This window comes from Mus musculus, chromosome 6 (genome assembly GCF_000001635.26).
Source record: "Mus musculus strain C57BL/6J chromosome 6, GRCm38.p6 C57BL/6J".
Lineage (NCBI taxonomy): Eukaryota > Metazoa > Chordata > Mammalia > Rodentia > Muridae > Mus > Mus musculus.
The window spans coordinates 47,781,994-47,923,941 of NC_000072.6; the positions used below are offsets into that span (position 1 = coordinate 47,781,994).

General features: G+C 44.1%; 5 protein-coding genes, 1 long non-coding RNA gene, 2 other non-coding genes and 2 pseudogenes across 19 annotated transcripts in view; 3 read left to right on the top strand and 7 right to left on the bottom strand.

Moving 5' to 3' along the window:
- On the bottom strand, positions 3,965 to 4,381 carry Rpl31-ps7 (ribosomal protein L31, pseudogene 7; annotated as a pseudogene).
- Positions 6,077 to 6,187, bottom strand: Rny1 (RNA, Y1 small cytoplasmic, Ro-associated). The gene has a single exon (NR_004419.1).
- A 7,960-nt stretch (positions 6,188 to 14,147) lies between these two features.
- Positions 14,148 to 31,519, bottom strand: Pdia4 (protein disulfide isomerase associated 4). Of its 2 annotated transcripts, NM_001368756.1 has the most exons (11): positions 31,224 to 31,519; positions 26,182 to 26,350; positions 25,013 to 25,218; positions 24,513 to 24,651; positions 22,032 to 22,205; positions 21,712 to 21,917; positions 21,438 to 21,596; positions 18,945 to 19,096; positions 17,193 to 17,349; positions 16,372 to 16,605; positions 14,148 to 14,910 (listed from the first exon to the last, which is right to left on the bottom strand). In NM_001368756.1, the coding sequence occupies exons 1-11, from the start codon at positions 31,309 to 31,311 to the stop codon at positions 14,495 to 14,497; spliced, it is 2,100 nt and encodes a 699-aa protein (NP_001355685.1). In that variant the 5' UTR covers positions 31,312 to 31,519; the 3' UTR covers positions 14,148 to 14,494. The 2 variants fall into 2 exon arrangements, with proteins under 2 accessions (NP_001355685.1, NP_033917.2); NM_009787.2 differs by lacking the exon at positions 22,032 to 22,205.
- On the bottom strand, positions 21,583 to 21,659 carry Mir704 (microRNA 704). Its single transcript, NR_030485.1, has one exon. It is a non-coding gene; the product is annotated as a microRNA 704 (primary transcript).
- Rpl35a-ps7 (ribosomal protein L35A, pseudogene 7) lies at positions 33,263 to 33,700 on the bottom strand (annotated as a pseudogene).
- On the bottom strand, positions 33,543 to 54,204 carry Zfp786 (zinc finger protein 786). 6 transcript variants are annotated; one of them, XM_030255477.1, is made up of 4 exons: positions 53,576 to 54,204; positions 44,969 to 45,095; positions 43,048 to 43,203; positions 33,543 to 39,708 (listed from the first exon to the last, which is right to left on the bottom strand). In XM_030255477.1, the coding sequence occupies exons 1-4, from the start codon at positions 53,903 to 53,905 to the stop codon at positions 37,676 to 37,678; spliced, it is 2,646 nt and encodes an 881-aa protein (XP_030111337.1). In that variant the 5' UTR covers positions 53,906 to 54,204; the 3' UTR covers positions 33,543 to 37,675. The 6 variants fall into 6 exon arrangements, with proteins under 6 accessions (XP_030111337.1, XP_006506352.1, XP_030111339.1 ...); XM_006506289.4 differs by lacking the exon at positions 53,576 to 54,204 and adding an exon at positions 53,421 to 53,567; XM_030255479.1 differs by lacking the exon at positions 53,576 to 54,204 and adding an exon at positions 48,906 to 48,971.
- On the top strand, positions 53,640 to 91,549 carry Zfp398 (zinc finger protein 398). Of its 4 annotated transcripts, XM_030255435.1 has the most exons (7): positions 53,640 to 53,927; positions 58,259 to 58,654; positions 75,572 to 75,694; positions 76,936 to 77,062; positions 77,426 to 77,539; positions 81,111 to 81,224; positions 83,798 to 91,549. In XM_030255435.1, the coding sequence occupies exons 3-7, from the start codon at positions 75,662 to 75,664 to the stop codon at positions 84,952 to 84,954; spliced, it is 1,545 nt and encodes a 514-aa protein (XP_030111295.1). In that variant the 5' UTR covers positions 53,640 to 53,927; positions 58,259 to 58,654; positions 75,572 to 75,661; the 3' UTR covers positions 84,955 to 91,549. The 4 variants fall into 4 exon arrangements, with proteins under 4 accessions (XP_030111295.1, NP_081753.1, NP_766622.2 ...); NM_027477.3 differs by lacking the exon at positions 75,572 to 75,694 and having other exon boundaries at positions 53,668 to 53,927; positions 83,798 to 86,264; NM_173034.3 differs by lacking the exons at positions 58,259 to 58,654; positions 75,572 to 75,694 and having other exon boundaries at positions 53,668 to 53,927; positions 83,798 to 86,264.
- Positions 91,550 to 95,215: 3,666 nt separating this feature from the next.
- Positions 95,216 to 126,492, top strand: Zfp282 (zinc finger protein 282). 2 transcript variants are annotated; one of them, XM_011241099.3, is made up of 9 exons: positions 95,216 to 95,843; positions 98,007 to 98,426; positions 108,073 to 108,199; positions 108,611 to 108,730; positions 110,862 to 110,981; positions 115,822 to 115,935; positions 116,901 to 117,014; positions 122,568 to 123,088; positions 123,472 to 123,825. In XM_011241099.3, exons 1-9 carry the CDS (start codon positions 95,679 to 95,681, stop codon positions 123,739 to 123,741), a joined length of 1,971 nt encoding a protein of 656 aa, XP_011239401.1. In that variant the 5' UTR covers positions 95,216 to 95,678; the 3' UTR covers positions 123,742 to 123,825. The 2 variants fall into 2 exon arrangements, with proteins under 2 accessions (XP_011239401.1, NP_666287.3); NM_146175.3 differs by having other exon boundaries at positions 95,562 to 95,843; positions 122,568 to 126,492.
- Positions 126,493 to 138,574: 12,082 nt separating this feature from the next.
- The window catches only part of Zfp212 (Zinc finger protein 212), a 12,072-nt gene continuing 8,698 nt past the window's right edge, over positions 138,575 to 141,948 (top strand). For both annotated transcript variants that reach the window (NM_145576.2, NM_001145881.1), the window contains exon 1: positions 138,575 to 138,756. In NM_145576.2, coding sequence (NP_663551.2) covers positions 138,733 to 138,756 — 24 coding nt within the window. In that variant the 5' untranslated portion in view covers positions 138,575 to 138,732. The remainder of the gene's footprint in view (positions 138,757 to 141,948) is intronic.
- Gm52899 overlaps positions 140,449 to 141,948 on the bottom strand; it is a 4,095-nt gene continuing 2,595 nt past the window's right edge. Inside the window, exon 3 of the long non-coding RNA XR_003956427.1 lies at positions 140,449 to 141,135. This is a non-coding gene — a long non-coding RNA (predicted gene, 52899). The remainder of the gene's footprint in view (positions 141,136 to 141,948) is intronic.

Below are 141,948 nucleotides of genomic sequence, written 5' to 3' on the forward strand. Positions count from 1 at the left end.
GGAAAAAGCAAGATCTGCAGGTTGCAAAGTTATATGCATACGGGTTTGCTCTCACTCCACATAGGAAATGAGTGTGTCTTTTTCGTAAGTCTATTTTGAAACAAAGTTAAAAAGATGAAGGAGGAAACGTGCAAGGCTGTTAACCTAGAAATGATTCTCCTTTCTAAGTAGGGGGAAACTCTGGTGTTCTTATTTATTTCTTGGACTCTGGTTCATGACCTTGGCTTCTCCAAGCTTTTCTTTTAAAAATGGTAAGATTGTGATACTGAAATAAAATTCTGCTTCTGTTCTGAAATGATTGGCTTTTGGAAATCAGAATTCTTGTTTCAAGCTACTTTGCATGCAACAATAGCAGGATATCTACTATGCAACATTAGGAACATAATTATACTAAACATACTATTATTACCTGGAATTCAGACTCAGCTAGTGCTGTGATCTGAATGGGAGCCTTTATCTTTGTGCACTGGAATCCTAAACACCAGTGTGAGACTGTGGTGTATTGGGAGGAGTCCTGAGTGCTTAGATTTTGAGACCTCTGTCTCCTTGAATTGCTAATGACTCTATTAAAAGAGCTGGAAGCAGAAGGTTTTCTTCCTTTCACCACTCACGCACACAGAATCCAATCTACCTTTTGTCTTTCCAGCAGCTGCTCTGTGAGAACACAGAAAACACATATCAGATGCTGTTATATATGTGTAGTGGCTATTCCTGGTTGTCAACTTGACAATATTTGGAATGAACTACAATCCGGAATTGGAAGGCTCACCAGTGACCCTTATCTGGAGGCTTGGAGATCCTTATCTGGATCTTGGTTTGAAGATCTTGAGCCATAGTGGCTATGGATTCCAGAAGATTGAATCTCCGAGTTTAAGGAACACACCTTTAATCTGGGCTACGCCTTTCATCTGGGATTAAAGGTGTGGTGGAACACACCTTTAATCTGGGCTACACCTTCTGCTGGAGACAATATAAGGACATTGGAAGAAGGGAGTCTAGCTCGAGCTCTTGCTCCTTCGCCTGCTTGCTGCGTGAGACTGAGTAACTGCTAGATCCTTGGACTTCCACTCACAGCTGCGACTGAACAATTGTTGGGAATTGGGCTGCCGACTGTAAGTCATCAATAAATTCCTTTACTATCTAGAGACTATCCATAAATTCTGTGACTCTAGAGAACCCTAACTAATACAATATGTTATATTCACATAAATTATCCAATCTAGAGTATTCTGTTAAAGTGGCATAAGACACACTAAAAAATAATATATATATATATATATATATATATATATATATATATATATATATATATATATATATATCTTGTATTTTATCAGTTGCCCCTATCTTAGTCTGGATATGGTGCCACGTGGCTTTAATCCAGCCTTTGGGGTGCAGCAGCAGACTGATCTCTGAATTCCAGGTCTGGTCTGTAAAGCAGTTTCCTACTTAGCAAAGACAATCAATCAATTAAATTAACACAAAACTCTTTACTTTCCAGAGTTAGCATATTATATTCTGGGGGGGCTGAATAATATTATGGCAATGGCCACTCACTGTTTTACAGACATCATTATCCATTTTGCTATCAAGTCTAAAGGGATTATGCTCTCCCAACTGTTATAAATTAGGCACTTTGTCAACTCTCCTTTCACCAACTCAGAGGCAGCAGCTTAAGGCATCATCTGCTACCTGCAAAGCACAAGGAGTTTCTACTGTCCTAGAAGATGTGTATTTTTCCTATGAGGTCTCCCCCACCCCAAGTGTCTCTCTTTGTCTTTGTCTTTCTCTGTTTCCCCCCACCCCACACTCTCTCATGTTTCCACATGGAGACAGCCTTTCACTCTCCCTCTTCCTCCAATTATCCTGTTGTGGTAGATCTGTATGTATAGCATGATCTCTTATGATTTCTTAGCAACACACCTTGGACTCGGACTGCCAAAGATACCGTTTCGTCACTTTATCCTAACACCAACACCTGAAAATTTCATTGTTCTTAATTTGACCCCTCTAACATCACACACACACACACACACACACACACACACACCAGCAGTAAAAAGTGCTACTGAAGAAGAAGTTGTTACAGATCATGAGCTACCAGTGTGGTCTCTCAGAATCATAGTTTCTCATTTGTCCAACTAACCTCACTAGATTGCAAATAATATTAGGATATAGAAGTAACATGAAGGTAGTCCATACCTAATAAAGAACAATACCGTTGTAAAGATTTTTCTGACTTTAGCTGGCACAGTTATTTTCTCACACTCACTGTCATTTGTTAGTTGTTTGTGGTCATACAGTCACCAGCCAGCTTTCCTTTTGACATAATCTAAGGGTCTCCACCAGTTAAGAGAATTAAAAGGCAGGAAAAATCTTTGGTCCCACAGGTAGAATCAGAGTATCTAAAACACCTCAGATAGCAGCAGACAAAATAAATAGTTGAAGAAAGGGGTTTATTAAGAAAGATATGATGCGCTGGGCATGGTGGCACACGCCTTTAATCCCGGCACTTGGGAGGCAGAGGCAGGCAGATTTCTGAGTTCAAGGCCTAGCCTGGTCTACAAAGTGAGTTCCAGGACAGTCAGGGCTACACAGAGAAACCCTGTCTCAAAAAAAAAAAAAAAATATATATATATATATATATATACATATATATATATATATATATCCCTCAGGAATGCTGCTGGTGGAAAACAAGTGCTTGAAAGGCCTTTGCTTTAGGTTGTCAGGCTTTTGTCTTAGGAGGATGAGGAAAAAGTCAGCCACCTTGGATATCCACCACCTTTATTACCTAGTTGTGCCCTTACCCTATCTGCCAGCCTACTAGGAAGTCTGTTTAACTCTGTAATCTCTTACTTTGTCAAGCTGTATGTATGCTTTCAAGCATATGAAAGAGGAAGAAACATGTGGGAAGTCCAACAGACTCTCTTATCTTTCACATTGTTTTTTCTTGTACTTAGTATGTATGTGTGTATACAACTTACAGAAGTTCTCCTTCTTCCATGTGAATGTGGAACGGATGGGGATGAAAGTCAGGTTGTCGGGTGCATGCATGTGGGTGTGTACATGTGTGTGTGTGTGTGTGTGTGTGTGTGTGTGTCTAGATCGACTCTATTTTCTCCTTCTCTAATATCCAGTCTCCAGGTGCCATGATTCTAGAGGAGAGCCATGGAGCTCTCTGAGCTACTTTGGTTAAATACACGTGTGTAGCAGTCCCACTGTCAGCAATATGCAAACATACAGTTCCATGAGCTCATTTTGAGCAGACTGGGGAGAGTAGGAGTTAAACAGACTCCCTGGTAGGCAGGCAGATAGAGAGAGGCCGTGGCTAGGTAATAAAGGGAGCAAATTTCCAAGGTGGCCAGCTTCTTGCTCAACCTCCTGACTTGAAGTAAAAGTCTGGCAGTTTTCTTTTCTGACCGGCAGGGCCCTGCTGATGGCCTGGATCACCAAGCTCAAGGCCAGCCAGATCAGGACATGTCAAACACAAAACAATCTTATTATCTTCGACCCTCTAGGAGGGGAGAAAGATCCTTCAGAGACTTTAAAACTTTCAGGCCTCAAGAAGAGCCTGGATTGTCAGCTTTCTGAGTCCTTCTGTTTTGCAAAGGGTCCTTTTCACTGAGTATTGGCTTCTTCACCCCAGTAAACTCCTTCCTTCAACTACTGATTCTGTTTGAGATGTTTCAGATTTCTCAGGGGCTACCTGTTGCGTTTCAGATTTTCCTGCTTTTAATCCTTTAACTGGCAGAGAAAATGAACCTGATCAAGACCCCTAGACTATATTATTTCTACACTGTACAAAAGAGTTCCCTGGATCTGCAATTCAAGTCAAACTTAGATTTGTGACTTCAATGAAGAAACAAATTTCAGGTTAAATCAGTATAAATGACAACTGGAGGGTTTTTTGGTTTTTTGGGTTTTGTTGTGTTTTTTTTGTTTTTTGTTTGTTTTTGTTTTTTGAAGGCAGTTCTGCAACTTTATTTGACATTCAGCAGGTTAGTTCTCATCCACATTGACTGTCTGTAGATTTTTTAATGTGGTAACAGGCACATAAGTTACCAGCGTGTAGAGCTTGTCTGGTGAATCCTCGTCCTCATTACGTTTTCTGGACAAACGTACTTGGATGTGATATGGAACATTCCTTATTCCCTAGGCCCAGACGGCTTTATTGAGCCTGGTGTCAATGCGCACATCTGGTGTCCCCATTTCCTTCATGGTAGACTTCCAAATTTCTTTGAGTGCCCGAGGAGCATGCTCCTTGAAGCCCACTCTATGGATGCACTTGTGAATGTTGATGGTGTATTCTCGGGTCACCACCTCATTGATAGCAGAACGGCCCTTCTTCTTCTCGCCCACTCTTCTTTACGGGAGCCATTCTGTTGGGACCAAGTTGGAAAGGCACAACTGGAGGTTTTATTAAGGATCTTTTAATACAAACGTTAAGCACAAGTGTTAGAGAGATATGCTCATTTAAAAATGAAACAAAAAATAAACAAAAAAAAGGCATACTCAAGTGTAGGTTAGGGCTTCTAAAGGGGGGGGGTCTCAATCCTCTTAGCATTAGCCACATACCGCCCATTTGGAGTTCTCTAGACTTATACTTAAAACATTTGCTAAGAAACCATTTTGTTTTCTTTTCTCTACCTTTTGATAGGTAAGATTATAAGGTAGTTCTACCAATAAAATTATAATCTGTTAAAGACCAGAGCTATTCAGCATTTAGTACATGTCTTTTCCCTGTGTCTTAGTCAGGGTTTCTATTCCTGCACAAACATCATGACCAAGAAGCAAATTGGGGAGGAAAGGGTTTATTCAGCTTACACTTCCATACTGCTGTTCATCACCAAAGAAGTCAGGACTGGAACTCAAGCAGGTCAGAAAGCAAGAGCTGATGCAGAGGCCATGGAGTGATGTTCTTTACTGGCTTGCCTCCCCTGGCTTGCTCAGCCTGCTCTCTTATAGAACCAAGACTACCAGCCCAGAGATGGTCTCACCCACAAGGGGCCTTTCCCCCTTGATCACTAATTGAGAAAATGCCTTACAGCTGGATCTCATGGAGGCATTTCCTCAACTGAAGCTCCTTTCTCTGTGATAACTCCAGCTGTGTCAAGTTGACACACAAAACCAGCCAGTACACCCTGTAAAGGAGGTTTCTGAGAAGATTCCCTAGAAAATTGCATGTTTATATCTGGGAAGGACAAGGGCCTGGAACAATTGTTAATTGTGCTGAAATCTTTGTCTGTGAGCAAGAGACTTCAATAACAAGCAAAGGGTGAGAGGTTCCTCTCCCTTCTAATGTTTCCATACTTTTCTTTCTCAACCTCAGCAAAGACTATTCCACAATCTTATTATACAGAGCCTTGCTTCCAGCTTTCTCAAGGTTGTCAAAGGCCTCTGGGTGCGACTCAGCTGTGCAAGTGTCTCTTGCAAGTGTCTCTGAGGCTCCCCTTGGTATTCCCACAAGAAACTTAGCCTTCTTTCACATTTTTCTATATTTTCAAACTCTTGAGTTGATTTCCTTCCTCCAAAAAAGCTTCCTTTCTGAAACATGTATTTTTACAGTTCTGTTTTAAAACATGACACTATTTTCAACTTTAAATATCTCTTAATCTTGTTTATTAAGTCTTATTAAATAGTAGTCTTTGACCCTGCTGATATTACTTTAAAATTCTTAAATATCTACAAAGCTTTTCATTTTGCTCTTTATGTTTCCTAAGTGAGTCAAACATTGTAGAAATTAAATAAAACAACCCTTGCCTTAAAAAGTACCAATAAAAAAAATAAAAAGAAAACAATGGGCAGGAAGCTATTCATAGTTACCCAGTCTCCTTCCTTTACTGTCTTAGGACATGTAATGTCTTAGTCAGTCATCGCTGTTATATATCTGTTTATTAGTCTTGGCCTGTGATTGATTTCAACAAACCCTTTTTATTTATTACTTGTTTATTTGTCTTAGAGGAGAACAATCGAGTATTTTTCTGTATCCTCAATGATACCATAAACATATTGCCATTTAACTTGTACAATTTCTAAGATTAGAAAAATTATATGGGGAGATGTAAGTTTCAAAAAAGACTAGTCAAGTGCAGTAGTGAGAAGGGGGGAAAGTGTAGAACAGGAGTTCAATCTGTAACTGACTGTGAACAATCAATTGAGATAACTCACTACCTTCGGACCAGCCAATGCCCATGGTCTCACGCTGAACTAATTAAAGGCCAAGTACCTCATCACTTTTCAGTCATGGTGATTTTTCTATTGTATGTGTAAATTACATCATAACATAGATATTGTGTTCATATATAAAACTCTGGAAGTATCTGGTCATTAATACCTTTGATGACTATCAGCCATCAAAACTCGAAGCCGCTGATATTTGCTGAGCATCTTGGGAAAGACTTGCAAATATATCATTTCGTCACTAGGGCGTTTCTCCTGGACTGCGAAAGGCTCAGTAGCTGCTGATGGGCCTCCTTTGTCCGGTTGCTGTGGGTCCGCCACGATCCGTCTTCCGATAGGGCGGAAGCTTCACTGTCCATACCCTCGTGCTTTTTACCCCTAAGTCCTTCAGCAAAACTGTGCCCTAAAACTAACCATTTTCCCACGTGGGTAGTCTGCTTCCAGAACTACCACTACCCGCTCTTCCCCAAGCCCCAAGTGACCAAACCCAAACAAAACAGGCAAGCAGCCCCACCAGGCCAGAGCAAGGCTAAATACCCGGGCAACTTTGATACTTCTGAGGATTTAAGAGTTGACAGGGTCAGAAGGCAAAAAACAAGGCAAGTGGAATGGGGGGTGGGGGGGAGCAAAGAAGGGAGAGAGAGAGAGAGAGAGAGAGAGAGAGAGAGAGAGAGAGAGAGAGAGAGAGAGAGAGCTCTAAAACATCGGAGATTAATATGAATGCAAAAAGTAGCCAATTGGACAGTAAGGATATTCTGAAGCGAGGTAGGGTTGTAATGAAACAGGCTGAAAACTGTCAGATTGCATCAGCCATTCCAGATAGCAACACCCTAAAGAAGGGTAGTGACTCCTGTCATATAACCTACCAACTAGGCTCTGTTGTTACAGATGCCCTTTTCCCAGAAATGTCCCTGGGACTCTTCAAACACCTGCCTCAGCCCGAAGAAATGAAAAAGTGTCTCTTAGTCTATTAGGTGATGTCAGCAAACTTAACCCATTTCCTGGAGACACAATATCCTTCATCTTTACTTCCCTCCCAGGTCTCCGCTGACCCTCCTGAGACTTTCTAAGACCCTTGTTGCTTTGCAGTCAGTGCTACCTGTTTGCTTAATAGAACCTGCTGCTTCGAAGCAGGCGCTAATATACTTTTTGCCTGAAAAATGGTCTTTGCCTCTCTTGAACCTCCATCCTACCTAAAAACTCAACAAAATTGACAGGGAAAATATAAATGAGTTTATAAAAATGACTCATTCAGGTAGGGCCTAGTGGCAGTTTCCATTTGTCCAACATCTGGGGGGGGGGGGGGGAGGCAGATCTCTGTGAGTTTGAGGCCAGCATAGAGACTTTCAGGCCATCCAGGGCTATTTAATGAGATTTTTTTTTTCAAAATAATAACACAAATAGCTTTATTATTATACTATTATTATATATTATTGATGTGTTAGAATGGTGGGTCACATCTCAACAGCACACTAGGCCAAGACAGTTCCACATGGGAGAGATTTTATTGGGAGAGAGAGAGACAAGGTAGTGGCAGAAAGAGAAGAGGAGAGAGAGAGTGAGGCAGGGAAGGTGACAACAGAAAGAAAAGTGGGAAAGAGAGGAGGGGCGTCTATGGAAAATGACTGTAAAGGTGGGAGCTGAGCCCAATGAATTCTGGGAATATGATGGCCATTGTCTTGACAACAGGTCACACTGTCGCCTATGTGGTGTCATAGGTTTGGGAGGTCCTGATGCCAACAATTATTATATATAACAATATAATTATATTACATATTATATAACTATATTATATATTATTATACTAGATTATTATACTTAAGATCCATGTAGTAGCAGGAAAGAGCAGCCTATTCTTTGCTGGGCTTTCCCTGGCAGGGGTAGCAAAGCCTGCTCTACCCATCTTCCACCCTTTTGTCTAATCTGTAGCACCCTATCCTCACTGGCACCTAAATTCCAGGGAGATACAGTCGCTGGCTCTTCTTCCTTTGCCCAATACCATTTTTCACTTGCAAAGTCAGTGTGTTAACAGAGAAAGTAGGGAGTCAAAGAAAAAATGAGCATTTTTCTCTACTACAGTCCTTCAAAGAACTTCTCCAGCCTTGGAAATCAGCTTCTCTGAATGCAGGATCTTTCACCTGTTGCCCCATGAAATACCCAAGATTACGTCTCATTTCAAAAAAAGGTAATACTTTAAAATGGAGCAGTCTCAGCTGGACAGTGGTTGTGGTGTGTGCATTTAAGCACAGCACTTGGGAACAGAGGCAGGCAGATCTCTGAGTTTGAGGCCAGCCTTGTCTGCAAAGAGATTTTCGTGACAGCCAGGGTGACACAGAGAGAAGACCCTGGAACTGTGGGGGGTTTCAACCCCATTTCCCTAAGTCCAAGCTTGGGAAACCATCCCCCCCACACCCCCACCAGGATCAGTGTTTTTAATAGAAGAGCCGTACTAGAACCTGAGGGCATTAGAATGTCAGATCCAACTTATTCCTGATGAAATATCTTCCTCATGGTGCAAACAACCCCCTTAGGACCCTGGGAAAGCAGAATTGCAGATTATATGGTACAGACAGGTACTCAATAAACAGGTTGAAGGAATGAATGTATAAATGAAGTTGAGAAAAGTATTCGTTATTTTTCTGTTGCTGTGATAAACTACCATGGCTAAAACAGCTTACTGTCCCAGGATTTTCCCTGTCCAATTACATTAGTATAGAGGAGGTCTGTGATTGGACAGGGAAAAGGGAGGCGGAGCTAAGAGTTGCTGAGTCAGGGAACAGGTCAGAGTAGAGAGGAAGGAAGATGATGTTGGTTATGAATCAGCTTGGCTAAGACCAGCCACAAGTTGTTACTATATAAAGGTTAGAATATTGGGATAATTTGTCTAATCTAGGTGGGCAGCTTTTATCATTTTCAATTGGCTCTGAAATTATTGTATTGGCATTTGGTAAATTGTGATTTTATTTATACATAAATCTGACTGGGTAACTACAAGCTTTAAGATTTTACCAGGTTACTGGGTGTTGTGATATGCACCTCGAGGGTGGCGGCTCCATTTAGTTACTGGAATGTGAAATCACCGACTCCATGGGTTTATGGCTAAGAAAGAACTAGTGGCTCCAGGGGCAACACGCAGGTGCTGGCACTAGCATGGGAATGAACTAGTTCACTGTTTTAATATTTCCTGCAACAGCTTACAAAAGAATGGATTTATTTTGGCTTATGTTGTAGAGGGCTAAGAGTAGTCCATCATGGCTGGTTCTTACACACTATTTTGTGGGTGGAGTTTGAAAACATTATGCTAATGAAAGAAACCTGCCACAAAAAGGCCACGTGTTGAATGGAGTTATGTACATTTCTATGAAATGTCCAGCATAAACAAAGTAGAATGAACTGTCCCCTTCCCCCATCCTTGAGTTGGTTTAACAAGCCTCCAGACACTGGAGCCAGGAGTCTGGCCTTGCTACATCTTCTGCCAGAGAACTGAGAACCACTTGCCTGTCCGCCAGCTGAGCTGCTGAAGAGCCTACTTTGCAACTCAATCCAGCTGAAACAAGCAACAGAACTCAGCCAAACAAAGGGATGGGTCCTTGGGTTCTCCCCCCCACCCCCCTTATGTTCAGTGTCGTACATTAAAATTTGAACCTTGATCAGAGAACTTTGTCTTGGCTCATTATTTCTCTCGCTGTCCTTCCCATCCATCCCCAGCTTTCCTTTCAGGAACCCAGTAACCCGTGGCCGCTGGCACCTACAATGAACATTGGTGGCAGAAATGGCAGTTGTATAGCACTGAAAATTTACTAAATGTCCCTGAGTTGTACGCTTAAAAATTCTTCTTTTGGGGCTGGTGAAATGGCTTAGCAGGTAAAAGTGAAAGCACAAAGATTTGAGCTCAACAATCCAACAAAAAAAAGGAGACTCCTGAAATGTTACCTGTGGCCTCCAGCAAAGGGCATCAGATCCCATTACAGATGGTTGTGAACCACCATGTGGTTGCTGGGACTTGAAATTAGGACCTCTGGAAGAACTGTCAGCGCTCTTAACCACTGAGCATCTCTCCAGGACCCCATGGAAGCCGTTTTTATCATTTAATGTATGAATGTACAGGGTGGGGGGCACATGAGGCATGGCATACCTGTGGAAGTCAGAGGACAACTTACAAGAGTCAGTTCTCTACTTCCACCACGTAGGCCCCGGGGCCAAACTCAGGTTGATCCCAGGTTTGTCAGCAAGTACTTTTACCTGATGTCCTTGGGACTTCATTTTGAAGAAATGACTGTGCGCCTATATAGGATAGCCCGTGTCATATCAGGGAAACCAGGCCCAAGAACTTACTGGACACACCAGACTAAGGGAAGAGTTTAACTCTTCTACCTGGACCCCATACAATGAAAATACCTAGCACCGTGATGCCAATAGCCCCAGCAAACCTGTGTGTTTGTGGTGTGTGCCAAGAAACACCACCTGGGGCTTGATCGATGTATCACAGTTCAGTGCTCTGAGTTAACTGCCCTTCCAGAGGTCCTGGCTTTCATCCTCAGCACCCACATGACAAGCTTAAAATTGCCCCATGCCTTAGAAGAGGCCTCTGTTGATGCCAGGCATACAAATGGCACACAGATATGCATGCAGGCAAAGCACCCACACACATAAAATAAAAAATAAATCTGTTTCTGGTGTTGATTTTGACATGGCAAACTCAAACTGGTGTCTCTCCAGTCTCCAGCTCAGCTGCCTGGGCCATGCTGTCCCCAGCCTGTTCCTTTACCTGGAGGACTCCGTGGGTACTGCCCTTTCACTTCTGCAGCTCGCCCACAAACTTCCAACACACAGTGGCCTGACTTGCAGCCACCAGGGCTGCTCCAGTTATCCTTACAGGGTATTTGATCACACTGGGAACCCCTGAGATTGTGGTATTTACCTTAGCATATACCTTTGATGCTTCTGACTGGAACACAGACACACCCATAGTATACACCTTTAATCTCAAACAATGAGCGTAAAATTAGTTTGTAGAAGGATTCACCCATGTTTGAAAGTGATGTTTAAATGAGTGGCAGACAAAGTGATGTGTCAGAGAACAATTTGACAGAATAGGCTATGCCCAGCTCTCACAAGCTGAGGAAAGGGAAGCTACTTAAGGGAGCAGTTGAGGAGTAGGGCTGGAGGGCAGTTTTACTGACAGTCATACAGAGACAGGTTGCAGAGAACAAGTCAGAGAATGAGAAGGAACCAGAACAGAACAAATACGTAGAGTTAGTTTGAAGTCAAGCAGAGCAATTCAGGAGAGGCCGAGAGAGGGAAGCCAGATTGAATCAGTCTGTTTGGAAAGGCGTTTGAGCCAGAACAGCTGAGTTGAACCAGTCAGCCAGAGTTCACAAAGAACAAGAAAGGGTGAGCTGATTCAGCAGTAAGTCTCCGAGGCTGAAAACATTCTAGGCCTAGATTAGATTGTATGGAAGCTTCCAGTTCTAGGCCTACGTTAGCAGAGGGAGACAGTAAGCCTTGAAGACAACCATTACTTCAGCTGAACAAAAGATACTTTTATAGATTCTTTAGAACACACATATATTGCATTCTTCTCGTTTCCCAGCTTTGATTTTCGGAGCCTCCTCAAAGCTCCATCCTGTTACCCTTTGTAGCCATGCTTCAGCCCACATATATACAGCTATATATATATATTTACTGTGTGACGTGTAGTGTATAATCTGAGAGTTCTTATTAGTAATGAAGATGATTGGAAATAAAGGATCTGCGTTCACCTTGGCCAAGACTACCAAAGAAAGAAAGCAGGAGCATCTAGCTAACTGCTATACTTGAAACCATATAGCCCTGAAAATTTGGGGCTAGAGAGATGGCTCAGCAGTTAAGAGCACTGACTGCTCTTAGTTTGACTCAGAGCAGAAAGGCCTTGGTGACTGGAGTTCCAGAAAGTTGTCAAGCTTTTAGACATGGATACCCAAGACCAGGAGTTAACGCTGGTTACTGTCAAGATCTGAGACATCCCTCTACCAAACCTGCAACTCAGAAACTGTAAGAGGAAATGCTGCCAAGGTCTAAGAATTCCCAATTGCCTGGTCACCTGAGAACTCTAGCAGATATGCTACTGGGGACTACACCAGAGCTCTAACACCAGAGGGCACCAGCCGCAGCTGCTCTTGCCTGCTACTCAAGAGACGACAAATGATGCAAACGGTGCCAAGGAAATACTACTGGTCTTTAAAAAGAAAAATTAAAAAAAAAAAAAATCAATGAGTCCTAATGATATTCTGTTATACTCAAAGATCAGTGCCTTATCCAGTCATCACCAGAGAGGCTTCCTGTCAGTAGATTGGAACAGATACAGAGACCCCACAGCCAGACAATAGCATCTTTAAGTGAGACGTCCTCATCAAATGCGTCCCCTCAGAGCTCAGGGGGAATCACCAGAACAAAGGCCTCTGAATCAACTAAGCAAGGCACGTATGAGCTCGAGACTGAGACAGCCGGCACAGGACCTACACGGGCCTGCACCAGGTCCTCTGTGTATATATTATACCCACTAGCTTAGTCTTTTTTATGGGACTCCTGAGTAGAACAAGTGGGTCTCTGACTCTTGTGCCTGCTCTAGGGATTCTTTTCCTCCTGGTGGGTTGCTATGTCCAACCTCAGTATGACCGTTTCTGCTTCACCTTTTGTTACAGTAGAATTTTGGCAAAGCCATTGTATCTGGCATGGATTCCAGAGCGATGGCACCCAGGTTTTGAAGTAACCTTTTATAGTCATTGTTGTCTTAGGTTTAAGAAGTTGCTTTTCCTGAATGATTTAACACACCCTTGTGTAACTTAGTCCTGAGACACTCCTGGCAAACCAGGAAGTCTTGCATGCCTGAGAATTCCTTAGGTAATGTGTTCTTCAGACAACTCCTCAATCAGGTAAGGGGTTTTGGTATGTGGAAACTGACTTGCTAAAAGTGCCTTTTGAGCAACAATAAAGAAACTCTGCAGCAGTTAGTCCATCAGAGGCTGACCCTCCCTGCTGAGAAGCCTCAACTCTGCCTATGTATGTACGTATGTGTTATATGTAAGCACACTGTAGCTGTCTTCAGACACACCAGAAGAGGGCATCGGATCTCATTACAGATGGTTGGGAGCCACCATGTGGTTGCTGGGATTTGAACTCAGGACCTCTGGAAGAGTGTTTGCCTGATCATGAGGTGTAATTCAGAACATTTGACATTTTGTCATGCTTAGTTGTTATCTCTTAGAAGTCAGCTCTTTTGTTTTGTTTTTTGAGGCAGGTTTTTCTGTGTAAGCCTGGTTGTCCTAGAACTCACTCTGTAGACCAGGATGGCCTTGAACTCAGATCCACCTGCCTCTGTGCTGGGATTAAAGATGTGAGCCACCACACCCAGCTGTCTATCAGTTATTGAGGTTATTTTACCCCATGCCTCCCCCCACCCTCCCATTTATTAGCAGCCTACCACAACTTTTCTACACAACTTTTCTACTTTTTTTTTTTTAACTGTCTTCAGACACTCCAGAAGAGGGAGTCAGATCTCGTTACAGATGGTTGTGAGCCACCATGTGGTTGCTGGGATTTGAACTCTGGACCTTCGGAAGAGTGGTCGGGTGCGCTTACCCACTGAGCCATCTCACCAGCCCACACCCCGAAGTTTCTAAGGCTGTCTGAGATCATTTTATTTTAGCAGCGGGACTGGTTTGAGGAACCAGTAGTGGCCACACTCCATTACTACCTGTCATCACGGTGTGTCAGATACTGGAATGGCTATGTCCATCCAGCATCAGATACTGTTCAACCTGGACACGGACATGGCTCTAACATCAGGCTGAAACAACATCCTGGCCAACTGTCAGGGGAGAGTGAGCCCTCAACTTGGTGTCATCAGCAGGAAGAAATAAAAAACAAACATACCGATAGTTATCTACTTTTAAGCTAAACAAGAAAATAAAAGGCAAACAACATGATTTGGCAAAGACTTTTAAAGTTTAAATTAAAAAAAAAAAAAAAAGATTCTTAAACAGAAGATCCAAAACTTATTTGTCTGAAGAGATACTGAAGTAAATAGTTAAAAAAAAAAAAAAAAAAAAAGAAGACCCAAAATGATAAAAATAGATGTATCCTCCATAAAAATCTGATCTAAACTATCATCAAGTCACTCGTGGCTATTCAGTATTCAGAGCATGAGGTGGCATTAACAAAATATAAAAAAAAGTCAAGATCCTGCCATTTCACTGATGGCTCACATGCTTGGTGGCCAATGCTGTCCACTAGTGCCTGGTGCCTCCACCTTCTGCACACAGCCAGGCCTTTAAAGCTCTTCCTTGGTCCTGCTCCTCTTTGTGGCATGTTCATCTATAAACTTGCTCAAATGCTCCAGATCTCTGTTGCCACCCTCAAATTTAATTGGGTTCTTTTTGTCCCCACTGGGAGCAAAATAGATGGTAGGGAAGCCCTCCACCTTATATTGGTCGTTGGTGATGTCGTTGGCAGTAGCATCCATCTTGGCGATGACCAGGTCCTTCTGGCCCTTGTATTTCTTGCCTAGGCTGGTATAGATAGGCTCTAGCTGCTTGCAGTGCCCACACCAGGGTGCATAGAATTCAATGAGGACGTCCTTTTTGGGGTCCATCACAATGGCATCAAAGGTCTTTCCCACCACCACCTTGACTGGTCCCTTGTTGTTCTTGGGTACTGGCTGTGATTTGATGACTGGCTTTAGTTTTCCTGCCAAAACAAAAAGAGGAGGTGTCAGTACTTAAAACCCCATGGATCCTGCCACTCTATCTGAACCAGGCACTGAGGCAACCTGAACTACCAGGAGTTATTAGCCCCACTCACAGGTGGGGACTTAGCCCCTTTAAAACCTTCCCCAACAACGGGCAATATTCTATAATAAAATTATCTTCACTCTCCCAGTCTCTACAAAATTCAGTCTAACAGAGACACTGACCAATGCAGGAGAACTATTGAGCACACTAGGACGGAGTCTGAAAACCCCGTGGGGAAAACATCAACTCTGTGATGACAAAAACAAGTACCCAAAATGGGTAAGGGCCCCGGTAGGTACCAAATGGCCAGCAATGAGAATTAGGTGCTTTGCTCAGTCAGGACAATAAAGACTTGGAGTCTCATAGCAAGTGTTCCTCATATTCAAAAGATTGTTTCAAAGAGCTCTGAAAAGTTTCTAAGTCATGCTTGCCTTTTTTCCTAAAAATAAAACCAAAACCTACCAACCAAACTAAAAACAAATGAAAGAGGAATTATGAGGCACAGTGACACACAACTACAATAACAGCATTCTGAGAGGCTGAGGCAGGAGAATCACAAGATTGAGGCCAACATGAGATACAGTAAGGCTCTGTCTCAAAAAGCAAAAACAAAGAACAGAGAGTCTGTCTCCATTTTCCCAACCCCAAGGGACAGGAGAGGAAGCGCCTAGAGTAAGACTCTTGAGTGCGAGTGGTCGGCAGCAAGAGACGCTCCAGGTCAAGTTCTCAAGTCACAGAGCTTTCAGCTGCACCTGACTGGGATGCATCTGGAGATGCCTCCTGGAATCCTTGCCTAACCACAAACTGTGGCTTCTTTAGACTGATGCTACTGAATGGGCCCTCATCCGGCTTTTGCTTTCAAAGTAAATACTAGAAAACTTGCCAAAATGAGGAAAAAGTAAACCTCCTAATGTCTGAAGTAACATTTAAGTTGTCTTGGTACCGAAGAGTTTGGGGGGTACATCGGCACTTTTTCAGGTAACTAAGTCAGAAAATGGGTTGGAGAGGGCTTAGGAGTGAGGAGGGGCAGGGAGTAACAGGGGACCTACCAGGTCTTTTCTGTGGACTATGGAGAGTGAGGAGGGGCAGGGAGAAACAGGGGACCTACCAGGTCTTTTCTGGGGACTATGGAGAGTGAGGAGGGGCAGGGAGTAACAGGGGACCTACCAGGTCTTTTCTGTGGGCTATGGAGAGTGAGGAGGGGCAGGGAGAAACAGGGGACCTACCAGGTCTTTTCTGGGGCTATGGAGAGGAGATTAGGTGGCTTCCTCTATCATGTGCTACCTTATTCTTTTTTTTTTTTTCCTTTTTTTTTTAAATCATTTATTCATTCTTGATAAAAGAGTCCTTTGCTGGCTCGGAAGCTTCGGAGTGTCACCTGTCCTTGTGAGGCACAAACATGTGTGGCCCAACTCACCTTTTTTAAAAGCTGTGACAAATTCCCGGAGAGTGTCTGAATCAAACTCCTCTGGCTCCATGGCAAACTTCTTCCCGCTCTCGTCTAGGATGGCTGCATTGACATCCTCTCCACTCTCACTGAGCCCCAGGTCCTTCACCTCCGTGGCATAGTCTTCCTCGTCAGCAATGGCGAAGGTATACTCAGGGAAGTCCTTGGCCACCTCTAGGACTTTGTTACGCCAAAACTGAGTAGCTGAAACAGACACAGGCTGTGAACTAAGTGGCTGAGCAGAAGAACTGTCCTGCCCTGGACTGTGAGATTCAAGATTCTGACACTGACGCTCTCCGACAAGGCCCAGACCCAGAAGTACCTCGACCAGATAGGAAAGGATTTCTGGTATAGCAACACTGTGTAAGCAGCTGGCTTAAGGATAGAACTCCAACTAAGCCCCAGGAGACCTGGGTACTGGCAACACAGCTCTGTCTGAGAAGCCAGTTCAGCACCAGATCTGCTACATCATCTCTATGAAGGTACTAGGCTTGACTTTTTTTTTTATCGTCTATTTTCTTGTTTGTTTTAATTTTTATTATAGAATGCATAGTATAATACCTCAGGATTGGCACTGTTTTCACCTGTTGAGCCAACTCTTTAGCCCTAGGTTTGACTCTTAACTCCCCTTTTACTAAATCAGGAAGGAAAAAGGGTACTTTATGGCTCAGAACTCGAAATCCGATGCTAGAGGCAAAAATATGCCCATACCACTAACTTTAAGGGTTCTAGAACAAGATGTCTAAAAATGGTAGCCCCCGCCCTATAAAGGTGTTGGTAGGGTCTCTCACCAGCTCTGTAATCAAAGCTGAAGTCCACACTGTAGTATACAACCACCAGGGGGCGTTTGCTGTACCGCTTAGCATCATTAGAAGTCTTACGATGGCCCACCAGGGGCAAGGCATGTTTCACTACATAGTCCTTAATGGCTGATGCTTCTGTAGAGCCCTGTGTCAAAGACAGCATAGACTAAGAGCAAGCACAATGAAAAGGGAGCTCTAGCTAACGTGCCGTCAGAGTCACTGTCAAGCACAGATGTTTGTGTGAGCTCACTCACCCCATCTAATCACACCATTTCTTCTGACTGGAACTCCAAACCCAATGAGAAAAAGCTTAATGGTCTTAAACAGTAACTATACACATGGACTGAACCATGCGGGCTTTTCCATAGTCAGTTAACTGAGGTCCACAAGAGCCCTGAAATCCCTTTTACAGATGACAAGGTGAGATACAATTGCAGCTAATAAATGGCCAGGCAAGGCGCTGCAGCTGGCCACACGCAGCCACACCTTTAACCTTCAGATTGTACTAGAGAGCATTCAGATTGTACTAGAGAGCAGGGAAGCCTCAGATTAGAATTTAGACTCAGGCGAAAGACGTGGTTGGTGAGCTGTCACACCGAGCCCACTTTTTTTCTCTGGGGGCTGTGTGCTGAGGGCATAGCATTCACACAAACAGCTGTACTCAACTAGGCTCCACAATGGACTCCTCTAATGATGGCCTATATGGTTCTTCAGTGAGATGTTTCATCAGTATCAAGGAAACCCAAGTTTGCATGGCACCTAAAATATATGTCAGAGTGAGTGTCTAAAGGGACACAGAACTCAGGTTTTAGAGACTGGAGGTCACTAGAGCTCACACTTAAAACTCAAGGTCACTCTTAGATAGTTCTTGTTGAGGTAACTCAAGCACTTTATTCCATGTGGAGGAGGGTGGGATCCAGGGGTAGATGCTTCTCACTGGTTCAGTCTGAGATGTTAGGGATGCTCTATCTGCATAGGGAACGTAGGTCTCCAGGTCTTGTCCCTACATGACTGACTGTCAAGGCCCTCTTAATGGGGTGTCGTAGTTATATATTCCAGGACAGGTAGAGCTTGACAGGGAGCTGGCCCCATACCCACCATTCTCAATTCTGAGATCTCCCAGGGTAGGAGGTCCACTTGCCCCACAGGGTCCCATAAAGACCCAGAGCTCCAACACCAGGAGCCTCAGCACAATGGACCAGCATCATCAGGGAAAAATACAACACTCACTGATTAGGCTCCTGTTCTGTGCCCTGAAGCTTAAGAGTGGGGTGAGAAGCAAAGGCTGGGAAAGGAGGTTTGAATACAAAAGGAGTGGAACTCTTCCACAGAATAAGAAAAAGAGGTTTGGCTTTTCTGGATGAGGTGTGTTAGTGGGGGTGGGTTTTAAGATTTCGAAAGCTCTTGTATGCCAAGCCCAGTTTCTCTGCCTATGCGTCAGGATGGGCCTTGCAGCAACCGCTCCAATGCTTGCTGCCTCTTACCATGCTCCACACCAGGATGACAATGGACTAAACCTCTAAAACCACATGCAAGCCCCCAGTTAAATACGTTCCTTTTTGAGAGTTGCTTTGGTCATGATGTCTCTTCATAGCAATAGAACAGTGTCTAAGACAGGTATGCCACACCCTGTGGGCAAAGAAAATTCTCCACATTTCAAAGTCCAGATGCTGTGCACGTAGAATACCCAGGAACTGACATAGCAGAGGACGCTTCACGCCTCTGAAGAGCCCCCCTCACCTGAACATCCATCACGTGGAACCTGGGCTCATACTTGGACTGGAACTTCTCAGGGTGTGTCAGCACCAACTTCCCCAGGGAGACTTTCAGGAACTTGGCTATTTCAGGGCTGAAAGTGTGGTGAAACTTGTAATCTTCTCTCAGGTTGTTAGCTGACAAATGAACAGAATATATTAAATTGATTAAGTAACAGTTTTATGACCCTCATTGGCCAACCAAGTGCCTGAAGGGTATGAATGCTACTGTAAATTCTGAATGGACTTTATTCATTCATTCATTCATTTATGTGTGTGTGTGGGAGGGGTTGTTGTTGTTTTTTCGAGACAGGGTTTCTCTGTACAGTCCTGGCTGTCCTGGAACTCACTCTGTAGACCAGGCTGGCCTCAAACTCAGAAATCTGCCTGTCTCTGCCTCCCAAGTGCTGGGACTAAAGGCGTACGACACCACTGCCCAGCTAGTAGCCTGCTTCAAAGTTCAGCACAAATATAATATCTAAGTCTTCCATCTTAGAATTTGTCAGAAATACAAAATAATACATTCACAGAAATTTAGAACTGTTTGTTTGGAGCAAATGTTTCCTCCTATCTATGACAAGTAGCAAACTGGAACCCAGGACGACAGTACCTCTCAGAGAACATGCAAGTACCATATAGTCCTGTGACTTTACACTGAGGTTTCATACCTAGTGCCCTTTACAGAGGTTTCAAGCTCTTGTCCCGAGATTAAGAACTCTGCATTTAGCCAAATCCCTGGCTAGGCTGGACTTTCCCTTATTGGGCATTGGGCTATGCACAGTCTGGTCTCCAGCCGAGCCGAGGTCTGAACCCCAGAGTGGTGATAATTCACCTACATGGCACGGTAGGTGTTCCCTTATGCTCCTGGAACTCTGGCTCCTGTCGAAGTTACGGCCCCCACAGCCCTCACAGGAGAAGCATGGCTAGTAGTCATGTAGACAATGTCCCAAGCTTCTGACCTTCAGGCTACACTCCTCCCCAGTTATGTAGCAACAGTAAAGATAACAGCCCACCATAAGAGGGGCTGCTTGGCCCCACCTCACTCTAACCTCTCATCCTCTCCTCTCCTCGCTCTCACTCTCTCCTCTCTTTCTTACTTTCTAGCCTTTCCTCTTTCTCTCTCTTTCCCCTTTCTCTCCTCTTGGGCATGGCCGGTCTCTCTCTCTCTTTCTACCTTCTCTCTTTTCTCCCTGCCTTTCTACAATGAAGCTCTAAAACCATAGACTGTCTCTGTTCATCAAGGCCCGCTGCGCTTGGACGATGGGATAGGCTTTCTCTTAACAAGCCATTTCTGATCTCCGGATGGAAGGCCTTCCTGTGTTCCAGTAAAGGCCCAGACTAAGGACTCTCTCCTGTGTGGGAACCTCTCTCCTTCAGCCCTCTTTCCCATAGCCCCGGGGCGCCCCCAGTTGGGGGCTGCCCCTTGTCCATCCCCCACTGAGTGAGGTCAGTGGCTTAGATGTCCACCCAGGGCTGAGTAGAAAGCGTCTGGCAGTCCTCCCGCATCCCCCTGCCCAGAGAATAGGAGGAACTCTGGCCGGACTCACGCTATCCCCTCTCCCTCCTCTTCCCTGACCCCCTTAGTTCCCACATTCCCTGGGTAAATTCTTCCTGATTAGCCAAGAGCAGATGATAGTTAACTAACCAGTGAAGACTAAAGAAACACGAATTAAACTGAGCTCTTCTCTAAAGTGCTGACAAAGCAGCAGGCTGCTCTGGGTACAGCTTACATCTTTAATCCTAGCACCTCGGAGACAGAGCTGGCAGATCTCTGTGAGTTTGAGGCCAGTGTGGTCTACAGAGTAAAACCAGGGCTACACAGAGGTCCTCTCTCAAAACAAACAAATAAATCACCAGCCTGAACTGAAAGTATGTACAAGCATTGCTATGCCACGGAGAGATCAGCACAAGGTGACAAGTGACATGCTGAAAGGAAACTTAGTGATGAAGTAGACTACACTTGTGCTGTGTGAAGGGGGAAATGAGGAAAAGGTGGCACTGAGGATCCTAAAACCCACAAACACTGGCCTGATGGAGCCAGCGTGTGAGCAGTGTTAGTTAACTAGCAAGGGCCAGGACCTGAATCCAGGCCCAAGTCAGCGCTGTTCTTTCTAGGAGAGGAGGAAGGCAAACAACCTGAATTAATGTGATTGTGTCCGGTGGGGAGACAGTGCAGCTGGTTTTTCACATTTAGCATGTGATTATACACGGCACCAACTATGTATGACAGCCACAAGGACCTGACCCACAGCCTCAGCACAAGGCTGGAAAGCTAATTCCCACAGTTACTCCCTTGGTTCTTCCATCAAGCATTTGCTACACTGATATACTCTTATGGAAGAGCATTTGCTGTTTTGGTGGGGCTAAGGTTTGAGTCTAGGACCTCATGAATACTAGGCAACAACCCAATCATTATGCTAATTTTATGCAAAACAGCCTACTTCCCCCAAAGCCTCAGGAGTATGGCTTACATACTCACCAGCATCCTGATACTGCAAGTAGGCCGGGTCACCATCTCCCTGAAAGAGCCCAATGATGACCACATCATCTCCATCCTTCAGGAACTCCTGGACCTGCTTCAGGGTCAGGATCTCCTTTGAGGGAGGCCCAGACTGCTCAATCATGTAGTCAACAATCCCTAGGAGCAGAGCACATGTCTGAGGAAGATCCTTGCAGCTGACCACATCCTCTAGCTCCCAGCTGTGCAAGGGACAGTCCCTTTCCACACACTACGAGGAAGGTAGCAGCCATACCATATTTCTCTCGTGGGCCATTGTAGTCAAAAGGCCTTCCTTTGCGGAAAATTTTCAAAGTCGGGTAGCCAGAGACATCAAACCTCTTAGCCAGGTCTGTCTGTTCGGTGGCGTCCACTTTGGCTAAGGGAATTGGGGGAGAGCGCTTGCTGAGCTCCTTGGCAGCTTTCTCATACTCAGGGGCAAGTTTCTTGCAGTGTCCACACCTGCCAAAAGGAAGGCAATTCCATCAGGAATTTGTCCCAGCATGGGTTCATGTATTAGCTAAGTGAGGTGCAGAGGCCAATCCCCATGGGCCCAAGGAACTCAGTTACACCCACCAAATCTTGGAATGTCTCCTAGGTGAGAATGACAAGACAGGCCCCACAGGCACACTAAATTGTTGGAACATGAGACTCTTGTCGTTGGCATTCACATCCAAGAGGCCTGTGTGTGTAGACAGGAGCACAGCAAACTGGTAGAAAGACAAGGAAAAAAGCAAGAGAGCCACCGTCCTAAGAAGGGAGAAGATATTCTTAGAATCTAGGGGCTGTCAACAATATAAATCAGGAGTGGCTTATTGAGGAGGTGACAGCTTATGCTTTTTTGGCCTTATCTAATATCAAGTATAGACAATGGTAACAGACTAGCTGGATTCAGGGGCTGAGAGAGGCAACAATGTAAACAAAGACAGAGGACTAGAGTGTAACAAATTCTTAGCCTACAAACCAGAGCAGGAGATAAACAGGATTTGCAACTAGGATTATGATTAACAGACTGTGTAGGGGCCAAAGTAGCAGAAGAACACATGCCTATCTGACTGGCACCCAGGTTTATTTAAACTTTGGCGGCACACAAACCACCAAACAAAAAACAAACGATCCACAGCATGAGACCCCGATGACTTATATCTGCTCTCAGGCCCTCCCAGTTAACATAAACACTGCCTCCTCCAGGTCCTTAATTAAAGGGTACATCCTACAACATGTCAACCATCTGCAAGTAAAGGGTAACTCTCTTCTTAGGTACCATGAGGTTATAAGGTGCTTAATGAGCTTGCTAGGTCCACAGCTACACACAACTCCTGAGTGGTCACTGTGGAGGTTGGAATGAAATGTCTGTCTCCTGTCTCCCATTTGAATGCTTGGTCCCTACTTGGTGATGCTGTTTGGAGAAGCTTAGAGGCTGTAACCTTGTTGGAGGATGTATGTCAATAGAAGTGGGCTTTCAAGAGTTAAAAGATTCCCACCATTTTCTAGTTTGTTCTGTCTGCTTCACTCTGGTGGGTCCTCAGCTTCCTACCCCTGCTGCCAGGCCTGCACTCTGCCATCATATGGTCTATTATCTCTCTGGAACCATAAGGCCACACAAAGTCCTTCTTTTATAAGCTGTCTCTGTTATTCTCTTTCCTCACAGCAAATAATAGTAACAGTCATAAACCAGAATGGGTAGGTGACCCACTAGTACAATGTCATGTCTCACCGATCATGTCAGGCCTCTTCTATAGCAATGTAAGGACTGGCATCTCTTTAGCACTCAAGCTGGGTCACAAAAGGTGCCACTGGCTTATCTGCACCCCAATACACTACGTTATTTCCTTCCTTCTCCCCCAGTTTGTTTTCCCTTTGGGCATCCCTTTGTGTTGTCATTTCATCTGTACACCCAACAATGAACAGATATAGTGGTTTTTGCTGCAGAATCCAGAAAGCCACAGGTCTGGGTTCACACGGGCCCTGCCTGAGTCAGGGCAGACTAGCTCCTTGCTATGTATCAGCCACAGTCTCTGCCTGCTGATTCTAACACAACAACCTTCTTTTCCTTGCTGACACTCAGGGCCTCATCCATGCAGACACTTGAGGGAACTTTTATTTTATTTATTTTTAATTTATTTATTTACTTACTTATTTATTTTTTGGAGACAGGGGTTATCTGTGTAATCCTGTCTTTCCTGGAACTTTCTCTGGAACCATAAGGCCACACAAATTGTGTAGAGCAAGCAATTTAGTCTTTATTCTAGTGACTCACCCAGGCAAATGCTGAGTCGGCTCAAAAGTCAGAGCCCGTGGCAAGGAATGAAGAATTCACCAAGATGCTGCCTCAGACTATTTCCTGGGAAGTCAACTCCCACAGTTATATTCATCTCCCTACAAGTCTTTTTTCATCCAGGGGTGGTAACACATGCCTGAATTCCAGGACTTGAGAAGTTAAAGCAGGAGACTGCTCCAAGTTTGTAGGCCAACCTAGGCTACATAACAAGGCCAAGAATAAAGTCACTAGAATAAAGATTAAATTATGAATTGTGGATGTGAGCACTGGGCAAAAGAGTGGTTGGGGCAAGCCTTTAATCCCAGGACTTGGGAGGCAGAGGCAGATGGATCTCTGGGAGTTTGAGGCCAGCTTGCACTACACAATTTGTGTGGCCTTATGGTTCCAGAGAAAGTTCTCAAGAAATCAAAAAACAGACTGGCAAGATGGTTCAGCAGGTGAAAGTGCTTGTCACGCAAGATTGACAACATGAGTTCAACTCCCCAGAACAAAAATGGAAAGAGAGCAAGTATTCCACAAAGCTGTTCTCTTACTACCACCCATGCTGTCTCACACACACACACACACACACACACACACACACACAGAGTAAAGTTTAAAGTGAGGACTTGTTTCCTTCCATGTACACCCCTCCCATGATTTCCCTTAGTCCCAGACGCTACCTTAACCTTGCTCTGTATTAACCTTGCTGGCTGTGCACTGCAACCCTTCACCAATGCTTAGCAGAATTCTCAACACTCATTATCATAATATCATGAATCTGACTGTTAACATACCACGGGGCATAGAACTCCACCAAAATAATGTCTGCATTATTTACAACATCGTCAAAGTTATCTTTAGTCAATGAAAGAGTGACTTCAGGTGGAGGTGTCCAATCAGGCTGGGAAACTTCTCTGACTTTGGCAACAATTTCTAAAAAATAAAACAACAGAAAAACATGAGACTCAATGTATGACCAGGACGGACCTCTCAGCAACTGCTCCAATGTGTGCTGCCTCTCACCATGCTCCCCACCACCTCTGAAACCCTAAGCAAGGACCTTCCTTACCAATTAAATGTCTTTTCTAAGAGTTGCCATGTTCATAGTCTCTTCATAGGACCAGAACAGTAACTATGACAGATACAGATAAAGGCGACCATTTGTATGCGTGAGAGAATGTGTGTTTTCTTTTAAATGTATATATACCGGTGTATGGAGGCCAGAGGCCAGAGGTCAACCTTAAGTGCTTTTCCTTAGGTACCATTCCCCAACAGCTCACATCCTGGAGCTCACCTTCCTGGGTCCTGGAGCCATCATAGTCAACGGCCTGTCCCTTCTTCAGGATCTTGATGGTGGGGTAGCCACTCACATCAAATTTGCTGGCTAGCATGGATGCTGAGGTTGCATCGATCTTCGCTACAGCAATGGGAGGATCATTATCCTTCAAAGTACTGGCAATTTTCTCATATTCTGGAGCAAACTGCTTGCAGTGTCCACACCTGAGAAATTTAAGGGAGAAGAAAAAGAATTACCTGTATCCAAGAGATTGAAATCCAACAAAACGTTAAAAAAACAGAGGTTTTCTATAGAAAGACTTATAGTTTAGATACCATACACAAAACAAATCGCTTTTGCAATTAAAAAAAAAAAACATAAAATCCCTGATATATAAAACACAAATAAAACCTCAAAACTGCTAAAAGGATCACTTATCTTATAGAAAGTAATGGTTTCAAATCACATATTAGATAAATAATTCGAGACTACCTCAGAAGTGAAACAGAGAGAGCACAGAAGGAAGAGAAAAGAACAGAAGGGACTATGAAATGCAAAACAGCACAAGAGAAGTGGGAGGAATTGAACAGTTCCCATGCATGAAAGCATGAGGGGTAAAACAGGAAAAGAATTTGTATCTGCTTCCCCAGAGCTCTGTACAAGAGAACAAAAATAAGACAAGAAAATCACCCCCTGGTCAGCAGCCTGCACCTGGAGCTGCCTCTGCCAGCCTGTTCAGAAACTATGATTACCATTCTATGGTGGGGGCTGACTAAAGGCTACCTAATGCCAGCCGGGAGGACAGTCTCCAGTTTCCAACACCCTGACATCAAGTTGAAGTCCTAGAGTTGGTGAGGTGACACAGCAGGTAAAAGTCACTTGCCACCAAGACTGTAGATCCCAGTTCTAGCCCCTGGATCCACAATGGTAGAAAAATGACTCCTGCAAGTTTTCCTTACTTCCACAAGCATGCTATAGCACACACACAAAATATGCAATAATAATAATAATAATAGTTAATAATAATAATAGCAGCAGCCCCATCTCAAAAACAAACAAAATGTAATAATAAAATAAAGTAGTAGGAAAAAAAATGGAAGAGCTGGAGCTCTTGCAGTCAGATCCTCATTTCCCCTGGGGCCTGCATGGCCTGAGGAGGCTGTCAGATCGAAGTTGTCGGTGCTTACCATGGTGCATAGAACTCCAGTAGCACTGTATCTTTGTCAGCCACAAAGTTATCAAAGTTCCCATCATTTAAGACCCAAACACCATTTTCTTCCTTAACTTCCAAGTCATCGTCATCCTCTTCCTCTTCCTCCTCTTCCTCCTCAGTGGCATTTTCTGTATCTGAAGTATCTGACCAGAAGAGACCCATGCTGGTTAAGAAACCCATCACGTTCTCCTCTACAACTATACCAGAGGCCCAAACTCTTAAAACGCGTCATGGTGGCCGGATATCCTTACCCTACAAATCCCGTTCCACCTCTGTAAACTATATGGCTACTTTACATTCCAAGTAGGAACACATCGTGGCCATGCCATGGAGTCAAAGACCATTGTCCTGCTGTTTTCTAGAACCTCAATAAACCTTTCCCAGTGACACTTTACCTGCCTGTTCCCTCCAAATGTGCAGATATCAAGATTTACCCTCTGGTACATACATAAATTCTACTTCTGAAAAAGCTGTGTCATTCCACTTCATATTCTTTAAAAATATCCCACAGGGCTGCTCCTTCAGGAGACAGCTGGAGGGGAAGCATGCTTTTCTTAGAAAGCCAGCCTTGAGTAATACTCTGAGAGGAAAAGACTATGAAACAATGACAACTTTACAGACTTAGGGAGCCAGCCGGGCGTGGTGGCACACGCCTTTAATCCCAGCACTCGGGAGGCAGAGGCAGGCTGATTTCTGAGTTCGAGGCCAGCCTGGTCTACAAAGTGAGTTCCAGGACAGCCAAGGCTACACAGAGAAACCCTGTCTCGAAAAAACCAAAAACAAAAAAACAAAACAAAACAAAAAACCAGACTTAGGGAATCAACCTGCATCAAATACACACAAAAAATTATACTTTGCTGGAAGCAATCCCCACCCCCCCACCCCCGCCAGAATGCAAGAGAGTGTTATTGTGTTAACTTTTAAGTTGTTCTTTCTAAACTGCATGAAACTCTGGGCCTCCCTGAGGAGTTTCTCCATGGACTGCCATGGCAGCAAGCAGATCTATGTGCAGCAAGCACACTATTCCTTTCACCCGGAGCCAGAGTGTGTCAAAGGGCCAATTCTTTTCTCAGGAGCTCAGTCAACAACACTGCCGGTAACTATCTGGGACTGAGTGCACTCAAGGCCTGAAACCTGCTCCCAGGATCCTGGAACCCCTGAGACTTGTGGAATGTATGAAGTAACTCAATACTGGCTCTATAACTGTGGGTACATAGAGACCCCCCGAGTTTCACCCACATGTCCCTCACACTGTTCTTCCACAATGCTGAAGTTCTGGGGTTATCGGGTTAGCTTTGATCATTATTAACGGACTTTACCAATCTGTAAAATCATTCAAAAATCCTAGCTCTGCCTCATCTCTACTTCTCATATCTCACTCACTTCCCCCACTCCACAGCCTTTTCTTGCCTCACTCATCCTTTCCTCGACTGAGGCCTACATTCTTCTGATGTTAGAGTAAGAGAAATAGCTCTAATATGCCCACTTTCAGAGTAAAAACCAAGCTGGCGTGTGCTTCTCTTGCCCACCGCTACCTCCTTCTGGGCACCATCAAAACAGGTGTTAAGGACAGAGAGGAAGTAAGGGGACAGGTTCTCAGGCATTCAGGAGGAACAGAGTAGAGAAGATGTGGGTCTCTGATTGAGCTTGACATTTGACAGTACGAGGGTACCTATTTATTGCATGGTTCCATGATACATGTTATTTGGACAACTCCCTAGGGAACAGAGGACAAGCTTCCTCAGCAAGGTTTTGTTCACATCTTTCCAGAATGTTCAGGAACTGAGGATACGGGAGGACATACATACCACACAAAATACAACAAGCCTCTGCTCTGTGACACTCAAAAAATGGTGCCTAGTCTACTGACATACTTTTTTGAAAGAACCAGAATTAAGTCATAATACACAGTTTGTTGATATTGATTAAAGCCAAGCGGCTGCTGTTCCAGGAGGGCTGGTGATACAAGCTTAGTCCCTTACACTCAATCTGAATTCACCAGGCTGAATCCACTCTCAATCATGACTGACAATCCACACCATATATACTGGTACTCACAGCAACCAATTCTTTGGGACCCTCAATATTTAACACTAAATTCATCAAGCTCAAGGCTGCTGGTACTTCAAGAGCTTTGCCTACTACAACCTAACAGGAAGCACCTACTGGCCAATGCCAGGACTTCACGTATGTTACACAAGTAGCCCACTAATCACAGTGGCTTTCTAGGAGACAAACTGAATACTTCCCACTCCACTTGATCTGCTGGATGCAAGGATGCATTGCAATTTCTGCCCGGTGGCCACCTCATCTGTGCATTTAGGAGGCTGGAGAGGTTAGGTAGGGTTTATGGTCATCCACATTCATCCTGGCTGCAGGCTATCAGTTCTAGTCAGGGACTAGAGAGAAAGCACTGTGAAATTTTATCCCCTCTTCAAGCTAGGGAACATGGCTAGTAGAGGAAGGGAATCCTGATAGTCTACCCAGTTACAGGAAAGACTTATGCATACAGTGAAAAAGTAACCCAGCCTGGTGGTTGTGGGCACACCTTTAATCCCAGCACTCAAGAGGCAGAGGCTGGTGGATCTCTGAGTTCAAAACCAGCCTGGTCTACAGAGTGAGTTCCAAGACAGGGCTATACAGAGAACTTCTACCTCAAAACAAACAAACAAAAAACAACAACAGAAACCCGAACAAACCTTAAACAAATAAAAAGAAAAAAAAAATCAGCAAAAACCTGAAACCATGCATGCTTGGTTATCTCAGATTAAATTTTTAAAATTTTAATGTGAGATGTTATTTCTGAGTGTTTATTTCTGTTTTTAAAGTTTTATTTTAAAAATTATGTGTAAGTAGGTGCATATGAGTGCAGGTTCCCAGAGGCTCTGTCCTGGAGCTAGAGTTACAGGTAGTTGTAAGCTATCTAATGTTGGTTGTTAGGAATCAAACTCAGGTCCTCTGGTGGGACAGAACATACTCTTAACCACGGAGCCATTTTGCCAGCCCTCAGGATTGTTTTGTTGTGATAGAGATCAAACTTAGGGTCTTCCACATTTGAGATAACTGCTCTCCCACGGATTTACATCTCCATCCACTAGGTTTTTTTTTGTTTGTTTGTTTGTTTTTGTTTTAACTCTATCTACGTTCCCCTGATTAGACTTCACTTTTAAAGTCAAACATTCCAGCTTGGAAAAGCATATCCAAAACTTCCGAGTACCTTCTGAAAGGGTGCGATCTCTTTTGGCATAAACCAAATGAAACATCTCACATCCTGTCTACAACCACCTGATGATGACACTGCATCCCTGACCAGGCCAGGCACTGGTACTTACTTCTTCAGCAAGGCCACACTCCACCTTGCCGAGGAGCTAGTATTGGCTGAACAAACAATCATTAGGCCAAACTCAAACAGTAAAGAGTGAACAACAACAACAAAAACAGAACAACAACAACAAAAACCAGAACGTTAACTAGTGCTCAATCAGGAGAGATGATACTTAGTATGGACCAAGCACAATGAGTGAAACTGCATTCTGCCTCCCTTTGCAGTGCAATACCTTGCACATGGTAGGTAACTGATATATCACTAAACCACACTGCCAGCCCTACCAAACCTGAGAACCTAGCCTAAGAGGGCTGTCTTTGGCCCAGACACCCCAGGGATTCTTGGGTTCACCAAGAGCAAACACTCCCCCAGAGACAGCACCAGTGACCCAAAAGATATACCACTGGCTAGTCTAAACAACCTTTGAAATCCACTCACCCAGGCCTCTCAAGAAGTCACACTTTTCACACTTCCTGGCATTTTAACCCCTGCCCAGAGGCAGGCAGAGCTCTTGAGCTCAAGGCCAGCCTGGTCTACATGATGAGCTCCAAGCTACATAATGAGACCCCCATCTTGAACAAACAAACATACATCACCCTAAAACTGACCACTGTCTCACAACCGTGTAGTTTTTAACACGTTCTTAAAGCATACACCAAACTACACTGGTTCTCAAACTTTCATGTGTCCCCCACAAAGCCTATTCTGCTTTGAAAAGTGAAAAATTTGCTTAAAATGAAGACTCTGCCCTCTTTCTGTTTCAATGTATTTTGGGTCTCTATAAGAAATGAGCCCTCAGTCAGTTTGGACAAAAGTGCCAAGATATACTCATAGGTAGGACGGATAGTTGGCCCCTTTCAGCAGTCTCTTCATTTCTACTCTTTCCTACCTGGGCAAAGACTCATAAATCAATGATCCACAGGAATCTTACTCAACCTAGGAGTATAAAGTTCACATTCCCCCTCCACACTAAACTTTAAAAATGGGGTTTGTTTATATTAGACTAAACCTAGTAGGCAACAAGTTAGTGGTTAGAAGGGAAAGGTGTCGATCAGACCCGTTCTCTAGGAACAACGTTAACTAGTACTTCCTATTTTCAAAGTTTTTATGTTTTCGGTAGAGGATTTCGAAGAAAGGGTGCGGGCATAACGTCTATGAGTTACACATACTGTTCCTACTAGAATACATGCACCACCAGCCTCGACTTTCAAAACACAGTGCAGCGACTGGCAAAAAAAGGCGCTGAATAAAATGCTTGTATACGGCAGCTCCAGTTTCCATAAAAGACGAAAACAAAGCCTGAGTTATTTCTACTTCTTGATATAGATGCCCAGTATCTGCGACTGCCTCTTCCAGGTCCTACTAGCGGCCATCCCGCCTCCGTTTTCTAAAACCGGTTTTGGAAACGAGAGTATTCTCCAGAAAATTTTACTCAACAAAGGGGCAAATCTCAGTAGTGAGGGTAAAGAGACGAGCTGCGAACCAGGCACTCGGCACGTCCCTCCGTGTCCTAGTCTCAGGTAGGAACTAAAGAGGCCCACACCCCTAGATTCGGCCCTACACTGAAACTCCATTAAGTTCGTTGCTACCGGGTCACTAATTCCGCAGGGGTGTGAGCGAAGCACCCTGTCAGGCCCCAGCAAGGTTTGCAACCCACGCGAGCTGCTCCTCCGACCCGCCCTCCCGCTCACCTTCGTGTGCATCTCCGGCGCTCGCAGCAGCCAGCAGCTGTGTCAGCGCCAAGAGCAGGACCAACAGCCAAGCTTTCCGGAGCTTCATGATTGGGTGCAGAGCTGGGCCTGCAGACACCGGCCACCGCAGAGCACTCGCCGACCTCCCGAGCGACGCCGGAGCGCACCAAAGCCTCCAGGAAGTTCAGGCCGGTGATTGGTTGGAGGTAAGGAAGCCGCGGCCCGTCCAATCCCCGCACGAATCAGGGCGAGAGCCGTGGCGCCCCGCCTACACCGCCCCGCCCCGCTGCCTGAGCCCTCCGCGCGGGCGCGCCCCTCAGCTCCGCGTTTAAAACTCCGAGCCCTAGTGTGAGGTGCCCCCTTCTGATTGGCTGTGCCGCGACCACCAATCACGGGCTGCCACTCGGTTTGCTTGGAGCGCCCAGGTCCGGAAAGAGTGCGGGGGAGAACAAAGGCAACCAGCCCTGCACAGGGAGGCGGGGCTTGAGCACTCCGAGGGGAGGGATTGGTTGGGAGGTCAGCTCCCTTTGGCCAAGCTTGGCAGGAAGAACACGTGTAAGAAACTCAAGGAAATGGTGGGGTGCATGTGTAGGCTCGTCCGTCTGAGGCTGTCCTTGTGCAGGAAACTAAAGAGGACAGAACTTTTGGGAAAAAGTGAGATCAGAGATCCCGCCTCTGTTCCCCTGTTCTTTGGCTTCTTGTTTTTTCTGTTGAGCATATAAAAGTTTGAGTTTCTTTCCTAGATACTAGGTTCGGAGAGGTATATGAAATAGATTAGTTGTTTCAGAGCTGGGTGGGCTGACTCCAGGTCTGTGGAGGCAGAGACCCATGACTTTTAGTGATATCCTGTCGCAAAAAAAAAAAAAAAAGAAAGAAAGGAAAGAAAGAAAGAAAGAAAGAAAAGAAAAATTACAACTTGGACTCCATGACTAAGTCTATAAGTCAGAGTCTTGTCTGAACGTTGCCTTGTATTATGATTTTTCTGAAGAGAGAGAGAGAGATAACCAATCTAGTGATTTAGATCTAGAAATAACCGTGAGTGTTTTGGAAAAGAAACTAGGTTTGCATGTCAGAAAAGAAAGCTGTACTGGCATTAGGGTTAGCACCTGTGGATTAACATATGATATGACGTAGAAGACAAATGAGGCTAAATAAATAAATCTTAGAGAGTCCTGCAATATTTTCTGATGTATACAGGAGGAGAAAATGAGCTGTATTTATCACTACTCCCCTGGGTTGTCATTTTAGCACTATTAGGCTAGGTTCCTAGGCCAATTTGAATATGTGTTTTCCTTTACTCCTGCAGATCTCTCTCTAGAGAAGTAGTCCATTGGGATTGTCTATCTACTAGTGTATCTGTGACAATTCCTGCATGCATGTCCACAGCCAGAAGTTCAGATTATATGTTTTGAAAACTAAATTAAGACTAGACAGGCACACAACCTACATGCTCTGGATTCATGAGGTTTATGATTGATTCTATCTAGGTTAAACCACAAGAGATTACTGCAGTCTCTTGTGTTTTCTGTAGAACTCAGTGATGGTTCTACCTTTTTTATTATTCTGATATAATTCTTTTCTGTAGTTTCAACTACTTTGGAGTCTAAAGCAGATCATTTTAGCCCAGAAATTCAAAGCTAAACTGGACAAGAGAGTAATGCCTCGTCTCAAAACAAACAAAACCAGATACACACAAACCTATGACCTCTCCTCCAACATAAAACAAAAATAGCTCCATTTCTTTTAACTTTTATTATTTTATCTGTAAGAGTGTTTATGTGTATATACATGCCTGATGTATTCAGAGGTCAGAAGAGGGCATCAGATTTTCTGGAGCTAAAAAGTGGGTGCTCTAGACTCTCACGTGTGTTTGTTTTGTTTGTTGTTTGTTTTTTGGGGTCTTGTTTGGTTTTATGTTTGTTTGATTTTGCTTTTTGGTTTTGTTATTGGTGGTAGTGGTGGTGGTTATTTGGTTTTGATTTTCTTTTTTTTTTTTTTTCTTTTTTCTTTTTTTTTTCTTTTTTCTTTTTTTTTTTTTTTACAAGAGCACAAATCTACTTTTATTTATTTACTCTCCATTAGTTTAAATCTGGGATGGGTACAGCATCACACGGATTCTGTGTCCAATGGCCTTTGCAGGAAGGTGGCTTCGGAATTTGGCACGAACCATACAGCTGTTTCCGTGGGCCCGAGTGACTTTTCCCCAGATCACTCTGGTTTTGTTTGGTTTACCTCCAGGAGTTGCTGTATTGTGTTTTGCTTTATACACATAAGCACATCTTTTGCCTAAGTAGAACTCCTTTTCATCTCGGGCATAAACGCCTTCAATTTTAAGAAGAGCCGTGTGCTCTCTTTGGTTCCGGAGACCTCGCTTGTAGCCAGCAAAAATGGCCTTGCACCACAGCCTTCCAGACATATTTGCTGTTAGAAGTCCTGTTCCCAGCAGGCCTCCACAGGTGCCAAGATGGCGGAAAGAGTGGTTTTGATTTTCAAGACAGGATGTCTCTATGTAGCCTTGACTGTCCTGAAACTCACTCCGTAGATCAGGCTGGCCTGGAACTTAGGGATCTACCTGCTTCTGCCTCCAAGTGCTGAGATTAAAGGTATGTGTCACCAGACCCAGTTTTAGCCCCTCATTTTTATTTTTATCTTGTTTTACGTGCATAGGAGTTTTACTTGCATGTATGTCTATGCACTACTTACATGCCTGGTTACTTGAGGACGCCAGAAGAAAGGGTTAGAACTCCCATAACTGGAGTTACAGGTGGGTATGTCCCATTATGTGGGTGCGGCAAATCAAACTGAGGTCTTCTGGAAGAATAGCTGACCAACCTCCCTTAGCTCTCCACTTTTATTTTTAAAGTATGTGTTATGTGGGTGTTGGGTGTGTGCATGTGAGTGCGGGTGCCTGTAAAGGTCAGAAAAGGACACTGGGTCCATTAGAGCTATCGTTATAGGTCTCCTGAGTCATCTGACATGGCTGTTATAAACTGAACTCAGGTCCTTTGCAAGAGCAGTAAATGGTCTTAACCTCTGAGCTCTACCTCTGAGCTAAATCCCCAACTTGAATTACACACCCTTAACCACTGAGCCATCTCCCCAACCCCAGGTTTTGTTTGTTTGGGTTTTGGTTTTTTGTTTGTTTTTAGACAAGGTTGCACAACATAACTCTGGCTGGCCTTGAACTCCTAGAAATCAGCAAGCCTCTGCCCTCAGAGAACTGGGATTAAAGGATGGGCCACTAGGCCTGACCCCACTTTTTTTTTTTTATCTTACACTTGTAACATATCATGGAAGTTAGCTTTTCTTGGCCTCTTAGAATTGTAATTGCAAACTGAAATGCGCTCTGGACACACCTTCAGAACTAGCTGCTTAGAAGCTGTGTGTGCCTGCCTACTGTGTTCTCTTTCTTCATACTCAGAGTCTGTGTTCATGGTTTAGAATAGAATGTTTCAATAGATGCCACTGTAACTGCAGTTCCCTGTAGCTAAATACTGACTGTCTTTGATGTTGTAGGGCAAGAGTCCCATTTAGGTTTGCCCAGCTACTTACTGTAACACAGGGCTGGCAACCTGATCGGTTTTTGCAGAGGGTTGCTCTTGATAAGCTGTTTCTAAGTTCATAGAAATAAATAGTTGGCTCAGTAATTTCCTTTTTATGCCAAAGGTACTAGCCTCTAATGTTTTTCAATTTAAGGATTATGCTCCTTAAGTTTCATTGTTATTAATCCCAGAGTATTCTAACTATTTGGTATTGTTACTAAAAAGACAAGCACTATTGGAAGTTGTAGAAATGAAGCATTGAAATATAGATGAAACATAGCATACTTTCATATTAAAAACAAAAGAATTATGAAATTTTAAGTACACTCTGGAGTCGGACTGCATGACACTGAGTTTAGACTCAACCACTTCATTTTGCTCTTTTGGTATCTATTAAAAAACCTGTATGCCAAGTAGTTTTCAGGGTACAATATTATATATGTTTAATAATAGGGCTGGCTCAATAGAGATGGCTCAGTGGTTAAGAGCACTGACTGCTCTTCTGAAGGTCCTGAGTTCAAATCCCACAACCACATGGTGGCTCACAACCACCTGCAATGAGATCTGACGCCCTCTTTTGCCACGTCTGAAGACAACTACAATGTACTTATGTATAATAATAAATAAATCTTTGGGACAGAGCGAGCAGGACTTACTGGAGCGAGCTGGGTTGACCAGAACAAGCAGTTAGAGAGATGGTTCAATGGTTAAGGGTGTGTAATTCAAGTTGGGGATTTAGCTCAGAGGTAGAGCTCTTGTCCAGTGTGTGATGCTCTTGTGGAGGAGCTGAATTCTAGTTCTAGCACTCACAGAGGGTAACTCACTACCTTAACTGCATATAGAAGAAGTCCATGACTCTGGCCTCCTAGTGCAAGACTCTCAGTTGAGTAGATCTACACACCTACATATAATTAAACAAATAGTTTAAAAGTAAAGAGCGGGACACCATAGTACATGTCTGCAATCCTAGCATTTCCCCTGTGAGGGATGAGGCAGAGACAGGTCAATCCCCCTAGAGCTCACAGGCCTACTCATTTGGAGTGCACAGCCCAGAGACAACAAAAGGAGATTCTGTAGAAACAAGGTAGAAAGAGAGGACCAACACTGGTTGTCCTCTAACCTCTACACAAGCGCCATGGCACATGCACTGGCACCCTTACACAAAGACATACAGAAAAAATTAGTAAATATTAAACCAATAAAGGAGGCTGGAGATATGGCTCACCAGTCAGGAATACTTGCTGCACTTGTAGAAGACCTGGGTTTGAGTCCTAGGTCCCACATGATAGCTTGCCATAGTCTATAACTCCAGACCCAGGGCACAGGACACATACTCCTCTGGCGTCGATGGGCACTTAATCGCTAAAGTCAGTATCATGCAGTCCCACTCCAGAGTAGACTTAAACTTTCATACACTTTCTTTTTAATATAAAAATACGTTGGAGTTTATTTACATTTCAATGTTTCATTTCTACAAATTCCAATAGCATTTGCTTTTGAGTAACAGTACCAAATACTTAGAATACGCTGGCATTTAATAACAAAGAAACTTAAGGAGTATAATCTTCTTAAAAGGTTGGGATTTGGCTCTGTCAAGTAGAGTTAGGTTTGGTTTGAGGTATTTCTTATCCAAAGAACATGACTTGGTTTCTAGATTTCCAATTAAGTACAGTGCAAGAATTCCTGCCCTGGAAGGAGACCTTCAGAAAGTCTCAGTGAGATTTGTGTCCTGGCCACGCCTTTAGTTCTAGTACTTGGGGGACAAAGGCAGTGGATATCTGTGAGTTGAGCCAGATCTCTATAGTTCTACTAGATGTGAGACTATAAGTAATTTGCATATTGCGATACCTGGTTTATGCTCTGCCTATTCTTTTTAAGATTTATTTCTTTATTTTATGTATATGAGTACACAGTAGTTGTACAGATGGTTGTGAGCCATCATGTACTTGCTGGGAATTGAACTCAGGAGCTTCAGAAGAGCAGTCAGTGCTCTTAACCGTGAAGCTATCTCTCCAATCCACTCTACCTGTTCTTTAGTCAGTTGCCTAAGTATTCATTTATTCTTGAGAACCTTACTTCTGCTTCGAATAGCATTACCACACCAGAACTCTGAAATCTCTATCCACTGACTCAGCCCCTGATCTGGAGCCAGACCGCTCAACCTTGGTTTTTTGTTTCCTCAACTCAGATTATCAGCATTTTCTTAAGACCATGCTATACATTAATCATCAAGAGTCCCGAGGAGAAATTTCAACAGTCACATGAAATTCTGAGAATTTATCTTATGGGTTTCAAAATAAGTGAAACGCAAACCCAAGTGCCGGGCGTGGTGGCACACGCCTTTAATCCCAGCACTTGGGAGGCAGAGGCAGGCGGATTTCTGAGTTCGAGGCCAGCCTGGTCTACAAAGTGAGTTCCAGGAGACAGTCAGGGCTACACAGAAAAACCCTGTCTCGAAAAACCAAAAAAAAAAAAAAAAAAAAAAAAGCAAACCCAAACGCATATCACCACAGAAATTAAATTCACTGTATTTAACCGAATTATAATCTGGAAAGAACAAAAGAGTAGAGCTGATATTAACTAGACCCCCTCCCTCTGCCTTTTGTAGCTTTGACAGTGGCTCTGGAGGAATTTCCTTCTGGTTTAAGCTGGGACTTGTGAACTAACTGCTTTTGGGTGAAATGCACCCAAAGTGGTGGGAAGAACAAAAACCTCTTTTTACCAAGGGAGAGGATATAATTGGCGGTATTCCAAAAGAGAAAATTCTTCATAGTTCCCCATTTTGAATTTATATTTTGAATAAGTAGAGCCCCTCTGTTCCTAAAACCTGCTTCCCAGTAGGCTCAGCCACCGTTCTTCAGGCTGCCCTGGCAATTAAGCTTTGCTCCCAGAGCTGCCGTCCCACCCACCTCAACTCCAGTCAGCCTCTATCATTGCAAACAGTTGGCTAAGCCTTTTCTTAATGTCAGGTTCACGTGGCACCTGGCAGGCCTTTGTGTGTACTCGGATGTGCTCAGCCAGTTTGGACTTATAAATGAAGCCCTTTCCACAGTCACCGCAGGCAAAGGGCCGCTCGGGCCTGTGGATGCGCTGGTGCCTGAGCATGTGACCCTTTTCCCGGAAGTTTTTATCACATTCAGGGCAGTGGAAAGGTCTCTCGCCTGTGTGCAGGCCCTGGTGGCTGAGGAGCTGAGCTTTCAATCGGAAGCTCTTGTCGCACTTGGGACACTGAAAAGGCTTCTCTCCTGTATGTGTCCTCATGTGTTCCACGAGTTTAGATTGCTTGGCAAAGCCCTTTCCACACTGGCAAGAGAACGGCATCTGCCCGCCATGCAGCAGCTGGTGCGCCTTCATGTCAGCCTTCACACGGTAGCTCTTGCCACACTCCGGGCACTGGAAGGGTCTCTCTCCTGTGTGTAGGCGCTGATGGCTAAGCAGCTGCCCCTTTAGGCGAAAGCGCCTGTCACACTCAGGACACTGGAAGGGCCTCTCTCCACTGTGGACGCGGAAGTGCTCTGTGAGCTTAGACTGTCTTATAAAGCCCTTGCCACATTCCCCGCAGGAGAATGGCCTCTCCTTGCTGTGGATGCGCTGATGGGCCTTCAGGACGCCCTTCAGGCGGAAGCTCTTGTGGCATTCGGGACACTGAAAGGGCCTCTCTCCACTGTGCACTCGCAGATGCTCACGGAGCTTGCACTGATGGGTGAAGGCTCGGCCACACTCACTGCAGGAGAATGGCCTTTCTCCACCATGTTGTAGTTGGTGGGCCCTCAACCTGCTCTTCAGATGGAAGCGCAACTCACACATTGTGCATTGGAAGGGTTTTTCCTCTAAGTGAAGCCGCTGGTGCCTCAGCAGCTGTCCCTTTTGGCTGAAGTTCCTTCCACACTGGGCACACCAGAAAGATTTCTCCCCGCTGAGGATTCGGGTGTGTTCTGTGAGTCCGCAATGCTTGGTGAATCCTTGACCACACTTTCTACAGAAGACTGGTTTTTCTCCACGAAGCCCATGTTGGTGGACATTCTGTAGGCCTCTCAGGCAGAGGCGCTTGTTGCTTTCTGGACACTGAGAGGCTTTTTCTCCTGTGTGTGTCCTGCAGAGACCTGCCTGCTTCGACTGTGAGAGGAAGCAATTGCCATACTCTGTGTGTGAGTGGGGTCTGTCCTCACCTAGGATGCAGCCACACTGCAGGCCCTTCAGCTTGCTACCCATGTGGCAGCAGTCCTCACAGTCCAGACTGGGACCCGGCTTCTGTCTTGAGGGCACGTTGGTGTCTTCTCTCCAGAAGGCTGGCCTCTCTTGAATCTGCTGGCACAGGTCAACACTGCTATCTGTCCGGAAGCTCGTGTCACATGTGGGGTGCTGGGAAGAACTGTTCTTCAGGTGGTGGCTGAAAAGGGTACGTTCATGATGGAAGCACATTTTGCACTTAGGGCACTGGGGTGGTCTCTTCCTTGTGTGGATATCTAGATGTCTCACCAAGTACTGCTTTAGGCGGAAGCTCTTCCCACATCCGAGACATGAGATGCTCCAAGGCTGTTTAGCATCAGCCTGTCTGCTGAACTTCTTCCAGACCCTATATGACCGGCTCTTTGAGTGGCCCTTCTGTTGCTTCACTAAGTGATTCTTCTCCCAAGAGTTTTCCCTACAGACTGGACAAGAGTTCTGGGTACTCTGCCAAGAGGAAACTCTCTGCAAGCCAGGGAGAGCCAGAGTTCTGTGACTTGAGAGTACTTTTCTTTGGGCAGCCTCACTGGAGCTATGCACCACTGAAACAACAGCCTCACCACAGCGTGTTTGTGCGTTTACAAGACTGATGCCTTGATCATGTCTGAGGGAAGCATCTACCCTTTCTCCTACAGCAAGTCCAAAGGAATGCCGACTCTCCAGAGGATTTAACTGGGAGTGGCATGTGACTTCTGATTTCACAGCTCGCTGGCTACCTGAAAGTGAAAACAAAAATTCAGTACATCTTTTATCTATGGCATGTCTGCAAATCATCAGAATAAAGTGATTCTTAAACCCGTGAGCCTGTGGTGGTCAGAGCATCCTGCTTCCAATAACTACAAAACCACAATATGTGCTTCTACTTTCTGACCAAGATGAGTTCGGTAACCATTCGCACTAACTAAACTGAGCAGGCCTATATTATAATGAAAGTGAAAAGATGAAAATGTCAATCTCAAAGGCCGGGTCTAAAGGTGGGAAACGGACTTGGCAGTATGAGTCCCACTTGCCCATCATGGAAACCTTGCTATGCTAATTGCGTCTGGTTTAGAGCTCTTTATCCTATAAAAACAGGAAAATGGAATAGAAGAGACAAATAGGTGGTGTAAGACTGCTCTTGTAGAGGATCCAGGTCTTGTTTTTAGCACCCACATGATGACTCTAATTCCAGGGGATTCAATTCCATCTTCTGGTCTTTATGGGCACTGAATGCACACAACATAAATTCACCCAGGCATACGCACAATACACATAAATACTAAAATAAAATATTAGTGTTTTGGTTTTGGGTTTTTTTTTGTTTTGTTTTGTTTTTGACAGGGTTTCTCTATGCAGCCCAGGCTGGCCTTGAACTTGCTATGTAGCCCAAGCTAGATTCAAATTTGAGAGATATGCCTGTCTTTGCTTCCCAAGGGCTGGAATTAAAAGCATTCACTACCTTGCTTGGCCTAATAAAATAAATTTAAAAAAATAAATAAAAACAGGAAAACAAAAATGCATAAGGAGGGTTGTGATTAAATTAATGTGGTTCTGGCTATATTGTATCCTTCATAACTGCTGAACAGGATTACAACTGCAGGAATATCAAACGTTTCATTTTATAAAAAACATTCCTCTTGGAGTCACAATGTGATGGTAGCAAAAATACCCTAACAGAACCCTAACAAATACCATAATCTATAAATATAACAAATTCTATGATGTAACCAAGGAAGAATCACCCTGAATGTGGATGGCATGATTGTATGGGCTGGGGTCGCAGATTGAATAAAAATGAAAGTGGGGTGGGGGAGGGGAGCACAGAGCACAAGCACTCATCGGTTTCTGGTTCCTGACTGACTGTAAGTACAGTGTGATTAGCCACCCAACATTCCTGCCCCCACCATCTTCCCCACAGGATGGACTGTATCTCTGCAAACAATGATTCAAAATGAACCCTCCATTTCTTAATTGCTTCTTGTCACAGATTTGGTCACAATGAGAAAAGTAACCAACTCAGAAAACTGGAGCAGAGGATTGGGATCACTGCTGGAGTCAACCTGCCCACGTGGTTCTTACACCATTGAATCTGGTTTGTGGAAGGAATGTGTTAAGAGTATGGCATCTCAGTCAAGTGAAGCCACAGAATGACACTACCAGAGCTTAGCAGGCCATTCTGCTGGGGATGCCAACAGGAATGCAGTCAGCACACGGAGGCTGCTGTAAATGTGACCTAGAGGAGCCAGGCTACATCTCAAGTTGGCAACAGAGGTTGGCAGTGTTATTCATGTGGTACTAGTTTTATAAGCATGAATGATACAAAGAGTAAAGGGATCTTGAAGGCTTGCACCACAGTTCTAGACAGAAATTGAGGCCAGGCAACGTGTGGCATGGCCAGATTTCCTGCAAAGAGTCTCTCCGAGGTCGTGATGTGAAGCTAGGAAGGAAAAGCCTAGGTTGTAGTGCAGACCCAGGAGTGTCAGAGATGCCAGGACTCAGGAAGATTGCAGGAACAAACTGGAGCTGGTCCAAGAAAAGAGTTCATAATAGAGAAATGGAGCTGCCCAAGGCCAATGGAGCCCAGACAATTCCAACATAACCCTAGTGACAGATATGGAGCTGCAGGTTCACTATTTGCCCTGCTGGATATGGGTCTTGCTCTGGTCCTCTTTTTCTTGCTATGTCCCCATTCCTCGTTTTTGGAATAGGAATGACTACATTGAGCCATGTATATTGGTAGTATGTGACTTCTCTTTTGATAGCTCGAAGTCTGCTTTGGTCACAAAGGTAGGGAAAGCCAAACCCAGCTTTGTTCTTTCTCATTCATTACAAAGAACCTTCCTAACATGATGTTACAGGTTCTTGTACTTGCTGCATTTTATACACCAAGAGTTTAAATATTCTGCCTAAAGTCACTGTGGTGCTTTGAATGAAAATGGCCCCATAGACTCATATGTTTAAATACTTGGTCCCCAGTTGGTAGAACTGTTTGGCAAGGATTAGGAAGTGTGACTTTATTGGAAGACATGTGTCACTGAGGTGAATGCTGAGATTTCAAAAGCCCACGCCATTCCCAGCTGGATCTCTCTGCCTCTCCTTGTGGACTGAGATGTGAGTTCTTGCTTGCCTGATACATACTACATCCTTGACATGATGGTCATGGACTCTAACTAACCTTCTGCAACCATAAGCACCTTCCCCCACCCCAAATGCTGTCTTGGTCATTGGGTTTTTTTTTTTTATCACAACAGTAGAAAAGAAACTGACTGTCCCCTACAAAAGAAGAGATCAGATTCAGGCTTCAGAGTTCTCACACTAACCACTATGGTTTACAGCCCCTCTCTAAAATATATGCAGCATCAAGCCTTGGTTCAGACAAACGGGAAGAAAAGAGGGGAGGAGAGATGTTGTGGATAGCCCTGGGGCTAATTATGTTTGAAGTTAATTCCGTTCTCCTGTAAGTGGCAGTGACTGAGGAATGAGTCAGCATTCAGGTGATTCCCTGTAAACCTGTTTCCCACCTTAATTTGTAAAATAAAGGAGAGCTGTTGATTGGGCAGAAAAAGGGAAGGTGGAACAGAAGGTGGGGAGAGAGAAGAAGGAGAAAGTGGGAGAGAGAACAGACACAGGTGGAGGAAGAAGAAAAGTGGAGCAGAAGCACATGGCCTAGAGAAACTGCAAGTTCTACGGGGTTTCACAGATGGAGAAGATGGTAGTGTAGCAGTAGATCTGCCCAATCTAGGCACACAGCATGTATGCATATTAACTGAGTTGTGTTTTCATTGCCGGGGCATATTTGGGTTGGAGATTTACCGCAACAGAGGGGAAAAAAAAGAAATAAATCTGAATGTGGTGTGTTTAGGTTAAAACTATGGTTTCCTCTGTGTGTGTATATGTGTGTGTGTGTGTGTGTCTCTCTCTGAGACAGGATCTCACACAGTTCAGACTGGACTGGCACTCACTGTGCCAATGAGGATAGCTCTGAGCTCCTCCCCTCGCCCTGTATCCTCTCCCAGTGCAGAGACTACAGGTCTGCATCACATCCTCCACTAGGACGATAAGTTCTTCATACTCACTCTCAAGTAACTGTTCCTCAATGGCTAGATGAACATGCACATCATCTATAGAGCAGTGAGTTTCTTTGTCTGGTTTCTTTTTTTCTCCCCAGCTGCCGAAGAGCTCTCTCCCAAGTTCAATCCAGGATATTAGTTCTGGTTTGGGCAGTCCATTATCTGTACAGAAGAGTCAGACAGGGTAATTTGGCTTGAGTGTTATAAAGTATATCATTCTAAAATTTTTCCAGAGGATGACAGATTAATCCCCAGTATCCATCCAGTGGCTCACAACCACTTGTAACTACAGTTGCAGGGGATATAACACTCTCTTCTTGCCTCCCTGGGTTCCAGGTACACATATGGTTCACAGACATACATACACCAAAACATTTATACACATAAATTAAAAAAAAAAAAACCCAGAATCAAACTGGAGCCATTCATTTTACGCTTCTCCTAACAGGCTCGTTTTTATGCATGCTTTTTCATGTGTGTGCTGGGAGGGATTACGTGTCATGCATATGGAAGTCAAGGAACAGCCGCGGATATTGGTTCTCAGGACACCCTCCATCTTTTAAATTTTGTGACAGGATCTGTCATTGCCATGAGGTCTTTGCCATGGAGGTCAGGCTCTTCCAGAGACCCACCTGTCTTGACCTTTGACCTTGCCCATCAATGGTTATTACATAACAGATGTGAGCCGCTGCACACATATCTTATGTGTACTCTGGGTGTGCAAACTCAGGATATCATGCTGGCAAGGCTTGACCTCTCACCTACTGAGTCATCTCTCCAGCTCCAGATTCATTTTAAAAATTCATTTGATGGCTAAGAAAAACTAGTCAGGTGTAAGGGTGAACACCCTTTTTCAGGCAGGGTCTCTTTGTAGCCTTACATGTCCTGGAATTCTCTATGGAGACCAGGCTGGCCTGAAACTCAAGGGATCCACTTGCCTCTGGATCCCAAGTTCTAGGACTAAAAAGTGTGCACCACTATGCCCCACAAATGTGTAGATGTGTAGCACAGGCTAGTCTCAAAGTCATAATCCTCCTACCTCTGCCTCATCAGTATATTCTACCAGAGGGCACCACCACCCAACCGGCTGGTTGGTCCATACCTTTAACCACAGCACTCAAGACAAGCAGATCTTTGTGAGATCAAAGCCAGGTTGGTCTATATAGTGAGTTCCAAGACAGCTTCAGTTATACAGTGAGACCTCGTCTCAAAAAAACAATAAACAGCAACAGAAAAATCCAATAAACAAGAACTTTAAAGGGGCTGTAAGTGTATGTCAGTGAGACAGCCCTTGGGTGGCACATGCAACGACCTGGGTGTCATCTCCAGAATCACACACAAGAAAAGGAGGGATGAAGGAGGAGGAGGAAGAGGAAGAGGAGGACAAGAAGGAAGAGGAGTAAGAAGGAGGAGGAGGAGAAGGAAAAAGGAGAAGAAAGAAGGGAAAAAAATCCATTATCCTAACCAGAGTCAGGTACTCTCAAAACACCTCAAGGTACACTCTTGCAGAATCACACTCCAGGGAAGACCATTCGTTTCTTGCAATCTTTAACCCCACTGGAAAGCTGCAGAGAAGCCACTTTCTAGGTTAAGGCATACAGGTACTTTATGGGCACAGGCAGGTGTGCTTCTCAGTGGAAAAATCAGGCAATCTCAGAGTAAAGTGTGATGGGGAAAGTTTTAACATTCATCCTTGCTACCTCTGACTATGATACTACATGCTGTCTTAAATACTTCCCTGTAAGGTCCACCTCTAAGGACAAACCGGTGATGTATACATTAGTATTAACAACAACAATAAAGAGATGAAAAAGCCTTTCTGGGTTATATCTAAGCAATCTTGCTACCTAACAGGTGTATCAAGTGACCAAGGGGCTCTGAGAAGATCCAGTTGCAAGAATCACCAGAGAAGTTGAAAGCTCCTTACCTAGAGAGATGAGAGTCTCGTAATTGGTTCTCATGACTTGCTTGTAAAGTTCCTTCTGCCAGGCCTCTAAGTGTTGCCACTCTTGCTCAGAGAAGTAAATGGCTACATCTTCAAAAGTCAGTGGGAACTGAAGTGAAAGACATCATACAGATACCGTCATGACGGCTACGAAAGACCATCTCATTGTTCACTCTCATAAGTAATTTGAGACTCACAGAGTGGACAGCTGTTTTTAACTCAGCAGACTCTTCTGCAAAAGTGACTTGTGGGCTGGAGAGATGGCTCAGCATGCCCAACTCTCGGATGGTAGCTCACAGCCATCACTGACTCTAGTCCTAGAGAACCTAGTGCCCCCTTGTCTGCTCTCCAGAGGCATTGCACAGATGTGATATACAGACACACATGCAGACAAACATCCATATGCATAAAATAAAAATAAAGAAAAAATGTAATTAAATAATAAAGCAATTTGTTTCCCCTAAATCTAAGCTGAGGCCCTGATAGCACCACTGCACCCATCTTCTATGCGTCTCAAACTGAATATCTGTATGTATGGGTGGAATATTTACTACAAAAATGAAACCAACTCAGTGCGAAACTTCATTCACTTAATGTCATGGTCATTTATTCAGATTGGTACAAGGGAGTAAACTTACACTGTGGTAAATTGAATTATTGCATTATATTCCACAAGGAGACAGAGCCCTCTAATGGGCCATATACATACTGCTTCTTTTCTCTCTGTAAATGTTATTTATTTATTTTAAGGCAGGTTTTCACAGGCTATGTAAACCAGGACTGGGCTAGGCCTCACAGAGATCTACCTCCCTTAGTCTCTCCAGTGCTGGGATTAAAACGCACATGCCACTGTGCTTGGCTACCATCATCCGTCATTACAAACAATGCTCTGGTGTGGTGGTTCTCTTGTTCTTGTTCTTGTTCTTGTTCTCGTTCTCGTTCTCGTTCTCGTTCTCGTTCTCGTTCTCGTTCTCGTTCTCCTTCTCCTTCTCCTTCTCCTTCTCCTTCTCCTTCTCCTTCCTCTTCTGGTTTTTTGAGACAGGATTTCTCTGTGTAGCCCTGGCTGTCCTGGAACTCACTCTGTTGACCAGGCTGGCCTCAAACTCAGAAATCTGCCTGCTTCTGCCTCCCAAGTGCTGGGATTAAAGGCATGCACCACCACGCTCGGCTTTTTCTTCTTCTTCTTCTTCTTCTTCTTCTTCTTCTTCTTCTTCTTCTTCTTCTTCTTCTTCTTCTTCTTCTTCTTTTCAGTGTGATTCTTTATGTATGAGCACTTTTACTGTTGTAGAATAGAGTCTAAACTTGAGTGTTACTAAATCAAAGGATATGAACAACCTGACTATTAATATGTGTGTGTGTGAGTGAGAGTGAGTTAGTTTCTGTATGTGAGATTAAATCCAGGACCTTGCATATGCTGGGCAACTTCTCTACCCTTGAGAAATATCCCTAGCTCAAAACTGTTTAGTATTTGTGCTTACCATGGCTGACTGGAAACATAGATACTTCCTGATGCTCAAAATGACAACTATGGAAATTATATATCTGTTAGTTGAAAATACTCTTTATATGACTGTAATCCCACATCATGCTGCTATTTTAATGAGTTTAGCTTCATTCGTTATCAGTGTGTCTTTGTTTTCTAGGGCTATTAAAGTATGTATTATTTCAAATTTTTTAAACTTTATACTCATCTTTTTGTTAAAGTCAAGGTGGTATTTAAAGTTGAATTTTAAAAAGTCTATTGATTCACTGGCATTTACATCAGAAAGCCAATGTTTTAAGTTAATGCAAGTTGTTTGTGTTATAACACTTTAAAACAATCATTTTTGTCCCAGGTGTGATAACAAATGCCTTCCTTTATTCCCAGCCCCCTGGAGGCAGCAGCAGACTGATCTCCGGATTCTAGGCCAGCCTGGTCTACAAAATGAGTTCCAGGACAGCCAGGGCTATGTAGAGAAATCCTGTCTCAAAAACCAAAAACCAAACCAAAACTCACTAGTTTCTGATGTATTAAGGAAAAACAAAACAAAACTCTATATCTGCTTACATGCAGTTTCTTCTGTGAGAAACCCTAGGTTAACGGTCCTCAGTCAGGACAATTAGTACTCCAAGGGACATTAGGCAAAGCCTGGAGAGTGTTTTGGTTGTAACAATTTCAGGAGGTATGCTACTGGCATCTAGTGGTTACTGGCTAAGAAAGCACAGCCTAGTTCACACACAGAAAAATATCTACTCTTCTGTAACAAAGTATGTGCTCACACACTCTTACTTTTCTTAATAATGCCACCAAAATGCAAGAGTATGTGTTCTGGTGATTCAGATAAAGATATCAAAGAAAAGCTGTGTTGTAATTGGTTTTGGCTTTTGAAACAAGGTCTCACTCCCCAGGACTGACTGGCCCAAGTCTTGCAGCAATCCTCCTGCTTCTGCTTCCCCAGCACCAGGTCCAGCTTCCAAATGTTTCCTTTAGGAGTAAAGTGAACATTTCCCACTTTCCTACCTTAAAAAAAAATCCTATGCTAAAGTCACTAAAATTTGTAGTAAGAATGAACCTTCAACCTCTTAAATTGTGAAGACAACAACATCACACAAGTTTTGCCAACATAATTTAAACTGCAAGGGTCCCCACAGCAATAGTATACTGGGACGTGCTTGAGTAAAATGTAAAGTATTACATTAGAGCTCCTACTATACTCCGTTTTAGGTATCCATTGAGGGTTGGACAACACAACCTCTGGATTAGGAAGGCAACTGAGCCCTATTATCCAATCTTGAATAAATTCACAAATATCCGTTATTTCATGAAACCGAAAAGGATTTTATGTATTAATTGAAAGATTAGTTTATGCTTATTTTTCCATCTATAGGTATGGCCATCTTCCACTTACTCAAAATTCTGCTTAGAAATGATTAACGTGCTACCTGTCTTTTACATACTCAATCCTGAAAACCTGTATGTACATCTGTTGAGAATGTACAAGGTGTTTTATCTAAGCCTTATTTAATAATCAAGAATGCTTAGTAGAGCAATAAGAACAACATAATAAAAACCAGCCATATCCTTTAAACCCTGATTTCAACAAAACAAGAAATAATCCAACAGCGCGTGCTCCCTGCAGATTTTACTGTCCGTTTCTACCCTCCTGGCGTGAGGTCCTTCCCTCATACACTCAATGAGGGAAAGGCAATGAGCACGGTCTGCGTGCGGCTAAATTATGACACCGTAAACCCGCATGGATATCACTGCAAACCTGAGGAAACCCATCCCCCGCAGGCGTTTACTCTGCTGGTGAGAAAAGGCTATGGAGCCGCTGCTGACAGGGCGCAGGCGACCGCGCGGACGCGGCTTTGTTGGGGGTCCCGCCGCCGCCGCAGCCCGCGGTCCCGTCTCAGCCCTGTCCGCGCGGGGCCCTTACCCGAGCGGGTCCGGCCATGGCCAGCGCGGACGCTCCTAGCCTGAGCCTTGGCCCCGGCGACGCCCACGTTCCCGGGCGATAAAGCGTGCACTCACTCCGCACCGACCCCAGGTCGCCGCTCCCACTCGCCCCAACTCCACCGCCCGGCCCGGTCGCCGGGGAGCGCAGCCGTCATCCTGTCTCACAGCGCCCCCTGCGGGCAGGAGGAGCAGCACGGCTCAACATCAGAACCTCGCGTGGCCACAGCCCACTCTTCCCTACAGTGACAAAGAACACACGAGAGTGGAGAGAAGGCCCAGACCTCCAGACAAGCACTGGGTGCACAGGGTCCATCTTTGCAGTGAGCTCTGGAGTCAAGATGGGGACTAAGACTGGCAAGAAAAGGGTCAGAAAAAGAGCCTCCCCTCGGAACAGGTTGCCACTAAGGGATACACCTGGCCAGGGCCAGAGGTGTATATTTTCCCACAAATCCTGTCCATCCATATTGAGAGCACGCCACTGACCTGCGCATGCGTGGAGTTCCCTCCCGTGACTGGGGAAGCCCTAGGAAATAAGGTTAACCCTCATGCAGCAGGCTTCTGCAGCAGGTCACAGGTGTACCCTAGGAGTGAAGACGGAGCACACATGGCATCTAAGCCTTAGATTCTAAAGGAAATACATAAAGTGGTAGAGAAAGCTACAGAAGGGACGTGGGAGAAATGGAAACCCAGAAAGAGAGTAAGACACTGACAGAAAAATAAGAAAGGGAGAAGCAAAAATGGAAGACAGTTAATATCCCTGGACAATTAACTTCAAATTTTTTCCAGGAGTGTTATGGGTCTGGAGAGAGAGAGAGAGAGAGAGAGAGAGAGAGAGAGAGAGAGAGAGAGAGAGAGAGAGAGAGAAATTAAATAGTCCCGGAGTGTACATGTACCTGTTTGGCATAGAATAGTGACATGAACACATATATATTACTAATTGAATGGTTTATCTTAGAAAATATCATACTGGGGACCGATGAGTTAGCTCTGTAGACAAAACACTTGCTGCTATAGCCTGACAACCTCATTTCATTCCAGAGATCAGGGTAGAGATGAAAAAAGGAAAACCATTCTACAATGCGTTCTCTGACTCCCACATGTCATTACCCTCCAGCACACACCCCACCCAAAACCCACCATCAAAATGAATTTTAACCATGTATCCCAGACTGGCCTTAAATTCAGAGATCCACCTGCCTCTGCCTCCCTAGTACTGTGATTAAAGGCCTGTACTACCTTGCCAAACAGTCTTGCGGGGGGGGGGGGGTGTCCTTGTTTGTTTGTTTTTCTTTATTTTTACGATTTTTGTGGGTAGGGTTTGTTTACTGCCTGCAAGTATGTCTGCATACTGTTCAGGAAATTGCCACATAAACCATATGTACACCAATTTCAGTTAAGCAAGAATAGTTAATTGAATGCACACCATAATACTGGACATCCAGGACCACAAGAAGATAAAACCAAATTGTGGTAATAGTCTACTCTCGGGGTAGACTTTTTATCAGAAAAAAAAACAGGTTCAAAAGTTTCAAGGGTAAGGGGGGGAAGCAGTTGGCTTACTAGGCAAAGTATTATCAGCTATAATAATCCTTTAAGTTGATTGGTCCTGAGTAAGGTTAGGGGGTGGTGGAGGATGGTTAACAGAGGAATTTCAGAACATCGAGATAAGAGAACATGAGTATTATAGTCATAAGTTTTTGGCTTATTAGTAGCATTTTTCAGTGTTAGTGACAAAAACCACAATGATCTCATACGGAGGTGCAGGAAGGGCTGCCCAGTGGTTAGCTCTGATTCAAGCTATTTTAGACATAACAGTCCTTATTGACCTTTGATTTGATGGGTCCTACATAAAGCTTTGTGGGATTTCTTAAGATTTGCAAACCTCATACAGTCCATTCAAAGAGAACAAAACAGGGTGTGTGGTAAGGATGTCCTTGCTCTAAGCCAAGTCACTTCTCTGTGTCAGCAACTGGCAGACATGTTACAGCAACAATATGAAATAGCTGGCAGGCATGGAACAAAATGGCTACAGCTATGCTGAGGAGGTCAGAGGAATATCAGAGCACCTGAAGTTACAGGCAGCTTTCCTGATACGCTGCTGGGAATTGAACTCTGTTTACAAGAGGAGTTTGTGCTCTTAACCACTGAGCCATGTCTCCTCCAGTCCCTAAAAACTGTTTCCACAATTGACCTTATATTGTTCCTGCTCTCTGTCAAGAATTCCCTTCTCTCTGATGTCAAGTAGTAAGTTGACTATTAGTCATACTTCTGAGAAAATGAAGTATAAATCCCCAAACGGGAATACAACCTTCAGGCTAGACTGAGATTACTTTTAAATTGTTACCATTAAAAGTGGCCTTAATAGTACAAGGATGAAGTAATGAGTTTGAGAAGCAGCGAGGTATAATTTCCCCCAGATTTCTCTTTAATCCACTCCTCAAGTAGAAAATGAGTCTTATTCTGGCAACATGGGCAGGCATCAAAGTATTAGTTAAAGAAAAAGAATATACTTACAGGGACAATTAGATTATGTTGCAACTCTCTCCTGCCCCAACCCCAAGACAGTCACTATCTTTAGCTTTGGCTGGCCTGGAACTCACAATCCAGACCAGGCTGGTCTTAAAGTCATAGAGATTCACCTGCCTCTGCCTTCTGGGTGCTGGGCTTAAAGGCACTTGGGAGGCAGAAGCTGTTGGTTTTCTGAGTCCAAGGCCAGCCTGGTCTACTGAGTGAGTTCCAGGACAACCAGGGCTACACAGAGAAACTCTGTCTCAAACAAAACAAAACAAAACAAAACAAAACAAAAAAACAAAAACAAAAACAAAAATAAACTTGCCAGTTTAAGCAACCATTCTCCTCTGTGGGACATTTTGGCTGTTTTAACTTTCTAGCTGGCACAAAAGCCAATACAAACAACCACTGGAGGTCTCTGGGTAAGCATATGCTTTCACTTTTCTGAGGTGTCAACCCCGGACTACAATTATATGTTGTAACATGAGGATATATATAAGTCTCTCTTTAAAAGATATACTCATTTTTATTTTATGGGTCTTGGTTTTCCTGCCTATATGTCTGTATTCATGTGTATGAAGTGTCCCTGGAGGCCAGAAAAGGATGTCAGGTCCTCTGGAACTGAAGCTACAGATGGTTGTTGCTATCTTGTAGGTGTTGGGAATAGAACCCAAGTCCTCTGCAAAAGCAACAAGTGCTGCTAACCACCAAGCCACCTCTCCAGTCCTCTTTGTTTGTTTTCAGATTCATTTTTTATTTATGTGTGTGAGGTTTTGTAAGTTTCTGTGCATCATGTGAATGCAGGAGGTGGAGACCAGAAGAAGCATCCCTCATACATCCCTCATCACGTCGTCCTGGACAAATCTCATACCCAGAAACCTTTCTGCCTCCTGGATGTTCTACCTCCTATTTAAGGCCATAGGCTTTTTAATTGACAGGTGATATATGCATACAATACACAAGATATTCTCTCTACACCACTGTTTTAGAGGATGAAACATTTAACAGCTTGGTGATGGCATCATTATTTTGAACAGACAGAGCTAGCCCTGATGCTTGGTGGGGCTCAGTTGAATGTGTCTTGCTTATCCAACCTTTGGGAGGTAGAGGCAGGAAGATCAGGAGGTCACAGTCATCCTTCACTACCTGGGCTACATGCCTCAAAAAGTTAAAGGATTAAGGATTGTTTAGTCATACAAATGTTCATGTTTCATATCCATAGGAGCATCTGACAACTAGGAGGGAAACAGAGAGTTTGGAAATTAGTCACCCACCCCCTTAAAACAGGGTTCCACTGTAGAGCTCCAAATGACCTAGAACTTGCTTTGGAGTCCAGGCTGGCCTTAAACTTACAGAAAGTTTCCTGTTTCTGCTTCCTAGTGCATGGATTAAAAGCAAGTACCATCATATCAGGCTTTATTCTTGCTTTCTAAGGCCTTTTTTTGTTTTGTTTTGTTTTGTTTTGTTTTGTTTTGTTTTTTGTTTTTTGTTTTTGTTTTTGAGACAGGGTTTCTCTGTGTAGCCCTGGCTTTCCTGGAACTCACTCTGTAGACCAAGCTGGCTTCAAACTTATACAGATTCACCTGCCTCTGCCTCCCAAGTGCTGGGACTGAAGATGGGCATCACCACTGCCAGGCCGAAGGCCACATTTAAAAATTATGTCTTTTAATAATAAAATCACTAATTATTTTCCTGAGGTCAATTATTTCTCTCTATCTCTGTCTCTCTCTTTCTTTCTCCTCCTCTTCTTTCTTCTTTTTCTAGTTCATTCCATTATAGTGATGTTCTAGTTTAGAGAACGGTAGTTTTAACTCCCAACTATGCACCATCTGACCACAGTTCATGCTCAAGTAGACTCAAAGTATACACAAGATATTGCTTTGTATGTACACTATAAAGACTCACAGTACACTCAAGTGGTAGTGGCCCAGCAGGAAGATCCCTATACTGTGGGGGCACTATAGACAGTCTACTGTTGAGGGCATTGAATGGATTCATTTCATTTACTGAGATAAATGTCTGAGAAGACTTTGGTTCATACATGTTTGAAAAAAGAGAAATACTGGAAAGTTATGGCTGTGTGATTATCTTTCTGCCACACAAGCTGTTAAACACACAACTCTGTCTTTTGTTGGTCCTTAGTCCAGATCCAGCAAATCTAACCACAAGCTTTATTTCTGTTGGCTCAAGTAGTCCACTTGTCGGTGCTGGTGAGTGAGCTCGGCAGAGGATCTGGGTTTGGCTCACAACTGTGTGTGTAGCTCCAGTTCCAGGTTATCCTGCATCCTATTCCGGCCTCCATAGGCAGTAGACATCCAAGTGTAGAGAAACATTTATACATATAAAATTAAAAGAAACAAATCTTTATAAAAATTCTACTTCTCATCCAAGCCCAAGTGAGACAATAATCAAAATAATCAGAATCTCTGGTGCCAATACAAGTCATATTTGTAATTTCTACGAACGATATAACTCCATCATTCCCACCTAGCTCACTCTGGTAGCCGATTACACTATCGTCCAGCCTGGACACCGCTCCCTGGCTCTTAAACTATGTAGCATCTGCTGGGTCTTCTCAGATGGATGGGAAACCCGAGTAGGTTGGATCTGCGTTCACCAAAACTCTTTTCTCAGAAGCTGACCTCTGGGAAGGCGCTCCGGATGCGGGGGCCGCCAGGGGGCGCGCTGTCCCGGGAGGACCGACCGGAGGGGGGCGCGTCTAGGCCGGCAGAGCGCCTGCAGTACTCGCTGCCCACAAAGCGCCAGCTGAGGGGCGGCTGCAGCCGGTGCGGCGTAGGCTGCTCGCTACTCAGCTCCTCTGCGTCCCAGCGCCCCCGGAAGCCCGATTGCCGCGCGAGTCCTGTCAGAGCGAGCAACGCGAGACCGCTTCTCGCCGTCTGCCGAGAGCACTGAGCAGCCGGGCCTGCGTGTGGTGGCGACTCCCGGGACAGGACCGGGCAGCGGAGGGCCATGGCTGAGGCGACCGCCGCTCCGGTAAGGGCGCTGATGGACGGGCGTCTCTGTCACCCGGGCCTCGGGGGAGGCGAGGGAGCTGGGGACGGCAGCGGGCCTTGTGGCCCGCGTGGGTCTGCGGCTGTCGTTTGCCCCGCAAGGCCACCGCGGACCGCAGCGCCGGGCGACGCCGCGGGACCAGGGTCTGCAGTTTCTAACCTACACGCGCCGCGGTGCTCCGCGTCAGCCCGCGGAACGGGGAAGTGGGCTCGAGGTGTTTTTGCAATCCACCAGCCATTCTGTACAGCCGCGAGAGCTGTCGTTGCTAGGTGCGGCAGGACAGTCACCTGCGTGGCGGGGAAGGTAAAAGCCAAGGTGTGTCCTTATGGACTGCGTGAGGACAGACAGCCTCGCGCGCCCGGGAGGGCAGGCTGTGGCGCCGCGGGGACCTTGGAAGGCCGACCGAGCGCAGGCTTAGCCAGTAGTGCAGTCGTGCGTGTGCTTGTTTGCTGCAGGCCTGCAGTGGGCCCAGCCGTGCATGCACCAGAGATGCCAGGGCTACCAGGACAACCCGCACAGTCCCTGCACACAGCCATTAAGGAAGAGGGGATGGTCGTTTAACAGAACGTTCTGATTGGAAAGTATTGCTTTTGTTTGCCACCTAAGAAGGCTTTGGTCAGCTCAAAGAGACTTTTTAAATAAGTCAGAAGTCAGGCAGGTCTGCAGAGGAGTAGATAGGAAGTAAAAAAGAAAGAAGAAACCAGGGGAGCAGCGGGGAGGGGCGGGGAATGGAGTAGAGGGGAATACCCTTCAAGTTTAATTTTCCCCCAACCCTTAAAAAAGATAGTAGAGCCCATGGTGTATGCTATAGGTATATGCCATGCTGAAAACTGTCACATACTTTTAGTTCTCTAGTAGTCATGTTTAGGAGGTTAAACCATGATGGTAACATGGTGGCTCACAGAGGAGTTTAAAATAGGAGAATCAGAAATTTTAGTATATGCTTGGCCAAATAGCCAGAGTGTGTGTCTTTAAAAAAAGAAAGAAAGAAAAGAAAAAAGTAAAAAAAAAAGTAAAAAGAAAGAGGAAATTAATTTCAGTTAATTCAGTGAAATGTTATTTAGCTCAAAGTATAAAAATATTTTAATAGTAATATTATAAAACTATTAATGAGATTTTAAACACAACACATCTCAATTGAACTGAGCACATTTAAAGTCCTCAATAATCACTTGGACTCAGTGACTTTGGTACTGACCAGGGCAAGACTGTTTTATGAAGAAGAATTTGGAAATACTGATATTTTTAATTTTAATTTTAAGAAATCTTTTTAGGGGTTATGGAGAGATAGCTCAGCAGTTAAAAGTACCAGTTGCTCTTGCAGAGGGCCCCGAGTTGATTCCTAACATTCACATGGTGACTAACAGCAATCTGTAACTTTAATTCCAAAGTATCTGATGCCCTCTTCTGACCCTTGAGGGCACTGGGCATGTAGATGTTGTCACATATTTACATGAAGGCAGGATACAGATACACATAAATAAATCTAAATGATTTAAAAATATTTTTATTCTTTGAAAATTTAATAGAGTGTATTTTGACCATTTCACCCTACTGCTCCTAACTCCTCTCAGATTCACTCCTCCCTCCCTCATAGTGTCCCCAGTTTTGTGTCCTTTTTAAAAAATGATCCATGAGGTACTTCTCATATACTCCTTGGTGTAGGGCATCCACTGGAGTTTGGTTGATTTACCAGGGGCCACAACCTTAAAAATTGGGTTTTCTCTTCCCCAGAAGCTATCAGTTGTCTGTAACTCTGCAGTTATGAGTGGGAGCTCATGCCCCTGTCCCTTTCAATGCTATAGTGTTGACTTGCTTGATTTCATGCAGGCGGCCATAGCTGATAAGAGTTCATGAGTGCAGTAGTCCTGTCATGTCCCGAAGAAACTCTTTGGATCCAGTCCAACTCTGGATTTCAGAGTCTTGCTGCCCTTTTTCTTCAATGGTCACTGAGCCTTGGGATTTGGGCACTGCCTCATTTCTGTTGAGCACTTCATTGACAACTTTTTATTACTGTTGACAGTTTTTTGCTACTGCTACCACTACCACCATTACCACTACTACTACTTCTACTGGGTCTTCTTGAGACAGAGTCTCACCTATGTAACCCTAACTGACCAATGTGTAGATCAGGCTGGCTTGAACTCACAGAAGTATTTCTGCCTCTGTAAGTGCTAGAATCAAATGCATGTGCCATCGCACCAGCTGTCTTTTGTTTTGTTTTTGGTTTGCTTTTTAGTGTACTTTATAAGTTAGGAGGGCTGGTATTCAGAGTTCAAGTGGAGAGACTTGCTTTAAATAAAATGAAACATCTTTCTTTGAAAAAGAAAGAAAGCATTTTCTAATAGGCTTGATGTGGGGAGGAGTAAAAGAGTTTAGGTCTAATTATTTCAATTTCCTTTTTCTATTTCTTCTGAAGACAGGGTTTTTCTCTGTATCCCTGACTGCCCTGGAACTCTCTCTGTAGACCAGGCTGACCTTGAACTTACAGAGATCCACCTGTCTCTGCCCTCCTAGTGCTGGGAATAACAGTGTGTGCTACTACCACCTGGCCTATTTCAGTTTACTTACAGTAAGATATCATGTCATCTCTGGAGAGTAAGGGTGCTATCTGGATAAGTTTCTGCCCTCCCTGTGTGCTCCCTGAATCAGTAGATGCAGCATCCATGACCTAAGAGCTCACTTAAAGTACACCATCTCCTTTTCACATTCACCGAATGAAAATATGTATTTTAACTAGATTTGGGGAAGGGGGGGTGCGGATCAGGACTTGGGGTTAAGGTCTTGCTATCCGTAGCCCTTGCTGCCTTGGTACTCACTCTATAGCCAGACTGGACTGAAACTTAACAGCAGTTCTTCTAACTCAGTTTCCTCAGTGCAAAGGACAACTTGGGGGACTTGATTCTCTTCTTCTGACATTTGGATCTCAGAGATTGAGCTCAGATAATCAGGCTTTATTTGCTGTAAGTGCCTTTATCTGCTAAGCCACCTCACTGGCTGATTGCTCAGCTCTTTTCTAGTTATTGTTTCACATTAGTTTGAGAGTTTGTAGAAGCCTGGAAGGTACTAGATAGTGTCAAGTGCCCCCACTGAGCACTGACCATTGGTGTATGCTGACAGCATCTCACGTGGTTGTGTAATTTTCTTTTTAGGTCTACCTGACTGTAGAAGCAAACAAAATGTGAATGATTCAGCTCATTCAAATTAGAAAGTCAGCTGAGCAAGTGAGACTTAGAGACTGGAGTGACATGGGGTTGAAAGTGGCTGAAGTGGTCAAGCAGGGAAGAAAGCAAAGCCATGTACAGGTGGTAGGCCAGGAGCACATGGACTCATCATAGGGCTACAGTTATAATTAACAGGTTGGAGACCAGATGAAAAGAGAATAAGATAGTGCATGACGTGAAAATGGAAGGCTCTGGTCAGAGTGGTTTATCAGGTTCAGAGAATTAGGCTTAGTCTAACATCCTATTTGTTGTACAGATTTCTTGCTTTTATGATACTCTTTGTTTCAAAGTACATTAAACAATGAACAAACAGCCTGTGACTTTCTTGGAAAGAATCTAATTCAAACATTGTTACCAGTCTGAAATTTTCCATGTATTTTTCTAGTCTGTCCTTGGAGTATAAGATTAAACAAACCTGTTTTATCTTCTATTTCATAACCCTTGAATACTTGAAAGTAGTTGTCATATTTTCTCTAGTCTAGACACCCTTAGCTTGTTAAATTATGGTACAGTTGTAGTGTGTAAGCTGAATGATAGACAGGGCTAGCGTATCAATGTGTAGGAGATTTGTAAGAGAGCACTGAGGTCAGTGAAATCAGAGAATTCTTGTGTGCATTTGCCTTTTCCAGAGATAGAGAAGGCAATAAGCAACCTCAACTTCTGGGCCTTGTTTTAGAACAAATGGACCAGGCTAGCCTTAAGAAGCTATTATTCACTATCTTTCCTAATCCATCCTTGAACCATCACAACAGTTCCTTGGCTTTTGATATCAACAGGCTTCAGAGCAACAAGGGCGGACACAGGCACTGTAAATGCACTAAAGCTATTTTGTTTTGTGTGTGTGGTCCCCCCCTCCTACCCCCCTCCACCAACAGTTTCTTTTGTGTAGCCCTGGCTGCCCTGGAACTTGCTCCGTAGAGCAGATGACCTGGAACTCGCTGAGTTCCACCTGCCTCTGCCTCACAAATACTGGGTTAGAGGTGTGTGCCACCACTGCCTGGGAGTTAAGTAGTTCTTATTTGGTTGTAGTTTAGAGTGTGGATTCCTTCTAATTCTCAATGTCTTGCCCCATTTTTCCATTGCACATAGACTTCTGAATGGGACTCGGAATGCCTTACATCCCTGCAGCCCCTTCCTCTTCCTACACCTCCAGCAGCAAATGAGGCACATCTGCAGACTGCAGCCATTTCCCTGTGGACAGTGGTGGCTGCTGTGCAGGCCATAGAGAGGAAAGTGGAGGTCCACAGCCGGCGACTCCTCCATCTAGAAGGCAGGACAGGGACAGCAGAGAAGAAACTAGCAAGCTGTGAAAAGACAGTGGCAGAGCTTGGGAACCAGCTGGATGGCAAGTGGGCCGTGCTGGGGACCTTGCTGCAGGAGTATGGGCTGCTTCAGCGGCGGTTGGAGAACTTGGAGAACTTGTTGAGAAACAGGAACTTCTGGATCCTGCGGCTGCCCCCAGGTATTAAAGGAGATATCCCAAAGGTAATACCCTACTTCTGGGCTACAGCAGTACGACTCGCTCAGACACTTGCAGTAAGAAGTAGTCAGTGACTGAGATATTTCTATTTCCTCTTAAAATTTCTTAGGTTAGTGGAACTGTGAAGGGGTTTTGTGTTTGTCTTTGAGAACTATACTGTATTAATGATATCTTTCTTTATTATTTATTTTTATTTTGAGATAGTACTGTAACCCAGGCTGGCCTTGAACTGCTGATTTTCTGCCTCTACCTCCCAAGTGGTAGCATGGCAGGCATGGGACACCAGTGGCTCAGTACACATGGACAGTGTCAAACTCCCAGTGAGAAAACTCTTTCTAATCCAGACTTGGCTCTCTGGCAAATGAAGTTTTTTCCCTTAATTTCTTTCACTTTTACGTGCGTAGGAGTCACTTCTCTCTTTGTTAAACTGTCACAATCTCAGTGGGAAAAAGGAGTCCAATATCATTTAAGTCAGTCAATTTGAATTCTGTTGACAATTTTGGTGAAAAGTTGGAGGGAAGACTGTGTGTGGGATTATAGTCAGTGGCTATTACAAGGACCAGGCTCATCTGTGAGTCTAGGCTGTCACAGAACAGGCATGCTGAGATGCTAGTGCTCTGTCTTCTGAAGGAACTAGTTTAGAAAACAGGAAGTTTGGATGATCACTGTTTGACAGTAATATGCCTAGTTTCCAGACATACTTGTTCACTCATAATTTTTTTCATAGCACAGACTTTTAAAAATTCTTTAAAAAATTTTTTGGGTGTAGGCATGCCTTTATTCCTAGCACTCTGGAAGCAGAGAAGCCTCTTTGTGACTTAAAGGACACCGTTGTCTACATAGTGGTTCTGGGACAGCCAGGAATAAAAAAGAAAAAAAAAAAAGAAACCCAAAGCTCATTCGCTCTCTCCCCCCCCCATATGTGTGTGTCTGTCTGTCTATCTATCTATCTATCTATCTATCTATCTATCTATCTATCTGTGGGGCATAGGATTTTGATATGTAGCCCACACCTGTCCACAATTTAGAATCTTGCCTCAGCCTCTCAAGTAATGGGATTGCAGGCATGAGACCTGGAGTCTACAACTATTTCTTGAATACATTTTTGCTTGTTCTACATGTTTTCCTGAAGAAAAAAAAAACCTATAACACATAAAACACATTTAAATAATTTAATAAAGGTAAAGATAGGTGCTTTCTAGTGTTCTGTTTCCAAATGTATACCTGAGAAGGTCTCACTAAGAACCCCCTAGCCCCACCCTAACCACTGTCTAGAACACAGGGTGTTTTTAAAGGCAGAAACTACATCCTGGCATCTTGGCTCAGCAGCTCCAGGAGAGCTTTGCAGAAGTACCCAGTTTGTAGCAAGCAGTTTTAACAGAAGCTAAGATAAGTGGAGGGGGTTCTCTATAATCAGGCAGTTTTAAGGAAAGCGAAGATAGTTAGCTAGGACATTTTTACCTTTGGTTCCTAGAATAAAGTTGCATCATTTTTCTATGGAAGGAGATCAGATTCTAGTTAAACCTAGAATGACTTCAGTAAAAATATAAAATGGAGGAACCTCTGCACTGTCTTGCTTCGTCATAATACTTCAGGAGGTAGAAGGAATGAACCCTTGGCAGTGTTAGGTTCAAGAAATTCAAGGAAGGGTGAAGAGCCACTGACATGGAGATTGTATTGTTAGTTATGAGATGGAAGAGATGGCTCTAGTGAGCATGGATAACAAGCGATCAAGCTTCAGAGGTAGAAGGAGGAGTGAGCAGAGGAACCTCAGCAGGATACACTGGTGAGGTAGTAGGAAAACAAACAGCAAAGTAGGAGGTGCCACAGAGCTAAGGTGCCACAGAGCTAAGGTGGAAAACAGCATTTCTAGCAGAGTTATGATTTGCCAGTTACCACACTGGGAGGTCTAGAAAGATAAGGACAGTGAACATGACTGGCAACATGGCTGTCAGAGGAGATCTTGACCTAACTTGTTTTGAGTGGCAAGATAGAGGTAGAAGACAGAATACCATAGTTGTAGAGTAAACAGAAAAAGAATAATGGGACTAGAGTTTCTTTGTTTTTCTTTCTTTCTTTTTTTCTTAGGTGTAAGTATAGAACTATTAAAAGTAAGGGGCTGGAGAACACTGGCTGCATTTCTAGAGGACCCAGGTTCTATTCCCAGCATTTACATGGAAGCTCACAACCCGTTAAGGGGGATCTGTTGTGGTTTCCACAGGTACAAGGTGTGCATATGGAACACATACATGCAGGTGAATAATATGCATTTAGAAAAAGTTGTTTAAGATGAGAGTAGAAGCTTAGAATGTACTCTAGGATTCCTCAGAAGCAAGTGTTGTTTTTCTCCTTATCTTTCCAGAGAGAATTTATTAATACTGCAGCAGATGTATATATTATAAACATATGTACATTATATAGAGATATATAACTTTTACATGATTAATTTATATAATATATATTATTCATGTTGTTTTTACTTATAGTATGGTGTTTTATTGTTATAAAATCCTAACATTCTGGTGTAAGAGATGGGAACATAACCATTACTAGCTTTAGTAAATCATACAGAGTTATCCAAGGTGTCATAGCAAAGGAAATTTCAAATTCTTTTCTTCATGAGTATTAGCTAGAGTCTTATTAAGTACAAAGAAATGAAGGCTTGAAGTTTAACCAGAGTCAGGCATGGTAAACACATACCTGTAATCCCAGCATTCAGGAGGCTCAGGCAGAAAATTTTATGCATGATCAAGGACAGCCTGATCTACTAATAAGTAACAGGCCAATCATACCAAGCACACACACACACACACACTGGACAGAAATATTGTTCAATTGCCAGAGATTGCCTAGCATGCATGAAGCTGTGGCACTATATAACGCTGAATATGATAACACATCCATGTAATTCCAACACCCAAGAGATGGAGAGAAGATCAGAAGTTTAAGGTCATTCTTATCTATACAGCAAGTGTAAAGCTAGCCTGTGCTAAGTGAGACTACCTCAAAAAAAAAAAAAAGGAGTGAAAAGGCTTATGCCTTTTAATCCTAGCACTTGAGAGGCAGAAGCAGGCAAAACTGGGTCTTGATATAGTACTTCCTACTCTGTATTTTATTTGCATATTTTGGGCCCTTCAGATGTCCTTTGGTAATCACTTAAATTTAGTTTTTATTAATAGAATAGTAGTTAATTTAGTTTTAGCAGTTAAGTTAGTGAAATACCTAGAGAAATACATAACATTTAACTGTCTTAAATTCCAAAGGCATATATAAAATAATACAATTCCTTTCAGGTATTTCATTATGAAATTAAAATGTGTTTAGTTCTATTCAAAGCATACTGAAAATTTGGACTGGAAGATATGGTTCTGTTGGTAGAGTGTTTAACTCGATTGTACTAGGCCCTGCTTTTAATGAATGTCTCCTCCCTCCCTCCCTCCCTCCCTCCCTCCCTCCCTCCCTCCCTTCCTTCCTTTCTTTATTTTTAATGAGTGTAGTTTTTGAAAATTACATTTTGTCACATGGGGCACATGCTTGCCATAGCCCATGAGTAGAGGTCAGGACACCACTTTCTCAGGTGTCAGGTCTCTCCTTCCACCTTGTTTTTAAGGCAGAGTCTCATTGTTTCTCTCAGTGCACTTTCATCTTGTTCCAGGAATCCATCTCAGAGTGTCAGGCTTGTTGCAAACATCAGCACTTCACACGCTGCTCCATTTTCTTAGTCTTAAGTCTATGAACATTTTAAGAGGTTAAAGATGCAGAGACTAAAAGGTTTCAGAATGCCTGTGTTAAGATTGCAGTTGTTTCTAATATCATCATCATCATTATTTTGTGTACCGTTGTTTTGCCTGTATATGTGTGTGTTCACTGTGCTTGGTGACTGTTGGGGACCAGAAGAAGGCATTAGATCCCCTGGAACTGGAGTTACAAATAACTGCAAGCTGCTATATAGTTGCTGGGAATCAAACTTAGATCCTCTGGAAGAGCAGCCAGTGCTCTTAACCACTGGGCTACCCTTCCCCTTGCAGCCGTTTCTCTAAGGCTCCAAGTCATAGCTCTTGTGTCTTCTAGTAGAGATGTTCTTTTTCTACTAGATACTTTCACTGTATTCTCAAGTCTGGAAGTGTTGTGTATTTGTTACTTCATATTCTCTTTTCTCTAAGACTTCTTGGTGTCTTTTTCTGACCTGGATTCATATTCTGGCTTCTCTTCAGATCTTAAATCTAATCTGGGTCCATTGCTTTCTTGACCTACTGTACGTGTCTTGTGCTAGGACTACCTCTACTCATTCCTTTATGGCATGCAGTGTGTTCTAGCACCAGTATACATCTTTACCCATTTGTTTCCTGGAGTACATCCCCAAATTATTAAGAAAAGGCGCATAGGAGGCATACTTCATATAGGAAATCTCTTTAATTTAATGTGGGAGTGCCAAATACAGTATTATATACCTGTAATCCCAGTGCTTAGGAGATCGAGGCAGAAGGATTGCTGTGAGTACAAGACTAGTCTGAGCTACATGGCAAAACCATATCTACAAAATCCAAAACAGCAAAACACAAGGAAACAACAAAAATGCAGAGGAATAATAATTTAATATGAGATTCTTCTTTTAGCTAGTTCTATGATTTCTGTGAAAATACTTCTTCCTTAAGAGATTTTGAGACATTGCTTCATTCTCTCTCTCTGTTTGGTTTATTCAAACAGGATTTCATTATATATCCTTGGCAGGCCTGCAATTCACTATATAGACTATCCTCAAACTCAGAGACTAAACCCAAATTCCATCTTTTTTAGGGTCATCCCACCTCTATTAGAAATCTGCTTGTAAAATGTCCTGTCTCTGTTACCAACTACCTATGATCATATGCCTTTTTAAAAACAGAAATCATACTTTAGTTTTGGTGCTTAGGGAGAACTTTGTATGTAGTGGATATTAAGAACTGCTTTGTAGTTGTTTCTACTCTGGGTGCCTGTGAATAATGGTCTCTGTAGCCGCCTGCCACCACACGAACTTGGTGAACTTGGTTACTGGGTGGGAGGCCTGAGCTGTAAGGGAGGAAAGGTGAGAGAAGACAGATTTCTGTTCAAAGACCCAAGGTTTACCAAGAGTCTGTGCTTATAAAGGGGGGAGGCCCATCCCCTGCTTCTTGATACTTTGTTGCCAAGTTGTTAGCACTAGTCTGCCAGAGCTGTTAGCACTAGGTCAATTCCCTGACAATTCCACAGGTTATCAGCTATCTCAGGAATATCTCAGGGAGACAGGTTCAGCCTCTCAGCAGGTAGCAGAGCAGCAGAGCAGCAGTGCAGCAGCAGGTGACAGAACAATAAAACCTTCTAGGTCAGAAGGCTCCACCCCAGGTAGTCTCACTCACAGTGGCAGCAAAGTCAGAACCAGCCTGCTCAAGGCTGGGGGAGGCTACAGTCTCAAAGCATAGAGCTCTAGAGGTTAATTCCTCATCTTCCAACATCTTTTCTATTATGTCAGATAATACTTGGCAGCTAAATAGATACTAGTATTTACTTAATGAAGTCAAGAATGGTGACATAGACCTGTAATCCCAATACTCTGGAGACTGAGACATGAGGATCATGAATTTCAGGCCAACTTAAGATATACTGTGAGTTCCAGGCCAGGCAGGCTATATAATGAGACCTTATCTGAAATAGTAAATAAAACAAATGGAACATTATTGAATAAGGAAGCTTTTTTTTGTTTTGTTTTGTTTTTGTTTTTTTCGAGACAGGGTTTCTCTGTATAGCCCTGGCAGTCCTGGAACTCACTTTGTAGACCAGGCTGGCCTCGAACTCAGAAATCCGCCTGCCTCTGCCTCCTGAGTGCTGGGATTAAAGGCGTGCACCACCACGCCCAGCCAGAATCTTGACACCAGTGACTCAGTGTAGCTCAGAGGTGGAGTACCTCACCTAGCACATGTAAGAGCCTGAGGTCAGCAGTGGGTTTGTAATGCAACAAAACCAAACCAAATCCAAAGACAGTAAAAAGTCCAGTGGTCTGGGCATGGTGACATCTACCTGTCATTCTAGCACTTGAGAGGTGAAGTTGGGGGTGGGGGTGGGGGCACGAGTTTAAAGCCAGTCTGGGCTGTATGAGACTCTGTCTCAATTACTAAGTAAATAAATAATAAAATAGAGTGGAATAACTTGTTAAGTCTTCTAGAAAGTAGAATGTCCAGAGGCTGAAGTGTCAGAATTAAGAGCTGAAAAAGAATTCTGCTGTTCAAGTAGAAAATCCCCCAAAGAGGCTGGGCTTGGTGGCACAGGCCTAGAATCTAACACTGGGGAGGTGGCGACAGGAACATCGTCTTAAGCCCATCCTTGGCTACAAAGCAAGTTCTAGATTAGACTGGGCTGCAAATATTCCATCTGTAAAAAACAATCCAAACAGTCCTTCAAAGACCGTGAGAATAATGAGTTTGTTCTCTAATGTCTAAAAGTGTCAGCTAAATTATAGGCTAACTGCTTGGGAGAAAAACGCTACAAAACAGTATTGGAGTGTTGCTCAGCGGTACAGCATTTGTGTGGCACATCTAAAGCCCTAGGGTTAACACCAGGTATTACAAGAAACAAAAGTTAGCAGTGTCAGACAAAATATCCTTTAAGTCAGCCAGTAAACCATATAAAATTGGACAAGAATTCCATTGACTCATGAACTTTAAAAAAAAATTCAAACTAGATACAAAAAAATGGAGGTAGCAAGATCTCAACATGAACTGGAGAGAGAAGAATAAGATCCAGCATGAGCTGGAGAGCCAGATAATGAAGGTCTCAAGTCAGCTAACGAGTACTACCAAGCCCTCTCAGTGCAAAGGAAGCTGAGGGCTTCTGTGCACCTGAGTTCAGGAGTCTGAGAGCAGCCTTAGCAGTATAGTAAAGCCTGCATTCCTGAAAGTAAAAACAGATCATGAATTAGTATGTAAAGTAAGTGAAGTTCATCAGAAATTGTGGCACTTAATTTTACAAATGAGAACAAATTTGAGGGCTGGAGAGATGATTCAGGCGTTAAAGGCTAGGCATGCAACTAAAGATGTTAAGAGTTTGGTTCCTATCACTCATGACTTTCTCTCCACCCTACCCCCCAAAAGAAAGAAAAACTAGAATTTGAGAACAGATTAGTCTATTTAGAGAAAATGAAAATGGAGCATGATGTATGGAAGCAATCTGAGAAAGATCAATGTGAAGAAAAATTGTTGATTTTACAGATGGCATAAGAGTTAGCCAGAGAGGAACTTCAGAGTGTTAGTTAAACATCAACAAGTTGCAAACATTGAAATACAGAAAATGGAAAATGCATTGAAAATGGAAGAAAAAAAAAAAGAAAATTCCGATCCAAAACAGCAAATAGGTGGTTTGTGGATTTAGGTGACATCTTTTTTTTTTTAGTTAGAGAATGAATTGCTGAATTCAAACCAAATATTGAAGGAAACAGTGGAAGAGGAGAAAACAGGGATAATAAAATTTAAGAAGCCAAACTAAAAACATGTAACCAGAATCTTGCGCGCGCTCGACTCGACCAGCAAGAACTACGCTGCAACAGGATCCTTCTGCACACGTTTATTGGGAGAGCTTGATTGCAGAGGCGAAAAGACTTTTTGCCCAGAGCTGGTGCTGCTTTTATAGGCCTAGGAGAGGCGTGTCTCATACCCTGATTGGTTATGCACTAAGCCTCATTTGCATGTTCCTCATCTGATTGGCTGCTCTCTCTCAGTACCTCACTGAGCCTCATTATCATACCTCATTTGCATGTCTCACATCCGATTGGTTATACTCTCAGTACCTTACAGAACCTCATTATCATGCCTGGGCCAGGCAGTGTTTTTGCAAAAAACTTTACTGCATATGTACACATTGGCTGTTTGTCCAATCTTATGCATGGTGGCCAGCAGTAGTCAGTGCCACTCAGCAACGGCACATGTGGCTTCCCACATCTCCCCCTGTTTGTTTTAATAAAATGAGGCTGGACTAGGCCTGTGCAATTATGCCCATCCGCCGTGGCTCCTGTTTTAGGTCGGACTGTGCACGAGGAAAGTTGCCCGTCTCTGGATACCGCAGTGCTGTGTGACAATAACTGCTAAATGACCTAGGGCGAACTCTGCAAAAGAGGCCAGCCAAAAATTGAATTAGTGGGGAAATCATGATCACCCTATTGATGAGCAAGGGCTGATCAATGATCGTTGAGTCTCTCTCATCTAATCTCATGCTGACTAATTCTTGAGCATAGATAACCAAATTTCAGGGGAGGAGCCGTTTTCAATAGCTAAAAGTGCCTGAGTTACAATCACCTTGTCACGTTTTTGTTGGGTTCTGAATTTGCATACCAACCAGAGCATGAACGCCAGTCCACAGCATATGGCAGCACCAAACAAAATCACTCCCACCCATTCCTTAAAGTAAGAAAAAGCAGAGGTAAACCAAGAGGTAAAGTCTCCGAGGGTCACTGGTTCCACTCTGGTCCCATTAAGGTTCAGGATCTGCATCTGCAGTCTCGTCTGCAACCTCTCCAGCTCCTGCGACCAGTTCCCTTTCAGGTAATTTGATAGGTCTGTACTTTTAATAAAAGAATTATTAATATACTTATTGGGAGTAATGCACACATGCGATGTGGATGCCACACAACTCATTTGTATGACATCCATCATCCGTTCCATATTATGTTGTAAAATATCCACTCTCTGATTCACTAACATTAACCCTGAGGCGATATGAGAATCCACCTTTTGCAGGGTAAGCAATGCTTCAGAGGATTTTTCTGCTATCTGACTTATGGTGTCAGCAGTATCAATTTGATGGGCCATTGCAGTTCCTGCGGTAACTGCTGATGCCGCGGACACTACAATGGCTGTAACAATGGCAGCTGTGATTCCAAAACCTCTCTTTTGCCGAATAAGACTCGTTATTGGGAACTTCTCTGGATCTGCCTCAACAGGCACAGGGACAAAGATTGGTAGATGAACCACTAAGGCTAAGAATTTGGTTCCATTCCAGCATTGCGTCAAAAAACAAGTAACATTTGTACAATCTAACCATTCTGTATTATTTTGAAATTCAGCCAATATAAAGAAAAATGGAGGATTGACACAAACTTCTACTGGAGAAGTAGTCATATTAGTTGTCACATTATCTAAATGAGTAGAGGTATTGGAAAGAGTGGCAGAAACATTCAATATCTCATGAAAGGTTCCAGTCAGCAATGCAAAGGCTGACAGACTGGTACTAGCACCTGCCTCATTGCTTAAAATCCATGGGTAATATGGCCAAATATTTTCTTTCCCTGTAGCATCTCCTTTATCGTTCATTATAGCAAAATCTAGTGGGGGTGACAAAACAAAACCCTTTGCTATTTCTTTCCGAGGAAAAATTTTTGATTGACAAGGTGAAAAAACTATAGGAAATGCGAGGTCCGGATGACACCAAGGCATGCTGCGTATAGCAGTAGCATTGCCAACAGGCCATCGTGATCTTTTGGGAATGGTCACCTTTCCCTTTATCATAATAGTGGTGATGTTTATAGGTGAAATTATATTATTTTCAACATCACCTGAGCCTGATTGCGCTCCTTGAGCAACTTGCGTTAAAGCATTAAACAACACTCCAGAGCTCACCTTATTTTGGCTAATGGGATCTGCCCAATTAGAGATAATCTTTTTCTTTAAAAATATACAGGGTGTAAAAGGTTTATCCACATTATGCACAAAGCATAGTGTATAATTCAAATGAAAACTAGTACTATTATACACCCGTGGCTCTTGAGGAGTTTGTCGTGCACAAGGCGCATCCAAATAACATTCCGTTGCAAAAAATAAAGGCAAGGTAGAAGAATTGGAATGTACCGGTAAAGGTACTGGCCATGATCTTACTATGGCCCACAAAGGTATACTTATCCCGGTCTCAATCATCAGGAGCAGGAGAATCATCTTGGGGTTCATCTTGCTCTTTCACGGTCCTTGTCAGTCGCGTCGGGACCCAAAGTGGATTTTCTTCACCCTGTGGGAAAATACAAATAGCTCCCCGGGATCTGATTAAAATAGGATCCGGGCCATACCATTTATTATCAAGGACATTTTTCCATTTGACCATTTCATTGGGCGATTGAGGCCATTGTCCGTGCCTTTCAGCTGGTGATCTTCCAGCATCATCCAATTTTAAAAAATTAAGAGTAAATATTGTAAGGGATAGAGCCATCTTTGGCGTCATAGCCTCTATTCCCCCTTTCTGTTTTTGCAAATATTGTTTCAGAGTGCGATGGGCTCTCTCAATTATGCCTTGGCCCTGTGGATTATAGGGCAATCCAGTAATATGTTTTACTTGCATTTGTTTGCAAAATTGGCTAAATTTAGAAGAAGTATATGCAGGACCATTATCTGTCTTTAACACTAGGGGCTTGCCCCATGCAGCCCAAGCCTCTAAGCAGTGAGATATGACATGAACTGCTTTTTCCCCTGTCAAGGGAGAGGCATGTAGGACACCAGAACTGGTATCGATGGATACATGTACATATTGTAATTTCCCAAAAGATGGGATATGCGTTACGTCCATTTGCCAAACATCTAGGGGTCGCAATCCGCGAGGATTAACACCCACGGAAGGTGCATTAACAAATTCTACACATTTACCACACCGTAGGACAATATCTCGGGCTTCTTTTCTTGTGAGCTTAAACTTTTGTCGTAATGTAGAAGCAGGGACATGATAAAGTTGATGAAAATTTTTTGCACTTTCTATAGAACTTTGTAATAGAAAAACCATGTCTCTGGTGGCTGAGTCAGCAATGGCATTTCCCTTAACCATAGGTCCAGGTAATGATGTATGTGCTCTAATATGTTTAATATAAAAGGGATGCTCACGCATCAAAATACAATTTTGTATTTTCATCAAAATTTCAGATACAGGACTGGACTGTTTAAAATTTCCGGCAGTCTCTAATGCTAGAACCGCATTAACTACATAAACAGAATCAGAGACAATATTTATGGGCATAGGAAATCTTTTAAAGACTTCTAAAACCACCAAACATTCTACCAATTGAGGGGCTCCTGGTGTAAATTGCAACCTTACAGCCTTTTCATTGATTACATAACTTCCAACTCCTGTTTTGGATCCATCTGTATAAATATCAATGGCTCCCTTTATAGGGGTATTAGCCGTTACCTTTGGAAATATTACTGGATGCAATAACATAAAATGTAATAACGGATGTTTAGGATAATGATTATCAATTAAACCAGAATAACTGCATCTAAGAATGGCCCATTCATCTATAGTAGCACACAATATTTGCATTTGTGCGACAGTATACGGGACAATTATGCTATCAGGCATTTTTCCAAAGTGAGTGATTGAAGTTTTTATCCCTTTGTGGGCCATATTTGCTACCATGGTGGGATAATGCTCTATAGTTTTATTAGGGGATATATGTGGATGTATCCATACTAAAGGACCATTTTGCCATAACACAGCAGTTGGCAGATTGATGGTGCGTAATATGCATAGGCACAAAGGTTCTTGCTCATTTATACGAGTTAACTGTGCTGTTTGGATCGCCTTTTCCACTTTCCTAAGAACATCAGAAGCCTCAGGTGTTAATTGTCTCAATGAGGTAATATGTGAGTCTCCTTCTAAAATTTGAAATAAAGGTTTTAATTCCGAAGTAGGGATCCTTAAATAAGGTCTAATCCAATTTATATCTCCTAATAATTTTTGAAAATCATTTAGTGTCTTTAGATGGTCTTTTCTAATACTAATCTTTTGTGGGGTGACACATCGTAAAGTAATAGTGGCTCCTAGAAAATGACTAACATTAGACTGCTGTACCTTTTCTGGTGCAATACTCAAACCATTATTTTTTAAAGTTTCATTAAGCAAGCCATAAGCTTGCTGTATACTTTCTTCTTCAGGTCCACAGATTACAATGTCATCCATATAGTGACAAATTTTTAAGGAGGGGAAACCATCCCTAACCGGTTGTAAAGCTTTTCCTACATATAACTGACATATGGTAGGGCTATTTGCCATTCCTTGGGGTAATACCCGCCATTGGTACCTTTTATCAGGTTCCATATGATTAATAGAAGGCAAGGTGAATGCAAATCTAGGTTTATCTTTCTTATTTAATGGAATTGAAAAGAAACAATCCTTAATATCTACTACTATAATTCTCCAATCCTTAGGTAGAGCTGAGAGTAGGGGGAGCCCTCTTTGTACAGGACCCATAACTTGCATTTGTGCATTAATGGCTCTTAGGTCATGTAACAATCTCCATTTACCTGACTTTTTCTTTACAACAAAAATGGGGGTATTCCAGGGTGATTGAGTGGGCTCCACATGTCCCAGATCTAATTGTTCTTGTACTAATTCTTTAGCTGCTTTTAACTTCTCAGAGGGTAAAGGCCATTGAGGCACCTACACCATGTCCTCCGTATGCTACGGGATGGGCAAAGGCTCTTCAGTGGCCCCTAGAAAAAACCCAGCCCTTTCTTGTCTGCCTTTACAGTGGCTTTAACTGGTAAAATTCTACCTTGCAAAATTTTTCCAAGACCTAGTCCAGGTATATATCCCATTCCTTTCATCATTTCCTTGCTTTTCTGAGAGTAATCATTAGTCAATATAAAGTTCATAGCTGATAACACATCTCTCCCCCACAAGTTTACAGGCAAAGGGAGTACGTATGGTTGAAAAAGCCCTGTCCTTCCTTCTTTATCTTTCCATTGTAAGGATTTTGCACTTATAGTTGGGGTAGCCTCATATCCTAATCCTTGTAAGCTATGTGATGATTGATTAACAGGCCAAGAAGCAGGCCACCACTTACTAGATATAATGCTTTTATCTGCTCCTGTATCCATTATACCTTGAAAGGTTTTTCCTTCTATTTGTAAAGATATGTACTTTATTTTCAAACATACTCTTTCTACCCTTTGTACACTGCTTTTGCATATTACCTGTTTTCTTATGTTGTTTAGAATAACTCCAACCTTGGGTTTCCAATTTTAAGCTAACTTTCTGTTACAAGCAAAAGGCTGCCTGCCCCTTTAAAAGCTCCATTTGCAATCAGCCTTCAGCAGGGCTTTTTCAGCTGTACTTGACTCCCAGCCACTGTGCAGCTAACTTGTCATTTTTTGCTGTGCAGACTGAGACTGCTTTTTTATTTTTCAACATGAAACACAGAACAACAATCATTCAATCATCCAAGCAAAAACAAACACGAGTTGACAGACATATAGACAATTTGGTGCACCAAAAAACAGAAAATAGAACACAGATATCCTATTCGAAGCTAAAAATATTTCCATAGGAGCCAGAGAGGAAGCAGGACGTCTCCCGTTTTCCGTCTGTCCCTAGGAGGGCTCTGAAATAGCTTATTTTCATTTTTTTTTTCTTCTAGGAATTCTGCACAGTGGCTGCTTCTAATAGTTGCTCCTCTTTCCCTGAGAGCTATCTTTAAGCCTTTGATGAAGGCTGCCTCTTTAGTCAAAGTCCTCGAGAGGAGGGTAAATTGACTTAATTTTTTGTTCTTCATTTTTTATATTATCCTTTATATCTTTATATTATCCTTTGTATCTTTACATTTTATATTATCCTTTGTGTCTTTATATTTTAGCTTCCTTTCTTTTTTTCTTTTTATATTTCTTAAGTTACTTATTTTTCTGCGCGCGTCTTCTTTTTCCTTTCTCTCTGTTTCTGATATGCCTTCCTGGTACTCCTACAAAGTCGCTGCCCTTCCTTAACAGCTGGTCCCACACAAACCCAGCAACAATTACCAGACCCACTGCGTAAGAAAGCATACCTCTCAGAGACTTACCTTAATTTCTTTATACTTACTGGTACCACCGTTCCTCAGCTGAAGAGTTCTGAATCCACGCAGTTGAATCCTTCTCAGCAGTCTGTTTTGCAGGAACCTTTATTAACACCGCTCCCCAGCTGAAGAGTTCTGAATCCACGCCGGATCCTTCTCAGCAGTCTGTTTTACGGGAACCTTTATTAACCGCTCCTTCCCCGCGATGCAGTTCTGAATCCTCCCTGTAGTAGGGGGTCTTCGCTCGTGCCTGAAGATGTTTCTTGTCCCGGGTTTCGGCACCACTTCTTGCGCGCGCTCGACTCGACCAGCAAGAACTACGCTGCAACAGGATCCTTCTGCACACGTTTATTGGGAGAGCTTGATTGCAGAGGCGAAAAGACTTTTTGCCCAGAGCTGGTGCTGCTTTTATAGGCCTAGGAGAGGCGTGTCTCATACCCTGATTGGTTATGCACTAAGCCTCATTTGCATGTTCCTCATCTGATTGGCTGCTCTCTCTCAGTACCTCACTGAGCCTCATTATCATACCTCATTTGCATGTCTCACATCCGATTGGTTATACTCTCAGTACCTTACAGAACCTCATTATCATGCCTGGGCCAGGCAGTGTTTTTGCAAAAAACTTTACTGCATATGTACACATTGGCTGTTTGTCCAATCTTATGCATGGTGGCCAGCAGTAGTCAGTGCCACTCAGCAACGGCACATGTGGCTTCCCACACCAGAAGTCATAAAGATACCAAAAGAAAAACAGATACCATAGTTCAAAGAAAAGCACAGAATGCTTGCTTTCTTTGCTTGCTGAATGAATGCCATCCGAGAAGAAACAGGTAGTCAAGCTGAAGACAAATTGCAGTGACTTGTAGTGGACTAGGAGAGAAAATCTTTTCATGAATACAAACTGAAGAGCCTCAAGGAGAAAGTGAAAGAGACACATAAAAAAGAACTAGAGGGATGGAGAGATGGCTCTGTGCTTAAGAGCACTGGCTGCTTCTCAGAGGACCCAAGGTAAAATCAGTTCCTAGCACCCACACAGTGTGACTCACAACTACCTGTGACTTCTGCTTCTAGATCTCGCACCCTCTTCTGGCCTCCAAAGGCACCTGTATTCATGTACACATACACATAAATAAAATATAAATCTTAAAAAAAATTCAAAGCCAGGTGTTATGGTGCACTCCCAGAACTTGGGAGGCAGAGGCAGGCAGATCTCTGTGAGTTCAAGGTCAGTCTGGTCTATATAGTGAGTTCCAGGACAGCCAGAGCTACGTAGTGAGACCCTGTTTTGGGGAAGGAAAAAAAAAAAAAAAAGATAAAACATTGCATTTAAGACTATAAAGTTAGCAAATGGCACATCCTGAATCTTCTTAAACCTATGAGAATTCTGAGTGGAAAGCAGAAAGTAAGATAGAGGAGTAGGTCTTTGGAAGACATGCAAAGGAAAAGATTAGGCAAATGTACTCAAAAATCAAAATCCTAGGCAAGTGAATAGCAAATGTCTGTGATCTTAGTATTAGAGAGGATAATGAATGAGGATGGAGAATTAGACGCCAGCCTAAACTATATAGCTAGACACTGTTACAAAAATAATCCCAGATAGTCTTGAAAAGGGTACTTACTGAGCTCCTTCTGCATGCTCTTGAAAATGGCAAGAATTTCAGTGGCCATGGGGACTGGTGCTGACATCAAAGCTTTTCTATTTCTAGATCTAGTATATAAGAACAGAGGCAAAAATCTAATGGGAGTCCTTCCACAGCATCTTCACCCACTGAAGAAACTTGCTTTTGTATATGGGTTGACCAAATACAACAATTATGTAAAACATGAAGTTGTATTGTCAAGTGGCGAGATGTACTAAAGAAAATGTGAAGCTGAGCAGTGGTGGCACACACCTTTAATCCTAGCATTCAGGAGGCAGAGGCAGGTGAATCTCTGAGTTCAAGGCTAGCCTGGTCTACAGAGTGAGTTCTGGGACACAAGGGCTACACAGAGAAACCCTGTTCCTCCCCTACCTAAAAAAGATATGTGGGTTTGTTTGTTTGTTTGTTTGTTTTGAGATATTCACATGCAATAGGCTGACCTCCAAGTTATTAGATAGGAATGAGCTTGAACTTTCTGCTTCTATGTCCTTAGTGCTGGAATTACAAGAGTGTACCACCATAATTATGTAGTTCTGGGATTGAAACTGAAGTTTTATACATGCTAGGTAAATATTCTACCAACTGAGCCTACACCTAGGCCAGGTGTATACAAGTAAAGTACAGTCACTATGTGGATTATGTTTATAAAAGCTAAGCTGCATAAGACATCGAAAAGGTGAAGCTTATGACTAAGATGACATTTTGAACCACATAATTCTTAGGAAAAGGAAAAGCAAGATTTTACATAGATACTAAAAGACAAAACAAATATGGAATAAAATTGATGTTTGTAAAAGCAACAGCAAGAAAGAATATGCAAAGCTTCAAAAAGACTTAGGATACATAGATAATAATTTAATTTTAGTTCAATTTATGCTATTCTAACATAGTCTTATTGGCTTTTAGTCATGAGGCATGGAATGTATTGCAGGACTTTCCCTGTCCAATCACATTAGGGCAGTGGGAGGCTTGTGATTGGACAGAAGGGAGGTGGAGCAAGGAGTTGAGACACACAGAGAGAGGTCTTAAGAGGAGAGAGAACCAGAATGGAGGCTGGCGTGATGATATCAAAAGGTTAGAATAATTGGGTTAAAGCTCTGTCGTTATCATTTGGCTCTGAAATTATTGTTTTGGCATCTTATAAATTGTGTTATTATTGATATATAAATTTGATTGGCTAATTAAGCATTAAGAGTTTTGATTCTACCGGGTAATTAGGTGTTGAGATGGCTAACCAGGGGTGCATGGAGTGTTGCATGAAAGCAAGAGGAACTCAGACCCATCCGAGAGATGCCCGGTGGGAGCCATGTGGCCTCACAGGGCCGGTGAGTTGGCGGGCAGAGAGACAGAGTGAGTGAGATCACCTGGGGCTAGCTCTAGAGAGTTGTTGAGCATGGCCTGGTCCCGCTGAGAGTTGGCAGATTCATTTTTTAAATATTTCTCACAACAGGAATGTTCTTGTCTTCCATATGCAGGAGAAACTGCATCAAGGGGAAATCTCCTTGGCAAAAGATTAGAAGAATTAGAGACAAGCACAAAACTAGAGAAATCAGATATTTTAAAGAATGATGATTTTGAGGAATGGCAGATCAAAACAGGTGACATGCTAGTACAGCTTGAAGTTTTTTGTTTTTTTTTTTTTAAAGATTTATTTATTTATTATATGTAAGTACACTGTAGCTGTCCTCAGATACTCCAGAAGAGGGCATCAGATTGCATTAAGGATGGTTGTGAGCCACCATGTGGTTGCTGGGATTTGAACTCTGGACCTTCAGAAGAGCAGTCGGGTACTCTTACCCACTAAGCCATCTCCCCAGCCCCAGCTTGAAGTTTTAATGTGTAGCACTGAGATGCTTTTACACTGTTTATAAAACAGCCAACTGGGCCGTGGTGGCTCATACCTTTAATTCCAGCATTTGAGAGGTAGAGGCAGGAGGTTTTCTGAGTTCGAGGCCTGGTCTACAGAGTGATTTCCAGGACAGCCAGGGCTATACAGAGAAACCCTGTATCAAAAAAACAAAGGGGGGAAAAAAAAAAAAACCAAAAAACCCAGCCAAATGTGCTTCAGGAAGGTTTCTGGTTCATATTATTTTGTGTTTGCATCAAGGTTTTAGGGTTTTGTTATTAACAAGTGAAACATTAAAAGAAAGAGAATGACTCTTGGTAGGTCAACCATGCTTCCGAGTAGGCTCCACACCCAAGAATATTTGAGCAACACAAATTAGAAGTAATGGCTTTGAGAGAGGGGGATGGGGAGAGCAAACATACAAGTTGTGCATGTAGGATGGTAGGGATGGGTCTGTGAGGAGTTGGGGGATAAAGATGATTAAAATAGATTGTGTAAAATTCTCAATTAATAAAAATAGTATTTAAAAACTCAAAGAACAGCATAAGCTATTTAAAGTTTTTGTTCAAGACAGGTTTTCTCTGTAGTCCGGATGTTCTGGAACTCACTCTGTAGACCAAGATGGCCTTGAACTCAGAGATCCTCCTGTCTCTGCCTCCCAAATTCTGGGATTAAAGATGGATGTTGCATGCCTAGCTTAGAATATATTTTACGTATTTTTAAAATTATATCTGTTTTGTGTGTGTGTGTGTGTGTGTGTGTGGCGCACCACAGCACATGTGTAAAGGTACTAGGAGAAGGCACTTCTCTTAGGTTACAAGGCTGGGTGGCAAGTGCCTTTACCCACTGAGCCATCTCACTGGCCCTAGAATACTTATTGACCTCCCTTTAGGTTGTAAGAATGAAGTAAAACAGCTAATGAATGGAGGAAGGGCTTTATCGGGTGACTTGGTGCCTGGGAGGGACTAACTAACTGTGTGATTGTTATTTTAGGTGCCTGTGGCCTTCGATGACGTCTCCATCTACTTTTCCACCCCAGAGTGGGAAAAATTAGAAGAATGGCAAAAGGAACTTTACAAGAATATCATGAAGGGCAACTACGAGTCTCTCATCTCCATGGGTGAGGCTGAGTGAGCACCTATTGAATGAGGTGCCACAGTCCCATGAGGACTCAAACACTTTCTTTTTTCCCCCAGTGTCCTCATTCTCGCTGTTCTCATACACTGTAGAATCTGGTTTCAAGCTGAAGAAGGACAGAACTAACTTATTATGTGCATTTCCTATACATTCCATTTCTTTTACCTGCTTCCTTGAGTAGCTGTTGTAAATAGTTGGAAGTGGATAGATGGTAAGAAGTGATGCAGGATCTAAAAGAAATTAATACCCTGACTGTGGACCTCAAACATTCAGCTGCCTTGAGGGCAGGTGTTGTCATACTCATTTATCTCTTTGTCATGCCTGCTTTCCACTTTTCCTCTTCTAGATTATGCCATGAATCAACCTGATGTTTTATCTCAGATTCAACCAGAAGGAGAACACAGTACAGATGACCAGCCAAGGCCAGAAGCAAGTGAGATTCCTGCAGACCCCAGTGAAGGTAAGTAAATGAAAGGGTTTATATACTTTAAAAAAAAGATTTAGTTATATGAAGACACTGTTTCTGTCTTTAGACACAGCAGAAGAAGGCAATGGATCCCACCACAGATGGTTGTGAGCTACCACAAGGTTGCTGGAATTGAACTCTAGACCACTGAACCATTCATTTCTCCGGCCCTGCTGCCATCGAACCATCTCTCTAGCCCTGGTTATATACTCTGTTAAGCTCCTTTTCTTGGCTAGAGAAGGGGACTCAACACAAAGAAAGCAAGGCTTAGAGCTATTCTGTACTAAAGTATTTACACTTTGAACAGACATGTAAATACTAGAGGGAGCTCTGGAATCACTCTGTCCTTCACTATCAATCCCTCATACATGCTAGTGAAGTACTTACTGTACCACCGAGTGACAGCCCCTCCCTTTTGTTCTTTTAATGTATATATTTTCCTTTTTTGTATATATTTACTTCAGTACCTTTTTTTGCTGACAATGATCAGTGTTCTTGATTTTCTTTTTTTGTTCTTGTTTTTTGTTTGTTTGTTTGTTTGTTTTTCAAGACAGGGTTTCTCTGTATAGTCCTGGCTGTCCTGGAACTCACTTTGTAGACCAGGCTGGCCTCAAACTCAGAAATCCACCTGCCTCTGCCTCCTGAGTGCTGGGATTAAAGGCGTGGGCCATCACGCCCGGCCTGATTTTCTTAATATTGTTTTTATTGTTTATAGTTTTAGCTTGCATTGGTATTTATCAGCCTAGATATTTACCCACACTTGAGAATATGATTTATGTAGCTTGAACTGATCAATATGTAACATTAAAGAAAACAAACTCACGGGACTCAGTATACAGCCATACTTACAACTAAGCTTTATTAAAGCGAGACTATGCCGGGGCCTAGCAAACACAGAAGTGGATGCTCACAGTCAGCTATTGGATGGATCACAGGGCTCCCAATGGAGGAGCTAGAGAAAATACCCTAGGAGCTAAAGGGATCTGCAACCCTATAGGTAGAACAACATTATGAACTAACCAGTACCCCGGAGCTCTTGACTCTAGCTGCATATGTATCAAAAGATGGTCTAGTCAGCCATCACTGGAAGGAGAGGCCCATTGGACTTGCGAACTTTATATGCCCCAGTACAGGGAAACGCCAGGGCCAAAAAGTGGGAGTGGGTGGGTAGGGGAGTGGGTGGGAGGGTATGGGGGACTTTTGGGATAGCATTGGAAATGTAAATGAGGAAAATACCTAATAAAAAGTTAAAAAAAAACCGGAAAAAAAAAGAAATAAAACTTTTGATAAATAATTAAAAAAAAGATTTATTAAAGCAAATGGATATGAAGCAACATCATCAAAAGATACATGGAGGAAGCCAGAGTCCCTTCCCTGTGAAATCTCACAAGGCACATTTAATTCCCCCAGCAGTGAATGCGACAGCACATACCAAATGCTGTCATAGAACCTCATTAGACACTCAATGCCTAGGGTTTTCTTGGCGTTACCACACAAGTATTCAAATTCCAGATTCCCAAAAGCAAAACAGGTCACCAGAATAAAACATACTTTTAGCAGTTAAGGAGTAGTAAGATATTCTTGTCATTTAGGGAAACTGTTGTGTGTATAAAAAACAACTTTCCAGATCTTCATAGATGCCAACAGTTCCTTCTCAGGAGGAATGGTTTTGGCTGTACTACATTTTCCATCTCCTAACATAGGGAAGGAACCTTGGTTCCTTTCAGTGGAGAAGACTACTAACCACTTGTTCTAGTGTCATTTTTGTTGCTATGGTAAGATGTCCTGACAGAACACAAGGTAGGGGAGAAAGCATTGATTTTAACTTCAGTCTCAGCCAGTTTCTATCATTGTGGAGAGGGTGCAGCATAGAGCATGAAGTGGCTGGTCATATCACCATAGTCAAGAGTAGAAAGGAAGGAAGGAAGACATGCAGATTCACATGATTGCTTTCTCATGCTCAGCTTGATTAGTTAATTCACTTTATACAGTTCAACATGACCACCGGCTAAAAATGTAGACATTGCCTCATTAAGACTTTTCCTAGGTTTTGTCAAACTGACAAGGCTAATGATCATACCTGGAAATCTTAAATATGAATCTAAAATATTAAAATGAAATCATGATGATTTCCTTTTTCTAAATGGTGTATTTTTGTAGCCTTGTCCACTGAAAAGATCTAAAAATAATAATAACTGATTTGCAATTAGCAGTCTTCCTAAGGGCCAATAGGCATGTACCATTATATTGATCCTTATATTTACTTGTTAGATGGCACAGGTCACTGTTTTCAGAACCTTGGGAGAGATATAAATCCTCTTTAGGACTTAAGGATTCTTTTTGAAAGAACTCTGCCCACCAAAAGGGCTTTGTCATATAATCAATCAATCTCTGTGTGTGTGTGTGTGTGTGTGTGTGTGTGTGTGTGTGTTCATCTTTCCTTTCCTTTTTTCTTCCTCCTCCTCCTCCACACAGTGAAATCAGAGATTCAACCCCTACAGGTTTTGCTCTAAGGTACACATGCACACACAGATAAATAAAAGTATATTGGTGCTGATGGGTGTAAAGAGAAGGTCCTAAATGAATGAAATTTTATTTATCAGAAATATAATTTTTTTAAGATTTATTTATTTTATTTATATGAGTACACTGTAGCTGTCTTCAGGCACACACACTAGAAGAGGGCATCGGATTCCATTACAGATGGTTGTGAGCCACCATGTGGTTGCTAGGAATTGAATTCTGGACCTCGGGAAGAGCAGTCAGTGCTTTTAACCAACTGAGCCATCTCTCCAGCCCCAGAAATATGTTTTTTTTTTTTTTTGTTTTTTTTTTTTTAAGCCCTAGCTATCCTGGAACTCACTCTGTAGACCAGGCTGGCCTTGAACTCAGAAATCCACCTGCCCCTGCCTCCCAAGTACTGGGATTAAAGGTGTGCGCCACCATGCCCAGCCAGAAATATGATTTTTATAATCATGTTTCACAGGCATGCTGGCACAAGCTTGTCTTCTCAGCAATACAGGTAGAGCAGGGACAAGGGGATTAGGAAGTCAGTGTCATCCTTGGCCACATAACACGTCTGAGGCCAGTTTGAGTTACATGAGATCATATCTCTAAAGGAAAAAATAAAATAAAGAAGTAGCAGTAAACAGATGTGGGGTGCATTCCTGTAATCCCAGCACTGCAGAAACAAAGGCAGGTGAATCTCTGTGAATTCAGGGCCAGCTAGAGCTACATAACAAACACAAAAAGGAAAAGAAGGACGTTTTAAAGAATCAATAATGCTATGTTCAACAAATGAACATGGTTATATTACCTTTAAAGAGATGTATTTATTATTTTATGTGTATGAATGTTTTGCCTGCATGTATGTATGTGTACTACATGCCCAAGAAGGTCAGAAGAGGCTGTTGGAATTGCAATTAAAGATGGTTGCTTACTAGGAATCGAAACCAGGTTCTCTGCGTGTTCAACAAGTGCCTTAACCATTGAACCAGCACTCAGCACAATTTCACCATCTAATTCAAGTCCCTGAAGACCACTCTCTCTTTTTCTCCACAAATAGAGCCTGGCCTTTCAACCTCAGATATTCTGTCTTGGATTAAACAAGAGGAAGAACCTCAGGTTGGAGTCTCCCAGGAGTCTAAAGAGAGTGAGCTGTACAAAGGTACCTATGCTGGTGAGTAACAGAGAAAACAGATACTCAGATCCGCTTATACAAGAGGAGACTGAAGAATGCAGCTAAAATGGTGCTAGAAAGACAAGGAACAGAGAGGAAGAAAAGAAAGATATGGTTAGCCAAATTAGGAATGAAACCAAAAGGCCACCAGGATAAACTTTAAATAGGAAAACACATTAAAAAAAAAAACATTAATTTATTAGTGTGTGTGGAGGCACATACACAGATCAGAGAACAGCTTGTGGGAGTTGGTTCTCTTCTTCTACTATATGGGTCCTAGAAATTAAACACAGGTTGTCAGGCTTGATGGCAAGTGCATTTACCCACTGAGTCATCCCACCAGCCTCGAAAGCTTACTCTAAATTAGAACTGTTGGGGCTGGGTATATCAGTGAAGAAAGTGTGGTTGCAGGCACAAAGCCCTGTGTTCAACCTCTAGCACTATATTTAAAAAAGAAAAACAAGATTGCCAGGGAAAGAATAATAAGTGTATATAAACGAATAAAGAATATGGGAGCTAGAAAAACAGAGCATTTGAAGACCACTTCAAATGGATAGAGCAGAGCCAGGTGTGATGATGGCCTGTAATCCCAGTACTGAGGAGGCAGAAGCAGGATTACCGTAAGCAGAAGGATTACCTTGAAAGTTTTAGGCCAAACAGGGTTATACAGGAAGACTCGATGCCTCAGTCATCAACTGTTCAAAATAGAATAGCACAAAAATGGGGAGTGGTATAGAGAGAAACAGGCAATAGAAATAAAAGTGTTAGAAGAGGGCAAATGGAAATATTATGAGCCCTCCCTCAGGAAAAAAAAAAGGTAAAATAACAGTAGGCAAAGAAACAAATGTTTCCTTCTATAATGAGATTTAGGGTCAACTGTGATTTACCTCTTAAATTATAGAAGAAAGTCTTGACCAATGAGGTGGCGTTAGTAGTGATAAAGGCACCTGCTGCCAAGCTTGACCATCTAAGTTTGATTTCCCAAGACTCATATGGTGGAAGGAGAGAACCAACTCCTACAAGTTGTCATCTGACCTCCACATTTGCAGTATGGGATGCACATGTTCCCCTCCCACAGGATAAATAATGTGATTTATAAAAAAGTGTAGACATAATGGTTTTTTTGTACACTATGTAAAGTTTACCCTTGTGTTATCCAAATGCTGATTTCTCTGCCCTCATTTCTTGTTTCAATCCAAACATAGCTATTATGTTTATTCGTAGAAGCAACTGTGTCAAGTTTGTATAGACATTGCTCCTCATTCATTCTCTGCCTTGCCAATAAAAGCCACCAAACCAACACAGAGCATTAGAGAAAGAATGGGTGGGGCTTCTGGTTCTAGGAGGGGTGTAGAGAGAGAAAAGGGAAGGAGCCACGAGGAAAGTAGAGAAAAACATCAGAAGAAAGAGAGTGGAATCAAGTAAGGATGGAATTTTTCAAGTAAGATAGGAATATAATCTGGGAGGAAACCTGAGTAGCTTGGAGGTATAGAATGGAGTAGTGATTGTTCAGTATTTGGCTCAAGGCAATTTTAATAAATCTTAGCCTCTTTGTGTGTTTATTGGGGAATTAGCTGGTTAAGAAATATAGCCACCAGATCAATTCACTGCTTACATTTATCTTCAAGATAATTCCTTTTACAAAAGAGAATCTGAAGATCAAAAGGGATTCACTTGTTTATATAGCTTAATAGACTCTTGGGGGTGTTTGTTTGTTTTTAGTATGTTCTGTGCCTCTGTTTCTTAGATTCTGGGAAGTGCAGCTGAGAAATACCAGTTTCTGCTCTTTAGAACATTTACACCACAGACTTACATACCAATCTAGGCATGTCTGTTTTTAGGTGCCGGAGTGTGTTACACGGATGACTTAAGACATTTGAGGTTTGGAAAAACATGTGTCAGTTTAAGTATTTAGATAATGTATAACCAAGGTTGTGAAAATCCAACCTGTAGTTTTAGTACTTGAGGAGTTCAAGGCTAGACTCAGCTATACAGTAAGCTGGAGGCTAGACTGAGTTGCAAAACCCTATCTCACCCCTTCCCTGACCCCAGTAAAAGAGTGTGAGGACAGAATGGGCCTAAAATATTGACTAATTTGATTTGACTATGGTTTAGGAAGACAGGGAGGGAGATGGGGAACACCCTGGAAAAAGGAGAACAGAATGACCAAAAGATGCAGAGGTGGCAATATGTTCTTATTTCTGGGAAGATAGTCAGCCTACTTCACGGAAGGGTTTATCTCATAGAATGCAGACTAGGAGTAAAAAGTTGATTTTAGGCCCTGACACAAGAGCAACAGAGAAAGTTGTTGAATAGAGGTGAAACATAAAGAGAATAATGTGGGGAGGATTGCTGCCAAAGCTACCCCTTTCCAAAATGGAGCATCAACGTACAGTCTTATGTTTGTAATGATTTGCCACACAGCCTACGGTGCCTTATTAGTAATGAGAGCCCTTCCCTAAGCTTATCTGAACAGTTAGATGCTTAGAGCCACCTGCAAGAGCCAGGCAGGAATGTGAGAGGTAATGGTGAGATGGCTGTTGACAGATGTAACTCTGAGTCCCTTCTTTCAGATGAAGAACTTGTCATCAAAGCTGAAGACCTTGCTAGAGCTTCCTTGTGTCCTGAAGTTCCAGTAGCCTTCTCTGCTCCACCACCAGCAGCAGCCAAGGATGCATTTTCAGATATAGCTTTCAAAAGCCAGCAGTGTACCCCCATGGCACCTTTTGCACGAACGGCCACTGACCTGCCTGAAGCTTCAGAGGGACAAGTGACTTTTACTCAGTTAGGAAGTTACCCACTCCCACCTCCAGTTGGAGAGCAGGTGTTCTCATGCCACCATTGTGGCAAGAGTCTCAGTCAAGACATGTTAATGACACATCAGTGTGGCCATGCTGCTGAACACCCCTTAACCTGTGCCCAGTGTCCTAAGCACTTCACCCCACAAGCAGATGTTGGTAGCACCTCCCAGGATCATGCCAATGAAACACCTCCCACCTGCCCTCACTGCGCCCGGACATTCACTCACCCCTCACGACTCACATACCACCTTCGGGTACACAACAGCACAGAGCGCCCTTTCCTCTGTCCTGATTGTCCCAAGCGCTTCGCTGACCAGGCTCGACTCACCAGCCATCGGCGAGCTCATGCTACTGAGAGGCCCTTTCGTTGCCCACAGTGTGGTCGTAGCTTCAGCCTTAAGATCAGTCTCCTGCTTCATCAGAGGGGACATGCCCAGGAGCGCCCCTTCTCCTGTCCTCAGTGTGGCATTGACTTCAATGGCCACTCTGCATTGATTCGTCACCAAATGATCCACACAGGCGAGCGTCCCTACCCGTGCACAGACTGTAGCAAGAGCTTCATGCGTAAGGAACACTTGCTAAACCACCGGAGGCTGCACACAGGTGAGCGGCCTTTCCAGTGTCCGCACTGCGGCAAGAGCTTCATCCGCAAGCATCACCTCATGAAGCACCAGCGCATCCACACAGGCGAGCGACCATACCCCTGTGCAGTGTGCGGAAGGAGCTTCCGCTACAAGCAGACGCTCAAGGACCACCTACGGACCGGTCACAGTGGAGGCTGTGCGGGTGATAGGGACCCTTCCGTACAGCCACCAGACCCACCTGGTCCACTCTTAACTGCCCTGGAAACCTCTGGCCTAGGTGTTAGCACTGAAGGTCTAGAATCTAGTCAGTGGTATGGGGAAGGGAGTGGAGGGGTGGTTTTATAGATCTGAGGCTTGTTGGTTATTTATGTTCACAGCAGAGCAGAAAGTCCAGGAGAGAGCCCACAAGTTCCGAAACCTACAGTAATTATATCTGTTACATAAAGGAATTTGAGATCTACACTCAACTAGAGACATGCTTGTGCTTTGGAAATCCACAGCAGTATAAGAATACTGTATTTTGAAAACTGGAAGAGAATCCAGCACCTCTGACTTGTCAGATACCACAAAAGCAGAGTTACAAAGCAAGATATGGCTTCTGATCATCCTGTCAGAGTAGCAGAGTGAGAGCAGACTGCCTCTAGGCAGAGACAGGTGTATGGGAAGAGCCCCAAACCTTGAAGCCATCCGGAGGCATGAGAATGCTCAGAGCGTTTCTCTAATCGCTCAGTAATTGTTGGGAGGTTGTGCTTTAGCCACTTGTTATGTTGCCGTGTGTCTGAAACCAGCTAAGTTCTGCTCATATCAGTGTAGTCACCTTTCCCTGAGACGTGATGACTGAGGCTGCATTCCTAGGCCTAGATTCTGTCTGCTAATACATTTTGTTTAATGTTGGTGAACACGAACTCTGACTTTGATAGCTTATTTAAGGGGACAGTTCTTAGTGTTTACTAGCTTATTTTGAAATGTTCAGACTCTTGTGGCAGTTGTTAAAAGAGTAGAGAACTTCACCACAGCTCTGGTTAGGAAATTAGGAAGAGAGTTTTCTCTCCAGGTTTAGGAGCTAAAGAGCCCAGAGACCCCAGGCACAACAGGGATCATCACATGGCCTAAAAAATTATATCAACTCATTCCTTATCTTTTCCAAGCCAGTGATCTTGTTTTTCCATTTCTGGTGTTTGATTCTCTTTTTCTTTCTTTTGAGATTGGGCCTCACTGTGTATCCAGGCCTGGAACTTTGCTTTGTAGACCAGGCTGGCCTTGAACTTACAGGGATCTGCCTGCCTCTGCCTCATGTTCTGGATGCACCACAATTCCCAACCCCATTTTCTTTATGGTCCTCAGCAGCAAAGATCACAGCACTTTGTCAAGGCATCAAGCACTTCAGAAAGTACCACTGAACTCAGGGCTTTTGTCCATTGGTAGTGTGATGCTCTTAAGGAAAGGATTTCTACCTTGTTTGCCCCTGCCTCACTGGCAGTGAACAGACAAGAGACCTCTCTCGGCTACCAAGAGCTAAGTATCATATCTATCTTACCTGTTGTGCTATTTTTTTCAGACAGGGTTTCACTGTGGGGTCCTGGCTGGTCTGGAACTCAGAGATCTGCCTATCCCTGCATCTAGAGTGCTACGATTAAAAGCATGCTGTCATGCCCAGCCACCTGTTGTACTTTGAAGGGTCATGGCTGCCTTATGTTCTTTTCTTGGGCTTGCTTAGTCATCTGAGAGCATCTGAACCTAGTTCCATCCCTAAGTGTGCAGCCAGGAGTGTATCTTCTCTTTTCAACTCTCACGTTTTTATCACCAAAATGAGGCTGTTGAAAGAAAAGGGAAGCCTCTAGAAATCTTAGAAAGAAAAACCTTGTGATATAGTTCTCTGCCAAAATCCTGTCCTCCCTTTGGCTTCTAACCAGACAAATCCAAATGAGACAGGAAAACCAAAGCAGAAACTTATGTAGAAACTTGGTGGAAATTAGCTTGCCTTGTTGTTCTGCTCTTAGTGGGTCCAAAAGTAGACAGAGAGTATGGAAGCCAACATTTGGGACAGAAAGCTTTTGTTCCCACACCCCCTGTTTACCTCGGAGTCTGCTATAATGTCTAGAATGAGATCTGGAACTGCTTAGACGTGACACTTTCTGGATAGGAAGGGGATGCTTTCCCCTTATTACTAGGCTCAACCTTCAGTCTGGATAGCTAATGTAACTGCAGTGTGAGATGGTGTTTGCCTAATTAATGTGCTCCTGGCAACGTTCTGTCTAAAGATGTTGGTCTTCAGGATAATCACACACATAAAACTGTTGTGTGACATTAATAACAACAAGGATCCTGGGAGACACAAGAAGTCAGTGTAAGACCTAGTCTGCTGTCATAACTTTCAGCCTGTAAGCAATGAAAGTCCCATGGATGATACCAGATGATGGTAGTAGACCCATAGTATATTGGGATCAATTGCCAAATCCCCCAAATCAGGTTTCCAGGTTCATTAATGACCCTTAAAGACTTGAATGTGAGATCTGCACCTGAAAAAGAGTCAAAGCCTCATCCACAGGGTGATGATCATCCTCAGCTAGAGCTGAGGAAGAGCTGCCTACTGAACCTGTGATGTAGAGCTAGATAACATCTAAAATTCATCTGAACCCGACAGACTTACCAAATATACACAGTTAATAGTTGGAGGCCTGTGTGCATGACTGCTGCAGATGCATCCTAATGTCTAATCTGTAAGGAGCCATAGCCAGCGGGGATCTAAACTGGCCAAAAGTGAATTATAGTTCAAATAACAACTGAACGAGAGCCATAAAAGCAGCTGGGTGATGGTGCTGCACACCTTTAATGCCAGCACTCGCAGGAGGCAGAAGCAGGAGGATCTCTGAGCTTAAGCCCAGCCTGATGTATAGAGGGAGTTCCAGGACAGCCAGGGATACACAGAGAAACCTGTCTTGAAAAGCAAAAACAAAAGCCATAAAACCAAATAAAAGGGAATGTGCAGGGCTATCCCAAAAACAAACAGCATAAACATGTGGGATCCTAATCTCTAGTCTGGCTAAGAGCAAGGACTTAAGCCAATCTCCTAACAAGTAGACCCCATTTGTTGTCAAAGATTCAGAAGTGGCTCATTGGAAACTCTACCATCTAATAAAAGTTTTCAGCAAATAGAATCTCTTTGCCATCTGGTGCCTTGAGAGAAACTATACATTTACTCCTGTAATTAAGAGGCACCTGTACCCTGGCGCTCATGACCAGTCCCTGTAGAGAAGAAACCCCAGAAGAGTCCTATTCATCTGCCCCCTATATGGTGGCACAAAGACTTCCTCAGAGTGTATTCAGGAGTTGGCACCAACCAGGTTTACAGCTCGCTAGATTTTTTTTTTTTTTTTTTTTGATTGTGGACATTGGATGAGCCTCAGGTTCAGCCACATATATGAAAATAAATGTAAGTTGGTTAATTGTTTAGAAAAATGAAATATAATTGATCCCTTCCTACTGGGTATTTGATAATAGAAACACCTTAGTCATGAACTCTAGAGAGAGCCATGTTCTGCTTCCTCATTAATAAACTATAAAGTTTCTGGTAGGGACTCCACTAGGCTTCTCTTGAGACGATACTTAGCCAGGCTCTGTGGCTTATGAAACAATAGCAAAGTCTATCTCAGTCCCAAAAAGTCTCCCTGAAAAAAAATAAGTACCTAAGTTTCTTTATTTCAATGGGATGGAAGACCCAAGTTTGTGTCATAATTCTTGAGAGAGACAGGGCATTCCTTCCCTCCTCTTATGCTTCAGCTTCTTGGACAAGAAAGCAGCCTCTGCAGTTGCCTGAGTAGCAAGGAGACATTTCTGATGAGGATCTGATGTTGTTATGTTCATATACGTTTGTTTGAATTGATATTTTTGACTCTTCATTCTGGTTCTCTGTAGCAAAGAGTCAGTCTCTTATCATATGGGATATATTCAACAGGCTGTTCTTTTTTCAAGTTTCAGGCTTCTGTAAACAATATATTTGGGAGTTCAAAATTAGGGACTGGAGTGATAACTCAGTCAAGTGCTTGCCATGCAAGCATGAGCACCTGAGTCTAATCTGTAGAACCTGTTTAAAAAAAAAAAAGCCAGGACTGATGCCCTAGGCCTGAATCCCAGCACTGGGAAGGCTCTTGCTGGCCTATCAGCCCAGCCCAATTGGTAAGCCATGGGTCAGTGAGAGACCCTGTCTCAAAGATCAGAGTCAGTAGCTCCTGGGCAGTAACTCCCAAAGTCCTCTGGTCTCCACATGAAAGTGAACACACACACAGGTCAGATTGATTGTGGGGCGGGGTTACGGAGGGAGGAGGAGGTTAATGCTCATCATGCATTGGTGCAGTACTAATGGCTAAGAACAGGGCTTCTGATGCCAGACCTAGATTCAAGTCTCAAGTAATATAATATTATTTTACCTTCTGAAAGGTAAATTTTGTGTATAAGGCATCTCAGAGGTATTAGAGCTTAAAAACCTGCAGCACAGTTTAAAGAACCAGTGTGAAAGGTAATCGCACAGCCAGGCTGAACTGGAAGTGGCAAGTGTTGAGAACCAAGGTTTGGCCAAGTGTGATGGCTCACACCTGTGACTTTGGTACTTGAGAAGCTGGGACAGGAGGATGGCAGAGAATTAAAGGCCAGTAGAGCCTACATAGGAAAACCTTGTTTTTAAAAGTGGGAGAAAATGAGGAGCCAAAGAGATGGCTCAGTGCTAAGACCACTTGCTGCTCTTGTCAGAACCTGTGTTCAGTTCCCAGCATCCACATGGGTATTTAAGGGATCCGATCCTCTCCTCCAGCCTCCACAGCCCCTAGGCATGCATGTGGTACACATATATACATGTAGGCAAATCACCCAGACACATACAAACAAAATCTTTATTTAAAAAAACAACTGTTTCACAGAAATACATGGCTGCTAGCATCTTTGCATATATTTAGTATGATCTCTTACTGATTTTTTTCTACATCTACCAGCCCCCATAAGTTTCTGATGCCACAACCCCATATAGTTCTGATTATCTCTGATTTTTCTTTCTTCTCCTACTTCTCTTTTAAGTTTTTTGGATTTTATGTGTCAGTATCTTGCTTACATGTATGTATGTGCACCATATACATGCCTGGTGCCTGCAGAGGTCTGAGAGGGTTTTAGATCCTGTAGAATTGGAATTATGAATGGCTGTGAGTCACCACGTGGGTGCTGGAAATTGAACCTGGGTCCTCTGTAAGAGCAACAAGTGCTCTAAGCTACTGAATTAAAAAAAATTTCTTTTTTGTTATTTTTGTTTGTTTGTTTTTTCAAGACAAGGTCTACTAAGTAGCTCTAATGGTCCTGGAACTCATTTTGTGGAGCAGGTTGGCCTTGAACACACAGAAATCTGAATGCTACTGCCTTCCAAGTGCTGGAATTAAAGCTGTGTACCACAATACCTAGTTTAAAACAAAGAATTTTTTTTAAAAATTCTTCTCTTTTATATTACATTCTGAACGGAGTTCTTCCTACCTCCTATCCTGCCCGTAGCCTTCCTGCTCTCCCCCCTCCCCCATTCACCCATTCACTCTTCCATTTCTCTTCAGAAAAGGGCAGGCTTCCCACGAATAACATGGCATATCAAGTTACAGTACAACTAAACACCACCTCTTTTTTTGGGGGGAGGGGGTTTGAGACAGGGTTTCTCTGTATAGCCCTGGCTGTCCTGGAACTCACTTTGTAGACCAGGCTGGCCTCGAACTCAGAGATCCACCTGCCTCTGCCTCCCGAGTACTGGGATTAAAGTACTGGGATTAAAGTACAGGACCACGCCCCGGCTTTAAACACCACCTCTTGTATTAAGACTGGAAGAAGAACCCAGTCAAAGAGTGAGAAGACAGCCCCTGTTGCTATTGTTAGGAGTCCCACAAGACCAGGAACACAATTAACATATGCAGAGGGCCTAGGACGGACCCATGCAGGCTCCCTGACTATCAGCTCAATCTCTGTGAGCCCAGGTTAGTTAGTTCTGTGGGTAAAACAAAGAATTTTTAAAATATCCTTTTAAATATTTCTAAGTTTTCTTAATTTAGATTCTGTAATGGGAATTCTAGCCCAGCTCCTCTTCCCATGCACATCTTACTTCAGTCAGCTGCAGTCAGCAGTAAAATTCCTCTGGCCTCTGCACCAGGGCCTGAGGACTTGCTGTTCAGGAACGAAAACAATACAGTATTTTAGTGCTGCCAAGAAAGGACAGGTTCTGTTTAATGTCTACCAAGGTTTCTTCTACGTCACAAGCACTATCATAAGGCCAAAGCTTAGTGTCCTTGTTCAAAGAACCTGGAAGCTGCTGCTTATCTTGTAAAAAGTCACTTGTCACTTCAAGTCAAGGGATGGAGAACTGATATTCTTTTCTGATCCTGCTCCCATTTTTGTTTGTTTGTTTATTGAAAACAGAGTCTTACTTGTGTAACCAAGGTTGCCTCAAACTCAAAATTTTGTCACTGCTTCCTTAGTGATGGAATTACAGATGTGTTTCCCCACCTGACACCTCCTCCTTTTTATTTTTGCTTTTCTTGAGACAGGGTTTCATGGATCCCAGGCTGACTGCAAACATGGTATATAGCCTAGATTACTTCGAACTTCTGACCCTTCTGCCTATCCTTAGTTTTATGGAGTACTAGGGATCAAACCCAGAGCTTTGTACATGTTAGGCAAACTCTACCAATTTAGCTACATCCCAAGCCTTTTTCTTTTTTTTAAAGAATTGACCACAGTCATAGACATATGATGGCTTTAGTCACCTTGATCAGTTAAATGTCCCTCCATATCATGTCTAAGACCATCAAGGAAGGCAGATAATGCAGCCTCATCAGATCAGCCTCAAGAAGAGAGCATTCCTAGGTTCTCAAGTTAGTCATGTTACATTCCAAATAAAGGGCTTGTTGAAACATCAATCAACTATGTGGGTGTGTGCTTCTTAGCAAAGCAGTATTTATAGTAAAATCTTAAAATTGTCCTAAATTAATGGGGCTGGAGACATGTCTTTAGTAGTTGAAGGCACTTGTTGCTCTTGTACAGGACCTGAGTTTTGCCTAGCAGTCATGTTGGGAGCTCACAACTACCTGTAACAATAGCTCCAGGGTTGCAACTTTTGCAAGCAAACTTTTTTAGTTGGTTGGTTTTGTTTTGTTTTTCAAAACAACTTTTCTCTTCAGTAGCCCTGGCTATCCTGAAACTCACTGTAGACTAGTCTGGGTTCAAACTCGGAGACCCTCTTGACTCTGATGATGAGGAAGAGGATTAATTAGTACTTTGCTGCATTAGAGGATTGTCTAGTTTTCTAGCTGAAAAATAAAAAAGAATTGATACTTGGTTTAAAAAAAAAAAAAAAGACAGTCTCATTAGCCCTGCATGGTCTTGAACTTGACATATAAGGATGACCTTGAACTCCTGATCTTCCTGTCTTCACTTCCCAAGTGCTGGGATTATAGGCCTTTACTATACATTATATACCTCATATATTATTCATAAATATAAGTGAATGTATGGAGAATAACAGGTCAGAAAGGTGGCAGGTACATTCTTGGAGACTTGGTTTGTTTGTTTGTTTGTTTGTTTGTTTGTTTGTTTCAAGACAGGGTTTCTCTGTGTAGCCTTGGCTGACCTGGACCTCACTCTGTAGACCAGGCTGGCCTTGAACTCAGAAATCCGCCTGCCTCTGCCTGCTGGGATTAAAGGCGTGCGCCACCACGCTCGGCTGGAGACTTGTTTTTACTAAACCAAACAATTCAAAATTAAGTATGTTCAGGAGCTAGTTAGCCAATTAGTTCTTGGCTACTAGTTTATAACTTAAAAATTAAAAATAGCACAAGAATTCCAATACTTACTAATCAACTTCAGTGATAAACAGGATAAGCAGTTATCAAGGATAATTAAACCATCCTTATGTTACTGGCCTATAGGATTTAGGATTATTGTCTTGTGAGATAAGGAAAAGGAGATGTACAAATGACTATTGCACTAGTTTGTTCTTGGCAGAACATGAGAATGACCTGGGGGCCTTAGGAAAGATGTAAAAGCTAGGGCCCATTCTAGAATGATTTCATTGCTATGTGACAGAGAATGGATTTTTTTCAAGTTCTTTCAAGTGATTGCCGAGTATCCATGAGAATTAGAAGATCACGGAACAAGAAAGTTAGTTATTGAACTGGAAATTGCCTGAGTTAGCCTGCTTTCCTGAAGCAGAGAGTGGGGATGAGAGAATAATAAAGGCTCTTTGACTCCATAGTGAGAAGCCATAATGTGATTCCAGCCACACACATTCCAGCAGAAGAAAGTGGCCCTTGTTTCTTAATCCCACTGGCCACATTGGTAGTGCATAGCCTTTTTTGGATTGTCTATTTGGGTTTGTTGTTGTTTTTTGACGCGGCCTCAAGGCTAGCCTTGAGCTCTTGATCTTCCTGCCTCAGCTTCCAGAGTGCTGAGATTATAGGTGTTTAAGATCACATGTGAAGAGCCTACTTGTTAAGTTAGGCATGGGGCAATATCAAGATAGACATGTTATCCTCTTTACTTAGCTAAGAGTAAGCCTAGACATTTATTTTATCAAATAAATCTCCACCTGTCTCTGTCTGCAGAGTGCTGGGAACAAAGGCATGCATCCCCACATTGGCAAAGGGGTAAAGAGTAACTGCCTTTCCTTAGCGCCTACTATATGCCAGACATTATAAGTTTTCAATACTAAAGTAGACTAGCATACCCCCTATTTATATATAATATGGGAGGTTTAGAGAGATTTGAGAAAAGGTAGATAAATGTTTTGAAATGTATGAGACCCCTCTCTTGTCCTCTCCTGCAGCCATCATTTCAAATACACTGTCCAGAGCACAAGCTGTAGAAGTTTTAGGAGAGACAATGGAAAACAGTCAATGCCACCTGACAGGTCAAGGGCCAGGCCTGAATCTATCTCTTGTAAAGAGTGTACATTAGCTATGATAGTTTAACCAGTTGTCCATTTTGCTCCTCAGGGAGCTCATAGCCAGTGACTGAGTATCTCAGCCTCCTCAGTCCCTTGGTCATTGGAGCACCTGATATAGGGACCATAACCAATGTAGCACCAGCAGCACCCACATTATGCCCTTTTTTTTCTTCCAGAAGTATACCTTAGCCACCCCATACCCTTCTGCTTGTATAGGTTTCTATGCCCTGTAGTTGGTAGGCTTAGTGGTTATAAAATAATGCTAATATGGTGAAAATGTGCATTTGAGCCTGCTTAAGTTGAAATTTTTGTTGTTTTTTTGTTTGTTTGTTTGTTTTTTGAGACAGGGTTTCTCTGTATACCCTGGCTGTCCTGGAACTCACTTTGTAGACCAGGCTGGTCTTGAACTCAGAAATCCTCCTGACTCTGCCTCCCAAGTGCTAGGATTAAAGGCGTGCGCCACCATCGCCCAGTTTAAGTTGAGTTTTTTTTGTTTTTTGTTTTTTGGTTTTTTTGTTCATACAATACTGTGAACTAGACCCCCAGCCTAAGCCTAATCTCTGCTACACAGTAAAAGTGTGAATGGCTGTGTGAAAGTCTACCTGCGAGGAAACTGGATTAGACACACTGTGTTGTTGTCTTTCTGTGTAAAAAGGAACATTGATATGACTCACTACATACTTAAGGAGGGACATAGTAATCATTTTATCCTGAGGACATAGCTTAAACACTTGGGACTAACTTAGTCCTCTGTTTCTCATTTCTAGAAAAGAGAATATAGAGTTGATATCCCATAGGTCAGAAAATGTCTTCTCAGATGTGGGTTGCCAGTAGAAAAGCATTTGCCTGGAGCTTCCCAGGCTGGGCTTACTCGGTTCCTCTACTAATAGTGGACGTGATGTTTACAGTGAGATATATGCACTTGCATGCATGCACAACTTGTAACCAGGAAACGGAAAAAAAATCACTGACTTCTGGAGCATAACCTTCATAGAGGATAATATGAGTCTATGAAATACTCATTCATATATCCTGGAAGCATACCTAATAAAGCACTCGATAACTGTCCTTCTGAAGATAGCCCCTCTGGCACCCCACCCTTCCCCGTAGCTTCATATTGTTCTCAAGTTTAAGTGTAGTAGAACTCATGGCTTCCACCAGGTCTGACTTTCCACAAGGTGATAAGCCTTAGAGAGCTCAGTCCAGACAAGATAAGGACTGGCCATTTAGGAAGACAAAGTGGACAATATGCTACAGATAACCTACAGGGATTTATCTTTGATGGGTAATTACTTTTTTTTTTTTTTAGACTGGCCTGGAACTAATTATGGAGACCAGGCTGGCCCTAAACTCCACCTACCTCTACCTCTCAAGTGCTAGGAATAAAAAGTGTGCACACCACATCTAGCAAAAGTATCTGGGAGCCTACTATGTGCCAGGCATTAGTTCCTAATTTTTCAACATTAAAATAAGACAAACATAACACCCCACCCTATTTATATAGAACATAGGAGGTTCAGAGACAGTAAATGTTAAAAAAAAAAAAAATCACAGCCAGTGGCAATGTTGCAATTTAAACCGAAGAAGAGTATGCAAACCACAAAAAAACCAACCAACCAACAACAACAACAAAAAAAAAACCAAACAAACAAAAAAACCCCACCTTATGCCTAAGCAAAAGCTGACACATAGTAGGTGTTCAGAAAATATTTGGGTAAAATTTTTACAAGGGTGAGGCACCATTTTCTCCTGGGATGTCCAATGCATTCCTAGAAGTAACAGAAAGCAAGCCCCACTGTCCAGGCCGCAGCTTGGGACGTGAAGATCGACCACCCCAGCCAGACCTAGAGGCCGGCGGTCGCCGTCAGATTTCTTTGGGGGAGGCGGTGGCCCCCAGCCTGGAGTGGCCCCCGTCCAGCCCTGCAGGCGGGCAGGAGCTCCGAGGCCATTGGCTGGCGCGCCGGCTGCGAAGGGCGGGGAGCGCCACCGAAGGGGACTGTTTGCTCCTACGGGCTGTAGATGGAGCTGTCCGGCCCCGGCAAGGGGGAAGGCGCCTGGAAAACGTTCTTCTTCTCCCTGGCCGGCCCGAGCGGGGAACAGCACTCCCAGGATGCAGTTTGTGTCAACACGGCCGCAGCCTCAGCAGCTGGGCATCCAGGGTTTGGGGCTGGACAGCGGGAGCTGGAGCTGGGCCCAGGCTCTGCCCCCGGAGGAGGTCTGCCACCAGGAGCCGGCGCTACGCGCGGAAATGGCCGAGGGAATGCCGCCCATGCAGGTGGGTGCAGCGCCCGCGGGCGCCATGGCCGCGCCGCTGCCGTGGGGGCGGGGCGGGGCCGGGCCTCGGGGAGCCTCGCGGCTGCCGGGGCCCCGGGCGAACGGCGGAGCGGGCCTGGTGCAGGCCCGGAGCGCCAGGCCCTGCCGCGCTGCCACGGTGCCGCTGTCCGGGCCGGTGCGGCCGGGACCCGGGGCCCGCAGGATGCGGAAGCCGGGGCTGTGTTGCCCGGGACCTAGCGCGGTAGTGGCCGCTTCACTGAGCAGGGACTCGGGTTCCTCTTGGCGTCCGACCCGCCTGGGTTTGCGGCAGGCCTATTCCCGGCCCACAGAGGGAACAGTTTAACCATGTTTACACTGTAGCCAGTTTAATAAAAGGGTTTAAAGCTGTTTTATTGCTGTCTTTTTCCGACTATAAAGAGCAGCCCACTTTTCCTCTGTAGAACGGATGAGCCAGGGAAGGGACTGGGAGGGGACTTTGTCATCTTGGGTTGGCAAACTTGCCTGCATATTGGAATCGCCAGAGCAGCCTAAGACAACTGACTACGCCCAAACCGCATCCCCGAGCGTTGTCTTGGGGTCCTGGGGGTGAGAGAGAAGGCTCCAGTTGTTTCTTTAGGCTCCGTAGGAGATCTCAGGGTGCCTAGGACTTAGCTGGCACGGCCTTGGGTATACAGCACAAGGAGAAGGGTTAACGTGGTTTAACATCATTGTCTCAGAAGGGAGACTGAGTTACCTGAAGACTGGACTCTGAAGAAGCCACCCCTGTGTTCCCATTTGATTCTCAGTCAGGACTTAAGACTTGACAAGTCAATATGAAGACCTTTGGTTGTTTTTGAGCAAAATGACCAACTGTAGGTCTTCAAACCTGCGGAAATGCAACCAGCCTCAGACTTCCTACACTTCCATTGTCAGTCTTATCCCCTTCTCTGAACAAGGCCCCGGTGAAGCCTCCATAAGCCCAGTGGATGGCACTGACAGCCATCCAGCCACCAGGACCCAGCAGGGGCTGGCATTCCTAGGGTCCTGTTGTTCTCACTCCCATGTCAGAGAGGAATTCTCAGATGCTGTGGGGTAGTCTTCTGGCTATCACAGCTTCTCAGAGTTTGAGGAAAATAGTTCATGTGATTGTCAAAAGCCAGTCAGTCCGGCTCACTTCAAAGCAATAGGATTCCACTTTTCCCAACTGGAGGGCCCCTTCACCAGAAGCAGAGAGAACCAAGAGAGAAAGGGACATATCTTCTGGTCTGTGTTGTCATCCCGCACACCCTGACCAACCTCCACTTTTCTTTCTCTGTTGTAGAGCTCAGCACACAGCCTATATCTAGTAGAAGAGAAAGAGGCAGGCTCTGGGCCATGGGGAACCCCCTCATCAGGAAGCAGGGAAGGGAGCCACGAGGTTTTTGTTGTAGCCCTCACAGGGGTAAAGAATGTCCCTCTTCCTGTTAAAAAGTGCTATTGTCTAGTAAACCTATTTCCAGTTTGCACAGTTATGAAAAAGTAGCAGTGTGTGGAATTTTAACAGTGCCAGGTGTACCATCCAGCCTAGTATCTCTGGTAGGCCTAGTAGACATGGCAGTGATTGCATGTTTGCAAAGTGTTTGTGTTATCTGTGGCACTTAGAGCCCTGCCAGTTGGCAGGGCAGGGCGGTGCTAAAGAATGGCCAGCTGCTTCTTTGTTCCTCAATTTCATCATCTTTAAAGCAGAGATAATCATTCTTGCCCCAACCTGCAAGAGAGATTGCTCAGAAGATTAACTCCAGTCAACTTACACGGAAATTCCTACCTTGAAACAAAGAGTGAGAGCCAAATGGGAAGTCTGCCATTCAGTGTTGTCTGTGAGGCAAGCAGCTGTTCTCTTCAAAGAGAGGGTCTGGGCTATCTATGTTAGGCAGGGGGGCATGACCTAGACTTTCCAGAGGCCGAGGCAGGTGAACTAGTAACCAGCCTGGCTCTCCTAAGAAGGGAATGGAAGAGTGGTTAGTTGGATGGTGGGAGGTGGAGGGTGACTGTTCCAGCTACCACTGAGGTCATTAATGAGCCTAGCCAGAGGCAGAGGCTTGGTAGAGACACTGGGTAGTACTTGACTGCTTATCCCATTTTCAGGCCACCTTCTCTCACACACATGTTCTCATCCTGAGCTGTCACTTTCTTCCCTTGCATACAGGCTCAAGAATGGGACATGGATGCCAGGAGACCAATGCCTTTTCAGTTCCCGCCCTTTCCAGATAGGGCCCCTGTCTTTCCTGACCGCATGATGCGTGAGCCCCAGTTGCCCACAGCAGAGATCTCGCTCTGGACCGTGGTGGCTGCCATTCAGGCTGTAGAGAGGAAGGTGGATGCCCAAGCTAGCCAGCTGCTGAACTTGGAGGGACGCACAGGCACAGCAGAGAAGAAGCTGGCTGACTGTGAGAAGACAGCTGTGGAGTTTGGTAACCACATGGAGAGCAAGTGGGCCGTGCTGGGGACCCTGCTGCAGGAGTACGGCCTGCTGCAACGTCGCCTGGAGAACCTGGAGAACCTGCTTCGCAACAGGAACTTCTGGGTCCTGCGGCTGCCCCCTGGCAGCAAGGGGGAGGCCCCCAAGGTATGTGGTGAGACAGGGGCAGAGCTAGGTGAGGACTGACACAGGTGAACAAATCCTTGATTTCATCTCGTTGAGCGCTGTAGACTTCACTAGTTCCTTGTTGTCTCGGTGGCTTTGTAAAGCCTGTCTTAGGCCCTTAACTTGGTCCTGCCTGTTGTATCCCAGCAGAGCTGACCCCACAAAGACCCTATGTGCTTGTCTTGGAGTCTTTGATCTTGCTACCCTCCAGGTCTGTCTGTCTGTCTGCACAACAGTGGTTCTTTTGTTGTTGTTGTTGTTTGGTTTTTCGAGACAGGGTTTCTCTGTGTAGCCCTGGCTGTCCTGGAACTCACTCTGTAGACCAGGCTGGCCTCGAACTCAGAAATCCGAAGCCTCTGCCTCCCAAGTGCTGGGAGGCGTGCACCACCACCGCCCGGCGGCACTGTGGTTCTTAATGCTTGGTTTTATTCACTTAACAATGCATGTGCTTGTCTGAACCGTATCTGGAGAAAAAATCCAAACCAAGCAGCCTAGAATCATTTTCGAGTTATGATCACTGACATCAGTTGGGCCCTTCCAGAATTTAGACTTTTGATCTAGTCCTGTTTCCACCCTTTTCCTAGTGTATCAATGCTACATTGTCGAGTTGATGGCCCTATGTCTATTTCTCTGAGAGAATGGAGGCTTTGGGGGCTGGGTATGGTGTCTCACACCTGGAATCTAAGCACTAAAAGAGCTGAGGCACTAGTGTTCAAGGGCAGTTTGAGCTACACAGTGAGTTCAAGGCCAGCCAAAGTCTATAGAATGAGACTTTGTTTCAATAAAACAAAAATCAGGCTGGAGAAATGGCTTACTGGCTAGGAGCTGTAGTCTCTCTTGTAGAAGACCTGGATTCGATTCCCAGCATCCAGAACTGACTCCTGCAAGTTGTCCTCTTATATGCATATGTGCACAAATAAAGGTAGCAAGCAAAAGAGATGCTTCCATAAATCGAAGTATAGAAGTGTGTTTCTTGGTCTGCTGTCTTGGGCGCACACAGAGTCTGCCTCCCTGATTGTGCCCTTCCTCTTCCTCAGCTGTCTCCTCCGCCCTAGATCATGCTCACCATCAGTGTGAACTGGACCTCACACCTCCCTCCACCTCATTCTCATTCTCACCATCCTAACAGGAAAAATGCCTTGAAGTAGAATATTGTAATATGGCCCTGAGTGCCTGTCATGAGCTTCAACAAAAAATGTTTGCCTGATCTGTCTTTTCTATGCATTTCCCAATTCCTGTCTTTATTTTGAATCCTAGACATCAGTAATTTTATTCATACTGGCTGTGGTGGTTCATGCAATTTATCTCAGCCATTGTGGGGCGGAGGCAGGCAAATCTCCGAGTTTGAGATCAGTCTGGTCTACATAGTGAGTTCTGGTCAGCCACAGCTATCAATTCAGACCTTATCATCATCATCATCATCATCATCCCCATCGTCTGTAAATATTTCAGTGTATCATTATCATCATCATCTTTCTCTTCAATATTTCAATTTTCACTGTAAAAATGTAAGGACTAGTTTTAAAGTATAACAAGTACCACATTGCCCTGCCTCTGTCTCCTCCACCACGATGTTCAGTTTTTTTTTTTTTTTTTTTTTTGGTTTTTCGAGACAGGGTTTCTCTGTGTATAGCCCTGGCTGTCCTGGAACTCACTCTGTAGACCAGGCTGGCCTCGAACTCAGAAATCCGCAGCCTCTGCCTCCCGAGTGCTGGGATTAAAGGTGTGCGCCACCACCACCCAGCCGATGTTCAGATTTTCAATTGATTCCTTTTCTCCATTTTTTGATTGTTTGTTTGAATCAAAAATTTAAAAGTCATACACGGTTGGATAACAGTTTTCAGGACTTGGGTCTCTCTTTGTACTGTAGGTTTTAGGGTTAAACTTAAGTCACCAAGCTTGTGAGGCGTACATTTTTACCTGCTAAGCCGACTTGTCAGCCTGGAACTTTTTGAAACCTGTAGGCTCTTCCTTCATTTCTTACTCTTCCGTGTACTTGATGTGGAGGAACTGGGCTGTCCTGATCCTCTGTTCTCATTGAACAGGTTCATCTGTTCTTAGTATTCCAGTACATTGGTACCTGGATAACTCTCTCTGGAGCCAACTCCATCGGACTTTGTCTCCCCATCTTTCTCTACTGTTGGTCCTGTTAAGGTCCTCATTGTGTCCACAGTGTATGACCTTCATCCTTTTAGTCCCATCAGCAGTAGCAGGTGGCCACTCCTTCCTTGGAGCACCTTTCTCGTGGTTTCTAGACGCTGCCTCTCTTGACTCTTTCCCTCTCTTATTGGCTGCTCGCTGGTTCTTGGTCAGCTCTGCTGGCTTGACTTCCTCTTTTGATTCTGTGAGTCTTTGCAGAGTGGTCCTGGCTCAGCCTCAGCATCTGTGCTCATCTGCACCCTTCACTCCTGACTCCATCCAGACCCATGGCTGTAGCTGCAGTCTGTCGCTCCCAAATGCACCCTAGCCTGTGTCCCACCCAGTTTTCTTCTTGGATATCAGATTCACAATTCTTCCTGCTAACTCAGCATCCTGAATTTAACTTGACTAGCCTGAACACTGGCTTGTAGCTTGTCTTTTGCCACTTGGTGGGCTCTTCTTTCTTTTACCCCATTTCTTCCACTCTTTCAATCCCCTGTCCCCCAACTAGATAAGAGAGAAAGAAGCATAGAGAAGAAAGGAAAGAGATCCCCGAATAAAGTCAAGGGATAGAAAGGGGGTGATGAAGTTATTGTTAAACTACTTCCTGCTGATTCGGGGCATCAAGTTCCTTGGGGCAAGTCTGATCATTGCCATCAGGATATCTAATATCTTCTTGGGCATGATTACTTCACAAGCTGCAAACAACAACAATTAATCCACAACCAACAACCTACCACTTCTCGGGGATCTAGCATCCATATACCCTATAAAAAGTCCCCAGAATTCCAAACACAATCACAGAAACTATCTACAACTGGCAAAACCATGCCTCTGCCAGAGCTTGAGGCAAATCACAGTCAGCAGCCCCATCTCCCCACACCCGGGATTAAAATGAGAACATATTCTTATATAAATAATTTTTGTGTTTTTTAAAGAAACCAAAATTCCAAAATTGTCACTACACTGGGTCGTTTCTCTGAAGCTTGTTCTTCTGATGACAGCTCCATTCTTTCAGTCACTCAGACCCAAGCCCTGGGACCCGACCCAGCCACTGCCTCTCACATCCCACCTCTGGTGCACCTCCACAGTCTGACCAGCTCCATCACTGGCTTCCAGCCACTCTCATCTTACCTGATTATTGTTTCAGTCTCTTAACTGGTCTCCTGTTCTTCATCCTTGGGTAGGCCCCACTCTACAGTATATTCCTAAAATAATAGCCAGTGACCCGATTCAAACACCTCATTTATGGCCTCGGGATGTGGCTCAGTTGGTAGAGTGCTCGCCTGACATGTAGGAACTGATCCCTAGCTCCTCATAAAATTTGGCGTGGTAGCACATGCCTTTAATCACAGCACTTGGAAGGGGAGGTGGAGAATCTGAATTTGAAGATTATCCTAGGCTACATGGCAAATTCAAGGTGACCCCAGAGAGATATATGCGACCCTGTCTTAAAAAAAAAAGAAAAAGAAAAAAGAAAGTGTCATACTAAACCGTCTAAATCTCCCAAATGGCTTCTCTTTTGTTAAACTTTTAAAATTAGATTTTATTTAGAGGGAGGAGGGATATGTGTCACAGCATGTTGGTGGAGGTCAGAGGACAACCCGTGGGAATTGACTCTGACCTTCTGCCATGTGGGTCCCAGGGATGGAACTCAGTCTGTCAGTGTTGGTGGCAGGTGACTCTACACACTGAACCATCGCACCAGCTCCTGGCTTCCAATCTCGTTCCAAATAAATGTCCAAGTGTGCCACCTTCTTGACCTCATGCCCCATCACACTCCCTTTTGCCCGGTACCTGCCAGCTCTCTAGCCTCCTGCATCACCAGATTCTCCCATCACAGGGACACTACCCCAGGAAGCTCCTTCTCTGGTTATCTGCCTGCTTCTCTTGTCATTCCCCCATTTCCATAAGGGGTTTGTGTAGCTGTTACTTCATCAGTGTGCCCTCCCATGGTCACCTTATACTAAGGAATCAAGCCCCAAGCTTTGTGTGGTACCACACTCCTGTAATATCAACACTTGCAAAGCAGGAAGATTTTGTGTTTGCAGCCAACATGGGTCATATATTGAGTTCAAAGCCAGGCTGGGCTACACAGCAATACCCTATCCAAATGAACAAACAAGGAACAGTACCAAGTTCCTCCTGAATCTTGGATATTTACTCTTTGTTTTCTTTTGGTTGGCTTTTCCTAATCAAAATGTAAATTGGTTCATGGCTGTGCCTTGTGTTTCTAACAGCAATGGACTTAGAGTTGGTATGTGAAACACTCTTACTTAATCTCTGACTGAAGAGCTCTGAACTTCTAGGAAGGGATTATGTTTTAGTGTGTCTTTGTGTCCTCTGGGACATTCAGTCTATTGACAGTACCAGAAGAGCCACAAGACTTCTGTGTATCTAGACTGTAAGGCATTGGGTTGTAATAGCCCCAAAGTGGATCCTGCCTCAGCTGTGATGTGGGGTATGTTGCTCTAGCAGTATGATCGGCAGTTCCCTTGATTCTCCTGCTTCCCTTTGCTCTCGTGTGTACCCTGTGCCTTGACTGAGTGTAATATCCTTACCTAGCTCTGCCACTTGGTCTATATGTTGAATAAAGTGGTATGAGTCTCTAGTCGCCACATGCCATTGCATGATAATGGAATTGTTATAGGACATGGGATCAGGAGAGTTGGGTTTTGTTGTTGTTGTTCTTATTGTTTTTGGTTTTTTCGAGACAGGGTTTCTCTGTATAGCCCTGGCTGTCCTGGAGCTCACTTTGTAGACCAGGCTGGCCTTGAACTCAGAAATCCATCTGCCTCTGCCTACCAAGTGCTGGGATTAAAGGTGTGCGCCACCACCACCCGGCTTGGGTTTGTTTTTTAAAGACTTTATTTTATTATTATTTTTACATGCTTTTGCCTTCATGTATGTCTAAGACTGTTAGATCTTGAAACTATAGTTGTGAGCTGCCCTGTGGGTACTGGGAATTGAACCCAGGTCCTCTGAAAAAGCAGTCTGTCCTCTTAAGTGCTGAGCCACCTCTCCAGCCCCCAGCATGTAGGTTTGTATCTTGACTATGCCTTGACTTCTGGCTTTCCTATTATTGGGCAAATATATTTTTTGTTGTCTCTGAGCCTCATCAGTGTCTCCTTAAAGAAGTGTAAGTAGTTTAGCAATTTTTTAGCTAGTCCCTTTGAGCTTCAGTGTCGTCATTTATAATATGTAGAAGACATTGTAATTGCTTTGTGGAGTTTTGAAAAGTCATTGATTTTGTTTATGGAAAAACACTATGTAGTCATTGTTAGTTATTTGTTGCTGGGCAGTAAATGACCTCAAAATGGAGTCCTAGTAAATATATCATCTGATAGTTTCTGTAAGTGAGAAATTAGAAACAGCTTGGGTGGTTCTGTTCGGTCAGTCCTGTGAGGTTCCAGTGTGGCTTTTGATTGGTGATGCTGTCATTTGAACATTGACTACAGCTCCCTCCCCAAGACTATTGGACCTCCCCAAGACTGCTTGAACCTACTTATAACATGGAAGCCACCTCTATGTTTCCTAGATTGAGGGATTGAAAGAGATAGGATGGGATGGGTCTTGTATATTCTGTGCCATACAATATCATTTCATTTGCTAGATGTAAGTTACCAAATTCTGCCTGCATTCAAGAGGTAGAGAATTAGGCTCTTCTACTTGAAGGGACTGAAAAAGTATTTACAGGCTAGGGAGATAGCTCAGTCTGTAATATGCTTGCTGTGCAAGCGTAAGAACCTGAGTTCAATTCCCAGAACCTATGAAAAATAGCCAAGTGTGTCAATGTGTGCTTGTAATCACATTCTAGGGATGTAGAAACAAAAGGATTCCTTTGAGCTTCATGGTCAGCCAGCCAGTCTAGCCTAATGAAGGAACTCCAAGCCATTGAGTTTGTCTCAAAGGAGGTGTGTAAACAAGTACACACATACCCATACACATATGTGAACCTGCTCACACAAACATGAACACATGTATGCACAAAAGGAACTCATGTGTGTGTTCTATAACCACAATTCTAAGTGCCAAGAGAATGTTCTTGAATGAGGTTCACCATAGTTAATGGCTCATTGTATGTTCTTGGGTGTTCAAGATGCATTCTCTTTTTTTTTTTTTTTTTTGGTCTTTTTGAGACAGAGTTTCTCTGTATAGTTCTGGCTGTCCTGGAACTCACTATGTAGACCAGGCTGGCCTCGAACTCAGAAATTTGCCTGCCTCTGCCTCTCGAGTGCTAGGATTAAAGGCATGCGCCACCACTCCTGGCTGCATTCTCTTTTTCTATTCGGTCTAGGAAGGATATTCTCTCTGATCCTTTAGGCCTATTGTGTCTACTAATGAATTCCTAATTCATTCATGGGTAGTCTGCAGCTAGTCTTCAGGCTCCTGTTTATCTCAGACCATGTCTTAGATTTCTGTATTCTGTCACCATGATACTTCTAAAAAGTGATTCTGTTTCCAACTGTATAGAAATTACTCTGATACAGGTGGTAGTTGTGCACACCTTTAATCCCAGCACTTGGGAGGCAGAGGCAAGTGAATGTCTGAGTTCAAGCGAGGCCAGCCTGGTCTACAGAGCAAGTTCCAGGACAGCCAAAGCTGCATAGAGAAACCCTGTCTCTGAAAACTAAAAAGAAGAGGATGAGGAGAATTAAGAGGAGGAGGAGAAGGAGAAAGAGTTGACTCTCCAAAGAAATGGTAGAATAAGATGAAGAAGCTACTATACTGCAGAAGATGGTGAACACACCTTGGATATACTTAGTTTTAGCTACTTATAGCTGATTTAAAGGAATGGCTAAAAAGGCTATGGAACTTTGAAGGAAGCAAGGAAAGTTTAAGTCATCCCCAAAGAGGTAACAGCTGCAATAAAAACAATGAAATTGCCAACCTTAAGGCAAAGAAACAGCAAAGGGAATTAGTAGCCAGTTCAGCAGTTCCCATATGAGCCAACTGTTTAACAGGCAATATAGTCAAGGAATCAAACAAGAAAATTCTAGAAAGGTATTCTGCCTACCAGGGAGATTTTAGTAGCAAATCATTGATTATTTTTCCAGGATATGGTTTGGCTTGAGTTCTGTAGACCAGGCTGTCCTCAAACTCAGAGATCCTCCTGTCCCTGCCTTGCAAGTGCTGAGATTAAAGGTGTGCACCATGAACAGCCAGCTAGATGTTAGATTTTAGGAAGCTAAAATGTATATAGATTTTGAAAAAGGAAAAACAGGCTTTTCTTTGGATGTCCCAAGTGAACTGAGATAAAACTGAGATAAAATTGGTTTTATTTTACATTTTTTATTTGTGTGTGTATGCCCACGCGCTTGCACCAGTGTGTCATAGCACAAGTGGAAAGGCAAGAATCAGTCCTTTTCTCCCACCATGTGGCTTCTGGGACTTTAATTCAAGTCGTCATGCTTGGTGGCAAGTGCCCTTACCCGTTAAGCAATCTTTCCAGTCTGAGTGAATAAAGTGAGTGAGGGCCATTGAAATGACCCACAGGAGAAACAGCCAGTGAGAGGGAGAAACTGAAGATGTGAAAGAGTCAACATCGTTTGGATCAAGTTTGCAGATGGGAGGTGGAGAACAGAATGAATGTGGCAGGTTTGGCTTAGCAAGAAGAGAAGGACAAAACTCCATTATACCCACCTGAGGTCAAAGAGGAGCAGGAGAAGATGGAGGGAGGTCAGACAGGGTTTGGGGATTGAAGTTTGCAATGAGCTTCCTGCAGAGCATGGCAATGTGTCAAAAAGAAGTCAACAAAAAGCTTCCAAAGCAGCCATGGGACAGCTGGTATGAATTTGTGGCAGATATTGATTGGAGAATTTTGTGGTTTCATCTAGCAACAGGGAAATAAAATGAAGAAAGGGGATTGCTCAAAAAAAAAAAAAGGAAGGAAGGAAGGAAGGAAGGAAAGAAAGAAAGAAAGAAAGAAAGAAAGAAAGAAAGAAAGAAAGAGTGAAAGGAAGGAAGAAAGAAAGAGGAAGGGAGGAAGGAAGGGAGGGAGGGAGGAAAGAAGGGAGGGAGGGAAGAAGGGAGGGAGGGAGGGAGGGAGGAAAAGGATTGTATGTTTTCTCAGATTGAGGATTTGTCCAAGCCTGGTAGGAATTGTAGTTTTAATTCTAATGATGGACTCGGAGCAGTCAGTAGTAGGCTCTGCACACAGCTTGCATCTCACACCTCACAGGGTCCCCTTGATATTCTATGCACCTGGCTTGTGGACTGACAGTCTGGCTCTTTATCATGCACATAAACATACCACTTGGGCCCATGTTAGCCCCGAATATGCCAAGTAGAGTAGGACCTGGGTGAGATTTGCGACACTGGATTTCAGAGCAAGAGTGAGCCACTGATTCAGTAGGGATATGAGAGGGCTAGGAAGGAAGCTTGCGTGGTCAGAGAGGGAAGTTCGGGGACTAGTTAATGGAAGTGAAACAGCTTGATCCAACATGAGGTGGTGCTGATGAGGGCTGAAATGAGTATGGACGAAGCTCCTGGTCAGAACGAAACAGCAGCTCTATACTGCAGCTCAGAATACCTTGACTAGCAGTGACTGAGGGTAGCCACAACTGCAGCAGGACTTCCTCATAAAGACAGGGCAGGCTCCTGGAGCTGAGACACGTGCTCCATGTGTTCAGTGTGGATTGAAGATATTTTAGTGACAAAATTTAACTTTTGGGGCTGGAGAAATGACTCCGTGGTTAAGAGCACTGGATGCTCTTCTCCAGGGCCCTGGTTTGATTCCCAATATCCAAATTGAGGCTCCCATCCACTGTAACTCCATTTCTAGAAGTTCCTAACCCTTCTGGCCTTTGTCAGCACTGAAAGCCCATGGTGCACAGACATAATGCAGACAAAGCATTCATACATATAAAATAAAAATGATTAAATCTTGAAAAAACATAACTGTGTACACACAGGTGATCTGACCTGAAATACAGGTTTGTCACACACGGTTTTACTGTAATTGGCTCTCTGATTCCCACACTTGGTGTCACTCATATCCCTGCTACCCTGAGCCCCCAAAGAAACACATTGACTACGGCTTTGCCCTCAGTGTCTAGTTCTAAACAGCAAAGGACAGAAAAGGGAAGAGAGGGCTCAGTGGGTAAGTGCCCTCACCACTGATGACCTGGATCCTAGTAGAAATTGAGAATGAGCTCTGCTACTTGTCCTCTGACCTCCATGTGTGTGCCGTTGCATGGGTGTCTCTACACACATACACACAGCACACAACAAATAAACAATGTTTACAGAAGAAGAGAAGACAACAAAAAGTAAACAGGCAGTGCTGACACCACTGCTGTTGGATGCTTAGGGAGCTTACTTAGGCCAGCTATCGGGAACCCTGAGTCCATAGAAACGAAGGGATGAGACCTAGGATGCACAGATCAGGACGCTGAGAACAGAGGCTGAGCTCTGAGCTAGGCTGGCTCCTTGGAGAGCGAGGTGAGGAACAGCAGCAGGCTGCTGACTAAAACCCTTGTTGGTCCAGGTCCCGGTGACCTTCGTCGACATTGCTGTCTACTTCTCTGAGGACGAATGGAAGAACTTGGACGAATGGCAGAAGGAGCTCTACAGCAATCTGGTGAAGGAGAACTACAAAACCCTGATGTCCCTGGGTAAGGGTTCTCCCCTCCACTGGCGAGGGTTCTCTGCTGAGAGCTTCAAGGTGCAAAGGAGTCTGATGGAAAGTAACAGGGAACGTAGGATAGGATGAATATTAAAGGGTGTCAGCTGAGCCGTCACTGTGGTAGTCTATGCGGCACTACCATTATTCTAAAATACTGTAAAATATCAAGTTTATACCTCTGTGGGTTGTATCCTAACAGTTCAGGGTCAACCATGGACTCTGTGCTCTTGACTCTCAGAAAGAGGCCTGGGTTTCTGTTGGCCTGCTTTCAAGATTCCTTCTGCACATAATGGCTGCCATGCTGTGGGACATTGGTAACTGAGAGCCCTGCTCTATCACCTTGATCTGAATTCACTTGCAACTACAACCCTTCCCCTCCTTCTCTCCATCTCATTCACAGACACAGATGGCCCAGTGTCCAAGCCAGACCCTCCGGTCCAGGCAGAACCCAGGGAAGAGCCTTGTGTGTGGGAGCAGCATCACCCCGAAGAGAGAGAAATCCCAGTGACTGCAGACACAGGTAATAGCTGTTGTGCTAAGGATGGTTCAGGGAGGGGCAGGAGAGGAGAGCTGGGCACCCTGCATACACACAAGGAGTTGCTACTATGTAGGTCTGGAGAAAATAGGTCTTAATGCACCCAGGAACCACTTATACCACAGCTGTTGTGTGGTCACTTACAGAACATGCCTTTAGGGCCTAAAACCATATCATAGGCATTGGCCTTTCGTAGCTCTGAATTTACAGGTGAGCCAAGGAAGAGACTGGCTGTGGTGCACACCTTTAATCCTAGCACTCAAGAGGCATATGGACAAATGGATTTCCATGAATATGAGGCCAACCTGGTCTATGTAGAGAATTCCAGGCCAGCCAGGGTGACACAGTGAGACCCTATCTCAAAAAATAAAGAAGGAAGGAAGGACTTAGGCCAGGACGCCTCCCAGACTTGGTGGGGTACGTGAACAACTAGTGGCCCCACACTCAGTCTCAGGGAGACTAACAGAGGAGGTGGAAAGGAAGGCTGCAGCAGATGTAGTTGTGCCTGGCCAGTTGCTCACTGCCTGCGTGTGATCTGCATCTCATGCTGCACCTCATACCCTATTCTAGCGTTGGCACATACACATACACTTCCCTACTCACTCCTCACTCATAAAGGAACCGTTAGTCCTAAGAATATCACATTTGGCAGCCGTTGCTAAGATGGAAGACACTAGTCTGACCTGGTGCCTCTGCTTCTTGAACAGTGTTGGGTAACATGTGGTGTGATGTTGTACTGGTGTCCTCTGCTTGGCTGACTTATCAAGTATCACCCATATTTATTTATTTTATGTATATGAGTACACTGTTGCTGTCTACACCAGAAGAGGGCATAAGATGGTTGTGAGCCACCATGTGGTTGCTGGGAATTGAACACAGGACCTCTGGAAGGTCAGACAGTGCTCTTAGCCACTGAGGCATCTCTCCAGTGCTTGAATGGATTATATTTTCATGGAAACTTTCAGCACTGTTCTTTCTCCTTCTTTAGTTTTACTCTAGCTAATTGGTCATAAAATTCCCGCTTTAAATTACTAGCTTAGTGGTCCACAAAGTCACACAGACATTATTACTAGAACATGTGTATCACGAGAATCTCCCATACTCATTAGCAGCCACTCCCCACATCCCTTACAGGTAGCTCCAGCCAGGTAGACCTGCCACTGCCCCTGTGCACTTCCCAAGATGAATGTTTCATTTCAGTGGCCTCTCCCACTCCTCATCAAGCACTGTGGGTGTTCTTTGGCAGCTGTGGTTACAGATTCCAATATTGTGCGGCAGCTTTTTACATTTTGGGCCTTGTGTCCACAAGAGTTTGCCTGAGTTATCAAACCATCACGGGTCACAAAACAGAACCAGGACCACTCTACCTGCTTTAGATGAAACCCAGAGAGGTAAGGTTGCTAGTGGAGAGAGCTGGTGGTGGAATTGAAACCGGAATCACCCTCTTTGGGTCCTTACCCAGTCTCCTGTTGCCTGAGCAGTCTTCCACCAAGAGCTATTTCATTGTCCCAAAAAGCTCCAGAAGAAAATGCCCTGTTGGTCACAAAGCAGAATTCTGTGAAAAAAATATATGTTGCTGACTTTTATGCTTAAGGATACTATTTTCTTCACACATCAAGATTTGGTTGAGTCTTTGCCCAGCCTGATTGCTTCATAGAGCAGTATGTTTGTGTCTGGCCACTGAGGTAAAAAACAAGGGTGAGTGACTGCTGCTTCCAAAGCTTCCCTTTGGCTTCTCAGACTTCATATTGCTGTTGGCCTCATCTTTCTTTTTCAAGGTGAGGTCTCACTCTGAGCCCAACCTAGCTTAGAACTCACTATCCAGGTCAAATTGACTTCCAATGTGTGATGATCCTCCTGCCTCAGCCTCTTGACTGCTGGGATTGCAGGCATGAACCATCATATCCTTTTTGTTATCCCTTTTTCTTAATATTGGTCACTTCTCTGCTACTGGGACTTCCTGCTCCACAGGGTCCCACATGGCTCCAGTAGGAACCCAAAATTTTGGTATTGTCCCCTGGAAATGCTGACAGCCATGGTTCTGACCTCAAAACATCCTAGTGACCACTGTACTGAAAAAAAAAAAATTCTAGGAAGTGTGGTTCTCTCTCCCCAGGAACAGAGACTCTGGTGCCGGCACAGGACATATCCTCCCAGGTAAAGCGAGAAGAAGCCCTGTGTGTTCGGGGCCAGAGGGGCCTGGAAGACAGAGCCATCCCCACAGAATCCATCACTGGTGAGTGAGTCAGATAACTACTTGACCAAGGATTAGTGAGGTGAGATATGGGCTGTAGTATCTGGAGGTTGTCAGGCTAGAGGGCTATGCCAGCAAAGGAAGAGCGATGGATGCAGACCTGGACTGAGACAGGTTTCCACAGAGGCACAAACGGGGTGTTTAGCATTGAGGGTTTATAGCTATATTCAGCTTAGCTTTCTGTTTTTTTTCCCCTCTCCTTTGTCCAGTAAATTTTGGATTGCCCCTCTGTCCTTTATAAGAAGCAGCTTGGTTAGTTTAAGCACTTTATTGGACTCTATGGGTACTAGGATATCAAAGCCAGTAAGACCTGATCCCAGACCACAAAGATCCACTGCACAAGCACTTATGAGCCGCCACTTCCAAGCCAGGCTCCCCTGGCTTCCATGAACACTCCTGGGGAGCTGCTCCTAGATGGTCTCTCAGCTGAGTTGTTTAGATGAGGATCTGCTATGGCAGGGGTGTACTCGAGGCCCAGCTCTCCAGAGAGATAGAACCATTGGCTTGTGTGTGCATCATGTGATCATGAACATGGTTATGTAAAGGGATTTGTTTAACGAACTGGCTGATGTGATTATAGTGGCTGATAGATCCAAAATTTGCTCGGAGGTAGGCTAGTGGGAAGGGACCTGGAAAGGACTGTGCTGCAGCTCCATCCACAAGATGATCTTCTGACAAGCTCTTCTTCCCTGGGGTTGGCCATCTTTTTCAATTCAACCCTTACCTGGTTAGAGGAGACCCATCCACATCAGAGCGGCTCATCTGTTTGATTTAGTCTACTGACTTAAATGTTAATCTCACTTATAAAAAAAATCCCTTCATAATAATCCAGAATTATGTTTGATGAAATTCCTGGGTATTGTTGCCAAGTTGACACTAAAACTAGCTACCATTACTAGTAAGAGCTCCTACCTTGTCCCTCCTCCAGGAAAGCCTGAGATACACAGGCAAGTGATAATAGCCAAAGGGTAGGAGCCGGGCCTTCACTGGTGTCAAATGGGTTCTTTTTTTTTTTTTTTTCAAGATTTATTTATTGTTATATGGAAGTACACTGTAGCTGTCCTCCCTTATGAATATCAATGCAAAAATACTCAATATAATTCTCGCTAACCGAATCCAAGAACAAATCAAAACAATCATCCATCCTGACCAAGTAGGTCTCATTCCAGGGATGCAGGGATGGTTCAATATACAGATATCCATCAACGTAATCCATTATGTAAACAAACTCAAAGACAAAAACCACAGGATCATCTCGTTAGATTCGGACAAAGCATTTGACAAATTCCAACACCCATTCATGATAAAAGTCTTGGAAAGATCAGGAATTCAAGGCCCATACCTAAACATGATAAAAGCAATCTACAGCAAACCAGTAACCAACATCAAAGTAAATGGTGAGAAGCTGGAAGCAATCCCACTAAAATCAGGGACTAGACAAGGCTGCCCAGTTTCTCCCTACCTATTCAACATTGTACTTGAAGTCCTAGCCAGAGCAATTAGATAACAAAAGGAGATCAAGGAGATCAAGATCAATACAAATTGGAAAAGAGGAAGTCAAAATATCACTTTTTGCAGATGATATGATAGTATATATAAGTGACCCTAAAAATTCCACCAGAGAACTCCTAAACCTGATAAACAGCTTCGGTGAAGTAGCTGGATATAAAATTAACTCAAACAAGTCAATGGCCTTTCTCTACACAAAGAATAAACAGGCTGAGAAAGAAATTAGGGAAACAACACCCTTCTCAATAGTCACAAATAATATAAAATACCTTGGCGTGACTCTAAGGAAGTGAAAGATTTGTATGATAAGAACTTCAAGTCTCTGAAGAAAGAAATTAAAGAAGATCTCCGAAGATGGAAAGATCTCCCATGCTCGTGGATTGGCAGGATCAATATAGTAAAAATGGCTATCTTGCCAAAAGCAATCTACAGATTCAATGCAATCCCCATCCAAATTCCAACTCAATTCTTCAACGAATTAGAAAGGGCAATCTGCAAATTCATCTGGAATAACAAAAAATCTAGGATAGCAAAAACTCTTCTCAATGATAAAAGAACCTCTGGGGAAATCACCATGCCCGACCTAAAGCTGTACTACAGAGCAATTGTGATAAAAACTGCATGGTACTGGTATAGCAACAGACAAGTAGACCAATGGAATAGAATTGAAGACTCAGAAATGAACCCACAAACCTATGGTCACTTGATCTTTGACGAGGGAGCTAAAAACAATCCAGTGGAAAAAAGACAACATTTTCAACAAATAGTGCTGGCACAACTGGCGCGGTTAACATGTAGAAGAATGTGAATTGATCCATTCCTATCTCCTTGTACTAAGGTCAAATCTAAGTGGATCAAGGAACTCCATATAAAATCAGAGACAGTGAAACTTATAGAGGAGAAAGTGGGGAAAAACCTTGAAGATATTGGCACAGGGGAAAAATTCCTGAATAGAACAGCAATGGCTTGTGCTGTAAGATCGAGAATTGACAAATGAGACCTCATGAAACTGCAAAGCTTCTGTAAGGCAAAAGACACCGTCAATAAGACAAAAAGGCCACCAACAGATTGGGAAAGGATCTTTACCTATCCTAAGTCAGATAGAGGACTAATATCCAATATATATAAAGAACTCAAGAAGGTGGACTCCAGAAAATCTAATAACCCCATTAAAAAAATGGGGCTCAGAGCTAAACAAAGAATTCTCACCTGAGGAATCCCGAATGGCTGAGAAACACCTGAAAAAATGTTCAGCATACTTAATCATCAGGGAAATGCAAATCAAAACAACCCTGAGATTCCATCTCACACCAGTCAGAATGGCTAAGATCAAAAATTCAGGTGACAGCAGATGCTGGCGAGGATGTGGAGAAAGAGGAACACTCCTCCACTGTTGGTGGGATTGCAAGCTTGTACAACCACTCTGGAAATCAGTCTGGCAGTTTCTCAGAAAATTGGACATAGTACTACCGGAGGATCCCGCAATACCTCTCCTGGGCATATATCCAGAAGATGTTCCAACTAGTAAGAAAGAAACATGCTCCACTATGTTCATAGCAGCCTTATTTATAGTAGCCAGAAGCTGGAAAGAACCCAGATGCCCCTCAACAGAGGAATGGATACAGAAATGTGGTACATTTACACAATGGAGTACTACTCAGCTATTAAAAAGAATGAATTTATGAAATTCCTAGGCAAATGGTTGGACCTGGAGGGCATTATCCTGAGTGAGGTAACCCAATCACAAAAGAACTCAAATGATAGGTACTCAGTGATAAGTGGATATTAGCCCAGAATCTTAGGATACCCAAGATATATGTTACAATTTGCAAAACACATGAAACTCAAGAAGAATGAAGACCAAAGTGTGGACACTTTGCCCCTTCTTAGAATTGGGAGCAAAACACCCATGGAAGGAGTTACAGAGACAAAGTTTGGAGCTGAGATGAAAGGATGGACCATCTAGAGACTGCCATATCCAGGGATTCATCCCATAATCAGCCTCCAAACGCTGACACCATTGCATACACTAGCAAGATTTTGCTGATAGGACCCTGATATAGCTGTCTCTAGTGAGACTACGCCGGGGCCTAGCAAACACATAAGTGGATGCTCACAGTCAGCTATTGGATAGATTACAGGGCCCCCAATGGAGGAGCTAGAGAAAATACCCAAGGAGCTAAAGGGATCTGCAACCCTATACGTGGAACAACATTATGAACTAACCAGTACCCTGGAGCTCTTGACTCTAGCTGCATATGTATCAAAAGATGGCCTAGCCGGCCATCACTGGAAAGAGAAGCCCATTGGACTTGCAAACTTTATATGCCCCAGTACAGGGGGAACTTCAGGGCCAAAAAGTGGGAGTGGGTGGGTAGGGGAGTGGGGGGGGTATGGGGGACTTTTGGGATAGCATTGGAAATGTAAATGAGGAAAATACCTAATAAAAAAATTTTTTTAAATTTATTTATTGTTATATGTAAGTACACTGTAGCTGTCTTCAGACACACCAGAAGAGGGCATCAGATCTCATTACGGATCGTTGTGAACCACCATGTAGTTTCTGGGATTTGAACTCAGGACCTTCAGAAGAGCAGTGGCATTTAACCGCTGAGCCATCTCTCTAGTCCCAAATGGGTTCCTTAAATATATCAAATACTGCTGTCTCTAGAAACCTTCAAGAGATAAGAAGGCAATAGATAATGCAATAGATAAGTGGGTTTGATTAAAAAGAAAAGAAGAAGAAAACAAGAAAAAAGGGGGAAAAAACTAAAATAAAAGAAAGAAAAAAAAGAAAAATAAAGAAAAAGAAAAGAAAAAAATTGTTTGATATAGAGTCTAATGGAACCAAGACTAGCCTCAAATTTTCTATGTAGTCAGGGGTGACACTGAACTTCTAATCCTCCTGCCTCCACCTCCCAAGTGTGCGGTTACAGGTTTAGTAGCCTTTGAAAAGAAAGCTGTTTTCTCTTTGAGAAGTTCCATTCAGATACTGATAAAAGGCTTCCCTGAAAGGGCTGTTTTCCTGGGAAATTCCCTCATGAGCATGCTATCTTCTGTGGAGCAGAGACCTCATCCTGTTGGTTAAAATCTGGAGGTATTTTGTATCCCGTTCACTGTGACATACTCCAGCCTTCAGCCACATTCATTATGGCCAGAATAGCTGGAGCCATTAGCTAATTGGAATAATTTATTGTTATCCTTGACTCTTAGGGAAAACAAATGATTGCTTGAAATCAGATTTACTAAATAACACGGACTGGTGGGATTCCTCCTTCTCTAACATGTTTGCTGTCTTTGTTTCCATGAGTAGACTCCCCCATCTCTGCCCAGGACCTTTTGTCCCGGATTAAGCAGGAAGAACAGCAGTGTGTATGGGACCAGCAGGATTTGGCAGAGAGAGATATTCCCACAGATCCTAATTCAGGTGAGAAAGATGTCAGTGATTTTTTTAAAAATATTTCATTTATTTTATGTATGTGAGTACACTGTCGCTGTCTTCAGACACAGCAGAAGAGGGCACAGGCTCACATGGTTGTGAGCCACCATGTGGTTGCTGGGAATTGAACTCAGGACCTCTGCAAGAGCAGTCATTGCTCTTAACCTCTGAGCTACCTCTCCAGTCCCTCAGAGTGAATTTTTAAACTTAGCATTTATTGTGTCAATGGAATGGATAAAAAAATCCATGTATTGTGTATTTGTGTGTCAAAGAGCAAGTAATTTATATTTTCTGGAATTTCTTTACTTTCTTTGTAAAAGGCTTATTTTATTTTTAATAATGTATATGTGTGTGCCAACAGAGGCCAGATTCTCTAGAGCTAGAGTACAGAAGGTTATGAGCTGTTGGTGTGGGTGCTGGAAACTGAACTTGGGTCCTCTGCAAGAGCAGTCAGTGCTCATCATCACAGGGCCATCCCTTATCCCCCTTCTGGACCTGCATTTGTACGATATCTCCCATGAAAAGTCTGGGGAGGTTCTAGGATGTAGGGAAGCGCACCCAGCTGGGCTGGAGATGCATTTATGTGTGAGTTTGTGAGTTTGTAAACGTGAGAGGTCCAGTGGATTCCTTGTAGAAATCCTGACACCACTGTCTCATCCTACCCTCCATATCAAGGAGAGAGGATGAGAAATTGCCTGTGGTTGGTTGAGGGGACCAGGCAGATGGGAAACAGAGTCTCCTCATAGAGTCCTAAGCTCCTGCCGTGGGCTTGTCAGTGGCTCTGGCTCTGCCTCTGCACTACAGATCAGACCAGCCAGCTGTGGCCCTCCAGGCTTCAAAGCTGAGCTTCCTTTAGCATGGCCTGGTCCGTAGTCTCTCTGGAGTTGGATGTATAGTGGATGCTCAGTGGAAGTGAATGAAGTCTTAAGATTGCCTTTTCCCCCTAACAACAGAGTCTCTCATCTCAGCACATGACATTTTGTCCTGGATCAAGCAGGAAGAGCAGCCGTACCCATGGGGCCCACGTGACTCAATGGAAGGGGAGCTTGGACTGGACTCTGGGCCCAGTAAGTAGTGTGTGCCTCTGCTAGAACCTGGAGGGTTTTCTCTCAGTGGGAGAGCTGTGAGTCCTTGTTTGGAGTGGAATTTAGTGCCGTCTGCTTCATAGCCTGTTGGCAAACCAGGATAATGTACAGAAAACCCAGAAGATTGACTACTAGCATTGAAAGAAATGATAATAGCAGCCACTTCTATAGCCCCCAGCCACCATTTCTAGATTTGTCATTTTAAATTTACTTTAATTTTGTATTTTAGGGTGTTCTGGGCAAAGATTCATGGAGCACAGTATAGCTGGTCTATGCTACTTTGTGGGTTTTTCTTTTTCCCATCTTTTATCCCTCTATCTTTTTCATTCTCTATCACTAGCTAGGAAGGAAAGGAGAGAGAGAGAAAGAGAGAAAGAGAGAGAGAGAGAGAAGGAGAGAGAGAGAGAGAGAGAGAGAGAGAGAGAGAGAGAGAGAGAGAGCAGAATCTAATTTCTTTCCTTTTGTTTCTTCTTTGAGCATGACCACCAATACTCAGTTAAAGTTTTCTTCCTGCTTGTTATTTCCTGGCTGACAAGAGGCAAAAAGCTCATACTTTTTACTGAGTGGCCTCACGCCAGGTTCCCAAGGCCATTTTCCGATGATAAGGAATTACCTTGAATATCTCGTTTTGGATCTGCATTCCTGAATCCAGTGGTGGCCTGTGTTGCATCGTATACACTCCCCAGAAAGCCTGGGCATTCTTTCTATTTGAAATTTAGGAAAACCATTGTCTCTAGAAATGACTTGTTCACTTTTCCTGTACAAAGTACTATATTTCTCGTAGTTAACGCACTGGCTGTTTGAGATCTGAGGCTTTTGGTTTGTTTATAATCTCTTTGCAAATGACTGTATTTCCTCAAATTGAAGCACCAGACATTTTGATATCTGAGGATTTTGGTTGGGTTACAGTCTCTTTGCAAATGATCATATTTCCTGCAATTGAAGCACTGGGCATTTTGATATCAGAGATCTCTAGCTATAGCTTGACCTATTATATTAACATGGTACATATTAGAACCAATATCAGTCTTTAATCCCAGCACTCAGGAGGCAGAGGCAGGTGGATTTCTGAGTTCGAGGCCCAGCCTGGTCTACAGTGTGAGTTCTAGGACAGCCAGGGCTATACAGAGAAACCCTATCTCGGAAAAAAAAAGAAGGAAAAAAAAAAGAAGAAGAAAAAGTAAAAACAGAAAATCCCTTCTAGGAGCATAGCCAGAGGTGAGGGGGTATCCCAGTAAACTTTTTGCTGGCCTCTTGAAAATTAAAAAACCCATTCCTTCATCCCATGCCATTTCCTCTATGACATGTCAAACCAAATTTCCTTTTTTGATTGTTTGTTGTCTGAGACAGGCAGGGTTTCTCTGTGTAGCCCTGGCTGTCCTGGAACTCACTTTGTAGACCAGGCTGACCTCCAACTCAGAAATCCACCTACCTCTGCCTCCCAAGTGCTGGGATTAAAGGTGTGCGCTACTACAGCCCAGCTCAAATTTCCTATTTTTATCCTTAACTTTCGATCCACTACATGTCATTTGCCTTAACTATTTTGCGAGTCCCTTTTCCCACCCCTACCCCCATTTCACCCCATCAATAGGAGAGAAAGAAGGATAGAGGGGGAGAGAGAGAGATCTGAATTTAAATTCTTTCCTTCTGTTTCTTCTTTGAGCAAGACTAGGAAACTGCAACCACCTCTCTGAACAGCCACCAACCGTTCACCTTGGGGGTCCTAGCATTTATATACCCTCTGAAAAGTTCCCAGAATTTCAAATGTTACACAATTGTAGGATCTATCTGCAGCTGGTGCAACCAGGCCTCTGCTAGAGCATCAGGCAAATGACAGTCATCTCAAATCTGGAATTGAAACAAAAACATATTTTCATAATATTTCTGTGTGTTTTTAAAAAACCAAAATTCTAGAATGTTCACTACTGTTGTTATTATTTCATCTCAATCGGGAGTTTCTACCCCACCTTTGATCATTCTGTTCCCAGATAAGACACAAAACCTTCATATTTATAGAAAGTCTTTAGTGCAATGCACTAGCGCTGGGCAGAAATCCACCCTTTAAGCTATTAAAATCTACTTCCCCATCAATAACCCTGAGTTATAACTTGCCACGTTCCATCTGTGCAGCTCTTAACTCCAGTTGGCCAGCCCTCGTGGGCATGTTTTTATGACTCACCTACCCCATGGCATCTTCTCCTCTCTCTGCTTTCTCTCTTCCCTCCCTTTGTGGTCCTGCCTCAGACCCCAAGTCCAGGAACCAAAACTACCTCTTTTCTGCCCAGCTGTAAGTTGTAGACCCCTTTATTCCACCAATGCTTTTATATTAAGGAGCAAAGTCACATAGCATCACTTGGTATGTGTGAGGATTCTCTCATCCCAGGGCAACCAGGCCCAGTAACTAGCATCACAGTACATAGCAACAGATCAGACTTCAACATACTACACACTGGAAATCACAGACATTTAAAAGTCATACAGTGGCCGGGCGTGGTGGCACACACCTTTAATCCCAGCACTCGGGAGGCAGAGGCAGGCGGATTTCTGAGTTCGAAGCCAGCCTGATCTACAAAGTGAGTTCCAGGGCAGCCAGAGCTATACAGAGAAACCCTGTCTCGAAAAACCAAAAAAAAAAAAAAGTCATACAGTGGTAAAATTACAGTTATGACATAGCAATGCAAATAATTTTATGGTTGGGGGTCACCACAAGAGGAGGTACTATATTAAAGGGTCACAGCATTAGAAAGGTGGAGAAACTTTGCTCTCAGGGCTAAGGAACCTTCCAGAAGTCTTCCAGCAAACTACTCACACCAAATCACCAGATGTCAATCACTTGCTTGTATCTGAACCAGTTAACAGCAGTAGCCAGAAGGCAAAACCTCTCATGCCCAAGCATGAGAAGACACAGAAGACAAGGAAGAGAAGGAGCAATATGATAATTGCAGAGTGAAACCAGAAGTCACTAAAGACAAGAACCAGGGCCCAGTCTGTGAGAAAGGCCACCTAGGCCAGAAGTGTAGTTCTCTAAAGCAACACGCAAGGATTGGGATTCTGTGTCAGAACAATGACTTCAATTCCCTTCTTCTTGTGCCTCTTCCTTGGTTACTGTACCACTTTCTGGTTCTCCCTCCCCCAAGAGGAACCTAACACCTACTCAGAGGCAGCCTGTGGAAGATGGTGAAGAAGGCGGATTTTTATCCATCCTTCTTTCCTCAGTATTCCCATTTGGGAGCAGGGACAAATGGGGACTACTTCTTATAGAGAGAACCTCTTATAAGCATCACATGTCAATAAAAAAGCCTAAGCCAGGAAATAGGCACCTGAACTGTGGAACACCGGGGTGTTTGCCGTGGAATAATCATCCTGCTAGACCTTGAGTGCTGAATTGGGCCAGGCAAAGAAAACAGCGTCGGGGAAGCAGAGCATGATGGGAAGTGGAGAAAGTGGACTGCTGGTTGTGCTGAGATTCAAGAATTATCAGAGGAGGATTGTAGGTGGGTTCCCTGGGAAGCAGCCACAGGAATTGCTGAGCATGTGGACAGGAGTGAGGTCACAGGCCTTGGTGTAGCAGCAGCCACATCCACATTCTAGTTGGTACAGGGGCCACAAGTGCTTTGGAACCAGGATGGTGCATTCGAGCATCTGGATCAAGGTGAATGAATTTGGTGTTCGCTCTTTGGCTGCTCCTATAGAAATAGTAGTGAGGCCAGAAGAGAGAGCGGGCCTGGTCTGTATAAGGTAGTATTTAAAAATTGGCTTCAGAGCCTCAAGGATGGGGTAGAAACATGACAGTTGTGACCTGAGAAGCTGAAAAAAATCAGTTTCTCTTTTTGCCTGGCCCCTGCTTCCAAAATGACAACCCTGAAAGTAATTATTTTTTAATAAATGGTCTAGGTCATAATCTTTGGCTCATACCCTGACTAGCTCCTAACTTATTTACCCATTCAAACTATTTTATGTCTTCCATATGTTTAGTTACCTCTCTTTCAGTCCCAACCTGCTTCTTCCTTCACATCTTCCTCAGGGTCTCTCTCAGCATCTTGCTTGAATCTCTTCCTTTTTATTCTTTCACTATTTCCCAGAATCCTCTCTCTTCCTGCCAGTGTCCCACCTCCTATTTCTTGGCTTAGGCTTTTTTTTTATTGACATGTGATGCTTATAAGAGATTCTATCTATAAGAAGTAGCCCCCAAGCCAGGCATGGTGGCTCACGCCTTTAATCCCAGCACTTGGGAGGCAGAGGCAGGCAAATTTCTGAGTTCGAGGCCAGCCTGGTTTACAGAGGATAGCCAGGGCTACTCAGAGAAACCCTGTCTCGAAAAAAAAACAAAAAGCAAACAAACAAATAAAAAAGAAGTAGTTCCCATTTGCCCCTGCTTCCAAATGGGAGTACTGAGGAGAGAAAGGGGTGGATAAAAATTCACCTTCTTGACCATCTTCCACAGGCTGCCTCTGAGTAGGGGTTAGGCTACTCTTCGGGGAGGGAGAACAGAAAGTGGTACAGTAACCAAGGAAGAGGCACAAGAAGAAGGGAATTGAGGTCATTGTTCTGACACAAAAAGCCTGGACTCAGCCCACTGCACACACATATATATCCCTCCATGCGCACTGTACACTCCACTCTGGTACCCAGAGCAATGCTGAGCTTTGGGACGTATGGCCTGGAGATGCTGGGATGCAAGGGAAAGGCACTATAGCCTGAGAAGAAGCAGTTCTCTGGAGAGCATGTTGTGAAATGACATCATGGTTTTGTTAGAGGCCAGGACCCTTTGGGCAACATCCCAGTTACCCAACCTGCTTTCTTTGGCCTGATGCCCTAACTGCACATCCCTCTGAGGTTTGGACCCGAGCTCTCTGTGTTCCATTCTGGTAAACCTCTAAATTGGTTTTCACCACGTGCAAATTCTCTCTCTCCCATAAAATCTCCAAAGATAAATTAACATTATCTCTCAGACTACACCTAAGTTTTATTACTTCAGGGCAATCTGACATTTACTTTTTTACATTTATTTTTATTTATTATTTTTGAGACAAGGTCTCAGTATGGCCTCGAACTCACAGAGCTCTGCCGGCTTCTGCCTCCTGAGTGCTGGGAATAATGGTGATGGTGAACACCACACCCCAGTTCAGTCTATCTTTACAAAAATTTTAAAATGTATATACATATTGGTGTATTATCTGCATGTATGTCTGTGCTCCATGTGCATGCCTGGTGAAGAAGAGAACATTAGATGTCCTAGAACTGGAGTTAGTCTATTGTGAGCCGCATTGTGGTTGCTGGAAACCCAACCCAGAAAGAGCTAGGGCTCTTGACCCCTGTGCACTCTACCTTTGAAGGTGACTTTGGGTAGCAGAAGCAACCCGGAGGGCTTTCCTATCCCTGATCCCAAATCACAGGGCATTGGTGAGCGGTTAGGCTCATCTTAATATTAAAGAAAATGAGGCCAGGACGATCTAGCCCCGCTCCGGGACACTGGGGTCATCCTGAAGATGAGCGGTATCAGCGTGTCACTTCTGTCTTCCTCCCCGCCCCCAGGTGACAGCCTGCTGCTTGTAAAGAACCCACCCCCATCTTCTGCGCAGCCCCAAACCCAACCTCATCAGCAGAGCCTGCCCGCCTTGGCTGTGCCGGAGAACCCTGGCGGACCCGGGAGCCGTAGCCTGCTGGAGGATGGCTTCCCTGCTCTTCCAGGCGAGCGCAGTACCGGAGGCGAGGCTCAGCCCACCGGAGAAGGCAGTGCAGGCGGTGGCGGTGGTGGTGGCAGCGGCGGCGGCGGCGGCACTGGTGCGGGTAGTGGCAATAGTACCGGTGCTGGTGCGGGCAGTGGCTGCGGTAGCTGCTGCCCAGGCGGCCTGCGGCGGAGCCTCCTTGCTCACGGCGCGCGCAGCAAGCCCTACTCTTGCCTGGAATGCGGCAAGACCTTCGGCGTGCGAAAGAGCCTCATCATTCATCACCGCAGCCACACCAAGGAACGACCATACGAGTGCGCAGAGTGCGAGAAGAGCTTCAACTGCCACTCTGGCCTCATCCGCCACCAGATGACGCACCGCGGTGAGCGGCCCTACAAATGCTCCGAGTGTGAGAAGACCTACAGCCGCAAGGAGCACCTGCAGAACCACCAGCGGCTGCACACGGGCGAGCGGCCCTTCCAGTGCGCGCTCTGCGGCAAGAGCTTCATCCGAAAGCAGAACCTGCTAAAGCACCAGCGGATCCACACGGGCGAGCGGCCCTACACATGTGGCGAGTGCGGCAAGAGCTTCCGCTACAAGGAGTCACTCAAGGACCACCTGCGCGTGCACAATGGCCCGGGCCTGGGGGCCCCGCGGCCACTCCAGGTGCCACCAGAAAGAGACTAGGGTTGGGCTGGGGGGCGGGGAGGAATGGACTGGAGTTGGGGCGGGTTAGGGTTCTCCTGCCCCACCGTTCTCAGCGCACCTCCCCGCCCTCTCCTCACCTCCTGCTGGAAATCGGCACAGGAATTGCACTCCAGACAGGGTATTCCAAGGGGTGGACCTGGGTACCCCAGTACTGTCCAACTCTAGTGGACAGTCCAGCTCATCTCATAGGGTGGACCCAGTGGCCAGGGAAGGTCCCAGAGGGACAGCAAGGCAGCAGGAATCGTTGGGACACACCTCGGACACACCACTGGCCACTGGGGTTACAGATTCTGATCAGGGAAAGCGACCAGAGAGTCTCCAACCCCTTCTGAGAAAAGGAAATATGATCCATCCTGAAGGTGAGGAGACATCCTGAAAAGGAGAGCAAATCTGCGGTGTGGAAGCTGAGGGAAGCGCTAAGGGTAACATCCTCATGACAACACTGCCTCGCGCTCTAATAGCGCTTTATACTTTTTTAAAAAGTGTTTTCTATCCGTTATCTATTTACACCCTTAGCTTATCCCTTCGAGTTAGGTGGGGTAGGGTTTTCCTGATGTGGTAACTGAGGAGAGTGAGACACAGGTGAGATAGTTGTTTAGCAAGACCACATGAGAACAGTGCGGCCAAGCCGCACCAGGGCTCCAGCCCAGTGCAGTGTCCCCACCGCACACACTGCCTACCTCTGCCGGTCTCAGACCGATCTCACCTGGCCTTTCTGGTCTCTCTCCTCTCCCACTTCCCTCCCTGGACCCCCCAAATCCTCTCAGAAGCAACAGGGGCCAACTCCTGGGGTAACTGGGAATAGGGACTTGATGGGCTGTAAAATGTCTAGGCTTGGCGTGGGAAGGCTCTTCTGTGACATGAGCCTGGGCCCTAGCATCCTGGTCCCCAACCTGTATTTCTCAATTCTGATCATTCAGTCAGGTGCAGCAGCAGCTTCTCACTGCACAACTAAAGCCAGGCCCTCCAGAGGCAACTGGTTTTCTGGGTCAGACCTCACCCTGATGGTTTACTCCAGTTTCCCAGGGCACAGGGTGAGGAAAGACTGGCTGCCAGAGTAGCCACCAAGGAATGAGACTCTGTCCAGGAGGGCTGGGCAAGTGGGTGCTAGAGCCTGAGCTCTCTCCTGCCCTGGGCATCCCAGTTGGTGCTATCTGTTAACTGATTGTGCTCACGGACATGGACACAGACCTACTATGCTCTGACCCTGCAGGCGCCTTGGGAAGCGCCCAAAGGACTCCCTTTCATTTTGGTGCATCACTCCATGGCTCCCAGCACCGCAGCCTGGCGGGCCAGTCTCCATTTCAGCATCTTGCATGGCCAGGCACTGGGGTGGGGTGGCATGCCCCAGGACCCTTGTTTGTGTCAAAAACGGCTTTCCCACTCCTCTTGTGGATCCTGTTTCTCTCCCAGCTAGGGAGCGTGGTGGGTGGCCAGCATTTCATGGCACCACGTTTGTGAGCGCTCTGCTTCTGTCCTGCTCATCTGCGCTGCTCTGCTTTCCTCAGACCCTTTTTTGCCGTGCAAAGGGAATTCTTGAAATTAAATAAAAGGTATCCAGATTGCAGATTGCATGTTCCCAAAGCTGGAGGGTCCGCTAGTGTGACATCCTACAGCAGACCTCAATGAACTGCGACCCATGGAACTGGGATTTCTTTCTTTGCTCCTTCACTCAGCATTTTGAAAGAGACTAATCTTAGGAAAATGAATTATTATGAGATAAATGTAAGGGAGGCTTCAGTGGAGTCCTGATGGAGCAGAAGGGGATCCTCCCGTTCAGGGAGTATTTGGGAGGAAACAATATACTACTTTTCAAAAGCATACAAAGAAAACAATTCATCATCTAAATCATGGAAAGTAAGATCCAAATATGTTTAGCTGCTATAAGTGGGGGTAGGGAACAGCTACTGAGTTATAAGTTTAAAACATTTAACACATAGTTTGAGTTTAATTCCTTTCTTTTGCCCCGCAAGAAGCTGATTCCCAAAGAGGTATGGTGATGGAGCTATTGACAGCCAAGACTCCTGTTCTCTGGAACCCTATCTGGTGGGTTGTACTACCCACCACTACACTCTGAATGAATGGAATGAATGGGCCCCTTCCTAATGTGGGTGCTAAGAACCAAATCCAGGTCTTCTGTAAGAACGCATCTCTCCAGCCCCAGGTGTGTGTGTATGTGTGTGATGTCTGTCTGTCTTGGGGTGTATGTGTGCACCTGTTTAAATGTAAAGTCTTAAATAGTGGAAATAATAATTAAAAAAAAAAAAAAAAGACCCAGGAAGACTAAAACCTCCAGTGCTCAGAGCTGCTTCTAGGCTCTTCCAGACCTGTGCTATTTGTCCCAGACAGCTGGTTTGACTTCTTAGAATGCAGCATTTCTCTGCACTGCTACTACACACTCCTGGTACAGAGCAAAGGCCACACTGCTCTAAAGTAGAGAGAGACAAGGGGTGCTGGGGAGCCATAAAGGTAGAGTCTGTTCTCTCCAACAAACCAAAGATGGATCCACCCAGTGCGGCTTGGTGAGTGAGCTTGCTAAGGTTAATTACAGAAGCAGGGGCAGGCAACACAGGCAAGACACCACGGGTGTGCTCTGCCCCCAGTCAGTTTCTACCTCTTATACACACTGGCATGTCTAAAATTATATACAACTGGGGCAGGCGGGAGGGCTGATTGAATTCTCCTGTGAGGTCAGCTGTGACCCTTCACCCTCCTTCCACAGGTAATATGAGCAGCCTCGGTGCCATTACCACAGACCCAGCTATTGGCTGTATTGTTATTTTATTGTGGCTGTGGACCAAGGTCTCCCAAAGGCTACCACAGTAGCTCTGCCTCATGATGGTGGTTATATCTATCCTCTGAGAACTGCTATGTGACACTGATCAGCTCAGAGAATGTCAAGCTCAGGGCCTGAGTCCTCATGGTTCCCCCACCCTATCCCCTTTTTCAGTCAATGTCTTACTATGCGGCCCAGGCTGGCCTGAAACTCGCTGTGTAGATCAGGCTGGCTTCAAACTCAGAGAGATCTGCCTGCTTCTGTCTCTTTGAGTGCTGGAATTAAAGGTATGTGCCACCATGCCAAACCTGGTCCCTTAACTTTTGGTGATTTGTGTCATTGTATAGAAAAAGTGTTTAGAGGAAAAGATTGAAGATAGATAGGCCTTAGATCATTATTCAACAGTTAGTGACCATGTATAAGACCCAATCCTTGTCAAGCTTGAAATGTAATGGGAAAGAGAAGACATTCGTGAGAATGAAACCATGTGGCTGTCCACCATGAAAACAGTGGGAAGCGCACATGCTTGATCTTCCCTGGGGTTTGCCACGGTGGCTACAGAAGGCTGGAGAGCAGTGCTGGAGAGAAGCCATACGTAGCCAGTGGGCACCAACACGCACAGTGCCTGCCTATCGGTTCCAGAACCATATTCCAATGGGTCTTACTATACAGGTGTCTTTAGCTACACTGTGAGAGGCCCCATTCTCTGAGACAGTAAGCTCTACTCTCAGAACTAACCAAAGGCAGTGCCTCTTAGTACTCTTAGTATGCTGGACTTTGCATATCATTCACTAAATTACCCATATGTTTAGCCCATTTCAGCCAAGATAGGCAGTCTGTTGGGGGATGGTTTACCTGTGACTGGAGTTAGGAGTTAGGAGGCTGATCCACTTGAAGAAGAAAGGGGCAATCCAAGGTAGTAAAGCTGGTCTATGTAAGAAGTGACGAGTTCATGCTGCATGAAGCAGCAGGTGAAGCAGGTGAAGCCAGGCTTGAAGCAAGAGCTGCACAGGGCAAAAGGAAAGGAAGGCAGGGAGACAGGAATTGTAAGGCAAGAAGGAGACTGGTGTGGCCTGGGCAGAGGGGTGTGAGTCTGTGGTTATATAGTTAGATGGTGAGGCCTATAGTACAGGCCACAGAAGACCTTGAATACTCAAAGTGTTCTATAGACAGACCATAAGCAAGTCTGGGATCCACTGTAGTGTAGCCCTGTAGAATTTAAATGCAGGGCAGGCATGGCTCCAAAGGAGATCAGGAAGGATTTGATGGAAGTCCTGAGAAGGCGGGACAAAACAGAGGCCATTGAAAATGACAAAACACAGGTAAATCTTTTTTATTTAAATGGACTTTCCCATTTCTGAGCAAATAAATTTTGTGTGTGGGTGCACTAGTATACATGAGCAGAGATTGCTGGGTCCTGTTTTTTCATTCTCTGCCTATTCCTACAAGAGAGGGTCTCTTACTGGACCTGGGGCTAAACTGGGAGCCAGCAAGTCCCAGGGGTGTTGCCCTCTCTCTCTTGCTGTCCGTGGCACACTGGAGTTACAGGTGCACTTGGCTTTTTATGTGGGTGCTGAGGATTTGAACTCAGGTCCTCATGCACAGCAAGTGCTCTTATCCACTGAACTATCCCCAGCCTTCCCTCTCTCCCTTTTTCTTCCTTCCTTCCTTCCTTCCTTCCTTCCTTCCTTTCTTCCTTCCTTCCTTCCTTCCTTCCTTCCTTCCTTCCTTCCTTTCTTTCAGGTGGTTGGGGGCATGGGTGGTGCTGAACTTTGAACCCAAGGTTTTCTAGTTGTTAGGAAAGCACTCTTCCACTGTACTGCCTCCCAACACACCCTCCCTCCCTCCCTCCCTTCTTTTTTTCTTTCTGAGATTGTCTGTCTCATGTAGTTCAGAGTGGCCTGCAACTTCCTATGTAGCCAAAGACAACCTTTAATTCCTGATCCTTCTCCCTCCACCTTCTGAGTACTGAAATTACAGGCATGTTCCACTTACCTTTATACATTGCTTTGTATGCTAGGCAAACACTATCCACTGAGCTATATCACCAGCTCTAAACATTACTATCTTAGGATCAAGGATTCTACTGTCATAATTGTCTTTTTGAGACCCGGTCCCTCGGCACTGGACATTGGTGAGGAGTAAGGGAAAAATAGGCAAAATCACACCAGTCCTGACTAATCAGCCCGGGGCTGTAACATTACAGGGACTTGGCCTTTAGTGTTATAAAAGCACCCTACAGGGCAAACTGTGGGCCCAGGGCTAGTCTCTCCTCTGGCTCTGCATTGATGAGCCTCCTTTCAGCCCAACACAGTAAATGCCTCAAATCATCCCTCGCCCATGAGCCATCTTTGTTCTTTTGTTGCTGGTTTCATTATGTAGCCCTGGCTGTCCTGGATCTCACTACATAGACCAGGCTTGAACTCACAGAGATCCACCTGCCTCTACCTCCCAAGCACTGGTATTAAAGGTGTGTGCCACTAAGCCCAGAATCTGTCTCCGTTCTTAAAAGACTTTGAACCACTCTTTAAAAAAAAAGATTGATTTATTTATTATACATAAGTACACTGTAGTTGTCTTCAGAAGAGGGAGTCAGATCTCATTACGGGTGGTTGTGAGCTACCATGTGGTTGCTGGGATTTGAACTCAGGACCTTTGGAAGAGCAGTCAGTGCTCTTAACTTCTGACCATCTCTCCAGCCCTTGAACCACTCTTAACACCAGAATTGTCTCAGAACCCACCACCTGGATCTTTCTCCATCTTGCATTTCCCCTGTCTCACTAAGGAGCAGCTTTCTCCTGCTCTGAGGCCTCCTCAGTCCTTCTCTCCAAGATATACTGGGAAACCCTGACTCTTTTTTTTTTTTTTAGACTTATTTATTTATTTTATGTAAGTGAGTACACTGTAGCTGTAGCTGTCTTCAGTCACACCAGAAGATGGCATCAGATCCCATTACAGATGGTTGTGAGCCGTCATGTGGTTGCTGGGAACTGAACTCAGGACCTCTGGAAGAGCAGTCGTTGTTCTTAAACTCTGAGCCATCTCTCCAGCCCAGAATTTTAATTTAAAAAAAATTAAATTTTAATTGTAATTTAAAAAATTTTTTATTAGATATTTTCTTCATTTACATTTCAAATGCTATCCCAAAAGTCCCCTATACCCTCCCCCCGCCCTGCTCCCCTACCCACTCACTCCCACTTCTTGGCCCTGGCATTCCCCTGTACTGGGGCATATAAAGTTTGCAAGACCAAGGGGACTCTCTTCCCAATGATGGCCGACTAGGCCATCTTCCGCTACATATGCAGATAGAGACACGAGTTCAGGAGCTACTGGTTAGTTCATATTGCTGTTCCTCCTATAGGGTTGCAGACCCCTTCAGCTCCTTGGGTACTTTCTCCAGTTCCTCCATTGGGGGCCCTGTGTTCCATCCTATAGATGACTGTGAGCATCCACTTCTGTATTTGCCAGGCACTGGCATAGCCTATAGAAATGATCCCTGAAAGTATAGTCTTGAATTGTAATTTTTTATGCAGTACAATTTTGTTCCATCTTTGCTTACCTTCTGTCTTCCAAGCCATTTCCTATGGCCTCTTTTTTCACAATTCAAATGGCCAACAATATGTTGGTGAAACAAAATATTAGTTGTTCTTTAAGAGGAAGTATGCAGCCAGGGCTACACAGAGAAACCCTGTCTTGAAAAACGAAAAAAAAAAAAAAAAAAAAAAAGAGGAAGTATGTATCATTTTTTTTCCAAACTATCAATCAATGAATAGAATTTTGAAGGTTTTGTATTAATATGTTCAAAATAAAAAGTGTAAAAAGGAGATATACAGGGGGAAAAAGATCTAGCAGGGCATGGGAGTGGCCACAACTGTAGTCCCAGCTACGCTAGAAGCCAAGGCAAAAAAAAAATCTTGTCACACTCATATCTGGTTCCCCTTTGAGGAAACATTCAAGTTATTGGTCTAGGAAATGTCCTCTATACTGTCACTTTTGTAGGAACACTGCTTTGCTCTTCATATCACTTTCTTTTTTTTTTTTTTTTTTTTTAGATTTATTTATTATTATATCCAAGTACACTGTAGCTGTTTTCAGATGCACCAGAAGAGGGTGTCAGATCTCATTACGGATGGTTGTGAGCCACCATGTGGTTGCTGGGATTTGAACTCAGGACCTCTGGAAGAGCAGTCGGTGCTCTTAACCACTGAGCCATCTCTCCAGCCCTTCATATCACTTTCTTTCTTTTATCAAGTATCTGAGAAGTTGTTGTGATGGGTGTATAGGTAATGTTTTTTGTTTTTTGTTTTGGGGGGGTTTTGTTTTGTTGCTGTTTTTTGTTTTTAATCAGGATCTAACCACGTAGCCCCAGTTGGCCTGGAACTCACTATGTAGAATGCACTGACCTTGAACTCAGGAGAGCAGCCTCTCTGCCTCCCAGTGATAAAGTCAGGCTGCTAGGCCCCGCTGAGCAGGTGCATATTGTTCGGGGAATGGTGGACTCATTTATTTACCAGATTGCTATTGATTACCTTGTGGTTTTTATTGGGGGTGCTTTTTGCTTGCTTGCCTGCTTTGGACACTAGGTCTTCTGCAGCCTAGGCTGGCTGCAAATTCACTATGTAACTGAGGACAGCCTGTTTCTACCTACCAAGTCCTCAGTTAGGTCTCTATTTCAAACTAGCTCACTCGGAGATACAGGGGGTGGGGGGAGGGGAAGGAGAGGGAGGGGGAGAGGGAGAGGGAGGGGGAGAGAGAACAAGAAGGAAGGAGAGGACTGTTCCTGACCCCCTATAGTTACTTGCTTCAACCTACCAAGTACTGGGACCACATAGGTGTGTGTGTCACCAGACCTATTTGTTTTTTAATTTATTATTATTGTGGTGGTGGTGGAGGCATGCTCCACTGTACACCGTGGAGGTCAGGGGACAACTATGTAGAGTCAGTTTTTTTCTTTCCACCTTTATCTTGGTTCCAAGGAAGGGAGTCATTACCAGGCTGAGGTAAGTGCCTTTACACTCTGAGCCAGCTCAGCAGCTCCACCAGGCCTGTGTTTAATGTAGTGCTTCTTGCTTCACACTGCACCTGTGAAAACCATGCACACGTTTCACCCTCTGGCCAAACTTCCCTCTCTGTGCTGAGCCAGGCCTGGATTTCTGGCATGACCAGACCAGACTCCATTTATGTCCATCCATGCTGTCGTGAGGTCCTGGGTCAGGGAAGTTGTGCTTAAGTCCTGTTCTCTCAAATTCCAGCTCTGCCATTACATCCCCACTAAAGCCTACCCAGCACTCTACCCATCACTTATATCCTTTCCTGATTTTGAGCAGAATCTTTAGAAATATCTCCAGGAACTAAAAACTGTGTCTAAGAACAACTCAAGGACAGGTCAGAAGGGCCATCTGAGTCCTTACCTTTGGCTTGATCACAGAAAGCTATAATGCATTTTTTTTTTTTTAAAGATTTATTTATTTATTTATTATATGTAAAGTACACTGTAGCTGTCTTCAGATGCAGCAGAAGAGGGCATCAGATCTCATTACGGGTGGTTGTGAGCCACCATGTGGTTGCTGGGATTTGAACTTCCGACCTTCGGAAGAGCAGTCGGGTGCTCTTACCCACTGAGCCATCTCACCAGCCCTATAATGCATTTTTTAAAGGTGGAGTGTGTAGCCCAATCAACATCAAACTCAGTATCTTGCTTTAAGGCAAGCATGGTGATGTGGGCATATAATTCTAGTCCCGAGGGGGCTGAGGCAGAAGGATGATGGAGATTGAGCTTGTCCTAGGCTAAATAGCAAGATGGTGTCCAAAACAGAGAAGAAAAATCTTACCTCAATAATCCTTCCTCAGGTCTCTGCTGGGATTACAGGATTACACACCGACATGGCCACCTTCGTGAAATACTTTTTTTTTTTTTTTTTTTTTTTTTTTTTAATGAAACCGGGCAGTGGTGGTGCATGCCTTTAGGATTTCTGAGCTTGAGGCCAGCATGAGTTCCAGGACACCCAGGGCTATACAGAGAAACCCTGTCTTGAAAAACCAGAGAGAGAGAGGTGGGGGGGGGGCAGATATCCCAGTGTTGTGGAGCACTTTCCTCCAAGTGCAACAGCCATCATCTTCATCAGGACAGCTGTGGATGCTTGCAAGAAAGGAGAGAAGGGGGTGGGGAGGGAGAGGGAGAAGGAAGAGGGAGAGAGAGAGAGAGGAAAGAGAGAGAGAGAGAAAACACACTCCCTATAGTTACTTTGTCCCTGGTAAGAGAGCATTACTTGGTCCAGCCTGGTTACTTGGTCCAGTTCATGTCACAGGCCCACCCTGACTCAATGACTGTTGTCTGTAGGCTAGGATGCTATGATGAGGTCCAGCTAGGTCAGTTTCTTGCCCTTCAGTCACTACCAGGTTGGAGATACCACCTAAGATAGCAATAATGACTTGCTCTCCTGGCAAACATCTATACTCCAGTTACTTAGGAGGTTGACAGAGGAAAATCCCATATTCAAGGCCATCCTAAGCCAGATGAGGCTTGCCAGGACTACAGAATGAGTTCAAAGCCAGCCTGGGCAATATAGTGATACTGTGTCTCAAAAAACAAAAGTGTAGAGGGGAGTTGGGGCTATAGCTCACAGTGGGGTACTTTTTTTTTTTTTTTTTTTTTTTTTTTTTGGTTTTGCGAGACAGGGTTTCTGTGTGTAGCCCTGGCTGTCCTGGAACTCACTTTGTAGACCAGTCTGGCCTCGAACTCAGAAACCTGCCTGCCTCTGCTTCCCAAGTGCTGGGATTAAAGGCATGTGCCATCATGCCCGGCGCGGGGTACTTTTTAAATATGTGAATGAGCCTCACTTCAATTCCTAGTACCTGGTTAGGGGTTGGGGAATAAAGGAAAAACTCAAGCAAAACCTAAGAGGAGCCTTTCCTAAAGTGGGGGAAGTTCTGAGCCCAGAGGAAGAGAGGCTTGCCAGGCTAATGGTATAAATGGGCTCTACAGAATACACACAGTAATAGAGGCACCTTGAGCCGACATACATTCAGTCTAGTATTTTTACTCACCTGGAAAGGCATGGTCTTCGTCTTATAGACATTAACAGGGGTGACTGAACAGGAAAGGTCTCAAAGGAGTAGGACTAAAGCCATTATCTATAAAGTTTCTTGAATTAAAAAAAAAAATTGCCTCTGCTGGGTGTGGTGACAGCCACTTTTAACCTTAGCAATCAGGAGGCAGAGGCAGGAGGATCTCTGCAAGTTTAAAGCCAGCCTGGTCCGTGGAGTGTGTTCTGGAATAGCCAGGACTATGAAGAGAGACCCTGTTTCAGAATTTAAAAAAAAAAAAAAAAAAAAGTCTAGGCAGAGGTATAACCACATACATATGCCAGTGCTACAACCATGCACAAAACAGAAAATGTAAAGGATAGAGTTATTAAAAGCATTATTTTAAACTTAAAATTATATTATCTAGAGGTGCATTCATGTACTCCCAGCCCTCAAGAGGCAGAGGCATGGAGATTAGGAGTTCAAGGACACCACAGCCACCACACAACAAAGAGGTATTCGTGGCTGCAGGTTATCACAACTACTCCCCAGGTGGCTGCCATCTTGCAGCATAGTCAAAAACTATTCTTCTAAAAATTAATTTTTGTCTGGGCTGCACAGTCTTCTCTGTTGGTAATATCCAAGTCTACATTCATACTCTACAGACACAGAGCTGAGAGGACACAAATCCCAACAGTGTGCATGTTCCTTACTTCACTAATAGTGCCACTGCTTGTAGTGACTGCAAGCCACATTCAAAGGTTTTTTTTGTTTGTTTGTTTGTTTGTTTGTTTTTAGCAGACAGAGCTTCTGAGAGACATTTTTCTTGGTGAGTTCCTTGCAGTACAAGGCTTTGCTCTTCCAAATATAAAAGCAAATCAGAAACCACATATTTTGTTTCTCAGTGTTTGCTCCATGCCAGCCACACAACTTTCACAAAGCACTTCACAGGAACGGCTTCACATTCTCAGTGGGAAGATAAAGGTAGCAACTCCAGAGAGAGCATGAGCCACACTGTCCTAGTCAGGGTTTTACTGCTGGGAGCAGACACCGTGACCAAGGCAAGTCTTATAAAAACAACATTTAATTGGGACTGACTTACAGGTTCAGAGGTTCAGTCCATTACCATCAAGGTGGGAGCATGGCCGTATCCAGGCAGGCATGGCGCATGCAGAGCTGAGAGTTCTATATCTTCATCCAAAGGTTGCTAGTGGAAGACTGACTTTCAGGCAACGAGGGTGAGGATCTTATGCCCACACCCACAGTGACACACCTACTCCAACACGGCCACACCTCCAAATGGTGCCACTCCCTGGCCCAAGAATATACAAACCATCACACACACTGTCTATATGTTTGTCTTTATGTGTATGTTTGTGTGCCTGCATGAGTTTATATGTAGGAGCCCTCAGAGGCCAGAAGAGGATGTCAGATCCCCTGGAACTGGAATACCAGGTAGTTATGAGCCACCATGTGGGTGCTGGTGTCTCTCTCCAGCATTTGTGCCTTTTTTAAAAAAAAATAATTTATTCTTTTTGAGACTGGGTTTCACTATATAGTTATGGCTGGTCTGGAACTAAGAGATCCACCTGCCTCTGCCTCCCAAGTGTTAGGGTTAAAGACATGTCACACACACACACACACACACACACACACGAGAGAGAGAGAGAGAGAGAGAGAGAGAGAGAGAGAGAGAGAGAGAGAGAGAGAGAGAATTTTTAAAGAAATAAGAAAAGCAAAGAGAAGAGAGGTAATTAATGTGGCCAAGCTGGGAAAAAGATTAAGGGGTCCAGTGAATTAACTCTGTTTTGGGGTTACTAACAGAATTTTTTGGCTTATATAAAATTGGAACAAGGGGTAAGAAAACATACATAATTGCCGAGTCCAGCATGGCCATGTAGGGGACAGTACAGAGGCAGCAGGGCATAGGCCTCCATGAGTGTTAATGGTTGCTGTGGGCATCAGGTTGGTTTGCATAATAGTGTACATATGTTTCACCTTCCTCCCTAGAGGACTGGCTTCTCTGCAAGGTTAATGATTCCATGATAATCAGAGATAGCACAAGTCCGGGAGGTGAGGGTGTGTCTGTCTCAGCAAAATGGTAGTGTTGTGCCTCGAGTTCACAGGAAACCCAAGAATTGCAAAGTCTGCTGCAATTCGAAAAAGAGTCCTTTATTTTCAAGTTCGAACTTGGTTCATCCACCTAGCACTCACTGTGTGAATGCTGGGAAGCAACCCTGTTTCCAGAAAACACTGGATTTATATTCATAAGAATAGTGTGAATATTTACAGGAAAGGGGAGTAGAGGGTGGGTATCTGTTCAAGGACTAATTTTATGGCCAGTCTGTCTGTGACCTGACCTCTGTCTATCTTGTTTTCTACGGTCTCCCTTGAGCTTGTTATTTCTCTAAGGTCTCCAGGAGTTTTGCTGCTTATCAGGAGGAGTGTTGAGTGCCATTCTAACACTAGGGGAGGGGGAGGGAGGATGGGAGTCTCTGATGGGGAACACAGAGGCAAACTGTCTCTAAAACACTGAAGTCTCTCTAGTACCAGTAATTTGGGGGTTACAACAGTAGAACACTGACTTTCAGGACAGCCCTTAAGGCTGTGGGGAAAATGCTGAAAACATGAGCACAAAAATATATAATACCTCAACTATGCAAAACATAGGATGCAATATGAATTATATAAGGATCTTCACAGATCTAAAGGAACAGAGTCAGCTGCACTATGAGCCATCTTGTCAGAAAGTCACAAAGACAAGCAGATACAAAGGTAGGTAGATTCCTGAGTTCAAGGTCAGTCTGGGACAAAGAAAATCTAGGTTCAGACCCAGGAGTGGTAGTGCAAGGGAAATGTTAGTGATCCCCCCAAAAATAGTCAGGAGCTGATCTGATGTAACTCACAGCAAGGTCTTTATTTGCGCTAGCTTCCCCCCCCCCTCCGTCAGCACACTGCCTTCACGAATATCTATCAAGGCAAGGCTTTATAGTAAGCAACAAGCAGGGGGTAAGTGTGCAAGTATCTAGTTGGAAAGCTGCTGTAGCCTTTAACATAATTGGCTGGTGCTGGGAGTCATATCATAAGCTTAATTTCTGCCCCCCTCTGCACTGGTCATTGTTAGGCAGGGGGTGTAACCTGGGGGTGCAGGTTTGTTGGGGGAATAACTTGGAGATGCTGGTCTTGTTGGGGATTAGCCTAGAGACAGGAGCTGGGCTCCGGTTTTGTTGGAGGGGCAACTTGGAAACTAATGCTAGAGAAGAGCCTGTTAGTTTACCTGAACTTAAACTTAGATCAGGTTCTCTAAAATGAGGTCTAAACTTAAAAGATTTGGCCTATTAGTAGGGATGGAAGTTTCAAGGCAGAGTTCTGGGTCCCACCCAGATATCTTATTGTCTGTGCTTGTGCTTGCTCTCTCTTTCTAGAAGAATTGAGGGGCTGGGGTCATTGGATGCCGATTCATGGGATAATAAAAAGGGAGCGACTGAATTGATAGGTAAATAAAAAACTGGGTTTTTGATCTGCAAGTGATGAGCTATCCAGAGAGTTTTTAGACTAGCAAGAAAAAGCTGTCTCAAGCAGAGAAGAACACAGGGAGTGTTCTGAAAAGCTGTCTTGAACACATAGAGAGGTCTGGAAAGCCATCCACAGCAGAACATAGGCCGTCAGCTTGGACCCACAATTTGACTTTGAGTCATTTGTTTCACTGTTCCCAGACACTCCTCCACTCAGAACACCTCTCCAAGCTGAGGCTAGTCCTTGTCACGTAATTAAGCTGTCTTGGTCAATAAATGGTCTAGATGATCGCTGTCCCAGTTCTGATTCTGTGAAGTGATTAGAAGTCCTTCTTGCTGCCATTGAATTGCTTAAGAGGATCCATCTGGTTCTTACAAGATGAGGTCTGCTCCAGGGTACAGCTTCACACACAAGGATAATTGCCCTTATCTGAGACATGATCTATCCTTTACACTCTGCTCTTCCAGGGATTCAAGGTGACTGCTGGTTCAGGACAATGACTTACCTCTGCCTTCAGCTTGAAAGGGGATGAGATGGGACAAGTAGACACACTCAACTGATTGACACGGTTATGGAGTCAAGCAGGAATTTGATCCAAACAAAGGCAACAAACAAAGATAAAATGAAGGCACAGACACACCCAGACTGCTGTGGGGGGCTTAAATGAGTCAGCGCTTTTAAAAAAATTATTATTATTTTAATATAAATGTAGGTTTTTAAGTGCCTGTTAAAACAGATGCTGAGAATTTTTTTTTTCAGCAGGCCATCGGCTTGGGTTCTAGAGAAAGTTGTTAGTTGTAGTCAGTGTAGACAGGGATCATTTGCAGAAAAATGAAGAAGGGACCAGTCTAGTGAGAGTACTTGAATTCTTAGAGGAAGCTATTCACACTTAGTGGAAACTCATGTCATTCTCACTCAGCATGTCCAGGACAATGTAATGGAAATGAGGCATTTGAGTACTGCAAGTACTGGGTTTGGGGGTGTTGTTTGGATCAATGTCTCTTTAGATATTTCTGGCTAGTCAAAAACTCACTATATAGCTGAGGCTGGCCTCAAACACCTGAGCGCTGGGGTGGTAATGATGTGGCCAGATGTTTCCAAGCCAGAATGCAGAACACATTGCCTCTAATACCCTGGCACCCTGGCATGAGGACTAGGTTATTTATTTAGTTTTTTTGAGACAGGGTTTCTAGCCCTGGCACTCACTCTGTAGACCAGGCTGGCCTCGAACTCAGAAACCCATCCACCTCTGCCTCGCAAGTGCTGGGATTAAAGGCATGAGCCATCACTGCCCGGTGAGGACTAGGTTAATTATTTGTGATTAAGGCTATCTTGAATTCTGCAATGCAAGTGATTACCATAATTAACACTCTATAATGGATTGACCAGAAAAAGCCAAGTCATAGGTGAGCATGGAAGAAAATCACTTGCCTATGAGAATTCACCTTTTCTTTAGCTTCAGCTGTGTTCTTCCCTCACAGAAAAGGGTGTACACATTTGTACACATTTTTTAAAAATTATTTTTATTTTTGACAATTGCATGCAAGTCCAGAACGTATGGTGTTCACATCCACCCCCATTAGCCTCCTTTTCTACTAGTCCCCACGCTCTCCTCCCTACGCCTTTCTCTCTCTCTCTCTCCTTCCCGCGCCTTTTTAAACTTGCACATATTTGAATCTCTTAAAGCATTTCGCGGAGTGCAGGACTCAAATTCAGAAAATGCTCTTGATTTTGAGAATCCTTACGCTTACACCCCACACTCAATGACTGAATTTCCAGGCTGCTGTTCCCCTTCCAGGAGCACAGTGGCGCAACAGAAATACCGCGCGGTAGGAGGAGCCGCTGCCGCTCTTCTTGGGGGTGGGGAGCGCTCCCAGAATGCACCTTGTATCAACACGGCGGCGGCGGCGGCGGCGGCGGCTTCCAGGAGGGTGAGGACGTCTGGCGGAGCGGCGTACAGTTCGAGCAGTATCCCGCCAGTCGGTGTTGTGGGGCGACTGCGACCATGGCGGAGTCGACGCCTACTCGGGTAAGGTGCTCCGGCCGGCTCGGGAGGGCCTTGGGGGAGACAGCGCCCTGCCCGGGGCGGGGCTTGAGGCGCTCGGTCGCAGGCTTGGTTTCCTCCGCGGCCGTTGGCGCCGGCGGATGCTGACTTCCCTCCCGGTACCCTCGCCCTCCGCCCGCCCGCCCGCTCGCTTGCTCCCTGGGTCCTTCTGCGTCAGGCTCAGAGCCCGGATGCTCTGCGTCTTTCCGCAGAAACTTCTGCGAGGCTTTTTGAATTGTTTGTGACTGCGCCCACATATTTTCCTGCTTCGTGCCAACTAGGGACTCGTTTTCTGAGTTGGAGTGAAGGCGCGGGATAAAACCCTGGGTTTGGGTTGTTGCCTTTGAGCTCAGCTACGGAAGACCCCAGGACTTAGGGCTTCTCTCCGACCAGTGGGGCTCTGCTCCGGTTGCCATGTTCTGCCATAGCTATCTGTACTGAGTTTGCAGCCACAGGTTGAAGCCTTCTCTCCTTGGGGACTGGTGTATTTGCTGTTTTTGTTTGTTTGCTTGCTTGTTTTTTGTTTTGTTTTGTTTTTACAAAACTGTGGGTGCGCATTGTTATCCGCTTACCGCCTCTTCCAGCTGTCTCTCTTTTCAGAGAATGTGAAGACACTGAAAATTGGTTTGAGGAATATCTTCCGTAACTCAGCGTTCATCTATCTATATATTCAGTGCATGGTCTTCGGAAGGCAGTCTATGCTCACTTCTCTAGGCCTTTGTCTCCTTAACTTGAATTGAGAATGTTGAGTTCCTTGTAAGCATTTTTACGTTTTTTTTTTTCTGGCTCCAGTCTCCTCATACTGTGTCACAGTAGAGGTTAACATAGGAAAATAGGATAGATGGACCTGAACTGGCTTTTCACTGTTGAGACAGAGCCTCACAGGCTGTCCTTAAGCTGATGACAATCTTCCCGACTCAGCCTCCCCAGTGCTAAGTTTACAGGTGTAAGTCATTCTGCTGGGGTTTGTTTGGTAGTGGTTGTGCTTTGAGGCAAACTCTCATGTGCCCCAGCCTAGCCTATCTGAGAATGACTGTAAACTCCTACCTCTGACTCCCAACTTGCAGATATTACAGGCATAAGTATTTTTCTTGTCTTTTTGTTTTGTTTAGTTTTTGTTTTTTAATCTTTCAAAATAAGGTCTTACTTTGTGCCCTGGCTGCCTGGAACCAGTTAGGTAGACCAGGCTGGCTCTGAACTTGGAGCAATCCTACTTGTGCATCCAGGTGTAAATAAGAGACCAGGAGTTAAACAGACCCCCTGCAGGGTAAGCAGATAGGGAGAGAGGCCTTGGCTAGGCAGACAGATTTCCAAGATGGACATTATCTTCCTGATGCTCCTGACTTGAGGCAAGACTGGCAGCTTAAAGCAAAGGCTTTTTAGTCTTTTGTCTCCCACCAGCAGGTCCCCTGCTGATGGACTAGCTCTACAAGTTCATGGCCTATTGCACAACAACTATGAGCAATCAGCCATCTTCACCTGAACAGCTCTAAATTAGAGGATGAAGCTCCAGCCTCCCAGATCTGGTAGCTTCCTGAGTTCCCCCTCCCCTGCTTTGCAGAATATCTTTTTCTCTGTCTGCTGCATATGTGTTTCCTCACTCCCAGGAAACACTTTTCTTCAACTGTGGATTCTGTCAGTAGTGTTTGAGATTTTTTTTTTTTTTTTTTTGATGGTACCTGGGGGGCTTGAGTTTTTCCCGCCTTTTAATTCTTTAACTGGCAGAGAAAACAAACACTGTCCAGACCCCTAGAAGTGTCTCATTTCCAGACTCCTGGACAGTACCAGTGGGCGGCCTATCGTTGTGCATCTTGGCTTTTTGGGTCCAGAAATACTTTGGGAATCCTGAGATCTTTTCGTGAAAAAGAGATGCAGTAAAATTTGTGTTGAGAGTTTTGCCTTGATTGAAATTCACTATGCTTATTCTAGGAAGTGGGTAAGAACTAATTAGAATGGATGGACTGGAGGATTTTCTGTGTTTCTTCTCAAGGAGTTACCACTTCACAGAAAACATGACTCTGGTGCTTATGGTGTTTCTGCACCTGGCTCCCTTGAGACCCAGATGCAGCCTGTAAAATAAGTGTTTTCTCTAGGTAGGTTCCTATTAGCACTAAAGTGAAGTGAGAAAGCCAACCCACTCCTTTCCTGGCCGTGCCCAGCCTAGTGATCACCAACAGAGCTCACTGAGAGGAAGCAGGAAAGGTCCACCAAGATCTCAGACTACACTTGAACTTAATCGTCCTGACATTGTAGAATTTATTTCAACTGTTTTTGAACATATTTTGAAAATATTTGTATTCTCACACATCTCTTCTGTTGAAGATTCTGTTTTGCTTGGCCACATACATGTCCTGGTAATAACAACTAAAAATAAAAAAATAAAAAATACTGAGAAAAGCTGTGTAAATAATATTTGAAATTTATAGTAAATCATAAACCCATCATTTTATGCAACAGTTCAAAAGTAGTATAAACAATACTTAAAAACCCAAAAAACAGAAAGTGGGAACTCTTAAAATATGAACAGAGGCTGGGCGGTGGTGGCACACGCCTTTAATCCCAGCACTTGGGAGGGGCAGAGGCAGGCAGATTTCTGAGTTCGAGGCCAGCCTGGTCTACAGCGTGAGTTCCAGGATAGCTAGGGCTATACAGAGAAACCCTGTCTCGAAGAAGAAAAAAATAAGTCCTTTGAAAGATTTCATAAACATCAAATGTGATTGTTAAACAAATGTTCTCAAAGTTGGCTTCACAACTCTCTTCATTTCTTGGGTTCCTTTTGGTTTTGGTTTTTTGAGACAGGGTTTCTCTTATAGAGAAACTGTAAGAATGAGTCAGGGCTTCACTACATAACTCTGGCTGTCCAGGAATTCAATATGTAGACCAGGCTGGCCTTGAACTCACAGAGATCTTCCTGGCTCTGCCTCCCAAGTGCTAGGATTAAATGCCTGGTTGAATAGGACAGTAATTTGTTGAGTTAATGACAAGTAATTAAACTACATGACAGCATTGATGTAGAAGCTCAGGAGAAGAGATTGGAGTTAAGAAGTCTAGTGGCCTTTGTACATATACTTTTTATAATTTCTAGGATGATTGCTAAAGACTAGAAAGTCAGTTACAATAAATATAATTGAGTTAAAAGGCAAAGATTGCCAGGACAGGAAAAATCCAGCCTTCTGG

Excerpts from the sequence above, each read along its gene's own strand:
- Zfp282 (NM_146175.3), top strand. The coding sequence starts at position 95,679 with ATGCAGTTTGTGTCAACACGGCCGCAGCCTCAGCAGCTGGGCATCCAG. Across the intron at positions 95,844-98,006 it reads AGGGAATGCCGCCCATGCAG|GCTCAAGAATGGGACATGGA; the intron begins GTGGGTGCAGCG and ends CCTTGCATACAG. Across the intron at positions 108,200-108,610 it reads CAAAACCCTGATGTCCCTGG|ACACAGATGGCCCAGTGTCC; the intron begins GTAAGGGTTCTC and ends TCTCATTCACAG.
- Zfp786 (XM_030255477.1), bottom strand. The coding sequence starts at position 53,905 with ATGGCCCTCCGCTGCCCGGTCCTGTCCCGGGAGTCGCCACCACACGCA. Across the intron at positions 43,204-44,968 it reads CGAGACTCTCATCTCTCTAG|ATAATGGACTGCCCAAACCA; the intron begins GTAAGGAGCTTT and ends TCTTCTGTACAG. Across the intron at positions 39,709-43,047 it reads TGAGGAACAGTTACTTGAGA|GTAGCCAGCGAGCTGTGAAA; the intron begins GTGAGTATGAAG and ends TTTCACTTTCAG.
- Pdia4 (NM_001368756.1), bottom strand. The coding sequence starts at position 31,311 with ATGAAGCTCCGGAAAGCTTGGCTGTTGGTCCTGCTCTTGGCGCTGACA. Across the intron at positions 24,652-25,012 it reads TGGCTCCAGGACCCAGGAAG|AAATTGTTGCCAAAGTCAGA; the intron begins GTGAGCTCCAGG and ends TTTATTTTTTAG. Across the intron at positions 16,606-17,192 it reads CAGCTTTGATTACAGAGCTG|CTACTCAGTTTTGGCGTAAC; the intron begins GTGAGAGACCCT and ends TGTCTGTTTCAG.
- Zfp398 (NM_027477.3), top strand. The coding sequence starts at position 53,904 with ATGGCTGAGGCGACCGCCGCTCCG. Across the intron at positions 53,928-58,258 it reads CTGAGGCGACCGCCGCTCCG|ACTTCTGAATGGGACTCGGA; the intron begins GTAAGGGCGCTG and ends CATTGCACATAG. Across the intron at positions 81,225-83,797 it reads GTACAAAGGTACCTATGCTG|ATGAAGAACTTGTCATCAAA; the intron begins GTGAGTAACAGA and ends CCCTTCTTTCAG.